The 144,179-nt window shown below is 39.0% G+C and overlaps 2 protein-coding genes across 6 annotated transcripts; both read right to left on the bottom strand.

Annotated features, from left to right (window-relative positions):
• Window positions 1–12,492: 12,492 nt before the first annotated feature.
• On the bottom strand, window positions 12,493–20,206 carry LOC128503518 (LON peptidase N-terminal domain and RING finger protein 2-like). 2 transcript variants are annotated; one of them, XR_008355251.1, is made up of 2 exons: window positions 16,417–16,571; window positions 12,493–12,680 (listed from the first exon to the last, which is right to left on the bottom strand). XR_008355251.1 is itself a non-coding variant. In XM_053473631.1 (2 exons), exons 1-2 carry the CDS (start codon window positions 20,200–20,202, stop codon window positions 12,637–12,639), a joined length of 351 nt encoding a protein of 116 aa, XP_053329606.1. In that variant the 5' UTR covers window positions 20,203–20,206; the 3' UTR covers window positions 12,493–12,636. The 2 variants fall into 2 exon arrangements, 1 of the variants encoding a protein (XP_053329606.1); XM_053473631.1 differs by lacking the exon at window positions 16,417–16,571 and adding an exon at window positions 19,896–20,206.
• A 28,028-nt stretch (window positions 20,207–48,234) lies between these two features.
• STRBP (spermatid perinuclear RNA binding protein) lies at window positions 48,235–116,698 on the bottom strand. Of its 4 annotated transcripts, none has more exons than XM_053472422.1 (19): window positions 116,626–116,698; window positions 99,122–99,219; window positions 86,158–86,327; window positions 83,372–83,586; window positions 76,743–76,908; window positions 75,935–76,079; window positions 69,516–69,610; window positions 68,827–68,922; window positions 67,518–67,629; window positions 66,742–66,839; window positions 61,004–61,115; window positions 59,982–60,065; window positions 56,833–57,041; window positions 55,497–55,649; window positions 54,643–54,777; window positions 54,065–54,205; window positions 50,833–50,956; window positions 50,484–50,528; window positions 48,235–48,703 (listed from the first exon to the last, which is right to left on the bottom strand). In XM_053472422.1, the coding sequence occupies exons 3-19, from the start codon at window positions 86,158–86,160 to the stop codon at window positions 48,627–48,629; spliced, it is 2,010 nt and encodes a 669-aa protein (XP_053328397.1). In that variant the 5' UTR covers window positions 86,161–86,327; window positions 99,122–99,219; window positions 116,626–116,698; the 3' UTR covers window positions 48,235–48,626. The 4 variants fall into 4 exon arrangements, with proteins under 4 accessions (XP_053328397.1, XP_053328398.1, XP_053328399.1 ...); XM_053472423.1 differs by having other exon boundaries at window positions 86,158–86,324; XM_053472424.1 differs by lacking the exon at window positions 116,626–116,698 and adding an exon at window positions 115,135–115,168 and having other exon boundaries at window positions 69,516–69,607.
• Between the last annotated feature and the right edge of the window lie 27,481 nt (window positions 116,699–144,179).

The following is a 144,179-nucleotide window of genomic DNA, read 5'->3' as shown; positions in this document are numbered from 1 at the left end:
ATTTAGATTTCAGGGTCCTAGTTTAGGACATTGTATCTGATAGGAGCAGCAACCTTTGTAACATTTTTGTGGATACTTTTTCCTCTCAAAGGGTATCAAAATCCACTCCATTGTTGCTATCCTTGAGATTTAGACAACTAGCTAGTGGGTTTTAATTAATTAGAGCATTAACTTGTGTTCCATTGCTGCTGACATTTAGATTTCAGGGTCCTAGTTTAGGACATTGTATCTGATAGGAGCAGCAACCTTTGTAACATTTTTGTGGATACTTTTTCCTCTCAAAGGGTATCAAAATCCACTCCATTGTTGCTATCCTTGAGATTTAGTCAACTAGCTAGTGGGTTTTAATTAATTAGAGCATTAACTTGTGTACCCTATGTTAAAGACTGATGCCTCCACAAAGGGTATCATGAGTCATTCCATTGCTTCAGACATTAAGAAGCAATCTCAAGATGTGTGTCTCATAGGAGCAGCAACTACTGTACCATTTTTGAGAATACTGTTGCCTTTCAAAGGGCATCAAGTTTCATTCAGTTGTTGCTGATGTTAAGATTAAGGGTTTCTAGCTAAAGAGCTGGTAAATGACTAGAACACTTACTTGTGTACCATTTTCTGGAGCATGACATGAGTCCTTCCATTTATGCTTACGTTTTAATTTGAGAGTCCAAGCTCAGAATGTTGTACCTGATAGGAGCAGCAACTGGCATACTATTTTTGGTGGAGAAGGTTGCCTCTCAGAGGCTATCAATATCTACTTCATCGTTGCTATCCTTGAGTTTTGGGGGTCTAGTTAAGGAGGTTCTAATTAGTTAGAGGATGAACTTGTGTACTGTTTGTTAGAGATTGGTGCCTCCACAAAGGGTATCATCAGTCATTCCATTGCTGCTGACATTTAGATTTCAGGGTCCTAGTTTAGGACATTGTATCTGATAGGAGCAGCAACCTTTGTAACATTTTTGTGGATACTTTTTCCTCTCAAAGGGTATCAAAATCCACTCCATTGTTGCTATCCTTGAGATTTAGACAACTAGCTAGTGGGTTTTAATTAAGTAGAGCATTAACTTGTGTTCCATTGCTGCTGACATTTAGATTTCAGGTTCCTAGTTTAGGACGTTGTATCTGATAGGAGCAGCAACCTTTGTAACATTTTTGTGGATACTTTTTCCTCTCAAAGGGTATCAAAATCCACTCCATTGTTGCTATCCTTGAGATTTAGACAACTAGCTAGTGGGTTTTAATTAAGTAGAGCATTAACTTGTGTTCTATTGCTGCTGACATTTAGATTTCAGGCTCCTAGTTTAGGACATTGTATCTGATAGGAGCAGCAACCTTTGTAACATTTTTGTGGATACTTTTTTCCTCTTAAAGGGTATCAAAATCCACTCCATTGTTGCTATCCTTGAGATTTAGACAACTAGCTAGTGGGTTTTAATTAAGTAGAGCATTAACTTGTGTTCCATTGCTGCTGACATTTAGATTTCAGGGTCCTAGTTTAGGACGTTGTATCTGATAGGAGCAGCAACCTTTGTAACATTTTTGTGGATACTTTTTCCTCTCAAAGGGTATCAAAATCCACTCCATTGTTGCTATCCTTGAGATTTAGACAACTAGCTAGTGGGTTTTAATTAGAGAATTAACTTGTGTACCCTATGTTAAAGACTGATGCCTCCACAAAGGGTATCATGAGTCATTCCATTGCTTCTGACATTAAGAAGCAATCTAAAGATGTGTGTCTCATAGGAGCAGCAACTAATGTACCATTTTTGAGAATACTGTTGCCTTTCAAAGGGCATCAAGTTTCATTCACTTGTTGCTGATGTTAAGATTAAGGGTTTCTAGCTAAAGAGCTGGTAAATGACTAAACACTTACTTGTGTACCATTTTTTGGAGCATGACATGAGTCCTTCCATTTATGCTTACGTTTTAATTTGAGAGTCCAAGCTCAGAATGTTGTACCTGATACGAGCAGCAACTGGCATACTATTTTTGGTGGAGAAGGTTGCCTCTCAGAGGCTATCAATATCTACTCCATCGTTGCTATCCTTGAGTTTTGGGGGTCTAGTTAAGGAGGTTCTAATTACTTAGAGTATGAAGTTGTGTACTGTTTGTTAGAGATTGGTGCCTCCACAAAGGGTATCATCAATCATTCCATTGCTGCTGACATTTAGATTTCAGGGTCCTAGTTTAGGACATTGTATCTGATAGGAGCAGCAACCTTTGTAACATTTTTGTGGATACTTTTTCCTCTCAAAGGGTATCAAAATCCACTCCATTGTTGCTATCCTTGAGATTTAGACAACTAGCTAGTGGGTTTTAATTAAGTAGAGTATTAACTTCTGTTCCATTGCTGCTGACATTTAGATTTCAGGGTCCTAGTTTAGGACATTGTATCTGATAGGAGCAGCAACCTCTGTAACATTTTTGTGGATACTTTTTCCTCTCAAAGGGTATCAAAATCCACTCCATTGTTGCTATCCTTGAGATTTAGACAACTAGATAGTGGGTTTTAATTAATTAGAGCATTAACTTGTGTTCCATTGCTGCTGACATTTAGATTTCAGGTTCCTAGTTTAGGATGTTGTATCTGATAGGAGCAGCAACCTTTGTAACATTTTTGTGGATACTTTTTCCTCTCAAAGGGTATCAAAATCCACTCCATTGTTGCTATCCTTGAGATTTAGACAACTAGCTAGTGGGTTTTAATTAAGTAGAGCATTAACTTGTGTTCTATTGCTGCTGACATTTAGATTTCAGGCTCCTACTTTAGGACATTGTATCTGATAGGAGCAGCAACCTTTGTAACATTTTTGTGGATACTTTTTTCCTCTTAAAGGGTATCAAAATCCACTCCATTGTTGCTATCCTTGAGATTTAGACAACTAGCTAGTGGGTTTTAATTAATTAGAGCATTAACTTGTGTTCCATTGCTGCTGACATTTAGATTTCAGGGTCCTAGTTTAGGACATTGTATCTGATAGGAGCAGCAACCTTTGTAACATTTTTGTGGATACTTTTTCCTCTCAAAGGGTATCAAAATCCACTCCATTGTTGCTATCCTTGAGATTTAGACAACTAGCTAGTGGGTTTTAATTAAGTAGAGCATTAACTTGTGTTCCATTGCTGCTGACATTTAGATTTCAGGTTCCTAGTTTAGGACGTTGTATCTGATAGGAGCAGCAACCTTTGTAACATTTTTGTGGATACTTTTTCCTCTCAAAGGGTATCAAAATCCACTCCATTGTTGCTATCCTTGAGATTTAGACAACTAGCTAGTGGGTTTTAATTAAGTAGAGCATTAACTTGTGTTCTATTGCTGCTGACATTTAGATTTCAGGCTCCTAGTTTAGGACATTGTATCTGATAGGAGCAGCAACCTTTGTAACATTTTTGTGGATACTTTTTTCCTCTTAAAGGGTATCAAAATCCACTCCATTGTTGCTATCCTTGAGATTTAGACAACTAGCTAGTGGGTTTTAATTAAGTAGAGCATTAACTTGTGTTCCATTGCTGCTGACATTTAGATTTCAGGGTCCTAGTTTAGGACGTTGTATCTGATAGGAGCAGCAACCTTTGTAACATTTTTGTGGATACTTTTTCCTCTCAAAGGGTATCAAAATCCACTCCATTGTTGCTATCCTTGAGATTTAGACAACTAGCTAGTGGGTTTTAATTAGAGAATTAACTTGTGTACCCTATGTTAAAGACTGATGCCTCCACAAAGGGTATCATGAGTCATTCCATTGCTTCTGACATTAAGAAGCAATCTAAAGATGTGTGTCTCATAGGAGCAGCAACTAATGTACCATTTTTGAGAATACTGTTGCCTTTCAAAGGGCATCAAGTTTCATTCACTTGTTGCTGATGTTAAGATTCAGGGTTTCTAGCTAAAGAGCTGGTAAATGACTAAACACTTACTTGTGTACCATTTTTTGGAGCATGACATGAGTCCTTCCATTTATGCTTACGTTTTAATTTGAGAGTCCAAGCTCAGAATGTTGTACCTGATAGGAGCAGCAACTGGCATACTATTTTTGGTGGAGAAGGTTGCCTCTCAGAGGCTATCAATATCTACTCCATCGTTGCTATCCTTGAGTTTTGGGGGTCTAGTTAAGGAGGTTCTAATTACTTAGAGTATGAAGTTGTGTACTGTTTGTTAGAGATTGGTGCCTCCACAAAGGGTATCATCAATCATTCCATTGCTGCTGACATTTAGATTTCAGGGTCCTAGTTTAGGACATTGTATCTGATAGGAGCAGCAACCTCTGTAACATTTTTGTGGATACTTTTTCCTCTCAAAGGGTATCAAAATCCACTCCATTGTTGCTATCCTTGAGATTTAGACAACTAGATAGTGGGTTTTAATTAATTAGAGCATTAACTTGTGTTCCATTGCTGCTGACATTTAGATTTCAGGTTCCTAGTTTAGGACGTTGTATCTGATAGGAGCAGCAACCTTTGTAACATTTTTGTGGATACTTTTTCCTCTCAAAGGGTATCAAAATCCACTCCATTGTTGCTATCCTTGAGATTTAGACAACTAGCTAGTGGGTTTTAATTAAGTAGAGCATTAACTTGTGTTCTATTGCTGCTGACATTTAGATTTCAGGCTCCTACTTTAGGACATTGTATCTGATAGGAGCAGCAACCTTTGTAACATTTTTGTGGATACTTTTTTCCTCTTAAAGGGTATCAAAATCCACTCCATTGTTGCTATCCTTGAGATTTAGACAACTAGCTAGTGGGTTTTAATTAAGTAGAGCATTAACTTGTGTTCCATTGCTGCTGACATTTAGATTTCAGGGTCCTAGTTTAGGACGTTGTATCTGATAGGAGCAGCAACCTTTGTAACATTTTTGTGGATACTTTTTCCTCTCAAAGGGTATCAAAATCCACTCCATTGTTGCTATCCTTGAGATTTAGACAACTAGCTAGTGGGTTTTAATTAATTAGAGCATTAACTTGTGTTCCATTGCTGCTGACATTTAGATTTCAGGGTCGTAGTTTAGGACATTGTATCTGAAAGGAGCAGCAACCTTTGTAACATTTTTGTGGATACTTTTTCCTCTCAAAGGGTATCAAAATCCACTCCATTGTTGCTATCCTTGAGATTTAGACAACTAGCTAGTGGGTTTTAATTAGAGAATTAACTTGTGTACCCTATGTTAAAGACTGATGCCTCCACAAAGGGTATCATGAGTCATTCCATTGCTTCTGACATTAAGAAGCAATCTAAAGATGTGTGTCTCATAGGAGCAGCAACTAATGTACCATTTTTGAGAATACTGTTGCCTTTCAAAGGGCATCAAGTTTCATTCACTTGTTGCTGATGTTAAGATTAAGGGTTTCTAGCTAAAGAGCTGGTAAATGACTAAACACTTACTTGTGTACCATTTTTTGGAGCATGACATGAGTCCTTCCATTTATGCTTACGTTTTAATTTGAGAGTCCAAGCTCAGAATGTTGTACCTGATACGAGCAGCAACTGGCATACTATTTTTGGTGGAGAAGGTTGCCTCTCAGAGGCTATCAATATCTACTCCATCGTTGCTATCCTTGAGTTTTGGGGGTCTAGTTAAGGAGGTTCTAATTACTTAGAGTATGAAGTTGTGTACTGTTTGTTAGAGATTGGTGCCTCCACAAAGGGTATCATCAATCATTCCATTGCTGCTGACATTTAGATTTCAGGGTCCTAGTTTAGGACATTGTATCTGATAGGAGCAGCAACCTTTGTAACATTTTTGTGGATACTTTTTCCTCTCAAAGGGTATCAAAATCCACTCCATTGTTGCTATCCTTAAGATTTAGACAACTAGCTAGTGGGTTTTAATTAAGTGGAGCATTAACTTCTGTTCCATTGCTGCTGACATTTAGATTTCAGGGTCCTAGTTTAGGACATTGTATCTGATAGGAGCAGCAACCTTTGTAACATTTTTGTGGATACTTTTTCCTCTCAAAGGGTATCAAAATCCACTCCATTGTTGCTATCCTTGAGATTTAGACAACTAGATAGTGGGTTTTAATTAATTAGAGCATTAACTTGTGTTCCATTGCTGCTGACATTTAGATTTCAGGTTCCTAGTTTAGGACGTTGTATCTGATAGGAGCAGCAACCTTTGTAACGTTTTTGTGGATACTTTTTCCTCTCAAAGGGTATCAAAATCCACTCCATTGTTGCTATCCTTGAGATTTAGACAACTAGCTAGTGGGTTTTAATTAAGTAGAGCATTAACTTGTGTTCCATTGCTGCTGACATTTAGATTTCAGGGTCCTAGTTTAGGACGTTGTATCTGATAGGAGCAGCAACCTTTGTAACATTTTTGTGGATACTTTTTCCTCTCAAAGGGTATCAAAATCCACTCCATTGTTGCTATCCTTGAGATTTAGACAACTAGCTAGTGGGTTTAAATTAATTAGAGCATTAACTTGTGTTCCATTGCTGCTGACATTTAGATTTCAGGGTCCTAGTTTAGGACATTGTATCTGATAGGAGCAGCAACCTTTGTAACATTTTTGTGGATACTTTTTCCTCTCAAAGGGTATCAAAATCCACTCCATTGTTGCTATCCTTGAGATTTAGACAACTAGCTAGTGGGTTTTAATTAATTAGAGCATTAACTTGTGTACCCTATGTTAAAGACTGATGCCTCCATAAAGGGTATCATGAGTCATTCCATTGCTTCAGACATTAAGAATCAATCTCAAGATGTGTGTCTCATAGGAGCAGCAACTAATGTACCATTTTTGAGAATACTGTTGCCTTTCAAAAGGCATCAAGTTTCATTCAGATGTTGCTGACGTTAAGATTAAGGGTTTCTAGCTAAAGAGCTGGTAAATGACTAGAACACTTACTTGTGTACGATTTTTTGGAGCATGACATGAGTCCTTCCATTTATGCTTACGTTTTAATTTGAGAGTCCAAGCTCAGAATGTTGTACCTGATAGGAGCAGCAACTGGCATACTATTTTTGGTGGAGAAGGTTGCCTCTCAGAGGCTATCAATATCTACTTCATCGTTGCTATCCTTGAGTTTTGGGGGTCTAGTTAAGTAGGTTCTAATTAGTTAGAGGATGAACTTGTGTACTGTTTGTTAGAGATTGGTGCCTCCACAAAGGGTATCATCAGTCATTCCATTGCTGCTGACATTTAGATTTCAGGGTCCTAGTTTAGGACATTGTATCTGATAGAGCAGCAACCTTTGTAACATTTTTGTGGATACTTTTTCCTCTCAAAGGGTATCAAAATCCACTCCATTGTTGCTATCCTTGAGATTTAGACAACTAGCTAGTGGGTTTTAATTAGAGCATTAACTTGTGTACCCTATGTTAAAGACTGATGCCTCCACAAAGGGTATCATGAGTCATTCCATTGCTTCTGACATTAAGAAGCAATCTGAAGATGTGTGTCTCATAGGAGCAGCAACTAATGTACCATTTTTGAGAATACTGTTGCCTTTCAAAAGGCATCAAGTTTCATTCAGTTGTTGCTGATGTTAAGATTAAGGGTTTCTAGCTAAAAAGCTGGTAAATGACTAAACACTTACTTGTGTACCATTTTTTGGAGCATGACATGAGTCCTTCCATTTATGCTTACGTTTTAATTTGAGAGTCCAAGCTCAGAATGTTGTACCTGATAGGAGCAGCAACTGGCATACTATTTTTGGTGGAGAAGGTTGCCTCTCAGAGGCTATCAATATCTACTCCATCGTTGCTATCCTTGAGTTTTGGGGGTCTAGTTAAGGAGGTTCTAATTACTTAGAGTATGAAGTTGTGTACTGTTTGTTAGAGATTGGTGCCTCCACAAAGGGTATCATCAATCATTCCATTGCTGCTGACATTTAGATTTCAGGGTCCTAGTTTTGGACATTGTATCTGATAGGAGCAGCAACCTTTGTAACATTTTTGTGGATACTTTTTCCTCTCAAAGGGTATCAAAATCCACTCCATTGTTGCTATCCTTGAGATTTAGACAAGTAGCTAGTGGGTTTTAATTAAGTAGAGCATTAACTTGTGTTCCATTGCTGCTGACATTTAGATTTCAGGGTCCTATTTTAGGACATTGTATCTGATAGGAGCAGCAACCTTTGTAACATTTTTGTGGATACTTTTTCCTCTCAAAGGGTATCAAAATCCACTCCATTGTTGCTATCCTTGAGATTTAGACAACTAGCTCGTGGGTTTTAATTAATTAGAGCATTAACTTGTGTTCCATTGCTGCTGACATTTAGGTTTCAGGGTCCTAGTTTAGGACATTGTATCTGATAGGAGCAGCAACCTTTGTAACATTTTTGTGGATACTTTTTCCTCTCAAAGGGTATCAAAATCCACTCCATTGTTGCTATCCTTGAGATTTAGACAACTAGCTAGTGGGTTTTAATTAGAGCATTAACTTGTGTACCCTATGTTAAAGACTGATGCCTCCACAAAGGGTATCATGAGTCATTCCATTGTTTCAGACATTAAGAAGCAATCTCAAGATGTGTGTCTCATAGGAGCAGCAACTAATGTACCATTTTTGAGAATACTGTTGCCTTTCAAAGGGCATCAAGTTTCATTCACTTGTTGCTGATGTTAAGATTAAGGGTTTCTAGCTAAAGAGCTGGTAAATGACTAGAACACTTACTTGTGTACCATTTTTTGGAGCATGACATGAGTCCTTCCATTTACGCTTACGTTTTAATTTGAGAGTCCAAGCTCAGAATGTTGTACCTGATAGGAGCAGCAACTGGCATACTATTTTTGGTGGAGAAGGTTGCCTCTCAGAGGCTATCAATATCTACTCCATCGTTGCTATCCTTGAGTTTTGGGGGTCTAGTTAAGGAGGTTCTAATTAGTTAGAGCATGAACTTGTGTACTGTTTGTTAGAGATCTGTGGCTCCACAAAGGGTATCATAAATTATTCCATTGCTTCCAACATTGAGATTTGATAGCTGTAGCAAATTTGGTTCTAATTGATAAATTAGAACTTGTATGTAGTTTATTAGAGACAAATGCCTCATCAAAAGGTGTCATGATTGATTCCATCGCTGCTAACCTTGCGATTTGAAGGTCTTACTTCAGGAGGATAAATCTGATATGAGTAACAACTCTTGATTGTTTTTGTAAGACTATTGCCGCTTTAAGACCTTGAGATTTATTGGTGTAGCTAAGTAGGGTCTATTTAATTAGAGCATTAACTAAAGTACCATATGTTTAAGTATGGTGCCTCTGACAAGGGTATCAACATTGTTTGCTAACCTTGAGATTCAGGAGTCTAGCTAACAATGTTCTAATTAATTAGAGGATTGACTCATGTACCATTTTTTAAAGACTAGTGCCTCTGCCAAACATCCTTTCTATTTATGCTTACCTTGCAATTTGAGGGTTCTAGCTCAAGGAGGTTGTAGCTGATTAGATTGACATGTACCATTTGTGCCTCTGCAAAAGATCCATTCCATGGTTGCTGACCTTGTGAGTTGGTGGTTATGTCACAAGGTTGTAAATGATTATAACAGTGTAGACAAATCTTTTGCAAAGGGTCTCAACATTTCTTCCATTATTGTTTCTTTTGGTGGGGGTGCAGATGGTAAGTAAGGGAACATAAACTTGTCAAATAATTCCATTCTGTTAAAACATAGATTGTAAGTTCCTGCGGGAACAGGCCCCTTTATTTCTCTTGTAGCTGTATGTCAATTGCTGTATTGTACTTGTCATTATCTGTAAAATTTTCAGCTTCTGCCGAATCTAAAGTATAATAATAATAATAATTTGAAAGAAACACACTGTTAAAGGTAATTTTAATTGAAGAACAATTAAGGGCATTTTACATTTTCCTACTTAAGCCCAGAGGGAAGGGCAGTCCTTTTTGCCATGGTTCCCCAGAGGTTTCCTCCATAATGGGGGTTTTTCCTCTCCTGAGTGCTGAAGGATGACTCTTTGTGAGTCCAGATGTAGCCCTTATTTTGGCCATATTTCTCACTGTCATGTTGTCTCTTAACTTCCTAATGTTCTTATCCGGAAACTGCAAAATGTTTCTTATTCTGTTTAATTTTTCTAAATAAATGTGAAGTTTCTAAATCTATATTGTCTAATGTTGGTTTTATTCGTCTCATTTACTCAGTTTGTTTACATTAAAAAGGGAGGTTATTTTGTGTATTGAGATTTTGGAATCAGGTGATTTTGATCATTATGGGATTTAATTTATACAAAAATAATCAAGATAGTGTTTGAGAAAAACACAAATAAAACAGTTTTTGAGAAGACAAAGAGTAGAAGAGGTATGAGCAAAGTTTAGAAAAGGACATTGCCCTGCTGTATGCTTACCTGAGAAAGACAGCAGTCCTCTGGCTGTTGTAGAACTACAAAGCTCATAATCTCAGATGACCATATGCATGCTTCTCTTCCTTTAAGATACTGACTGAACTCAAGGAAATCATTGTCCCATGACAGCTGGAGAGCCACTATTTTTCTATCTATTTGCCATGTGCCACTTCTCACATTGTTTATTTCAGTTAACAATGAGTTATTAATCATAGTTATTAAACAGTAAAAACATCAATCATGTTCTATGTTATCGCACAAAAAGTGTGCCCAAAAACCTATATTGATGGTATAGAACCCACTGCAGGAGACTGTCTCGTTACCAAGGCAGTCTGTAGGAACCAATTAGCAACCACCTATGTCATTCAATCACTGTGATTAGCCAGACAATGCCGGCTCTGTGGGGATAAGTGGTAAAAATTGCCTGGAACCTCATCTCAAACCGTCTTAATTATGGGTATCATATGTACATTGACAACTATTACTGAAGTGTCCCTTTACTCGAAAATATTTGCTTGGAACCGTGGCCTGTGGGACTGAACAAAAACAACTGCCTCCAAAGGTAAGCCACAGAGAAGTTGTAGGGTCTGCTGGAAAATAAAATAACATGTGGAAGGACAGTAGCTTTTACTGCCCCTCTCGCCCATCGTTGTATCGGAAGTTGCTTTCAAAACTACAACCCACAGTGCTATTTATTTGGTGATCACAAGGACCAACAATGACTCCCTAACAAGCCCGGGTTATCCAGTTGCAATTTGTTAGCTGCAATAAATTACCTGTACCTGAGCTTTACGTCTTTAATGTCAACAAAGTCCCTGGAATAAACATCTGCTGCCGATCTAAGAGATAGAATTACCCCAAAAACTTTGCCTGAAAAGTCCTCGGATATGCAATAAAGTCTCTATATTCCTCCTGGAACAAAATTTGGCAGTTTTCAAAATAATATAAAAAATATTTCAATAATTTCCATTATAATAATAATTTTCCAATAATATTCCATTTTCCAATAATTTAATTGTTGTGGTATCTTTACTCCACAATTGTACATCAGGTTTGTTATGTTTCCTTCTGCGTGATGATTATACCTAAAAATATGCAGATTTAAAATATAAAAGGTTTCCTGGACCTGAGAGCAAGTTGGCAACCCCAAAAAATAATCTATACACAAAGGTGGGGAACTGCTTCAATGAATGGTAATATAAACAATGGGCGGGGATAGCAAATTACCCATACCGCCATATCCCACTATTGTGTGACTGCCCGATGGATACGGGCGACCGTACGCTCCAAAACTGTAATAACGTTACTCGCAGCCACACATATCCTGCTGATCTCTGCACAAATGTTATTTGGTGGCCTTCAAGTGCCAGAGCCAGTTGGTCATCCTCTGTCAAGACCTGTTTAGAGTCAGGTCCTTTAGTTTTTTTAATCCTGCTCCCGCTGATTTTGTGACCATTACCGCCCGCTTCCACAATGTGCGCGTTCCACTCCCGCCCGCTCCCGCAACATATGTGTCCAATCCCACCCGCTCCCGCAACATATGTGTCCGATTCCGCCCGCTCCCGCAACATATGTGGTCAATCACACCCACCCCCTTACCTGTACTGCAGATTTTCTGTGCAGTCCCGCAAGGCTGCCTTCATGTTGCTCCCTTACAGCATCTCTTCTCTTGTTCCACCCAGGAGCTGAGCAGAGTCATGTGACATGGCGTAAAATCACGTGACTCCGCTGGCTTCCTTTTGCGGAACAAGAGAATAGATGTTGTGAGGGAGCAACGCGAAGGCAGCCTTGCGGGAGTGCGCAGGATTACTGAGACCCGCAGGTACAGTGTCTGACCGTCCGCAGCGCCCGAAAGACCACCCGAGTTTTTTGGTGGGTCCCGCAGAACCCGCATCCCAATGCAGTCCTCCACTTTAGTCTGCTGTTTGTAGTTATTCACCAACAGAAGGCTTGTCAGGAGAGTTGTGGTTTCAGCTCCTTGATTTCACGAACTTCCCTCTGATACATTGTTAAACGCCTTTATTTATGTAAATGTTTCTTTAATACCCCCCCTCTGTTTTCTATATTGAGCCCCCGTGTTATTTCCTGATAGATCCCTCAGTCTGCTCAATATTCAGCCCTAGGCTGTAGACGATTGTATAGAGTCTATATACAGGTACTCGGTATATTTCATAAGATATTGGAATACTTCAACAAGTTTGTTTAAGGTTTTATTCTGAAAACCCATGACCTTTAAGTAAAGATCAGTATATACATTGCAGACCATTTACAAACACACATGCAGAAGCGCATTAATAAGTATAATGGAGGTTTGTTAAATGCATGTTCCAGCAACATTGTATCACTTTTGTTCTTCTAATGCTTGTCTTTTTTCTTCTTTCCTCCCTGTAAGATATTTAGAAAGAAAAAGAAATACTTAACATCAGAAATTCATATAAATATAAATCACACAAAATAAGTGACAAGTGAGGTCTTAAAAGCTTTTGTTACTTTATATGTATTTCTATTTTAGCGTAATAAAGTGTATCAACTGACTAAAGGCTTCATTTTCTTTTGGAATAATACAGCTATATCATTTTTTTTCTTACTGCATGACTTTACTTCTATGTTGACCCAAATATTATGTCACGTTGCCGCTCCGTCATAGGAGTCCCGGCACATTGCGCAGACGTCCACCAGCTGACAGAGACAAGGATCCAGGTCCCCTGTAGCGCTGCAGGGACCTGGATCTTACTCTTATTTGAGGTTGGATTATAAAACAAGGGGTATTTTTCAGAGCATTTCCCTTTAATCGCTTTAATCTTATTTCCCATTAAGACATACTTGCCAGGGGCTGGTAATTGACTCTAAAAAATGAAAAATATACAATATACAAAAATCTTTATGTATTAGTTATTGGCAGGGCTGGATTAAGATCATCATGGGCCTGGTGCTGAGGATTTTGGTGGGCCTTTTTTATAGAAATAAAATCAATAGACAGAAGCTTAACTCCTCAGCATCCATGTGTACTGGATAAGATGACATCAGTGCTAGGCAGATAATATAGGATATAATCTAATGTGATGGGATTGGGAGTACATCAGTACACTAAAAAAGTCATCATACACAGGGTGCCTGAAGTCACTAATCAATTTTAATAAAATATGCAGATTGAAATAGAGTAAATAACACAATAACTTTACTTCTCCTCTCACTGATTTTTGGGTCTGAAAAGGTTTGTCCTTTGAAGTGATCTACAAAGGAGGGTGCTTTATCTCTGAAATGGTAAAAATTAAATAGTTAAATTTATTTCTACAGTGCCAGGAAACAGATGACCAAACACACACACCAGGACAGGCTCTGCCACATCAACAACCAAACATCAGGATGGGCTCTGCCACATTGACACCCAAAAACACACACACCAGGACATGTTCTGCCACACCGACAAACACACCAGGACAGGCTCTGCCACACCAACACCCAGACATATACACCAGGACAGGCTCTGGCACATCGACACCCAAACACACACACCAGGACAGGCTGTGCCACACTGACACACACACACACCAGGACAGGCTCTGCCACACCAACACCCAAACACACACACCAGGACATTGACACCCAAACACACACACACCAGGACAGGCTCTGCCGCACTGACACACACACCAGGACAGCCTCTTCCACATCGACACCCAAACACAGGAAAGGCTCTGCCAAACTAACACCCAAACACACACACACCTGGACAGGCTCTGTCACACATCTGGATGGGCTAAGCTACAACAATAAAAACAATGTTTTTTTCCCACAATTCTTTGTCGTTGACCCCCCTTTTGTGTTTTTGCCCCCAGCCAGCCCCTCCTTTTAGTATTGATTTAAGTAATGGCCCCAGCTGCCCCCTTGTGTATTGATGCCGCCAGCACAGATAAAATGATGCCCCATACAGCAGGTTTGGTCAGCAATATGTAAAAATTATATGTGTCCTGGAAAACAAGGCAAATTTGGTCACCCTAATGACCCCACACCCTTGCTGAATTTTCTAAAATGAGAAAATGTGTAAAAAAGTTACTTGGTGCCATTTAATGGAGTACAGGAGGAATGAGATTATTTAAAAGTTCAATTATTGAAGGTAACATAAAGTTTTATTAGGCTGGTCAGTAAGAGCAAAATTTAAAGAAAACACTGTGATACTCCGCAGAAGTGGCCAGAATAGTAAAAAAACAAGAAGCATTTAGTAAATACAAAGAAAAGCAAAGTTAGGAAGACAGACAGATCTATAAGATTAGGCAGAAATAAGAAAAGCATGTTATAAGAGCTGCCAGAGCACATGCAGAAGAGAGAATTGCTCTGTTAATAAAAAGTGCCACGGCTTCTTTGGTGGAGCACTGGAAGGTCATGTGATGCCTGCGCTCTGTCATAGAAGCCACTGGCTGCCAGAGAGAAGAATTCAAGTCCCCTGCAGCGCTGCGGGGAATATGGATCTTAGTCTTGTAGTCAGATCTCTATTTGAGGTTTGATTATAACGAATAAAAGACGAGGGATATTTTTCAGACCATTTACTCTGAAAAAACTAGAGAAAATACGGTATTTACCTAATTTCTTCAATTTCTCCTTTCTTGTCATATTTACATGTTAATATAAAACAATTTATAAACACAAAATGCAGCTTTTAAATCATTATTTTATTTATTGAAGGTAAAGAGTTCATCAAAACCTTTTTTACTCATGTGAAAAAATAATGCCATTACTGGTTGCCATCCTTTGCGCAAAAAGTGCAATCAAACATTTGCAATAAATAGCAATATTATTATTAATATTGGTGACTCTTCTTGGCTTAATTCAGCCACATTGGAAGGTTTTCGAGCATTACCTACGGATTTAAGTCAGGACTTTGACTTGGTAGCACCGAACCTTCATTTTGTTTATTTTGAGCCATTAAGAGGTGGACTTGCTTATGTGCTTCGGATCATGGTCCTGCTGCATAACCAACTGCGCTTGTGCTTTAGGTCACAAACTGATGACTGGACATTCTCCTTCAGGCGTCATCAATTATGGGAAGTCGCCCAGGTCCTGAAACAGCAAAGCAGTCCCAGGCCACCACACTACCACCACCACCGTGTTAGACTGTTGGTATGATGTTATGGAATGCTGTGTTAAGATTTACTTCAGATTTACCAGGAAGCATGTCTTTCAAAAAAATTCCACTTTAGACTCATCAGTCCACAGAATATTATCCCAAAAGTCTTGAGGATCATCAAGATGTATTTTGGCAAATGTCAGACAAGAGTTTGTGTTCTTTTTGTTCGTTTTCTCCATTTGTAGATAATGGCTCTCACAGTGCTTTGCTGGAGTCCCAGAGCCTTAGAAATTGCTTTGGATGATTTCCAGACTGATAGATGTCAATGACTTTGTTTCTTCTTTGCTCTTGAGTTTCTTCAGATCGTGGCATCATGTGCTGCTTTCTGAGATCTTTAAGCCTACATCACTTTGCAAAAAACTTTCTATTTAATTGATATTTAGATTCAGCAGGGCTGGGAGTAATCATGTCTGGGGGTGTCTAGTGAAATTAAACCCAATTATCATTTAAATTTGGTTAATTAATTGATTCAATAAGTAAGGGGGCAATTACTTTTTCACATAGTGCCAGGTTGAGTAGGATAGCTTATTTTTTACTTTTTCACAGTACAATGTATATGTACGCATATTTATTTTTTACTACGTGTTTGTGCATCTATGTTACGCTTTACAGTATAATAAAAGGGGAGGTACAATAAGTGCAGTCATATAATATGTGACGTTGTCTAAAGACAAGGGTACGGTGAGTATTAGTCCCTGTCCCATCATTAGCTGTCCCACTGTGCCAGTCCCTCCACTAGCTCTGCATACCCTCTGAAACTAAATTTAAAATATGGCCCTTTACCTATAGCTTGCTCTGACTCTTTCTCCTGGCTCACATTGTATTGATGACATCAGATGTATCTCAACATTTCAACATTTCAATCTTATGCCCCCTGAGCCAGAGGTAAGTTATGAATTTGGTTCCTACTGTTTGTGATTTTCGTATGTCTCCTGGTAAGGTAAACCTGCAGTATTTCAATGGCTATATCCCAATCATACCAAAACTTAACGTTACCTTCACATTCGCTATTGTGCCACATGAATCAATGGATGCAGCTTTTAGAGGAGCTATGAGGGTAGCGGCGTCTGGACTGGACGACTTCAAGTAATGAGAGACCTCGTCTAACAGCTCTTCAGGAGATGAAGGCCCCCGGAAAACCGAGATCTTCAAGCAGCTAAATGGAGGAAAATTTAGCCAGTGTTTAATATGTTGCGCCTACAACATAATTACATTGAATGTTACATGTGTCGATATTCAACGTACTCTACTCAATAAACTTTTGTAACTAAATATACATACAGTTTTGAAATGATTCTTGAATGATAATAAATTATTATTAATTGTTGCTATGGCAATAGAATTGTTTAATTCCCAATGTATGTAGTCCATTATGGCTACGGTTCTCAATGCCAATGTAGAGTTCTACTGTGTATGACCAGGCATGAAGGGGTTTTTTTGTGGACCCTAGTGGGTGGGGGTCCGACCTACTTATACATTGCGGGTATTTTCTTACATTACATTGGGACCTACTTTCATTGGAGGACACCATATTTTCTGGAGTGACAGCTGGCATTCTCCTGGTCCAGGCAGGGCTGTAGCAAGGGTGAGGCGAGTGAGCCACTCGCCTTGGGCGCACCTGCGAGGGGGCGCACAGCTGCCCGATCAGAAGCTGCAGGTCTGCTTGGGGAGATCACGGACAGTAGCATTTCTATTTGGGAGAGGGCGACCGGAAAGGCCCCCTCCCCTGTGCCGGTCTTCAGGGTACTGCACGATTGTGCTCTCCCCATCCAGCCCTGCTCATCAGGCGCCCCCGTGGGCAGTGCGCACCCAGGCACCATCAGCACTGGTCTGGGGTGGAGGTGTCCGATGAGCAGGGCTAGTTGGGGATATCACAATCATCCTCAAACCGGCCCAACATTTGACAGACCTCACGCTCCCTATTCAGACCTCGTCTTCCTTTCTCCCTAACCACTATGCGACGGCAAATGATGCAGAGCTCCGGGATATGATGTCAAGCAGAGGCCTGGAGTGACAGACCTCGAGCTCCCACCACAGGATGGAAGATAGAAGATGATGGAAGATGAGAAAAGTAATAGATGGGTGAAAGGGCTGTGTATAGATGTGTGTTTGTAAGATGGTGTGTGTGTGTGAGGGCTGTGTATATGTGTGTGTTTGTAAACTGGTGTGTGTGTAAGTGCTGTGTATGTGTTTGTAAGCTGGTGTGTGTGTATGGGCAGTGTGTGTGTATGTGTATGGGCAATATGTGTGTGTGTGTATGAGCAGTGTGTGTGTGTATGAGCAGTGTGTGTGGGCAGTGTGTGTGTGTGTGTGTATGGGTAGCGTGTGTGTGTATGGGCAGCATGTGTGTGTATGGGCAGCATGTGTGTGTCTGTGTGAATAGGCAGTGTGTGTGTGTGTATGGGCAGCGTGTGTGTGTGTATGGGCAGTGTAGGTATTTCTGTGTTTGTAAGCTGGTGTGTGTGTATATGTGTGTGTGTAAATGTAGGGGAGTGTGAGGGCAGTGTATGTGTATACACGTGTTAAAGGGCAGGTGTGTGTTTGTAAGCTGGTGTGTGCGTGTGTAAGGGCAGTGTAGGTATTTGTATGTTTGTAAGCTGGTGTATGTGTATATGCATATTAATGGGCAGGTGTGTGTGTGTGTGTGTGTGAGGGCAGTCGCGTGTAAGGGCAGTGTATGTGTGTGTTTATGGGCAGTCGTGTGTAAGGGCAGTGTATGCATATATGTGTGTTTATGGGCAGTTGTGTATAAGGGCAGTGTATGCGTATATGCGTGATAATGAACAGGTGTGTGTAAAGGCAACGTGTATGTGTGTTTATGTGTTTATGGACAGGTGTGTGTAAGGGCAGTGTAAATTAAACAACCTCTGTAAAAAAAAAGAAAATAGCTGGGGGGTGCAATTTTTCATTGTTGCCTCGGGTGCAAAAGGGCCTAGCTCCGGCTCTTGGTCCAGGTGCCACAGAAGGGCACCATCTGTCACCCAGAAATGTGGAAGTAGGTCTAATCGCCCATACTACATGTAGCACTATATGTGTCTCATAGACAGAACCCAGTGACTCCCTCTTGGATGTTCGGGAAAGTGTCACCAGACTGCTTTGAAGTATTCAGTAGCTACCAACAGCACTCAGGTTAAAGATCTCGCTAATTACTTATCGTTAAATGCTGCTTATTACTCAAACCGTGTCATAAGCACTCAAACAAAGAAAAGGAATCCCAGCACTCCAAACAGCTTCCAGTCTCTAGGACACTTTATTAAGCGAAAACAAACAAAAGCAACGTTTCGGCCAAACAGGGCCTTTGTCAAGCTGTCATAAGCAGACACACAGCGTTCACAGGTGCTCCTCGATCCACCCAGAACTGGTCTACTCCACAGGTAGCTATGATTTTAGATAATCTGCTATTGGACAGAACATAAAAAAAACCTAACATGGCAAACATTCGACAAGGATGTGAGAGACAAGGAACGTTCCCTCTCTCACCCAAACGTCCACTTTTGCACCAAAGAATGAATGAGCCCCATAATTCTTGTAAGAGCCTAGCTGGGAACTCTTAAGGTTTGACCCGGAGTCCGTGGTTTGTTGCCCAAATATCAGCGTCTCCGGATGAAGGAGTAAAATCTCCAGATCACACGGTCTGGAACTGACTTTGTCCTATTCTACACTGCTGTGATCATACATAAGACCCCTACTTGGTGCTTTTGATACCAGTATGTTATGGATGATATCCCTGCTTGAATGCAGGTGACTCAGTTAAGCGCATCTTTAAAAAAAATGACAAGTCTTACAATTTGGCAAATCACTCCAAAGAATCTTCTTGACGTGCTATTAAAGGGTTAATACCTAAATAGTTGCAGTCAGCTGACTAAAGAAGATCTCCAAGGTATGCCTAACTGGCACTGATGTCACGTCTGATGGTTCAACTGACCTGAGGCTATCAGAGATGAGTCCAGTCTTGGACATGCACCTCTACTTCCGTCATTCCCCCTCTCCATCTAAGAAGGTTCTGCACTTTAATGCATTGCTGGGCTCTGGGCAGACATTTCAACACCTGAAAGACCCTCTAAGCCCAGTCTAATGGTAGGAAGGCACAGATCAACCACCAGTACAAATATTTTAAGTAACAAAAAAGGTTTTTACGTTCCATTCTCAGGATGGCATCCTACATAGACACGTAACAGTGCGACGGCGGCAGGCACCTAACACGCTGCCACCAGCGTATGTATGATGGCGCTATATACAACAATAAATAATAATAATAATCATACAACAGGCCATTAAAATACAGAAACGCATTGATAATGATCACTGTCCACAATTTTACAGAAACTCAATATGAGCTGGCTATGGATGAGTTAATCCCGGTATATAATAGCAATGATCATATATAATGTGATATATGATCTACTCTTATATCATCATGAGGATCACATATAGACATTTAAATGCCCCCCATGGGACCTCCTACAGAAACTCACCCATCGCAACTCCTCTGGAGGCCACTTTTGCTGCCTCTTCGTGGTCCTGGAGTGAGAGCAAATCGCGCAGGTCGCTTCTCACCCTGTTCAGTCTGGTTTCGCTCTGCAGGCACTTCTCCAGCAAGTTGCATAAAAGGGTGTTACATTTCAGCTCCTGGGCACCCCTGGGCTTCAGCTTCTGCTTGCAAATGTGGCACCTTTCCACTGCTGGCCCCCGCAAGCACCTTTTGCAGAAAGAGTGGCCGCATCTTACAGTTACAGGGTCCCAGAGGGCCTGCTGGCAGGAGGGGCAGTTAAAGACATCCATGGGTCACAGGATGCCCTCCCTTGTTGTTGGTTTCATAAGGGCTGCGATGAGGAGGGGGGCAGGCGCAGGCGCAGGCTGTTAACATGTGTGTAGGGAACAGTGGCGACTCTAGAAACAATATTTAAGGGGGGCACACAAGATACCACAGTCAAACTGGGGGGGCATTAATAATTTCCACCATTAAATCATACCACTGAAAAAACACACACTGCTGATCTCAGCACTGAAGGTATATATCAAATAAACAGAATCAGACATACAAATCCTGTATTTGCAGGTATACAATAATAATATATGAAACATAGCATCGCAGGTATAGATCAACTGAATAAGACATATTAACCCTGTATTTCCAAGTACACAAAAATAATGTATGGAAACATAGCATAGCAGATATGGATCTACAGAATAACACAAAAACCCATCTTTGCAGGTAAAGATCAATTGGAATTCACATAAAAACAGGGCATTAAAGGTATATTTAAAACCCCCTAAATTACAGGCATAGATCACAGGTTGCACACCCCAAAGCCAGCCCTGGCGTCCACACTGCCCACATAGAACCCGACTAGCACCCAGATAACACACATAAGATTTGCAATCTTTGTCCCCAAACAGCCCAGCACAAGGCAACTTTGTCCCCAAACAGTCCGGCCAGTGCCATCTTTGTCCCATATACACCCTGCCTGTGCCATCTTGGTCCCCAAGGCTCAAACCTCCTGCTAGTGCCATCTTTGCCCTTCCACAATTATACATCTATGATACACAAACACTTTTACAGTCACTCACTAATTCACACTTTAATTCAGACAACTCATCCACACATTAACTCATGCTCTCCCTCATTCACTCAATGCATCCACACATTAACTCATGCTCTCCCTCATTCAGGCAACTCATCCACACATTAACTCATGCTCTCCCTCATTCAGGCAACTCATCCACACATTAACTCATGCTCTCCCTCATTCAGGCAACTCATCCACACATTAACTCATGCTCTCCCTCATTCAGACAATACATTCACATATTAACTCATGCTCTCTCTCATTCACTCAATGCATCCACACATTAATGCACACTCTTTACTTATATCTACCCCCTCTCCCTCCCTCATCACTTTTTAACCCCCTCCCGCATCACTTTTTAACTCCCTCCCTTCCTCCCTCCCTTCCTCATCACTTTTTAACTCCCTCCCTCATCACTTTTTAACTCCGTCCCTTCCTTCCTCATCACTTTTTAACTCCCTCCCTACCTCCCTCCCTCATCACTTTTTAACTCCCTCCCTCCCTTATCACTTTTTAACTCCCTCCCTCCCTTCCTCATCACTTTTTAACTCCCTCCCTCCCTCCCTCCCTTCCTCATCACTTTTTAACTCCCTCCCTCCCTCATCACTTTTTAACTCCCTCCCTTCCTCATCACTTTTTAACTCCCTCCCTTCCTCATCACTTTTTAACTCCCTCCCTTCCTCATCACTTTTTAACTCCCTCTCTCCCCCCCTCTCACCTTGAAGTCCAGCGACGGGAGGACGATACTTCTGTCTTCCTGAACCGCTCGCTGGTGCCCGCTGCTTCACTGCTGAGCGCCGTAATATGACGTCATATTTCGGCGCCCAGCAGTGAAGCAGCGGGCACCAGCGAGCGGCTATTAAACGCTGTCTTCTTTTTTTTGATGCGGGGAAGAACGAGGGGCGCCGAGCGGTTGCTAGGCGCCCCTCTCTCTCCTCCGCATCAGTGTTTAAAAGCCGCTCGCTGGTGCCGGCATTTCATGCAGAGCGCCGCAAAATGCCGGCATATTGCGGCGCTCTGCATGAAATGCCGGCACCGGGACGGGGGTAGAGGGCTCGTGGAGGAGAATGAGGGGTGCCGAGCGGTTGCTAGGCGCCCCTCTCTCTCCTCCGCATCAGTGTTTAAAAGCCGCTCGCTGGTGCCGGCATTTCATGCAGAGCGCCGCAAAATGCCGGCATATTGCGGCGCTCTGCATGAAATGCCGGCACCGGGACGGGGGTAGAGGGCTCGTGGAGGAGAATGAGGGGCGCCGAGCGGTTGCTAGGCGCCCCTCTCTCTCCTCCGCATCAAAAAAAAAAAAAAAAAAGTGCCGGTGAGCGGCATTTAAAAGCCGCTCACCGGCGCCCCCCTTGAGATGGCGCCCATGGCACGTGCCATGGCTGCCATACCCTATATACGCCTCTGCCTGCAACAATGCTGAACCCTTCTGATCTAGAAAGCCCCAGAGGCCAAAACGAACTGCATGACCGGGGCAAGCTAAAGTGAACAGCCTATCCTTAGAAACCATGTGGTGTAGTGGAGGCAGGAATGGGTAACAGAAAGGTGCGGTACATATATATATATATATATAAATATATAAACTGGACGCCCTCCCCTTGTTCCTGGCGCGTCCCTCCCTCCCTGTTGTTTCGGTCATCTTGATGTATTTTGATAGGCGGTTTTTGTTTGTGTGGTTCCTGTTAATTAATGTTTTGGAGACGGTTCGTCAATAGTGAGGTGGAGGTAAGCCTCAGTAAGTTGTATTGTTTTCCCTAGGGCAGGGTCCCTTTGATAACGTAATGTGATTTATGCCAGTCTGTCTGCCAATGTAGGCTTACGGCAGGCGGGAGTAATGTCGGCATTGGTTACAGTGGCTTGTTGCCATATGTTTTATGAATATTTTAAGGCGGTCTTATGACTAAACGTTTACTGTTTTTACAAGGTGTATTGCTTGACAGAGATAGCACCAAGCAGCGTTTGACGCGTATTAACATTTGAATACCGTTTTCTTAAACAAACTAATAAAGCGCTGTGGCCATACACTTTCCCACTAAATTTCGGTCTCCTGTGTGTTTTATTATTATTATGTGAACTCAAAAAGAGGTATGCGGATCAAGGATCCTGACAACGCTAGCAGCAGAGGGGGTTCCACATCCGAGGCTCGTCGAAGAGGGGATGCGCCTGGATCGCAGAAAATAACTGTGAGGGTGAAATCATATATTTTTCTTAAAGTTCCTTCTGTACTGTTGGTGCCTCAGGTGAACAATGACACAATTTATATTCAACAGCATTTTCTGATTATGGTCCCCACATACATAGTTCTTCTTTGTTTAAGAGAGCCGCATCCATGCTTTACATATTACCCTATATTACATAGTTTAGGGCTTGGGGCTAGTGATTTTGTATACTATATACTATAATACGTATAGTGTTAGGACTAAGGTTCTTTTTAAAAATGTTGGTTTTTATTTATTTATTTCAGGCAATCCTTGTACGACGGTGTACCAGGTCTCACAGTGAGCGCTGTTAAACACGATTGGGCTGCAGGGAGCCAACAAAGCTGGCTTCTAACGACTGCGTGATCTCCCAAGATCAGCAAGTCAGGACGTACTGATATGTCCTAATGGGCTTCCTTAAGAAGAAAATGAAGAAAAAAAAGAATACTTTCCAAAATGTATGTTTAATGTAATAAATTAAAAAAATGCATGGAGCCCCTTTATCGGTTAGATTAAGGGTTAGTGGCCTTGCACTAGGACATTACATATTGATAAAGCCTGCACCCATAGGGCAGGGTGCCATGAGGTTGTGGAGGCAAATAAAGGTCAGTTTATCAATAGAAATAACGCAGAATAATGAAAATGTATCCAGCTTCTGTGTATATATAAGAATATGTTACTATACGTGAAAAAAATGTTTACCTCTTCTGGGTATTTCCCTGTTTGCTGAAATAAGAAATAAAGCATGAGTTCATTACTTACTTCTCTACTCCCTCCTTTCCTGCGTTCTCTCCCACGTGTTTCACATTCCCGATATCTCGCCCTCTCTACACATATTCCATCCCTGGTTACTTCTCTCCTGTTCTTAAACTATAATCTCCCTCTTCCATTAATTGCTTTACCTTTACTTATTGTTGCTCTTCCTCTCTATCAGACGTGTAAAAATAAAGAGAGGCTTTTTCGAGAAGCTATATCCATAGAGAGAATTAATAACTGGCCTCTGTGTTTATATACAGACCATGTGGACCGAGATCTTCCCTCTAAATACTCACCACACAATCACTGCAGGCTCTTCTTCAACTAAAAATACAAAGCAATAAGTAACATGAATATGATATTCTTGGGTTCTTTTTTCATTCATCAACCACCTTGCTATTAGACGCCATCATATATTCATTCTGCCCAAGGAAACAAACAAACGCTGAGAACTCCTATCGTTTTTAATGAAAACCGATGACTTTACTGTGATCTGCAGACCATCCATAATAACTCAATATGTTCCCTGTCTGGGGTTTGAATAACAGTAGGGCTGCAACTAATGATTATTTTCATAACTGATTCGTTGGCCAATTATATTTTTGGATTAATCAATTAAAAAAATAAATGTACATTTTTCATTTATGTAAAAAAACTGGATGTTAAAAACAAATGGCAGAATAAAAAAAAACATTGATAAAAATGCATTTCTTGTTTTTATTTCCCAACCTGCCCCCCCCCCAGTTATGCACATCTGAGCCCCGGCTTGCCACACTACCTCCCAGATGTCACATACTTCTAGATATGCCACATATCCCCAGATATGCCACACTGCCTCCCACATATGCCTTATATACCCTATATGACTTATACCCCCAGATATGCCACTGTGCCCCCTGATATGCCTTATACCCCAGTATGAATTATACTCCCAGATATGCCATAGTGCCCTCATAGATTCACAGACCCATTCACATCACACTGACACAATACTTTTATAAATAAGTACTGGGTTAATCTTCACTGCCCCCAGGATTTAGTTTCCCCTTAGTTTGCCGCCCTTTACATCTAACTGTAAATTGAGTTAACCTTATTAAATTAATGAAATTAACCCTCCATCATAAGCATTAAATTAATCCAAAAGAACCCATCAACCATAACTGCCCCTAAATTAACCCTAACAACCCCATCAACCATAGATGCCCCTAAGTTTACCTTGAAGATCCCATTAACCATAACTGCCCCTAAATTAACCCTAAACACCCCATCAGCCAAAACTGCCCCTAAATTAACCCTCAACACCCCATCAACCATAACTGACCCTAAATTAACAATCAACACCCCATTAACCATAACTGCCCCTAAATGAATCCTAAACACCCCATTAACCATTACTGCCCCAAATTAACCCTAAGCACCCCATCAGCCATAACTGCCCCTAAATTAACCCTCAACACCCCATCAACCATAACTGCCCCTAAATTAACCCTAAACACCCCATTAACCATAACGTCCCTAAATTAACCCTCAACACCCCATCAACCAAAACTGCCCCTAAATTAACCCTCAACACCCCATTAACCATAACTGCCCCTAAACACACCATTAACCATAACTGCCGCTAAATTAACCCTCAACACCCCATCAACCATAACTGCCCCTAAATTAACCCCTTAACACCCCATCAACCATAATAATAACCACATATTAATGTTATACTCACAGTTAGATGAATGTCTGAGCCATGTGGACGCTATAAGAAATGGGCGCGACCAATCGACTGTTATTGCAGGGAGGGACTGGGAGGGGAAGGGGCGGGGCCAATTGTCAGAGTGACTGCAGGGAGGGACTGGTAAGTAGTAACTGCTCTGAGTCATTGAATGAAAAGGAATATAACGGATTATTTGCTCTGAAAAAACCCTCATTTTATAATCGATAAAAATCGATTCAATCGATAATGAATTTCGTTGGCAACGATTTTCATTAACGATCATTATCGACTTTATCGATTAGTTGTTGCAGCCCTAAATAACAGAAGCTACAATATGATGGGGTCTTGTGTATTACAGTAAAAAGTTACTTCAGAATGTACTTACATGACATCTGACTTCCCATCACCTGAAACAGACATAATATGTTAAATAATATTGTAAAAAAGCTTCCATGTCCACATTTATTCAGTTGTATATCATATCTATATATCCACAATATGTCTCGTTGAGCCGGGTTTGCTGGCGGACTCTGGGCAACCAGGACAGGAAATTCCCCCATGGTGGGAGAGGGAGGTGAAGCCCCTTATAATCCCTATTCTGATAATTAAACCCAATAAACATTGGTTACTGGGTCTTATTATAAATACCAGTTAACCAACATTTTACTGGCAGGGAGCTTACAAACTATTGCGTGTTTATCACCTGATCACCTATAGAAATACTTACTCACTATCTTCTCAACATGTTAAGAAGATGGAATAGCTAGTACTTTGTACATCTACATCTGAACTCCAGTGACAGCAGACTTAGTATGAATTAGCTTTAGGGCCACTATACCATTATGAAGGGTAACTTACATTTCTGAGCCTTAATACATCAACCCAAGGATCTTTACCAAATTAGTTTAAAAAAAACCAACATTTAATCATTTCCGGATGCTGTGGCAAAGCCTTTCAGCTTGTCCAGGATAATTTCTGACGACCCTAATTATAATACGACCCCTCAAAATCTGAATATTAATTTAGGAAAAAAAAGAAATAGCCTGAATATAAGATGACCCTATAGGAAAAAAGTTTTACTAGTAAATGTTAATTGTTTTTATTTCCTTTTATTTTCCAACCTGCCCCCCAGTTATGCAGATCTGCCCCCAGGCTTGCTACTCTGCCCCATATATATGCCACTGTGCCACATGATATGCATTTTAATCCTCTAAATGCCACTATGCCCCATGATATGCCTTTTAGCCCCCTATGTGCCACTGTGCCCCATGATAGGCCTTTTGACCCTCTATGTGCCACTCTGCCTCCAGAAATGCCTTATACCCCTATATGCCACTCTGGCATTTAGGGGGCATTTAGGGGGTTAAAAGGCATATTATGGGGCAGAGTGGCATATAGGGAGGTATAAGGCATTTCAGGAGGCAGAGTGGTGTATAGAGGGTTAAAAGGCATTTCTGGTGGCAGAGTGGCATAAAGGGGGTTAAAAAGCATATCAGAGCACTCTGCCTATAGTAATGCCTTATGTCCCCCCCATTTAACCCCCCCCTCCAAACTTACTGGTACTCCTGATTCCCCGGTGTGTAGCTGGGGCAGTGTGTAGATGTCTACATGATTCGCGTAGGCAACTTCCGCTGCAGCCGGAAGGAGGTGCGGTTAGCAGCGGGGGTTGTCTGCGTCCATCGCGCAGACCTTCCCCGGCTGTCAGAAAAAATTCCCCGGTGAGGGGAACTCTGATCTCCGAGAGCCGGGGAAGGTCTGGACGCAGACAACCCCTGCTGCTAACCGCACCTTCCGGCTGCAGCAGAATTGCCTATGCGAATCGTGTAGACTGACCAGGGATTCAGAAGCACCGGTAAGTTTGGGGGGGGGGGTTTACCAGACAAGAGCATCCAGGTCCCCTGTAGCGCTGTGGGGGATCTGGAGCTTAGTCTCATAGTCAGGCCTATTTGAGGTCTGATTATAAGACAACCCCGATTAGAAGAGGAGGGGTATTTTTCAGAGCATTTTTGACGAGCATTGCTCTGAAGAAAACCTCGTCTTATAATCGAGCACTTACGGTACTTGGTTGATACAGAATTCCCAGCTCATCAAACGCAGAGAGGATTAACTGCCGACGAACCCCAAAGACCCCACATGGCTAAAGAGAACCCCTGAGATTTAACAGGTTAACTATTTGGTAAGTTTGAGCCCCGGTCTCCGGTGGGCTTGGAGGATCCAAGGATTACAGTGAAGGAAAAAATTATTTGATCCCCTGCTGATTGTGTACATTTGCCCACTGACAATGACATGATCAGTCTATAATTTTATTTGAACAGTGAGAGACTGAATAACAACAGTTTTGTTTGACAAATCAAACCTTCAGCTCCCTCCACAGATTTTCTATGGGACCTTAATGTGCTTCTTCTTGAGCCACTCCTTTGTTGCCTCGGCCATCTGTTTTGGGTCATTGTCATGCTGGAATACCCACCCACAAGCCATTTTCAATGCCTTGGCTGAGGGAAGGAGGTTCTCACCAAAGATTTGACGGTACATGGCCCTATCCATCGCCCCTTTGATGAGGTGAAGTTTTCCTGTCCCCTTAACAGAAAAACACCTCCAAAGCATAATGTTTCCTCCTCCATGGTTGACGATGGGGATGGTGTTCTTGGCGTCTAAGGCAGCATTCCTCCTCCAAACACAGCAAGTTGAGTTGATGCCAAATAGCTCACCACAACACTTTCAGCTAGTTCTCTTCTGAATCATTCAGATGTTCATTGGAAAACTTCAGACGTGCCTGTACATGTGTTTTCTTGAGCAAGGGGACCTTGCGGGCACTGCAGGATTTCAGTCCTTCACGGCGTAGCGTTACCAATTGTTTTCTCGGTGACTATGGTCCCAGCTGCCTTGAGATCATTGACAAGATACTCTCGTGTAGATTCCTCACCAGTCTCATGATTGGCATCGGCATCGGGGGGCCATGTCTGGCCCCTCCCCCGGGGCGTCAACAGCCGCCATACATTGTATGGCGGTGGACGCCCGTTTTAAAAGCGTTTAGGAGGCGATCAACGATCGCCTCCTAAACTTAAATGGTGTCGCTGGAATGCCTCGATCAGGAGGCATCCAGCGACACCAAACACTTACCTTTGGATGGACTGTGACCGCTCCGGAGAGCGGTCACAGCCGCAGCTGCCGGTGTTCTTCGCCATCAGCAAGATGGCGGCGGCCCGGGAAAAAAAACAGTAAGGCTAGATTTCCATTTGGTTTTTTTTTGCTAAAAACGCCTATAAAAACGCCAATAGCGCCACCTGGCGTTTTTTTGTGAAAAACGGCTGCAGCCAGATGTTAGCTGTAATTCAATAGGAAATCGCAAAATGTCATTTTCACTTGGCGTTTTTCTGTCTGGCGTTTTTTCAGTCCTCTTTGGCGTTTTTCTGCTTTTTTGGGCTCTGTGGCAGTTTCTCAAAACTGCAGCATGTTGACACTCTGGCGTTTTTTGCAAGAAATCTTGGCTTTTTTTCTCCAATAGAAGTCTATGGGAGAGAAAAAACGCCATGAAAAAGCCATGTGGGTTTATTGCCTTGGCGTTTTTTATGGCATTTTTTCCACAGTTACAATGCAGAGGATGGATCCAGTATCTGTGTGTCCTACGAGAAATAGGCTGAAAACAAACAGTTTCACACAAAACAAAGTCCTGGACTGGTTCATATTGAATTTTACACCATTTGGAACAAACATGCCATTACAAACAAACATACCAACCGGATCCTGCGTGCCAAAAGCAACAGCAAACAATTTGCACCATCATTTGGGGCCAATCTTCCCAGAGGAGCAGACATTCAACATAAAGCATGCCTTACAAACCACAGAAAAGAGACAAAAGGGTCTACCAAGTAAATGACATCAGGAGAGGGCAGATACTTGCCATTTATCCTAATCCCTTTTAGCTGGGTGAAACTTCTAACTTGTAAAGGCTGGAAAAACTAAGGTCAAAAAAAGCAATTTCCACAGAAAGGCTAAAACGCCAGAAAAAACTGCAGAAAAAACGCCAAAACGCAGGTAAATGCAGTGGCAGTTTTCTTGGCAGTTTTCCTGGCGTTTTTCATCAAGAAAAAAACGCCGGACAAAAACCCAAGTGGAAACCTAGCCTAAAGATGAAAGAGTTCGCTAGACGGTCTCCAGACCCTCTAGAGAACTCTGGCTCCACTTGCAGGTTGAATACAGGTACTGCATTCAACCAAGCAAGTCAATGGAACCCAGCTTTCTAATCACTATGTGATTAGTAAAATATTCAAAAAAAATAAAAAAAATAAAAAATGGAAAAAAAAATGTGCTAACATTTAAAAATAATTATGCAGTGATGTCACTAGATGAACCATCCAGTACATTGCAAAATGTGTAAAAAAAAATATAAAAAAAGTATTAAAAAAATAAAATAAAAAATTTATTATTTTGAGCAAGTGCTAAAATTTCTCAAAAATCTCAACAAAGAGTTAAAATAAAAGCACTTCAAATACCCAAGGGGTGTCTAATATATAAAAAAAATGGCTGATGGGGTAAATTGGAGTGGCCGAGCTCAAAGATAGGGCATAGGTACAGACTGACCAAAATGGAGAAAAAAAGCGCACTTCCCAAATGTGGCATTTTAAATCTCAAACAACCCGACAAACCCATGCATGTCGGGTATCACTGCACTCAGGAGATGTTCCTGAACACATATTGGGGTGTTGTTTGACAGTGACATATACCAGAACCTGTATATATATAACTAAAGTACAATTTGTGTGAAAAAAAAAATAAAAAAAATTACTATTACAAAGTTTGACAAAGTGTAGTTCTATAATTGGTGCATGGAAAGGGTTAAAATAATAATTTGGAATACCCTGGGGTGTCTAGTTTTCAAAAATATATGGTTTGAGGGGGTTAAATTGAGTTAACCGGCTTCAAAGATATTCCTAAGAGGAGATGGAGGCAGACTGACCAGATTTGTTAAAAAAGATTTGGAAATCATAAAATGCTGCTTGTACTTATTGCCTTATAACTTACAAAAAACAGCAAAAAAACATAAAAACATTGGGTATTTCTAAACTCAGGACAAGTAGTAGAATCTATTTAGCTAGTTTTTTTACTTGCTTTTTTAGGTGAGTAAGGCTAGATTTCCATTTGGGTTTTTTTTGCTAAAAACGCCTATAAAAACGCCAATAGCGCCACCTGGCGTTTGTTTTGTGAAAAACGGCTGCAGCCAGATGTTAGCTGTAATTCAATAGGAAATCGCAAAATGCCATTTCCACTTGGCGTTTTTCTGTTTGGCGTTTTTTCAGTCCTCTTTGGCGTTTTTCTGCTTTTTTGGGCTCTCTGGCAGTTTTTCAAAATCGCAGCATGTTGACACTCTGGCGTTTTTTGCAAGAAATCTTGGCGTTTTTCCTCCAATAGAAGTCTATGGGAGAGAAAAAACGCCATGAAAAAGCCATGCGGGTTTATTGCCTTGGCGTTTTTTATGGCGTTTTTTCCACAGTTACAATGCAGAGGATGGACCCAGTATCTGTGTGTCCTACGAGAAATAGGCTGAAAACAAACAGTTTCACATAAAACAAAGTCCTGGACTGGTTCATATTGAATTTTACACCATTTGGAACAAACATGCCATTACAAACAAACATACGCGACCGGATCGTGCGTGCCAAAAGCAACAGCAAACAATTTGCACCATCATTTGGGGCCAATCTTCCCAGAGGAGCAGACATTCGGAATAAAGCATGCCTTACAAACCACAGAAAAGAGACAAAAGGGTCTACCAAGTAAATGACATCAGGAGAGGGCAGATACTTGCCATTTATCCTAATCCCTTTTAGCTGGGTGAAACTTCTAACTTGTAAAGGCTGGAAAAACTGCCTAAGGTTAAAAAAAGCAATTTCCACAGAAAGGCTAAAACGCCAGAAAAAACTGCAGAAAAAACGCCAAAACGCAGGTAAATGCAGCGGCAGTTTTCTTGGCAGTTTTCCTGGCGTTTTTCATCAAGAAAAAAACGCCAGACAAAAACCCAAGTGGAAACCTAGCCTAAAAGATTTTTCAAATAAAAGTCATAAAATGTGTTTTTTTTCAATTTTTCACCATGTTTTTTTTATTTTTTTATAGTAAATAAGATGATACGATCAAAATAATGGTATCTGAAGAAAGCCCATCTTGTCCTGAAAAAAACAATATATAACTTATGTGGGTACACTAAATGGGTGAGGAAAAAATTACAGCTGAACACAAGCACCACAAAAGTGTCAAAACAGCCTCGGTCCCACAGGGTACAAAACGAAAAATGAGCCTGGTCCTTAAGGGGTTAAAAGTAACACGCCAAAATTAGACAAAAAAAAATCAATAACAATATAAATATATATATATATATATATATATATATATACATATATATACATATACATATATATACATATACATATATATATATATACACATATATATACATGTATATAATTAACAGCAATCACAATCCTATCATGCCCAGGTTCTAGCATGTACTGGCTGACTTAGCATGATAGGCGTGTGATTGCTGTTTGCAATCATATATTTCTATTAATACTGTTATTGAATTTCTGTCCAATTTTGGTATGTAATTTACTTTTAATAAAAGTGTTGTTAACACACCAAAGTTGGACAAAAAAAAATTGATAACAGCAATCACACTCCTATCACACCTAGACAGTCTCCCTATGCCATGCTATCCCCCCACACTTCCATGCAATACCCCCCCCCCTTAAACCATAAATAGGGAGGGAGGGACAACAACAGGTCTGGAAAACTGATTATAAAATGAGATCACAAAATGGCTACCACCTATTTATATGACCCCGCCTCTAACCTGGCAAGGCAATAAAATTAAAACAAAACCCCTTAGGCCCACCTCCTAGCACTGTCAGGGCCCCCTCCACTAAGCCGCGCTTGTTCCAGAGGCTTCATGAGCCAGCTAACAATACAGGGCAAATCTCTCTTTTTAACTCAGTATATGTAATTTTATATTACACCATGTTCTCTTTCTTTTTATTTTCTTAATGATTAATTCTCATAATATGATATTGAAGATCTCCACTATCTATAAGGGAAGTATATTTCCAAGGTCAGTATGTTTATATTGTCAGGTCCAAAAAAAAATCCTGTAAGTGTTTTGAATGTTTCCTAGGATTGCTGTGCAGTTTGCTTACAATGTATTCCAGTTGCGCGAAACCATCTTGGGGGCTACTGATGCAATCGATGCATGTAAGCTTGTAAAACAGTAAAGTCGTTATATAGTGTCTCCCTAATAATATACAATACTTTGGAACTAAAGGAATTTTTTGACGTTTCATTATTTCTTTCAAATATTGCAAATATAATACCTTGCCACTCCAAGCTGCAGTGGCATAACACAAAACTCTGGGGCTTCAATGCAAGCAGTGTTAAGGGACCCTCCCCACATAGGTATCCTGTTTTTTTTTTGATAACTGTCTCTGTCTTGGACAAATGTGAAAATAACGATCATTTATGTGCACTGCACATATTATGGAGAGAATAAATGCTATTCTACTCAAAATACGATTCAATGGTATTGGTGGTAACAAACATCTTATGCATGCTCCACATGCTTTCACTTGACTTAGGTGCTCCCCTGCACTGCAAGAGCTGCAGTGGCCTGTGTTATGTCACAGAAGCCCAGTCTCTGGTCAGTCCTGGTTGAATACTTAGATGTTGAATCTTCTAAGGCACTGAAAACACTAATATATCTGCCGTGCATTTGAACAACTATGACTACCTAGACTAGATTCTGATTAAACAGTTTTTATACAGCTTTGTAACAGCTGTAGCTTTTTTTCATACAGCAAACAGACATATTTTGATCATAATATTATACCAACAGAACCATGTATAATAAGAAATCTAATAAACATTGTTACAACTTTGTTTTATAGATCCCTTAATTTAGAAACACTGAAACAAATGGTTTCTGTTGTTAGCCTTAGGACACACTGCTATACTCTCAGTTTTCACTCTGACTCACTTAAATATTATTGGCAGGAATGTGGCACATTTTGCCCAGCTGCAGTGTATGGCACTTTACAGCCTGTTACAACCGTGCTACAGTATTCTAAATGTTTAGCACTTTTTTGCTCACTCAGCTCCAAGAGATCATCTGTCAGGATTCATAACCATCATGTCAGACTATGTGGTATTAAGAGACTGGGAGATATGCTTCAGGAAAACAGACATTTTCATAGAAAGGTTCTACAAAGCTATAGTACAGTGTTAGGTGCCATGCAACGGCTGTCATCCAAAAACTGCATCTTTCAGATCATTCCATACACCCTGCTTGCTTTCTCCTTTCTCTCTTTGAAGCCCACACTATACATCTATTTCATCTTCTCATTTACCATCTACCTAGAGAAACTAATCGATTTCCATATCTGACTTGTTCTGACGCTCCAACTAAGTAAGTTAAATGTATTGTATGCAATAATTCTTTAAGTGGATACATCCCTTTCTCCAAACACACTATTAAAGAAGAAGTGACTGCTTTTGTTGCATATTACCAGATGCTAGGTTCTCTTTTGTAAAATGATATATTCCACTTCCCATTAACAAACTAATATTTAGGATGATCCACGTATAACTTTTAATCAGTGAACTGCAGAGGATGAGATCAGCTACAATGGCACTACCACAACAAATTGTATTAATTCCCATAAAAAATCATGTTAATGTAAAAGTTATCAACAAACCCAAGCTGCGTACACTACTTTACCCAAAGTATGTGAATACCCCTCCTAAGTATTGAGTTTAGGTGTTTCAGCTAAAATCTTGTGAAAAGCCTTCCCAGATGAGCTTTCCAGACATAGCTTTGGAATGAGATATCAAACTAGCTCATATAGCTGTGATGGCCAGGTGTCTACATACTTTTGGTCATGAAACGTGACTGGGGCTGTTTTAACATTTTTGCTGTGCTTGTGTTGAGCTGTAATTTTCAGGTATGGATTTACAGTTCCTTGTATATGTCACTTCCAAACAAAACCTCAATATGTGTTCAGCAAGATCTAGTACATATTGAGTACAGTGATGCCACCCATGCATAAGTTTGCCTTGTGGTTTGGGAGCTAAAAGGTCACTTTTGGCAGGTGCAAATTTTTCATCTTGGAGTTTTGATATCCGGCCATCCTGCCCCATGTTCCATTTGGGAAATTTTTTTAAACCAGCCAATTCAACTTACCCCCATCAAATCAGATATTTTTTTAAAAAAATAGACACCCCAGGGTATTTCAAATTGAGGTATTTTATCTATTTCCTTGCACTAATTCGATCACAAGCCTTTGTCAAAGTTTTTAGTAGTCATTTCTTGTTTGTTTTTTAATGTACATTGCAACTTAGGTTTTATAGCACCTGGTATATGTCACTGCCAAACAACCCCCAATATGTGCTCAGCAACATCTTCTAAGTACAGTGATACCACCATTCATAGGTTTGTTGGGTTGTTTGGAGTATGCATTTTTAAATTTGGAATTTTGTCAGTCTGCACCCGAGTCCTATTCTGGACATCTTTGAACCTAACCAATTTAATTTACCCCATCAAACCAGACATCAGACCCATTGCCACAAGTGTATAAATTCAAGCACCTAGTCATGCAGTCTACATCTACAAACATTTGTGTAAAACAAAAATATGGATCTTCTTATTAAGTTTTTATTGTTTGTTTTTTTTTACAGAAACCTCCTTAAATAACTTGTTTGAGACATTTTACATTCAGAAATCAGGAAGAACGTGTTTCTCTTCCTAATTTGAATGAACACAAAACATTGAATACAATTATTATGGTCAACCAAATGCTTGTGTAACAGAACTTTACAATTAGAATGCTTACTTAGGTAACAGGGTGTGCATGATATAATTATGTAATCATAGTGCAGGACCTCCTACAAATATGTACAGCTAGAAAAGCATGTATTTGTTTTCTTTCATTTTGCATTAGATAAATTCTGTAGTTCTGCTTTCTTTATGAAAGTGGTTGAAAATGATTGGCTTTGCTTGGTACAGAGAGAAAATGATTTATCAAACATAATAGCAGAAAGAAAACAACATATTATCTAGTCAAACCTCATTCAAATTCCTAATGTATTTAGTTTCCATAGCAATTTATGATACCCAGAATTGTCTTCTGTTAACATGAAGAACATTCAGATAAACTTCTATGAACTGGCCAACCTTGTAAAAATAGATGATTATTTATCTGTACCACAATAGCTTCATTTGTAATTCATGTTTTCCAAATGTTGTATTTTATAATTTAATATACTTAATAAACCTATGTAATTGTGTCTGGTTTCTTCCCCTTAGCTTGACCACTTTTTGTATCCTTCCTTTCATCTTGAGTCTGACTAGCCTGACTCTTTGTTGTGCATTGGCTATGTTGTTCTAGTACTACAGTTATATTGACCTTGGTCTGTCTGACCATGCTTGTTTAACCACCTGGCTAGCTCACTGACCTCCGTCTGTTGTTTTCTTGAACAGCGTTAACGTAAATTACCTCCACCCTGTCAGCAGTTCCACTATCTGCTCCAATTCACTTCAGTCCCAAACTATGGATTTTACCCCAATATATATCGCCTCAGCCTCCATTCGAGATATTAAGTTGATATGTCACAGGTCCATGAAGCACTGTAGAGGAATCAAAACCAAATTTCTGCTTGTTTCTGAGGATTGATTTTCTTACAAGGCCAAAGGCGCACATTATGTTTATTTCCAAAATATCATTAAAAACCGTACACATTTAAAAGTGTTATAATGATAACAGCATAACTGTTATCACTATATACTGAGGAAGAAATTACACCTATCACATATATAACAGCATAACTGTTATCATTATATACTAAGGCAGACATTGATGGGGTACAGCATAACACCTATCACTATATACTGAGGCAGACATTGACAGTGGTAAAGCATAACATCTATCACTATATACTGAGGAAGACATCGACAGTGGTACAGCATTACACCTATCACTATATACTGAGGCAGACATTGACGGGGGTACAGCAAAACACCTAACACTATATACTGAGGCAGACATTGACAGTGGTACAGAATAATCCCTATCACTATACATTGAGCCAGACATTGATAATAGTGCAGCATAACTCCTTTCACTATATACTAAGCCAAACATTGATGTGGTGTAGGCCTACCACTTAATTGTCTGGCTTAGGGATGCATTGAAACGAAAATTCTGGACTGAAACCGAAAATGCAGCATTTACCTGTCCGAAACCGAATATGATCCCCCACCATAAAAAAAATCTCACACTTTTATTTAAAGTAAGTAACACAGCAAAATAGGACAAAACAAATCAATATATATATATATATACATATATATATATATATATATATATATATATATATATATATATATATATATATATACACCGTATTGGCTCGGATATAGGCCTCCCCCGTATATAGGCCGCACCCTAAAAGTTTGGTGCTTTTTTAAAGAAAACGTTTTTTTCTTTAAAAAAGCACCAAAAAAATCATGCTGCCACTCTGTCCCCCCCCCGAGATATGCTGCCACTGTCCTCCCCCCGAGATATGCTACCACTCTGCCCCCCCGAGATATGCTGCCACTCTGTCCCCCCCGAGATATGCTGCCACTGTCCTCCCCCCCGAGATATGCTGCCACTCTGTCCTCTCCCCCCCCGAGATATGCTGCCACTCTGTCCCCCCCCCGAGATATGCTGCCACTCTGTCCCCCCCCGAGATATTCTGCCACTCTGTCCACCCCCCCGATTTACCAGGGCAGACTCCCGGGTGTCTTGCGGGGCCGGAGGGGGACATCTATGCAAATTGCGTATACAACTCCCGGAAGTGCCAGCACCGGAAGTTGTATACACGTATTGCGTAGATGTCTTCCGCCGGCCCCCAAGACACTCGGGAGTCTGCTCTGGTAAGTCGGGGGGGGTGTTCACCGGCGATGCGCTTAGACAACCTCTCGTGCTGGTTCTTCCCTCGTGGAAAGTGCTGGCAGGGGAGGCTGTCTGAGCGTATCAGAGAGTAGGATACAGGTCCCCTGCACCGCTGCGGGGGATCTGTATCCTAACCCCGCTGCCTGCCCGGCGTCGAGCACTAGACCCCGAATATAGGCCGCACCCCCACTTTAAAGACTTAAAGTGGGGGGAAAAAGCACGGCCTATATTCGGGCCAATACGGTATATATATATATATACAAAATAAAGAAGCAGAGGCTCAGCACTCAAATGATAAGATGAGTTTATTTCACACAGGCAACGTTTTGACGCACAGGTCTTTCTCAAGCCTTAAAAACATTAGTGCACACATTCAAATATTTATGCAACAGCAAGTGATTAAGGGGTCGGACACACCCGATCTTACATAACAATTTAAAGTGACAGTGCAAACTGACCAGTCTATATATAAAGTGACAGTGCAAAGATAGCCAGTCAATGTGTATATATAAATAAATAACATTATATAAAAATATGAATAAATATGAAGTTGAAGTGATAAATATACTACAAATATATATATATATATATCTATTACAGGGGTGGGCAATTAATTTTCCCATGGGGCCACATGAGAAATTGGAATGGTTTTAGAGGGCCAGACCTCTACAAACTACAAACTCCGAAGCCTTGTCCATTTTGTTAACTTATGTGCTGTTTAATAAAGTTATTCAAGCCTACGTCATTGGTAGAGGTGCTTGAATAAGTAAGGCCTGAATAACTATTAGCACAGCACAGAAGTGAACAAAATGAACAAGGCTTCGGAGTGCATACCGTATTTTTCGCTCTATAAGACGCACCTGCTGATAAGACGCACCTAGATTTTAGAGGAGAAAAAAAAGGAAAAAATATTTTGAGCTAAAAAATGGGCTAAAATATTTATTACAATAACTGAATAAGCTATGAACACAGTAAGACACACGCAGTAAGACACACACAGACACAGTAAGACACACAGACACAGTAAGACACACACAGACACAGTGAGACACACACAGACACAGTAAGACACACACAGACACAGTGAGACACACACAGACACAGTAAGATACACACAGACACAGTGAGACACACACAGACACAGTAAGACACACACAGACACAGTAAGACACACACAGACAGTAAGACACACACAGACACAGTGAGACACACACAGACACAGTAAGACACACACAGACACAGTAAGACACACACAGACACAGTGAGACACACACAGACACAGTAAGACACACACAGACACAGTAAGACACACACAGACACAGTAAGACACACACAGACACAGTAAGACACACACAGACACAGTGAGACACACACAGACACAGTAAGATACACACACACACAGTAAGACACACACACAGTAAGACCTCCCTCCCTAACCCCCCTTCTCAGTATCTCCCCTCTAACTCCCTAACCCCCCCTTCTCAGTATCTCCCCTCTAACTCCCTAACCCCCCCTTCTCAGGATCTCCCCCCCCCGCCCCGGTCACTTACCTTAAACTCCTGTGTTGGAAGCGTTTGTCTCGGGTGCCGGCGCCGGCGAGACAAACGCTTCCAACACAGGAGTTTAAGGTAAGTGACCGGGGCGGGGGGGGACACCGGACTCATTGGTGAGTCACCAGGACACTCTTTGCGGGCCGGTCCGAGCTATTCAGCGGGCCGGATGTGGCCCGCGGGCCGTGCTTTGCCCAGGTCTGATCTATTATATAAAAAAGTGTACACAAGTTTAAAATCAACACTGTACTACAAATACAGACACTACATGATCTAAAAATATTACTGTAACAAAACTATGGTATGATAATATACAATATTAAAGATCGGTCTGTCAACGCAGTGGCACAAATATTATATAATCTCAAAATTTACAAAGAGGCATTAAATTAACCTACAGGGCCAGCTACGTCCCGGAATAACCATCAGCCGAGCTAAAATAAGGAGAATCTAAAAGAGATAAAGGATAATGGTTAAGTTAATAAATAGGAATATCTTTATATAAAAGTATATATTTCCAAAATAATTTGATTCCCAATCATCCTAAATGTCTCATATTAGGCCAAGGCTTTCACACAAGTTAACAGCCTATGACACTTGGTATTTCCAAGTAGTCTCCCATCCACATACATGTGTGTATATAAACTACATAGGATGATTCACATGTATAATGGGATTTAAGATTGTACCATTTATCTTTCTGTGGATGTTTAAATCTGTCCCCCTTCAATATATCAGGACAGGCCACGCAACCTAAACATTGAAAATTGCCACATTTTTTTAAACCCATAAACCGCTGTGAGTTATCACATTTAACATTTTTAAGTTCAGCGTGGACCAATTGATCCCGAATAGTACCACCCCTTCTATATGCCATTAGAGGGGGCGATGCAAACTCTTTTATCATTGGGTAACCATCAGATAATATATGCCAATGTTTTCTAAAAATCTTATATATATATATATATATATATATATATATATATGATTGTTAACAGCAATCACACTCCTATCATGCCCAGGCATACCCAGATTCCAGCATGTACTAGCTGACTTGGCAATAATAATAACAATATTAATATATATATGATTGCTAACAGCAATCACACTCCTATCATATCCAGGTTCTAGCATGGACTGGTTGCCTGGGCATGATAGGAGTGTGATTGCTGTTAGCAATCATATATATATTAATATTGTTATTATTATTGTTCACATGTGAGCTCAACACTGGAGGCATAGAATCAGACATACAAATCCCGTATTTGCAGGTATACAATAATAATGTATGGAAACATAGCAAGAGATAAAACTACAGGCATAGATGACAGGTTGCACAACCCAAAGCCAGCCCTGGCATCCACACTTCCCACATAGAACCTGACCAGCACCCAGATTACACACATAGGACTTTCCATCTTTGTCCCCGAACAGCCCAGCCTGAGTCAACTTTGTCCCCAAACAGCCCTGCCTGTGTCATCTTGGTCCCCAAGGCTCAAACATCCTGCTTGTGCCATCTTTGCCGTTCCACAAATCAATTATACATCTATCACTTTTACAGTCACTCACCAATTCACACTTTCATTCACATAATTAATTCACACAATCATTTTTTCTCTCACTCATTCTCACTGTTTATTTTTTCTAATATACTTACTACTCTCTCTCACTATCTACCCCCATCTCCCTCCCTTCTCACTATCTACCCCCCTCTCCCTACCTTCTCACTATCTACCCTCTCCCCCTTTGTAGTTAAAGGTTTTGGACTTACCATCCAGAAGTCCTGCGGTGGGAGCACGACGCCTCCGTCTTCCAGCTCTGCCGTTGCTTCCTGCTCTGCATGACATGCCGGCACCGCGACGGAGTTAGAGGCCTCGCGAAAGAGACTGAGGGACGCTGAGCGGTTGCTAGGCACCTCTCTCCTCCGCGTAAAAAAAAAACAACAAAAAAAAAGGCTGCCAGGGATCCGGGACATGTGGTCACCCTAGCCCGTGGCACCCCCTGATAAGTGGCACCCGGGACGGACCGTCCACCCCGCCCCCTGCTAGGTACACTACCAACAGGTAAGTCGGTCATAATACTCAATAACAAATTTAACCACCTTAATTAGTTTGGAAGTATCCTCCACAGCAAAAAACAACCAAATCTTCCATAATTTCTCCCTCCTCAGAAGATGACTTATCGTCTGTAATTTAAATACATGCATCATCCTGATCAGAGGAAGAATCAGACAACTCCTCATAACACACACAATTGTGAAGGCCGAACCGCCTGGCAAATCTCTGACAATGTTTGTTGCAGATTTGATTGTAGCCATGACATAGACTCAGGAATTTCAGATTTTTTGGAGGATTCCACAAGGGCTTTAAAGTGAGCAGAGCAAGATTGTCATGTATCATTCCGGCATAGATTGTTCACAAATAAAATGTTTCCTTTTAGAAACTTTCTGTTTCAGTTCAGGGAAAGGATCAGGAGGAGGATCAAATAAACAGACACACATAAATACAATACACCAGACTTAGTATATATATAAAACAAGCAAAAAGGCACAAACAATTACAAATTAGCAGAGATTCATTTAGGGTTGATGAGCTGTGGCAAACCGCAATGGCAGGGAGAAGCTAATCCACCCAGAGACAGAAAACCCCTGAGGGCAGAGCTAGGCTTAAACTACATTTTTTGCTCTAAAACGCTCCATATTGGCATCACCAGGGCAGCTGCCCTTCATTGATTGATGCCAGAGGAGGCCCTGCCAGCAACCAATAGAGTCGCTCATACGGACCTATGGTCTCCCTGGGCCAAGTTGCTCTAAGGTGTACAAGCTGCACTAAGCTTCTGTAGTATAAATCTCTGATCTGCCAATCAGCCCATGTAGAGCTTTGACACAGGAAGCCAAACAAACTATAGTGCAATCAGCCACCCTGTTGTATTGATAGGTGGTGCTCCTTTGTCACAGCTGTAGGGTGAGTGGAGGTTGATGTTGAGTCAATTCCTTGCCATTTATGGAGATTATCTTTGAGCTATGGTGGTAGATGGCGAGAAGTTGGGCAGGATGGCAGTACGTTAGTAGTGGGGCCCTCTGAGCTGGTGACCTGTGGTTAGGGGGTTGTTAGAGTGTCTGGCTTTGCTTGATGGAAAGGCATTGAAAACTAATGCTTAAAAAAGTACACTAAAAAGTTCTGAGTCTCTGATAAAGTGTGATGCAGCATTTTGTTGTACGATTATGCAGAAGGTATTGTATATAAAAGTTCACGCAGCTTTAAACACAGAGATTTTTCAAACAAAGAGCTAGCAATTATCTTTTATTTATATAGCGCCAAAAACTCTGCGCCTCTACATCCAAAGGGTGTTTGTCATGGTTAACGATTGGATAACTGGACACATGGGGTGTGAGTGTGCAAGGGTTAACACCAACCCTTTGGTCGCTCACTTAACCCTTATACAGACCCCAAAAACCACACCAGACTGGTGATACGCTGCCACCGCTTTTCAACCTAATAAAGTTGGTTATATGAATTGGCCAAAAACCTATCATTTATATTATGCGGCTATATACGGTTAGAGCAGAAGACGTAAAATGGATTAACATGTAGTTTAATCTGAGGAATGTCACAGTGCTTATGTACAAACATTTTATGAACAAAGGTGATAACAATTTAGACACAGAGTATACAACACAGTTAGTAAAAAAAAAAAAAAAAAAAAAAAAAAAAAAAGGAGAAACACAGAAAAACCTAATTATACTAAATCCATATAGGTCATCTGCGGGAACCTCAATGGCCTTTGTTGAGTTTGAGGATTTTCTGTGATGTTTCAAGTTCCAGGAGAGGTTTTCTGATTTTTCATAAAGCAGTCAATTTTATCCCCTGGTGAGATGTTCTGCCCCTCCAGTGTCAGAGAGATGTCCCAGGCCTAGCCCTTAGTATCACACACATCTTAACATACATTTGTTAAGATTGACAGATCCCATGGTGTCCTCAACATTACTCAAGCATAGAAAACCATCACCATAAATTCCATATAGAGGAGTTACCACCAATGGTCGCTGAGGCTGAACCTGAATGAATTTATGGCAGGGCTCTGGTATTTACAAGCCGTTGGTCAGTCTGTGTGGCTTAAGAGGGCAAGCTGGAGGCTGTAAAATACATCTGACTAGGTTAACCCTTCCAATACAAACCCCTGCATTAGCTCAACACCGGCTCTACATGACAGTATGACAAAACGCTACATTATGTAAATGAGGCTTTGATGCAAGCTTTCAATCTAAAGGATGAGTCCAAGTGTTCAAATTCCAAGAAATAAAGCAGTACTCATAACGCACGTTGTATACAAACAATAAAGAATTAGAACCATAGCAGAAAGTGAACAAATAATGTCCATATATGGAGAGTACATATTGTGCTGAAAACACGCATTTATACAACAAGCTTTTCTACAGTTTTTGTTACTAGGCACCAAAACATTCCTGAATATTAGAATGCATGTGATAAATGAATGTGACTAACTCATTGTAGAATGCCAGGCTGGTTGCTAACTGTGGCTGGATCAAGGGGCCATCAGTCGCTTACTTCCACTGTCAAGGCAACCTTCACTGACTGAAAGAATGAATTCTGTGAAAGCGTCAGTTTACAGCAACTGTAGCATTTATATAATCCGTACAGGAAACGACTAGCTGCTCCTAGATGTTTGGTGTCGGGAGCATACCTAAAAAGGATCCATTGCGGATTGTCATGACACACCATGTCAAATATATGCATTCTCCATACAGACATAAAGTGCCTGTTGATATGTTGTCCAGTTGTCTGGCATCTAGTATCTCAGGGGTTGAAAATATCCCTAGACAGACTGCCAAATCAGGTTTGCAATATATTTGGGCATATTCACAAGAATCACGTTGCATGCTACTCTCACTGACATTCTTTACAATGACACTTCCACTGTTTACAACAAAAGGTGGCTGTAGTAGAAAGCTGTAGTAGGTTGTATGACAAAAATGCATACAACCTTACTTTCATACTAGTCAACAGTATATTGGTCTGCACCATAATATGAATTATGTAAATGAATAAATAAAAAATTTGTCATGCACAACAAGGCTGGAGACACCGGAGTCAGGCAGAACACAAGGGTAGCAAAAATGTAGTCAGCAAGCCGAGGTCAGGATACCAGAAATCAGAATCAACAAGAACACGCCAAGGTCAGGATACTGGAGAGTCAACACAGTCGAGTAGCAAGCCGAGGTCAAACACAAAAGACAACCAGAGATAACGCACAATGTGGACTAGCACTATGAACATCCATCAGTGGGCAGTAGGTCTTGGAAACTGGAAGGTTAAATAGGAGCAGGAAGGAAGAGGCATGGTTTCCCATTTGGCGTCAGTTCCGCGTCTCAGGACCTACGTCCATCTTGTAACCTTCTAGTATAAAGTCCTGTACCAAATCTTCTGTCACAGGACCAACCTGCTGAAAGGAGGAGGGTCTCCCTCTCCTCTGCGGAGGCTGTGGCTGGAGCAGTCGTGGAGTGGAGGGAGTGGCTGAGGCGGTCCAGGAGTGGAGGACTCCCTCTTCTCTGCACTGCTGGAGCGCTTCTGTGGTCTCCATGGTGGTTGCAGCAGCTATGTAACTATGTAACTTGCAGCGAGGAGGAAGGATGTCTCCCTCTTCCTTGAGAAGACATCGAATAGGAGCACCCAGATTGCAGGTATATAACAAAATTAAATATAAAAAAAAAAACAAGAAAGAATCAAGAGTAAAAAATGTTAATAGAGGAACTGCTGCAATACTACCAGTTGGTAGTGTTTCCTAAATACCAAAAAGAAGAATATACAAAAGATATAAATTCTATGGTATGCGCTATCTCAAAAACAAACATTACAGAGTATAAAAATATTTGCTTATTGCGTCAATATTTAAAATATATAATTGAACATATAAAAAGCAATTGATATACCGTATTGGCTCGGATATAGGCCGCCCCCGTATATAGGCCGCACCCTAAAAGTTTGGTGCTTTTTTAAAGAAAAAGTTTTTTTTCTTTAAAAAAGCACCAAAAAAAATATGCTGCCACTCTGTCCCCCCCCCGATATACGCTGCCACTGTCCTCCCCCCCGATATACGCTGCCGCTGTCCTCCCTCCCCGAGATACGCTGCCGCTGTCCTCCCTGCGATACGCTGCCCTCCCTCCCCGCGATACGCTGCCGCTGTCCTCCCTCCCCGCGATACGCTGCCCTCCCTCCCCGCGATACGCTGCCCTCCCTCCCCGCGATACGCTGCCGCTGTCCTCCCTCCCCGAGATACGCTGCCGCTGTCCTCCTCTGCCCCCCCCCTCCTCGACTTACCGGAGCAGACTCCCGGGTGTCTTGCGGGGCCGGCGAGGGACATCTACGCAATACGCGTATGCAACTTCCGGTACCGGAAGTTGCATGCGCGTATTGCGTAGATGTCTCCCGCCGGCCCCGCAAGACAACCGGGAGTCTGCTCCGGTAAGTCGGGGGTGGGCAGAGGTAAAACGCTTAGATAACCTCCCGTGCCGGCACCCCCCCCCGTGGGAAGTGCTGGCAGGGGAGGCTGTCTGAGCGTATCGGGGAGAAGGATGCAGTTCCCCTGCACCGCTGCGGGGGATCTGTATCTTAACCCCGCTGCCTGCCCGGCGCCCGGGACTGCATGTCCTGGGCGTCGGGCGCTAGACCCCGAATATAGGCCGCACCCCCACTTTAAAAACTTAAAGTGGGGGAAAAAAGTGCGGCCTATATTCGAGCCAATACGGTAATATACAATCAACTTGCAAAACAAATACGCAAATGCCAGTGACCTGATGTGTTTTACCTTCAAGAGGCTTCTTCAGAGGATTTTTTTAAAACTGACTTAATAATATGGACACTAGCATTACAAAAAAAAAAAAATGACTTACATTCTAAACAAAAGTATATAGTAAACTTAGGGGCTATATCAACAAAGTGCTACAAGTTGCATATAAAAAAAATCCACAAAGGCCTTACAAAACCTTGACGCCTAGTGTTTACGAGCAAATGTAACAGGTTAGCAACAGCATCTGGACGAATTGGCACATGGTCTCCGATGGAAAATTTCTGTCTTCAGTTTCTCGCGAGCCTCCAGTGATGGGTTACAGACGAGGAGTTCATTTGAGAGACAAACTTGTTATTTTAGACAACATTGTTAGGACTCTTCAATTACAAACACACAATATTGGAAGAAAAAAAGAAAGAAAAAAATATCTATTAGACAGAATTACATGTACTACCGAGTTTGTAATATATATACGATTACATGTCCATGTAGTTTAGCATATATCGGAAAAACTTATTTAACGCTATGTGACCAAATTCAGGGCTTGCAATTCACCAAGTGACTTGCTTCACCAGAAAGACAGCGGGAGATTAGGCATCTAAATGCATGGCCAAAGTCGTGTTGTAAGAAGGAGGGCTTTGGGTTTTTAGTAGACTTGTGCATTCGTATTTGGGGCGAACATGAAAACAAACACGAAGACGAATAGCAGCGCTAAAACGTACACGAAGACGCACAAAACGAAGGGGGTTAACTTGGTGCAACTAGGCTGGCAGGGACCACTGGTCTCCCTGCTTCAACAGTCCACAATGATCAAGTAGGTTTTATACCTGGCCGACAAAGCATCAGACTATGCTAGAAAGGCAATCAACCTCATCTACCTGGTGAGTACCCTTTACAAGCCTTGCCTTCTCTTGTCCCTCAAGGCGTTCGATCAAATCCATTGGGAATATCTTTTGGAAACAATTCGGGCATTCAACCTAACGGATGTCTTTGTTTGAGCTGTTTGCACCCTGTATAATTCGAGTGCTAGAGTGTTTTTATCAGGTTTCCTTTCCAAACACTTTATGAATGGATCCAGACCCCTACTCTAGCAATGGAACCACTGGCAATTGTGATTTGCATGATCCAGACACCAGGGGCTTTACTGTGCACTTGATGCAGTACAGGGTCAGTCTGTATGAGGATGATGTCCTCACCATTACTGAACCAATTACATCGCTAGATCCAGTCTTGTCTCACAAAATGTATTTAGTCTAATAAAAGAGCTAGAAGCGTTCCAAGACGGTGGGAGGTTTGGGGGTTCCAAGTATCAAACACTATTATATCGATGCTAACTCTGGCTCAATCTCCTGCTCGGTGGCTAGGGTCCAGTAGGGGTCCTAGTTTTCTCGGCCATACCTTCTTCAGGATCTTCTGTGGCTTCCTAAGCAGCTCAGATGGTTGTTACAGACTCTCTGTAAACCTATGGGACAAGTACAAACCACTGCTACACGTTCCCTCTACTCCATTAGCTGCTTTAAGACCTCTCCTACCACATGTAGATCTGGATGACTGGAAAAAGCACAGTGCTCAGTTCCTCTCACACCTGCTGTCTGGGTGACATATGAGGTCATTTACTGAGCTCAGGTCTCTCTTCTCTCTCCGAGAGATTTTTTTTCAAATACCTTCAGATCAGGACAATTCTTCTCTAAGGTTTTGAGGAATCTCCTTCAATCGCTCATTCTTCACCGGTCGTCCGCTTGTGTATGCAGGCTCCCTGTGCGCCCAAAGCTATATCTCCCTGTGTTACGCGGCTCTGTTGGGTCATGGGGTTGACGCTAAATTACCCCGGGAGCATGAACAGGGTCGCTCATATAATTTTCAAGCTTGGTTCTTCAAGGGGTATCCAAGAATCCATTATACTTCGCGACGGAACGCAAAGTGTAATTTCACTGGTATTAGGTTGCCATTTTTGTCCATAGAGATATCGTATACTACACAATGTTGGTACTCTGTGCTTTACTACCTTTATATTGATGTTACTATGGACTGCTATCATCTTCTTTCTGTGATAATTTTTATTATGTTTATGTGTATTGGTACATTTTACTTTTTTACACTTATATTACAAAAAATTATAAAGTGGGGGAAAAAAAACTGTTGAGAAGTGAATGTAAACCTAATATTTCTAATTTAACATTAGGCATGCAATGCAGTAGATACATTCTATTTGCAGGAGTGTTTCTCAAATTAAAAAATGCCCAGAATACTCGCTTGTTTTAGGACAAAACATTTTATTCTGTTATCAGTTTAATATTATACATCCTTCACAAATATTATTTAATAATTTTACAGCTTTGTACTTCATTTAAAATGATTTTTTGTACTCCCTACGTCTTCCTAGGACAGAAGGCTAGCTTAACTCTTACTCTGCCAGATTTACTTTCTATACATGGATTTGCTCCCCAGCAGTAAAAGAGTTAAGTTATCTGTAAATGAGGTAACATTTCACAGTACAATTTTATTTCAAGTTTTAAAGAACTAAATATGTATTATTTAAAATAAAAAAGTAGGAAAAAAAGGGTTCTTTACAAAGGATTTTCCTTCAGCCAAAGAAAACAAGATGCTTCTCCAACATTCTTGACTGTCTGAGCAAAATGTATCGGTTAAAAAAAGGAGTAGTGGTGTACAGGATATGCTGGGAATTTCATAACTGGTAACAAAACCATCCTCTTGGGGATACCTACAAACAAAAGACAAATACATACAATGTTGTGTGAGTTCACTAGCATAGTTTGTTAGGCATACAAAAACCATTGAAATAATTTTGACACACCGAAAATCTATGTTTTTCTGATTAGGGCAAATATGATCCTGAAAACTATTGTTTTGAAGGTGGCCAATTCAATGACGTGTCTAATGTGTATCTTTCAACAGTGGTTTTAAAAAAACAAGTAAGTAATTCAATGACCTGACTAAACTGCATACAACTATCATACATTTAAAGGGTACCCTCAGAAAATCCTACATTCAAACAGGGCCAGACTCGGAATGAAAAGAAGTCCTGGACATATCTGGACACCAGCCCCATACATTTTATTGTGTTTTCAAGCTCATGTGCCTACACATCACACCAGGGGCATAACTAGAAACCATAGGGCCCTTGTATGAACCATTTCTGACCCCTAAGCAACCTGCTGGTGCCATCTCTGGCCCTAAACAGCCTGATGGAAAGAAATTTCATGAATTTATTAAAAGAGACAAGCCATTTAATAAAACAATGGAAAAATATGGAATTGACATGGACAGGGAGTATAAATGTTCTTAACAGTTATATATTATCAATAATTTTGCAATTATCCACTGAATGCTTCTGTTGCTTGGCTAGATTTGGTGCAGAACAGAAATATGTATGGCAAAATAAACCAAAAAGAAAAGGAGGTTTAAACTACCCAATTGCAAAACAGACATTAAAAGCTGCTGTTTTGTACCATACACAAATTTAGACCATATATAAATCTGGCAAAAATTAGAACTATTTTCAGTTGATGTTAAAGATTTTTTTCTTCTATGGAATTGTAATCACTGAGAAGTACTCCAGACAGTTACAAATAAAAATATAATATTAGAAAACCTCCTTTATCATTGGGGGAAATTTAAAAAAAGAATTGCTGCGATCACTTTCTTCACCCAAATGGTGTTGCAGCCACCCCCTCGGGCGTCAATGTCCATACATATGGCGGCAGACGCCCATTTTAGAAGGGTTCAAATGCGTCAAACAAGAATTCTCTACTGATGTCATCATCAGAGGAATCTTCCAGAAATTTAAAAATTTTATAAATAAGGCCAAAAAATATATATATAATACTGGTATGTTAAATGCCCTAGTTTTCAAAAATATATGATTTGATGGGGTCAACTGAACTTCCGGCTTAAAAAATATCCCAAATAGGATATGTGAGCAGAATGTCAAAATTCCTATTTGAAAAAAAGCCCACTTGCCAAATGTGGCCTTCGAATCCCCAAACAACCCGACAAATCCATGCATGGGTTATCACTGTACTCAGGAGATGTTGGTGAACACATATTGGGGTGTTTTTGACAGAGACATATGCCCTATAGGAGCTGTAAATTCATACCTAAAGTACAACGTGTGTGGGGGAAAAAAATACACACACAAAAAACACTACTGCAAACTTTGACAAAGGCTGGTGGTAAAATGTGTGCATGGAAAGAGTTAAAATTTCAAATACCCTGGGTTTTCAAAAACATATGGAATTCCCTAACAATTAACTGCTGTGCAGAATGCAGATTTTCAGAAGGGAAGCAATGATGTCCCAAAAGTTAAATTTGCAACACATAAATATGTTTGCTGCTAAAAATCAAACCATAATATTTGGTTTTATGAGTAACATAGAAATAAAAAAACACATTGGTATGAGTGTTATAGATCTTAACCCTGCACAATGTATATTTTGTTTCATGCAAATACTTCTCAAAACTGACTGCAACATTGTACATACCATAGGCAGGGGCCGCAGCGCTGTAGCCATACGGGGCTGCATAACCTAGAAAACAAACACAAACATTATGAATTAAACTAAGGTAATAATTGAACTAGGTGGCAGGTGTGGATAAATAAATTTAGATGTACATATATTTAAACGGGCAAAATGAAGTTGGCACACAGAAAAGAATGGTTTTAAAATAAAAATAAAGGCTATAGACATTAATGGATTCCAATTAATATAGGAACTCCCTTTTAGGCAGTAATAATAAAGGGAAGGGCATAAACATTTCGACACTTATGTGTTATGAAATCACACAAGGTCCATTGGTGTTTCAAGCAAACAAACATAATGCATCTTTTACTTGGAGTTATATATCCAGGCGCAGCTGCAGCCCCAACAAATGCTCCCCGTGTTAGTGCCACACGTCCTCGGCCACGAGCTGCCTGGACCGCTGCCGAAACTGCTGTGCTAACCACTCCTTTCGTCTGCAGAGAGAGAAAAGAAGGTGCCACATCAGTTTTGTTGGCTATAGTAAATGAAACATGTTAATCGCATCATGTTCAAGTAACAGTCTGTTATTTGAAACCCCACTGCTGAAGTGTGGTTTAAGAAAATATGTTCTGTGAAATCATTTTACATGAATCCATTTAGATTCCCCTGCAAGCCCACAAAGACAGCTGTATCCCACAACTCACTTCCTGAATGATGGATTTAAGGATAACACACAAATACCCCCCACTGGTTTCTTAAACAGCTGGACAGACAAAACACATGGATTGCTGCTTGCAGCTAATCGCAGGTATGAAGAAATGTGCTTCTGGACATAAGCAGCATCCAAAAGGAAACAGAAAACTTACTGAAAACAGTATCTTCAAAGATAAAGCACTCCCGAGCAGTTCAATGAATTAAGAACAGTAATGAGATGGAAAAACCTGTTGAAACTTAAGGCATCTGCTGAAATTTTCTCTTGATCAGTTGAAGTTGGCTGTATAATTACAATCAATGAGCTTGTTGCAAAAACCCGAGCGCCTGCTTTTAGAGCATTGCAGTGACTTAACCCCTTAGTTCCCCTATAGACGTACCGGGACGTCCAAAAAACGCCCACAAAGAAACCCCTATGGACGTCCCGGTACGTCCAGCCTTTCGTGCAGCGTCAGGGACACATCCCTGCCGCTGCACGGGAGACCAGGCTGTCGTTTGACAGCCTGGACTCCCCCCTGGCAGCAGAAGCCGGCATTGCCGGCTTTCTGCTGCCCGATCTCCCGTAACAGCTTCCGGCATGAAAGCCGGTAAGTTGTTACGGTTGAAAGTGCCCGATCGCGCGATCGCGCAGTTGAAACGCGCGATCGGGCATTCCCTTCCGGGTTACGTCACTGCTGACGTAACCCGGAAGGTCATCGGAGGACAGGATATCCCCTGCGGGGATATCCTGCCCTCCGATGAGGCACAGAGACGCTGCGATCTCTATGCAGGTCTGTGAGGACCTGCATAGAGATCACAGTGTGATCGGTGCAGGGGGATCGCGGGGAGGGGAGTGAGAGACCATCTCTCTCACTCCCCCTCCCGTCCTGTAAGAAAAAGCAGAAAAAAAAAAAACGGTTAGTCATTTAAAAAATAATATTAAAAAAATCATTAAAATATTAATATAAATAATACCAAAAAAAATTATAATGTGGGCTGTGATGTCATTGTGACATCACTGGCATGTTCAGGAGGTCCCTAGGAGGACCTCTAACCATTACTGTGTAAAAATAATATATAAAAAATAAAAAATGTAAAAAAATTAAAATAAAAAAAAAATTAAAAAAAAATATATAAAAAAAGATAATAAAAAAATTATTAAAAAACCTTACTTCCCATTGCCCTAGCATAACATCTAGCCAGTATAACCCTCCTGCCCCCGTTCACAACCCCCAAACCCGTTACGCCATAGGCATAAATATTTTACAAAATTGTACACCTAATAGAACGCTCCCTGGTGCTGGGAAAGTCTGGAAAATCTATATAAATTAGGTATTTCTGAAATCAGGACACCTGAATTAATAAACTTGGAGGGGATTTTCCATCACTTTACCTAATTTTGTGAGGATTCAGAGGGAAAATGTAAAAAAAAATTAGTTTAATTTTCTAATCTTCGCTAGTTTTTACTAAATTTCTCATTCTAAATTTCCAGCTAATCATCCAACTATGGTATCAAACGAAAGCTCTATCTCTCCTTGAAAAAACGATATATAGTTTACATGGGTACACTATTCACAGGAAAAGAGAATCATCGCTAAACCGACATACCCCAAAAATGGCAAAATTGCTCTGGGCTTTGAGGTACCAAAAACCCCTGGGATTGAAGGGGTTAATTTGCATATTTATGGGAATGTGTAAAAGGCATCTTAATTTCAGCTTTTTAATTAATTTTTGTACCAAGGTCATATAACCATTGTGGTGGATTGAACCTGGACATATTTCAAAATCTCAATTAGCTAGCAGATACATAGTTTTGTATCTGATGAAAAGCTGTTACTTTCATATTTATTATTGTATGCAAGTTGTGGGAATTACTATTTCATAGAGAACCAACTGTGTTTACAAATACGTGGCCTCCAATAACTGCCTGCATTTCCAAACTGGCTCTAATTGAGTTTGACACTCCTGCATTAACCCCTCAGTGACACACGGTTTTAACTCCCCTAAGTGACAGGAGCTTTTTTTGCCGTTTTAAGCAAATCTTTTCACCCAGGATATCCTTTTTCCATGTTTAGCGTGCCCTTAAATTATATATTGTTTTATACAAAGCATGAATTACATTTTTAAAACGCAACAAATTAGAAATTTCCATAAAAAAACCCCAAATGATTTATCTTTAATGACATCCCCTGAGTAAAATAATACCCCAAATGGAAGTTTTCTATTTTATAAGGTGGCAAAAATGATCCGTTACATACTACACTATTTTTTTATTATTATTTTTGAATTTTAGATTGTGGCTAAAAAATAAAAAAATAAAAAGTATTTTTTTTTTAAATAAAGGTTTTTATGGCATACTTATAGTGAGAGGGGTGTGATTTGTTTGGGCTCGTATTTGTAATTTTCTTTTTCATTTTTATTATTTTATTTTTACTATGACATCTAGTTACACCAGTGGAGTCTGTTTAATTATCTATTTTTTATTTCATGATTTCATTTATATTTTTAACCACTTTTTTAAAATATTCTGTGCTGGGAAGGGAGACCTGAGGCTGTCATATGAGACCCTCATCTCCTGTACTGGCAGGGAAACGTCACCACCGGTGCAAACAAATAGGAAGTACTGTAAGAGCATGTTTTAGAGGACATGATAGTGCATCCTGTGTCACTAAGGAGTTAAACGCTCATGCAGGCATGACATACATGTTATGTTCAGAGAGACATCCATTTAGATAAAGGATTGGCAGACCCCTATACACTACATGCATTGGGTAGCATTGTCAAACACTGAGGAACTGCACTTAATATGAAATATATGAAATGGATCAGTATCATGGAACTGGAATCTCCAAGAGACAGTAGAATTTCTGCCACCTCCAAGATAAGTTAAAAAGCAACATAAAAGGCATTACCTGAGGAATAATCTTTTTCTTTTTATTGTTTGCTGCATTCGGTCCAGAGAATAGCTTCTCTAGTGCAGCGAGTGCTGCACTAGCTTTCGCCACCTTTTTGTTTGGGCCTGCTCCCCTAAATTTCTGAGCATCCACTTCAACCTGCATCACAAAAACAATTCTCAGTTTGCGAGCTTTATAGAATGAAGAATGACATTTCTATGACAGCAAGCAATCTAAAGTATCTAAGACAAGGCCAGAGAGACCCGAGTCCAAAGTGCCAACATAAGACTGATGTATATGTTGAAAAAGGAGGTCTAGATCTGTGCCCATTTTGATAAAGCTGTCTATCATTCACTCCCTATATCAGTCGATATCATTGATAATGGTAAACATATTTCTATTTTAAAAACAACCTTTTTTGTTTTAAATTCCATTTTGTTGTAGATATATGAGTTTCAAGGACATTTCTGGGAAAAACGTTAACTGTCGACACAGGCTATGATTAGATGACTGCTCCCTGAAAATATTGTTATCCCATTCATATGTGCACACATACCTTGAGATACACACTATAGAACGCATAAATATGCACTAACCTCCATGACAAAGCGTTTGTCATGACTTCCCCCACTTTCTGATATTAATTCATACTTGAGTCCTCTTCTCTTCTCATTCAGCTCCATCACAGGATTCTTGCCACTTGCCGTAAGGATGGGCCCTTGGGTCCGAACCTAAGTGGGAAGAATAGAAAATAGACATTTTCTCAAGGAAAATAATAATCCACTGCGTACAGTTAGTTAACACCTGGCATTTTAAATGACCTATTTATTCTGTCAATAAAAATAAGAAATTCTGCCAATTAAAAAGCAATTTATCACATCAAGAGACAAGCCCCATCCATTTCAAGATAACCATTGGTACAACAGGCAGTTTTACATAACAGGTGCTACAAATAATTCATATAGATTATGATACTAAAAGTAGACTAAAGTAAAACCTAAAATGCATCTTCAATCTTCATCTGTATTTATATGTTGATCAATTTGTAAATGTTGCAGAGTAGATTTTAGAAAATTACGTTAAGCCTTGGTAAGCCTAAAACAGCCCATATGGCATACTAGCTATGACCAATATAACAAACATTATGAATTACGTTGTTTATGGGTGCCAAATTAAGTATATTTTTAAAACAAGAGCATTGCCATGTTTTGGACATTTGACGTTTCCAGTGAAAAAGCTTCTATGAGCTATTAAGCTTCAAGGCCTATGATTATTTATCCCCTTTTATCTTGTTACGCCTTTTTGTTTACACTAATTAGGTGGCAACCTTAACAGACTTACAAAGCCAAACTTACTAATCTGTTTATGGGCCTTTATAGGGACCTTTACCCCCCAAAAAGATACATTTCTACTTTTTTACAAAAGGTGCAGTACAACTGAAATCACTGACCTCCAACGTGTTGGAGCTATCTGCCGTAGAACTCCCTGTGTTACTGCTGGAGTTGCAGGACTCACTTTTGCCTTCATTGTCTGATTTTTCATCAGAACTGAGACACTCCATATCTGCGTCAAAACCAGTGGGGTATCCCATTGCCTGCAAAACCTGTGAATTAAAAAATATGAAATAAAAAAAACAGGCAATTTAAAAGTTATTTTTAAATTGTATTTTTGTTTGAAGTAGAGGTAAGGCCCGCAAAAGGAACCATACATCAGAGGAAGACACAAGAAAAGTAGTACAAACCTGAAATACATTTTGCCTACCTAAAAAATACAGGACCTTTCAATCTGTATAAAATATGGATTTATAATAGCATACAACAAATACATGATTGTATGTGGCTGTAAGGGACCAAAGTAGTAGGTTGGAGTGATTCATGTATATAGAAATCTTCACATGACAGCTAACTAGGAGGTGGTTCAAACACTAATTTATATTTGACTATACACATGCTTTGATCCATACATTTCTTGTACACACGTTTCTTTCTATTTAATTCCTACAGAATGTCACTCATAATTAAGTCTTTATGTGCAGTTTATTTGTTGTGGATTTCTAGTATCTAATCACGAGCCAACCAAATACATTTCAATATAAACAATGTGCATAACTGAATAGTATATGTGAATATAAACATCTAGAGAGGCATTTACATTTTTCCTCCATCTGTAATTTGCATTTATAAACACATAATCTATTTTATCTAGGTTATTTTGCAGCTGTATATTTCTAATATCCTACTTGTCTGATTTAAGCCAGACTGGGGATAGAGGCTGAGAGAGTTTTCCTGTGGTGAAAGTTAACTTGTATATTTGTTCTGTACACCACCACCAGAGACCCATCTAGCTGTGCAGAAGATGAAAGTTTTAAATTAAGAACCGCTAAGCAGCCACAACAAAGTAAGTATTCAGTGTCAAGTGTTGTGCACAAGCACCACACATGGGATTACTCAGGGATTGACCCCGAGCCTCAGGGTAAAAAGGCATATTCTCAGGGCAACAGAGTCTAGAAGCGACTCATTCATTTTCTACTGTGATCATATATAAGACTACTCAGTTGGAGCTTTTGTGACCAGTATGTTATGGCTGATATTCCTGCTTGAATGCGGGTGACTCAATTAATTGTATCTTAATAATCTTTAAACAAGTCAAGACAGACATTGGAGCCATTTGATTAATGTATTTGGAGAGCCACTGCATAGAATCTTCAAAATGGGAAGCTAAGGGGTTAATACGTCTCAGGGGCAGTCTATTTAGAAAGTTCCCAGGTATGCAAACCACAAACTGACCTTAACAGCTACATGGAGCTTGGCGGTTTTTTTTGATGGTCCAGAAGCTTCATGTGTTGTGCCATCTACATCCACTGACATGGTGAATACCGGTGCGTGGACAGGACCTGATTGAGACAGGAGTTTGTATTGCAGCCCAGGTCGGATCTGGTTCAGTCGCATCAGTGCATTCATTGGCTGGTTAGAATCTATGGCTTTGTTGTCTAGAACTGTAAAGGTTAAGAGTGGTATGTACATTTCAATAAAACTGTGAATCGTACTGTCCTATAGTCTATTTCTCAACTATGTCTTATTGTATTCCACCAAGACAAGGTAATCTTCTTGACAATGCATGGCAGATCAGACTGACTGACAATTGCCTAGTCTCCTACCAACAATGCTGCTGGCAGCCCTTGACTGATGCCAACAGAAGTCTAGGGAGAGGAGCACCAAGGAGGGTCTGTCCAGACCCAGCTGGGATCTATGATCAGCCCTCCTACCTGCTAGACACACACACACTGTGATCAGAAATTTAGTGCTATGAAGCATTGTTTCCTGATCACTGTGCTACACAGGGAGAAGTAGCATAAACAAAGCTTAATTCCAAAAAATTCAAAATACAATTAAAAACAGAAATAAAAGTTAAAATAAATAAATGATTATAGAGCGAGCAGTGACCTCATGAAATCAAAGGGGAAAGCAAGATAGCAGGAGCAGTATAACACCACTAGTATAAAATGTAAAAAAAAAAAAAAAAAAAAAAAAAAAAAATTCTAAGTATATATATCGCCTCCCATTATGGACTCTAAGCCTCCCATTACCGTATTTGCTCGATTATAAGACGACCCCCCAAAATCTGAATATTAACTTAGGAAAAAAAAGAAAAAGCCTGAATATAAGACGACCCCAAAGGAAAAAAGTTTTACCAGTAAATGTTAATTCATGTAAACTATTTTTTTTAATAAAAGCTATGATTGAGAAAAATATTTTTTTTGTTTTCATTTCTTGTATTTTCCAACCTGTCCCCCAGTTACGCACATCTGCCCCAGGCTTGCCACCCCAATATGGCACTGTGGCCCATGATATGCCTTTTAACCCTCTATATGCCACTGTGCCCCATGGTATGCCTTTTGACCCCCTATGTGCCACTCTGCCTCCAGAAATGCCTTATACCCCTATATCCCATTCTGGCATTTAGGGGGTTAAAATGCATATTATGGGGCAGAGTGGCATATAGGGAGGTATAAGGCATTTCAGGAGGCAGAGTGGCATTAAGGGAGTTAAAAGGCATTGTATAGAGCACTCTGCCTCCAGAAATGCCTTATACCCCTATATGCCACTCTGGCATTTAGGGGGTTAAAAGGCATATTATGGGGCAGAGTGGCATATAGGGAGGTATAAGGCATTTCAGGAGGCAGAGTGCTTTATTAAATGCCCCCTTAACGTCACTCCAGAAATGCCCTATGCCCCCATTTAACACACACACACACACACACACCCTATACCCCCATTTAACTAACACACACACTCTCTCCCCCCCCCCTCCCCCTCTCTCACCCCTCTCTTACCGGTGCTTCCAGCCGGGGCAGCGGGTTGACGTCGCCTTCCACTGCAGCCGGAAGGAGGTGGAGTTGGCAGCGGGGGTTTGTATGCGTCCGTCGCGTATACTTTCCCCAGCTGTCAGAGATCAGAGTTCCCCGCGCCGGTGCGGCACCGGTGCGGGGAACTCTGATCTCTGACAGTCGGGGAAGGTCTACGCGACGGACGCAGACAACCCCCGCTGCTAGCCACACCTCCTTCCGGCTGCAGCGGACGTTGTCTACGCGGATCGCATAGACGTCAACCCGCTGCCCCGGCAATACAGCAGGAAGCACCGGTAAGTGTGTGTATGATGGGGAGGGGGGGGGGTGAGACAGGAGGATCCAGGTCCCCTGCAGCGGTGCGGGGGATCTGGATCTTAGTCTCCTAATCAGACCTCTATTTGAGGTCCGATTAGAAGACGAGGGGTATTTTTCAGAGCATTTGCTCTGAAAAAAACCTCGTCTTATAATCGAGCAAATACGGTATTTCACGATAAATTCCAACTGCAAAATGTATGTAATATATGTGGCTGCACCTACATTAGGCTTGCACACCTATGCAGGTCATTGGATACAATATAATGTAAGGTAAATACCATCATGCAAAATATACTATAGCTAGAAATATGACACTCTTTTTAAGTCCCTGGATACACCCTCTTGAGGGCTGCAACTCCCATGACTCACACCTATATTTCGGCTGTAGTTCTTGCTTTTAATTTATTTTCCACCTAGATTTTTTGAAGAGCGGAGCAGTGATGTCTAAATCACTGATCCGTGCAAGTTTCCCAGCAAGCTGGATAGTTAAACCTAGATTAGCTGGCAGCATGATGCCACTAATTTTCTGTCTATTGGTTATGAAGGTACTAAGCACCCATATTGGCTGCCTGTTCAAGGGACTAATTGCTGCAGTTAGATTTCTTTTTTTCATGTACTCACATATAAGCTGCCAATGGGTCACAGATGAGCAGGAGCAAGCCCAGTAAGCTGTTACATACGAGCACAATTATGAATTTTTGCATGTTTCTATTGATTCAAGGAAAGCTCTATTTGTTCTGAAAAATGTGTAATTTGTGTGGGTACATCAAAACATGGACAAGAGGAATCTTAATGATACCCACTGTTAGGTACTAAAAAGCAGTTAATATATATATATAGGATGTCTGTGATTTTATAACATCATGATGGGTTCTCTCCAGTTATCTAGACATGTTATGCTGCTCTCTTAACAGCAGATGTGAAACTTTGTCCTTACGGAGTTGAAAAGCCTAACAAATTAAGACACATTCTACTTGTTTTGCCAACACTATGTGTATGGGCATTTGAGTATGAATGGGATGATCATAAAACTACCCTGAACATAGGAGAAGGCTGAAGACCTAGTATGGCTTCAATTCTTGCTGCTGGTAGAAAACTCAAAATGGCATTCTAGATGAGACAATGGATTTTACTTGTCATTAACATATGTTCATGTGCTTAACACAAGGGAACCATTTGATATGGTAGTGTTTGTGTGTGATATATATATATATATATATATCAAACCATCTTCGCAACACTAAATAGATTTGAGTATGAAGAACCATTTACTTTTGCGTAGATTGCGTCTCATCTTCTTATTAGGATCTTTATCATCACATGACCCATCATCGAATGGCCTTTTAAGACTGGAGCCTGCAGACGGGACAAAAGATGTAATTAGAAACAATATATAATATGGATTGTATATACGGTTACTAAGGCAAAGATAAATAAAATGTAAAAAAAAAAATAAAAAAAAATACAAAAATAAAAACAGGACTATACTTCCCTACTTGTTTACTTTTCAAAATAAGTGCTAATAAAAAGATGTTTTCTTTATAAGGGTTTCATAAAGTATTGTTAAATCTAGATAACCTAAAGATCTCACTGCACCTGATACTAAAGGTTTATACACGTTCAGCTGTATTTTTTCAGTAAAAAAATGTATAATCACATCTGGCTTTTCTAACACTTACAAAACTTAAAGCACTATTATTTCATTATAGATGTATGCTAACTAAAATGCAAGACCTCCCCCCTTGGAAATGACATACAAAGCAATATTTTTTTTAACATTATGAATTCGCTAATTTGATCGAGTATCCAACTTTTATTTGAGGGCCCTGCTCGGAACGCATGTACATTACTTTCAATATAATCATTAGCACTGACCACTGCATGTTATGACACAGAATCATTTTGGAGACGCCACCAATATTTTTTTATCAGATAGACAATTTTTCGATAGATGCAGAGGAATCAGATCAACCGATTAGTAGATTGAGGTATACATGATACTTTTTTTTTTTATTGGTGGCGTCTCCAAAATAATTAAAGTTAATAAACATTAAAGTCAAAACATTAAAGTTGTCAATTATACTGCTTACCTTCCCCAGTCTCCGACGACCTACAGCATCCCTAAAATCACTTACAGAAAGTTACCTTCTGGAAAGTGTACAGTGTCTCGTTATCCTCACAAAATTTACTTCCTGTGTTTTTAACATTATACCGCTCCATGGAACAGATTACTGCTCAAATGTCCACACTAAATAAATAATATCCCTTGAGCAAAAACAAATCTTACTACTTACCTTCCCTGTCTGTGTTAGACCATGAGTATTTCTGGAAGGGTTTGTTGGATGGAAGCGGGTCCATCTGCAAGACTTTGTATATTTGTCCAAACGCTAACAAACGTAACGCATGCTGCAGTAGAGAAAACAGAGAAAACTCAGAAAACTGTTGATCAAATGGAAAACAGGAATGCATACAAAATATTATCAGCTGTGGTAATTTTATTAATACAACTTTGTGCTATTTAACTTAAGTAGATGATTCAATGTAATATATTAGACAAAAAGCATAGCTGGAAAAGGTATTTGCTGTTAAGAGCCTAACTACAAACAGTAAATGAGCGCATATGCAAAGCAAGATTAGAAAATTGAAAAAATTGAATACTGCGGTATATTCATGTCACCTAACATGTAATTACATTACATAGAATTCCAATCAGTAACAGCAATCTTCACATTAAAATCACTAAATTTAGGAGGGTCTACTGCAGAATGCTAGCATGATGACTGTGCACGGTAATTAGGAAATTAATGTTTTTTCAGACAGAATAGGATAAATATTACACTTGGTGTCATGTTCTAGATGATCATCTGCTACAATATAATATAACAACATAATAGCGCATCTATTGCATGCACAAGTAAGGAGGGGGTCTTCTTAGAGTATACCAAGTGGGTGCAAGCAGAAGCAAATTTACCTTTAGCAAAGGCAGATGTAACTTTAAAGGTGCACAGTGCCCTTTAACTCTACCAGCAAGGTCGGTGAAAACTGCCTGCCCTAAGTCAGGGTAAAGGAGGAGGGTGGGCATGGGGCTCCGACACAGAGAGTAAGCTTCATATTGTCCAAGCAGGCACAGAGAACACTGATATGATGGGAGGTACACTGCCCTAGGTTCATCACAGCATCCTTCAGAAGCAAGAATAGGGTCAAGGTGAAGGTTGTGCAGTGCTACTCTCCAACCAACAACAATGTAGAGAAGAACGAGTTATGGGGACCTGTGCACTGGAAGAAATGAGATAACAGAGAGATTTGCAGACCTATGTGCACTCAACAACCAGGTCTTTGGAGGCAGGTTCTTTCCTGACAAACTGATCCACAAGAGAACCTGGGCATCACCAGACAGCGCAACAGTGAACTAGACTGACCCGGTCTTCATTAGCAAGAAGGTCAGAAGAGTTAGAATAGGAGCAGCCATGGCATGCAACCATCATCTGGTGGTGGCCAGACTGAAGCTGAAGACAAACTGGAATGAAACCTCGGACAGAAGAACAAAAAATTTCAGCTTTCTGAAGGACTCCGAAACCAAAAAAAGACTTTTTCACTGAAGAACAGGTTTGCAGTACTACAGGCGCTGTTCAAGGAAGAAAAGAAGCACTGGCAGAAAGAGTGGATCGCAGCAGAAACCAAGGCCAAAGGCCAAAAAAAAGTATGCTGAAGTCCATACAACAGTTAAGAGTAACATCAGGAAGGACAAGAGAGACTATTTTGGCCAATCGGCAGCAGAAGCAGAGCAGTCACCATAGAGTGGCAACACGAAACAGCACCAAATGATAAGAAAGCTCAGCAAACCAGAATGTTCCTTCAAAGAAAAGCAGGGAAAGACCATCACGGCAACAGAACAACAAAAACAGATGGGCGGAGAACTTTGCAGAACTCCTGAACAGGCCAGCACCACCAAATATTGACCCAGCCACTGAGGACCTCTCGATCAACTATAACAAGCCAACCAGAGATAAGCCATCAAACGGGAAGGTGGTTGGACCCAACAACATTCCAGCAGAAGCCCTAAAACAGACATAAGTGCTTTAGTGGAGATGCTGTACCCCTGCTTTAAAAAGATATGGGAAGAAGAAGAGATACTGGCAGACTGGAAGGAGGGATACTTCATAAAGATCCCCACCAACTCAACTGTGCCAACAGAATTATACTCTGTCTGTGCCAAGGAGGGTCTTCAAACAAGGTCCTCCTAGTGAGAATGAGGGACACTGTCTATCCACAGCTCGGAGAAATGAGCAGACAGGCTTCCCGCAGAAAAGATCATGCATGTACCAATAGCGATACTCTGAAACACAGTAGAGTTATCCTTGGATTGGAATGCCATATTGTACATAAACTTTATAAACTATGAGAAGGCATAGAAAGCGTGGATCAAGAGACCATCTGGAAGCCCAGTCAAGTTGGTCATCCTTTTGAACTCATATGACTGAATATCCTGCAGAGTGATCCATTGAGGGCAGCTCACAAATAGCTTCCAGTTGCTTTCAAGATGCTTGTTGTCACCCTTTTCCCCCCTGCTTGTAATTTATTGGATTATGAAGACATCCACCAGCAAGCACGGAAATGGAATCCAGTGGACTTTGGGGACCCAGCTCAATGACTTGAACTTTGCAGATGACCTTGCATTCAATTCACACTGCAAAGAGCAGATGCAAGAGAAAATGAACATGGCAGCCAGGTCATCACAGGTTGGTCTCAACATCCACAACGACAAGACCAAAATCCTCAAGATAAACTTCAATTGAAGGGGCAAACTACATGCAAGCATCCAACCAACATCACCAGACACTAAGGTGGAATCCTCAAGGTAAGGAGAAAAAGAGGCAGTCCATGAAACGTCTGACGACCTCAAGGCTGACACCAAGAAAATGGGCTACACCTGAAATCAGCTAGAGAGTGTGGCATAGGACAGAGGACTCAGGAGATCTGTAGTTGGCAGCTTGTATCCTTGGTGACTCATCACAGCCTCTGTACTATAAAGGATGATTTGCTGACTCCCCCTTCCCTGCCCTTGGTTTTGTGGCAGGAGAAGTGCTGTCCCTGGGCTTAGTCACCATCAGCCAGGATATGTTGCATGGTGCAAGTGGCAGAAAACGTGTCGTCCTGAGCCTAGCAAGCCTAGAATTTGGTAGGTGGGGAAAGAAGCAAATTCTGCAGAATGTATCCAAATATACAAAACAGCCAACCAGTGACTGCTAGAATTCCAGAGACTGTTAAATCACCATCTTTAAGCAACAACAAAGGGTTTAAAACCCCACACTACTTCTATGTATATCTTTAGTGAAATTAGATTTAGATGGAGCGGTCTGAAGCCATTATCTTGTATTTTTTCTGCCTTACTTTCCCTCTAATGTCTGGAAAAGGTATCCATCATAAAATGTCATTTCTGTAATATTTAAAGCCAAGGAGCAAGAATAAACAGTGAGCAGAAGACAATTGTGATTATTAAAGGTGCCTTAATTGGCAGAAGGTATGTCTGCCTTCTCAGCACAACTGAATACGCAGTTACTGCCTGAACAAACAGAAATTACAGTAAATACTCCTTAGTCATAAATTGAAAGGTATGATATTTCCAAGTTTTGTAGCACAAAACACACCAGAATGTGACTGACAGTAAAAGATTTACAATTTTTTTTTTTAAAGGATAAGAGAAAAAAGCCTCAAGAGGATTATGTAACAAAGGATTCTTATTATATGCACTATCCCAATGATCTCCGTGCGAAGGATATTCCAGTTTTCTGGTTGCAATAAAACGGAGCATGTATTTAAAAATATAAATACCTCTTAAAACATTCCGTATCAGACAAGTAAAGATGTCAAAAGTAATATTTATTTATTCAGTGTTTGATGTTTGCCAGATCAAATGGTAAGAGCAGATAACGTGCTTCATATTCAAAGCAGAAAACATCTTGTCACTCATAGTTAAAAACAATATTTTAACGTTTAGAATTCATTTCTGAATTTAACTACAATACAACCGATGCCCAAGGTGCCACTAGCTCCTATTTGGCTGCACTGAAGCCCACCCAATAAATGAAAATTCTGTGTCATTATTGGAATATTGCAGTCAATGATTTAAAGTATTTCGTATCATTCAGCTGCACATAGCTCTTCACACCGCATACGCTTTCTTTAATCCTTTTCCAAGTGCCTTCTTTCAATGATTCCTCGCTGATGAAAACGACACAAGATCTGTGTCATTAAGTTTCACAGATGTACAAATGAAAGATTGATCAGAACAGCTCAAGTAGTAGTTTATAATATGTCGCCTACTTGGCAGAAACGTCAGAGAGATATTTATATTTCAATTTTCCCCCCAACACCAAAAATGTATTTTAAAATTCTGCATACAGCCACATATTCCTTGCAGATTCCTGGTAATATAAATTTGTGCGTCCCCTGTCTTGTAGCTGCCGTGCTGACACAGCTCTCTTCTTCAGTAAAATCTATACATGTGTGTTCTGCGTATAGGTTTCACACAATGTAAAGGGAAACTCCAGCATACAATACAAACCCTTGATTTATCATATGTACTTATATAAACATTTGCTGATTCAAGCAGTACTCACAGAGTACTTTAACATGCATTCTTCTTTAACCCCTTCAGTACAGAAGGCTTCCTCATTCCACAAAATTTGGCAGACTAGATTATCGGCTGTTAAATTCTATGTTTCTATATGGAAATTTTTTTTTTTAATTATCTTTTATTTATATAGCATCAGCAAATGATGTAGTGCTTCTTACAATACATGACAAAACTACAAACGATAGACTAAAATAAGATGATAAATTAGGTAATGTGTGTTAATTTACAATCTATCCAAAATAATTGCAAGAACACATTCTAATCAGGTAGATTACAATTCCCCTTCACTCGTCTTTCAATATTACAGAGGTCTCTTGCATTTCTGTAATACAATCTAAACATCTAATTTTACTATGTATTGGACTAGAGTTTGCTCTGTTTGCCTTACAAGCTACAAGGACAGGAAAAGTTCAGGATTATGGTTAATTTATCAGTTGCTTTAGGAGCGGTTTGTGTTTTTTGTACAATATCAATTCAAAATAAGGCAATAGTATCTATATTCATACAAATCAGAGTACACTGTAGCTGTCGTAATATAGTGCAAATCTTCAGGGTACATTCAAGAATATCTATCAAAATACATGACTGTCAAAGAAGAATTCCACTAGAAGGAAATCACAGCAAAGCATCAAGACTGACCAATGAATGGTCTGTACTCTGAAAACAGATGGTGTCGGAATTGAGCCGAGTAGGCTGAATTATAGTTGAATGGATTTCTGACACTGAAATGCTGTGATACAAAAAGCTCTGGATCATATTACTTTCAGATAAACGCATAGCAATCTACATTTTCGCTTCTGAAACCATAACACTTGGACAAGACCAACAAATAGTATGCTTCACCTTTAACATGCGAGGTAGTCACTTGCGACACTGATGCTAAAAAATACATTTCTAAACATTTAAACTTTGGTATTTTAGCTTTAGCCATTAGGATGCCATTACTTTATTCTCCAACCTGCATTTTTTGGACCCAGATCACAGTAGGCAAACCAAACCAAACTGAGGACACCTGTGAGGTTTATCTCAAGGTCTGATGTGTCACCATGTTTTTAACTACTGTAAAAGTAACTTTATGATGCACAGTATGTAACCCAGCCATATTTTATGTTAAATGCGTACTGCATTACAATTAGCATTTTTTTTTGCACGCAAATCGGTGCATTGTTTACTTATTATGGTCTCAATTAACTCCTGCGTCAGCTGCCTCTACACAACAATCCTCAGTACAATTCTTGCTCATTGCTTTATTGTATATATGAAATCAGAGACTGTCTGTGTTATGAATATATATATATATATATATATATATATATATATTCATAAAATTGTAATTAGACCTCTCAGGTTTCTGACACTTTTCTTACATACACATCTCAGGTTTTTCTTTTTTACCTGCGCACTGTGTGTTATCTCTTCTCTCTCTGTCACTGTCATATATGACAGGGCGTCTGTGGGTTCCCTTTCACACGGGTCATGGAGACCTGGTCCACCTGCATAAACACATAATGCTATATTGAATGTTCGCAATATTAGATTTGAATACAAGGTCAATATAGAATAGTAATTTTCCATACTACCAGGTGAAAATATGCTGAAGATGGAATAAAATTGTTTGACTATAGCAAAAATATGTTTAATAAAATGATGCTTTAAGTAAAACATTGTTTCATATTCCTGCGTGCCTCTCCACCCCCAAAAAACACAATCAAAATGACAGATTTACACATACAACTACTGTTGTTAAATATGAGACCAATACGGTTATTTCTGGTACAATTATATTGGAAAATGGAAGGTCTCCAATTACTCAGCTGACCTATATAATGTACAAGTGTATCTTGATATGTTGTCAGATGATATTTTAGATAATACTACTACTCAGAAATGCCATCAAAACATACATGAAGGGCAAATAGCTGCCTAAAGTGGACTACTCATCAATATGCCTTCCTCACGCATTGGCTCCGTATAGAGTCTATTACTCAAACTTCCATAACCTTTGGCCCATGTCGCTTCCTATTTTAAGAACTTGATTTCCATGTTTGCACTTACTTGGCAATATCACTTAAAATACTGCCACTTGCTTGACTCCATATTGTCTAACAAACCCTTGTGCAATCTGCATCATAACCATGGAACCTTTAGATGTTCACCATTTACAGTCTTACCAGGAAGAAGGATCCCTGATGCAAGACACTCCATGACTCTCCGTAATGCTTCCCCAGCACCCAGGGGCCTATTGCACGTTCCTATTGCTTTTTCACAAATCAGTTCCAATGGCTGAGAATGAGAAGGAGGCATTGAGTACAAAAGGTGCACTGCTTGGCAAGAACTATATTTTCATAAAGAAAAGCAAACTCTAACACACTTGTATTTTGTGTATATTTCGTTAAAATCAATCAAATATCTAGATATAGCATCTACAGGAAGAAATGCTTGGTGTGTGAGAGCAAATAACAATGGCAATGCGCTTTACCTACAATTGGAAAAAGTTGAAACCACACAGAGAAAAAGGGACCAAAATAATAATAAGTTCTTAGACATTTAGGTTTGAATAAATATGGTTCTTTTGTTTCATGCATCACTTACAAAAGTTACTGTTGAGATACATTAATACTGCTTTTTTTCCCCATACTTTGAATTTCATTTTTTTTGTTATGCAGTCTTTTGGGGTAGTTTTAGGATCACTTACGCACATAATGCATCTGATAACATGGTTTATTATCTGAGCACCACATTACAGTGTAGGTTGAAGTTACGCTTCAATAAGTATGTGAAAGTGTGCTTAGCTGCCAATTAAAGGGATTGTGTGTCTTTACATCCTGACGCACTTGGCGTGCTGCTGTGAAATGCATATTACCAAAATTTCAAGGATATATGTATGTAGAGACACTGGTTCAAGACCCAGTGAGCTTGCGAGCAGGGACCTCTTTACCAAATGTATCATTTTGCCTTAATCTGTCAGTTCTAATTTTGCCATACCCCTTGAATTTATGTACCGTATGAAGCAATGCATAAAACGTTGGCGCTAAAAAATAACTGTGCTTAGGATATACCCCTTCCTAGAAATCATTATGACATGTTGGGGAGTGGTAAAATCAGTAACTAGAGGTAGCTTGCAAAAAAAGGGTTCAGGATCAGGTTTTTGTAATGAAGAACCCACTAGAATATGAATATGAAAGGTGGAATAGCCACCTCTAATATGGAGAACCATGACTCAAATTGTTTTCAATATATTAGTAATTTTTATTTCCGTTTTTGTAGTTAGAGATTTTTAACATTTTTAACTGATAAGGTTACGTTTTATTATATTACTCGGGATTGTCCACTTCTGTACATAGAAATAAACATTGTATGGCTTGTCCATTTATCCAATATGTGATAGGTGCTCATCAAGTTAATAATTTAAGTTTGTGGAAAAGGAAAATATTCGTAATAAAGTACAGCTTAACACTGCTTTGTTTAAGACAAACTCACCCATCCTTTCAGCTTGGTCCAGGCGGGGACTCTGTTGCACAGATCTCTCAGAATGCGCAGCACAATTACACAAGATTTTAGTCCATTGGCTCTTGCCTGGAATAGATAAAATTGTTCCAGTTCTGCTGCTGTGCTCACTTCTTCCCCTAACCTACAAAGGCCTTGGATTGATTCTTTAACAGAATTACCAAATACTGAATGATTAGATTCATGCAAAAGAAAACTACTGAATGATAGAATATTCATGTTTAGAAATGGCGGACTTAAATAGAACTGAAAAGCTTGTGTAAAGATTGCTTTTGTAGCCTCATGATAATGACGTGCCAGCCAAGTCTACTGTTGCTAACCCATACTGACAGCATTAATGCTGCATGCCAGGCTCCTGAAGCTCAGGCTGGCAGAGCATGCCACAAATCTTATCAGACATGGCCACCGTATATGTGTTCACATGCCTATTGTGGAGAAGATGTTAGGCAGATGCCTCTAGTATCATGGCACAGAGTGATCAGTCTCCACATCTTCCTTAAATATATGGCATTAAACAAGTACGACTTGAAAGTAAAAATAGAATAAAATTCTACTCAGCGCTACTGTAAAGGGCCACAGTGCATTTATACATGAGGTGTTATAGAAATTAAATAAAACCTCATAAGGCTACAATAACAATAAGGTAAGAACAAATAGCCAACCTGAAACCATTTGGCATGTCGCAGAGACGCCAAGGCGTTCAGGCATTTCTGCCTGTCCAATAAGTCCGGAGGATCTTTCATCGCAACATTTTCTACTGATAAGATGGGATAAAAAAAAAAAAAAAAAAAAGACAGATACAATTTGACCAAGGGGATTCTGTCACAGGAAAAGCATGGCAGCATCTGAACAAGCTAATAAGACTCCCAGAGAAACTGAATGGTTCACAAAGTGCACTGCGGTTATTTTATTCAAAAGGCCATTCAAGAAGTAATGTGCAACACAAAGCGAAGGAGGCATTCACTTCCAGTTTACAAAATCGATAACAGCTATGTACCATCTGGGATCTTATTAAATATGCACAACATATTTCAGGACATAAAAATAGGTATGTAGCACTCTTCAGCCCCCCCCCAATAGTAACGGCTGTGTAGCATCTCTAAGCATTAAACCTTATATCAATGTCCTCCCTACCTTCATTTTGTTTTCTGCATGAATTTTAACAGCCTGGAGTAACAACTAAATTATAAATATGACTAGATTAAAATGTTATGCTCAACCCTGGTGGTTTCTTTAAGATGATTTATCCATCATGACATGACCAGATACAATGGATGGAATAGAGAAGGCATCAGATAACTGTCTCTCCGAGTTGGACGCACAGTCTGCATCCGCAGGCCGATGACATCGAGAGCAGATTTTAGATTTGCTGTATAATCACAAGGAATTAAATGTTCAATTACTTAAAACATTTCGATTTAAAATGGAGGGTATCATTTTTAAACATTTAAACAGAACACACTGCTAAAGTTTTTTTAATCTTCCTGTTGGGGGATAGCCTAAAATAATGTTATAATATAGCTTTCAGAAATTTAAGCTATTCATTTTTGCACAACTTAAAATTCTTGATCCTTAAGTTCTGTGTTATATAAGTTTTTATATCTTTACTACTCACCCCAGCGTCACATCTTTCAAAACTAGTTAGTGACTTTTCATATTATATATATATATTTATATCTTTGTGAGTGTTAGGGTCCTGTGAGTAATATATTTGTGTGGTTAAGGACATCATGCAGAAATAAAACACAGGGATCATAAATGAATTGATTTTATAGGTCTGACAGTCCAGACGTATCCCTAATCACATCCAATCTTATAGGAAGCCTTAACAGTTGTTTGTGTTGACTTAAAGAGGTTTATGACTCAAACTATTTATTTCAGATTCTATGCCCTACTTTTTACTTAGAGAAAACGACAGGCTCTTTAATCTTCCGAGTCTTTGCTTAGTGGCATCCGCCGTGAATCCTGTTATCCCCCTTATTATTGAAGCTCACAGGTTGATAGCTAAAACATCACAAAGAGGTTATCCATTAATATTACATTGTCTAAAAGCATGGATAAATTCCACTGCATGACGTGAAGAAAAATGCTTTGAATTGCTGGTTTTCTTTTGTGTTATTATGTTTAAATTCCTGCCCCAGATTCAAATTATCTGAAGTGCTACAGACGTATTTTCAGACCTGATGAACTCCACAGCAGATGTTTGCATTGCATTATTTCTCACTAACACGTTTAGAACGTCACAAAGCTCAGATTAGATACACTTTGTATCCCTAAATGAAAGCTGCAAAAGTTTAAAGGTGCAGTCCCACAGATGACTTTTTAAAAAATACTGAAGTGGAACTATACATAAATAACCAGCAGAAAGTATTTACATTATCGGGTTATACTGAACAGTTTTTAAACCGTCAAGAAGATATTGGATTGCTAGTGATGTTATAATTTCAATTATCTATGCCAGATGGTGAAGATTTGATTAAGTATAAATGGACGGTCAATCTTCAAAAATAAATAAATAAATGGCTGTCGCACATCTCCATAACTAGCCCATCATCCTGTTTGAGACGTCTGCTTTTGCAGACATATAAACCATTTTTTATGGACTGTGCCAGATTGTAAAAAAATGTAACTAGCAGGTCACTTCTGACACTTTTTTTAATATCTAATATCACAACATGTTATGTTAAAACACATCACACTGTGCAAATAAAATATGTGGGGCTGCACCTTTGGTTGGTAGGGACCTTGCAAAAAGCACATGGGTTTAGCCATTACATTTCAATGTGAACATCTGCTCCAAGCTCACATATACATTGGAAAGAAGTACAGTAAATGAGTGGTTATGGAAGACTGAAGATAGTCTGAAAGGCTGCAGAATGAGCTGGCCATAAAAAAAAATTGTGCAGTTTTTTAAGAATCAGTTAAACATTTGGGCCTCCTCTAGGCTTTCAGGCATTTGCCACATTCTAGAAATACACAAAACTCTACATCAAACAAGGGTTTGTTAAGATTCCATAATACCATGGGGAGCTGCAGATCTACCTTGCATGGCCTACTTTTGAAGATCGACTAATGTTACTTATATTTCATGTAATAGGCAGCACCAAGTAAGTAGCAATGTTAAGCTTTACAAAACATTTGGTCATTGCAGTATAAAGATGCCATTAGGGTGTGGAATAATGAGTTTACAAATGTCATCTCAATACATTGCATTTTTTTTTTTGGTAGAGGCTCCTGCTTGGTGTGAGTGTGTGCAATTACAAGACAACAGAGGCTTCTACCAATAAAATAAATAGGAACATATTCTAACATGCTTTCAAGTGTCAGCACCCTAATAATAATATAAATATCTGGTATTCGTTTCACCATTTTGCAGCCAGTCAGCAACTGTAAAGAACCCTATAAAAAGTACTGATGAAAGGATCATGGGGTGAGGGCAAGAAGATAACAGACTTGCATCAGACTGTCTTGTACATTAACATCATTAGAATGACATGTCTTCATGCTCTGCCAGGAAACTAGAGGTACCCTTTTAGAGGGAAAGTATAATTTTGATAGTCAGCTCATATGATCAGGGACCATCTGCACATCAATGCAAACATATAAATACATAATACAAACATTACGCAACTATAGCACAATGTCAAGACCTGAACTGCGGGCATAACTTGTAGCGCATTTTGCACATGTAATATACTTGACCCAGTCTTTCAAAATGTCTTTTCTTTTACCGTTAATTTGTTGTATAATGATCATGGTGGCAAGGGTCACAACTGTGGCCAGGTCCCCACTCAAGGGGGCCCAGTTGACCCCTGCTACTGCCCCTTTGAAAGCCACTAGCTGTGAGTAACACCTGCGACACAAAAAGAGCGTAGAGATTATCCAATCGGATGATCACTCACACTCTCTCTCCCTGCAGTCTATTGTGCAGGAAGTGACATCTCATCCATTTCCTGCATGCTGGATCAGTCTGCGCAGAGGGAGAAAGACACAGGCAAGCCGTTTGGAGCCTTTGATGGCACATGCAGCAGTTTGAGGACAAAGATGGCACAAGCAGGCTGTTTGGGGAGCTTAAGTGCGACAGGCAGTTTGTATCCACCGGGTCCTGCGGTTTCTAGTTTCACAGGAGGCTTCAGTTTGGTTATTATTGTTTAATGAAACCAGTGGAAACCTTAGGAATCACTGTGCAAAATAATAATTTCGAGTACTTAATAGAGCTATAAAGTTAGAGTTATTTCCATGCAAATACTTTAATTTTGAACATATCTGCATGTCTTCACCTCTACCTGGGGATAAATTAGCTCACTAGGTTTGTATTATTCAGCATCTGTCTCTGGACAGACTTTACTTTTCCAGGAAATGAAACTGTACAGAAAATAATTGTTCTTGTAAAGTAAAAAAAACACCCTTTCCTGTCACTATTATACCTAAAGATACATGAGTATGCGAGAGATATATGGCAAAAGGTGACATTTCAGTCTCCTGTCCTAAAGTGTTTTCATCTTCAACCACTTTAAAGGCAACCAGAACCAGTTGCCAAAGAGCAAGTTGGAAGATATTGAAGATGTGTGAAAACCAGCACCAAAAGTGTTAACACTAGCAGCAGCAAAGAAACACTGTGCAATTCCTAAATCCCACCAAAAATAGTAAATCTGAAAAAAGAGGGGAGTTCAATGTGAGCTTAGTGTATAAAAAAGTGAATATTAAGTGGAATACAATCTGATATACTGTATATTTGTTATCCACTGTCCAGGTTCTTGTTTTGTGCTTGACCATGTATATCATAAACAAAGAGATAAAAAAAATCATAGTGTAGCTTATTTTGTAACAATATGTGATTAAGAATGTTTGGTGGGTATATAGAGCTCATGAAGCGTTTCCACACTGGCAGTATTTCAATCCACAATAACATTCCGGTGTGCAAAAAAAAAAAAGTTTCCTGTTTTCATCCAATACAACAAATGGCAATTGGTGACTTTTCAAGGACTATAACACAGACTTAGAGAAATACTGGAATGTTATTGTGGATTGAAATACTGCCCCTGCTGGAAAACGATGTTTGAAGAGCTCTATATACCCACCAATTTTTGTGCAACTCACAAACATTCAAATACAACTGCATTATATATTATTATATATATTATATAGTATATATATATATATATATATATATTAGATTACAGATATATATATATATATATATATATATATATATATATATATATATATATATACATACACACACACATAAACATACACACAAATTTTTGTGTAGGCAAAGATTTTTCTCTGAAGAAAATTATTAACAGACGCTACTTACATTTAAAGTAAGATCTATGCAATCATTTATCAGATGCCAACTTTGTTCATGAAGCACTGTCGGAGCCTAATGTGACCAACAGTGCTGTATGCATAAGGCTGGCTCCTATACATAGAGACTGCCTCTGTACAAGGAGAAGGCACACTGAAAAATGTGACCATCATCAGGTAATTAATGGGGCTTTTTTCACTTAATCTCAAGAGAACAACCATGCACACCATACTTTTAATTCGTAAGTGTTTTCTTGTAATCGTAATCTATATTTAGATTTGGTGACGTATGTTGCTAAAACACTGATTGGATCAGGGATGGGTTGCATGTTCAGATTTTGGGTAGGCTTCACTGGGTGTTTCAGTAAACACCTCAGAAGCACCAATTACTTCCAAAAGTGCAAGAGGCATGTGCTATTTACATACTATCCATTTTAACATTCATCTACAAAAAATAGAAATAGGAAAATAAACATTTTGTTAACAAAATTAAATGTGCCAGAAGGTCCCATTTCATGATAGAGCAATCACTAGTTTAATGGTATGATTGTCAGGACATGAAGACATTAGCATCATTCTGACTGCATGAATACACACAGGACAGGTCCACTGCACCTACGTTTGGTGTTGTTAGGATAAAGATTAGCATAGTCAAACCATACCTGGGGAAATATTGGTCAGTTACTACCTACTTATGACAGAAGCATACTTTGAGTAGTCATATAATATGGGGAATACAGATACAACACATACGCAATTTCGAAGTTAGGACAGTTTAAAATCAATCTTGCAACCAAATAAAAAAAGATAAATAAATTACCGTTAATGTTTAAGACATGACTAGTCTATTTCAACGGACTCTAGGGGCAACTTTTTAATCTTGCTATGATTGAAGTAGGTGATTATCCGTTGTATCATGATTCCCCTGCTATTATATACCACATTGTATTCATTTACTTATTTTGCTGCAAATACACCGCAAGAATGGATTCATGTGAAATAGTTTCTATATTAAGAATGGATCTTCCCAGGTGGTCCCACCATGTTTTTAACTGACCAACATTTGACACTGTATAGCTGATGTTTGTGGGAAGGACATAGAGTAGAGGGTGGGGCTAGAGATGGGAGGAGCGACAGGGAGTCCATCTTGCCCAGGTGGGCTGGCTGCCTCAGTTGACATGACAGAGTGTGGCCTGTTGGTCAAAGGTCTGACATAGGTCCAGTGTTGCTTGACAAGTTTGTAGGGACAGGCTTGGGAAGCTGAAGCAAATATTACAGACCATAAAATGAAGAGGGGAAAAAACAGAGAAATAAAAATAAAGGAAATCATGACCACATTTGTACTACGTTACTTATGACTTACCCAACCTCACAGCTGCTACAAACAATAGTTGTCATAAGGCATTTTCATTTTCAGTGTCACCAATTTACAGTAGTCACTTTGGTTAACAGAAAAAAAATGGCACTCTGTAACAATTTTTGATTTTTCCCATCTTAGATTTCAGATTATTAAAAAGTCTGCAAATAGCATTGAGGTTGTGTAACAAATTCTCTCCAGTATCACAAAAGGTAATTTTTTATATATATATATATTTACCGAACAAACATATAACCGCGTTAAATATCAACAAATCAATCCTATGTGAATTTAAGATAAAATAGACTGTTAATAAGAGGGGTAACGCATACATTTTTTAATAAATACACAAGGTTTCTAGGCAGTGCAGAAAAAAAAAATGTTATTTCACAAAGACAAAATAAAACCAAGTACCTCCACCTGGCCTCTCGTCCTCTTCTCTGAAGAGTGGTGAAGTTAGAATAACCTTTAATTTTAATTTGGGCTCTTTTGAATTGTGAATAATAAGTGATGCATCTTCGAGGCATTGTCCCACTTGGTATGATTCTTCTGTGAGTTTCTAAAATTGAGAAAGGAGATGGAAGTCAATTTGGAACCTAAAATCTATAGAGATGAGAGTGTTCCTTTAATTGGAGGTTAGAAAAACTACATTGTGATGGCATCACAACAGTTGATGGCATCACAACAGTTGATGGTAAATCCCATACTCTCTATTCTATAGACCATTTAATGTACAAAGCTTAGTTATTTTCTTTAGAATCAACCTAGTCTCCTGTGTTTAAGAGGGTCAGCTTCATTACAGTAGATGCAGAAAGTCAGCTGGTCACGCAGTCTGGTGGTGATCTAAGATACTCAGTGAAAACGGGAGAGCTACCAGTCATCTATCTTTTAGGATTTCCACTGAGGTCTATTTAGAAGAAAGGTGGTATGCAGAACAGTTGGAAATTCCCACATTCTTCTATCGCTGTGCATAACCTTTTTGAAAGAGGAGTTCACTGAGATTTAAATTTCACCTTTACATACTGCACTGGCCACATACACATTTTAAATGATAACGCTAGTAAACATTGTTTGGCACAGATTTGCGATTTTAAAGCAAAAATAAGCAAAGAAAAAGCTTTGTCTTTTTCTACTTTAATATATACCTTTCCAGAATAGAAACCATATACAGGTAAAGAGAATCTCTAGATGTAAATAGCTCGATGATAAAGCCGTCTCCTACCTGGATTTGTAGTGGAAGGTTGTCTCGAACAGTGGATAACAAGCTCTCTGTCGGCTTCTCCTTACACAGGAGAACCAATTCTAGATCCATATCATCTTTAATGAGCAGCCCTTTGGCAACCAAGCCAATTCTCATGACTCCACACAACACACGACCACTCTCATCCCTGAAAAACAACAATATGTGCGATTAGAGGCGCCACATAATTATACTTTCAAATTTATGGACACAACTGTAAACACCATAAACCCAGTCATAGCTTTCAGTTATCTATGTAGTACTGAAAAAACAAAAATGCATATTTATATGTGTTCAACATAGTGGTTATTGTAGCTATAATCATGATTATTTTAAACGTTAATAGAAATTATTACAAATTGAAAGAAGTAAGAGATTGAAGAGAAGAAAAAACACACTGTATTGTATTCATAGCAAACAAATATTTATAACTCACACAAACTTACATTGATCTATGAAAGAATAAAATAAAGGAATACACAAATTACTCACCCTATCAGTTTATAAGATATGTAAAAAAAAGAGGATCTGCTCTGACATTAAAAAAATGACATGAAACCACCAGCCTAAATAAAATGTATGTTTTTCGATAAATTGTGTATCCTTTTCTAAGAAGTTAACAATGAATAATTGAAGTGTGGAAAATTTGAAAGAAAATATTTTAAAACTAAGGTGCACAAAATGAGCTGGTGCAAGATTTCTTCTTGTAATTACGTGGATAAAATAAAGGAACATTAGATATAACCTTGCAAGCAGGAAAAATATAATCTGTGGGGCTAGTATTTACATCATGTGGAGAGATTGCAGAGGGTTACAGAATCCCACTGGGAAGATCATTCTACCTGAGCCATGAATAATAGGCTACTCGTAGAGGTGGATAGTGCTTAGCCTGCAAGAAGCAGTACAACGGCATATCTGGAAGAACACTAAAATAAGATTCGGAACTGCTCTGTCAGCATTGTCTCTTTTACTTCGGCACAAAGAGTAAGGACTTGCAATCAGGCATAGCAACATTTATTTAGTAATGCCAAATAAACAGAAGAAAAAACATCTTGCCTTAAATACTAATTCGTAATTAGACTTTTTCATTCAAAACATAAGGAGCTCAGCTGTTTATCACACTCTCTGGCACGATAATGACTTCACCCTTCCTTGCAGACTGTAAACAGTATATCTACAAAATATTTAACCCCCAAAAAAACAGTTGAAGCATCTCGTATCATGTGTGTTGGAAGTGGGCATTAAAGGCGGCAGACAAACCAGTTTTTCAGATTTTACTGGGTGATACACAACGTTTTTTTCTTCAATTTGACACTAATTGGAAAAAGTTTATAACTTGCATGATTTTGGATAAGGAGTGCTTATGTTGGAACCATGCAAGATGATTGATACAAAGACAGAAACGATAGAAGTGGCTTGATGACGGCTGCAAGGATTAGCTGGAACACTGGCTATATTGATTTTTGTATTACTTTATTTAAAAGAAAGAAGATTGCCTGCCCTTTTGCTGCACCCATGGTAGGTGATATTTGTCAAGGATACCATATCACTTTTTTTTATATAAGGGCTATGTACAAATCTGTTATAAAGATGCATATAATGAACATCAAGTATCCATAAATGTATAGATAGAGTGTAGAAACAGAAATAGGTCTATATTCATTAAAATCAAAACAATTTTGGACAATGGCTCATTACATCAGCATCCCAGATGTGAAATGTCAATTCTACACAATCCATTGAACAATTAAAACAAGATCACAAGTTAGACCAGCCCGTGATAAGCACTTTTAGTCTATAAGAAACTAATAATTAATATTCATTGTGGAAAAGGAACATCCAATAAAATGAAAAAAAAAATGTTCAATGGAAAATCTGAATCCTAATTCCTAAATCTTCAATTTCACAGCAGATGCTTTGTAGGACTCGTGCCATCATATGTGGGACACATCATGGTGCTGTGCCAAGGAATGACGAAGATTTATTTTTTGTTCATTTTATTCAGTGCTCTTTGAAAGAGGTAGCATTTTTCATTTGGGTTAATATGTCCTATTCCTGGTGCATTTGTGTTCAATACATCATTTATGAATAATGGAGGGCTGGGGAATATTTATCACACGTATGTTGTTATTTTGTGGGATCCGAGTATAAGAAATGATTGAAAAACAAAAAAACATTGCATTAAGGAAATTTCAAATACAATTCCGCAGATTATAGAACCGTCTAATGTAAATGGTTTATTGAATAAACCAGCTAACAAATCCCTATCCCTTGGGAATCTATAAAACGATCAAATAAGAAAAGGTAGCAACAGATTATGTATTTGGTACCTCCTATATTCACATTTAACATATCTGCAACATCTGTCCCTTTTCAGCTTCATCCAACACGAAGATTGGTGGGCTATACCATTCACCAAAGCCCCCAACTCACTACATGAAAATAGGCAAAAGAAGATGTAACAGCTACGCTACAGAAGGAAAGATGATCAGAACTGTCGAAATCATTAAGGTTACAGATTCTCATACAAAACAAGGGCAGGTCATGAGGATTTACAGGCGAGCAAGTCACTCAATCACAAAGATTACCTGAAATTCACTCCGAACATTGAACTATGAATTATGCAGGGGCATATCAGCCACTTTTGCATGAGAAAGCTTTGAGCTTTATTATTTATTAGTCGAATCCTGCATTAATGACAACCAGCAATCATGGATATAGGACTTATTCAACTGTATTCAAAAAGGGAGATAAACGATAAAAAAAACCTTTAAAAATTGAGTTTATTTTAAAACTTTAAAAAAACAAAGAGAGGCTACAATCCCATATAGATTCAAATAATAAATCCAAACGTATGCTGGGTGCTGCAACGCCAAAGGACCCGGTCCAGGTTCCAAACCGCGACACAGAAACCGATAGTTGGGTCAGCCGACACCAGCCTCACACAAGGATATCCATGCATGTATATAAAATACATTTATTGAGCGTCCGTAGACAATAAAATCGAAAGGAACAACAGAATGCAAACACAAACAAAAAATGGCCGCTTGATGCGTTTTGCACAAACTGTGCTTAGTCATAAGCTGCCTATATTTATTTTAAAAATTGCATTAACATTTAAATTAACATGACATGTCTTCGCATGAAAACTCAGTGGTATGCTACAAAACAAAGAGTGGATTTGGTATTCCAGCATATTCGTTTGAATTATACACTGTCGGAAATTAAAACAAGGAACGCTACACTATTTCTTAATTCTTCATCTGCCAAAAAGAACAACGATAGAACAATGGTCACTGGTCATGTACCTCTCAGGGCATTTCTGCTATGATGAGGATTGTAAGAAAAATAAATGGTGCAATATATTCGCATCTAAAGAGAACCAATAATTTTTATCTTGCAGGAAGGAAAGGATGGAAGGTCTATTTCTGTTCTCCTCTGATCTCTGTGCCATTCTAGGAAATGTAAGATACATCTTGATTTTCCACTTGATAAAGCCAGGTTTATAACAGTCTAATTCTTTGGAGCAATTCAACCTCCACAGGTCTGTTTCACTTGACCCAAGAGCAGCTTAAGAGATTGATTATCAAGCTGGTAGGTTCCTGAACAACTTTTCCAGTGTGGTATTTGGAACACGTGGCACATAGCCAAACGTATAAGACGGCATGCTCAAGAATTTGACACAGTGCAGTAAGATCAGTGCAGTAAGGACTAGCTTTCATTAACATTAAATAACAGAGTAAGCATTAAAAAGGAAATTGCACCCCAAATAAATTAGGTATAATTACACTAATGTGTAGTTTGTCCTTTCACCAGCCTGTTCATATACACAACCCCCTGCTATATATTAATGCCAGCAAAATACAGCTGCTATGAACAGTAATCTTGCATTTCAATTTGACTGCATAGTTCCAGCATTATGGCATTTACTCGAGTTTCAAATAAAGAAGCAATACTTGAAAACAGCTTTGAAAGTGTTGCAAACACATGCAAGCGCTACCTCATTCTGCAAGCAATGTTATGGTAAGCAATTAATAATAAATGAAATGCCCACTAGGTCATTTCATTTCCAGAAACCTGCATAATGATTATGTCCTATGTTTCTGAAATATGAAAAATTTGCAAAAAAAAATCTGCAAGAAAATTTCCTATGTTTTTCATTTTACAAGGCTCGGAATTATCCAGAGTTCTATTATTTGTTTTATATAGAACCATCATATTCCACAGCGCCGTATAATGAGTAAACAGGACAGAACAAGTAATATTTAACATAATTTCATTTAGAGAAACCGGTGAGGAGGGCCTTGCTCCAACGATCTTACAATCTAGAAATGTCTCGCCAACTGATACAAAGCCTACATTCTACAACAGATTAAATACATTCATTATCCCAGTAGTGCATTGTTCCTTACTGGCCTGCAAGACACTAGTTACTAAGTGAATCCGTCACCACATTCTTTTTGAAGGTAGAAAAATGGATAGAAGATAGCTTGAAGAATTGAGAGCTGATGCAGACCTATTTGCTTACGCTGCATTCACCCCTACTATTTTCTGTATAACAAAATAATATATTATCCAGCAATAATCACATTTGCAGGTTTAAGTATAACTAAAACCAAAAATTGTTAAGTTACATTCAAGGAGGCTAAGATTTGAGACAAGAGTTGGGTGTAGTCAAGAGACCTTCCTGTCCAGAGGGTATTTTAATGGGCAAGTAAAACCAAGTGGCATCCAGCCCCATAGGCCCTGTAGCCAGTAACTAAAGTTCTAGCCTTATATCACCTTATTTTACCTTTATAGATAGGACCTATGGCGAGGGCATTAAATAATTCCTGCACCCAGAGGCCAGTAACCCTGGGCTCGCTCCTGGTCCAGGCTCTCATTTTAACCTGTCTAGCTAAACAGAGGGGACAAAAAAAAGGTGTACAGACACATGATGGTGTTATCACTTCTGAGGAATGTAAAACTATTAATTATCTTTTTGGGATTTACATAAAAGTTTTTGAAAATAATATTGTTGAATTATGTAGAAAAGCCTAATTGCTGTTACCTATTAATTGATTTGTTGTTTAAAAAAAATGGCTGATTTTCTGCACATTTTATTTAACCTCTTACCTGTCAATTAAGGCCTAACAGAGGACAGAATCAACCTCTGTATACCAACAATCAACCTCTGTATACCAGCAAGAGGGAGCCTGGTCACAACCAAACCAAACTGATGCATATTGCTCTTATTTGAGAATTACATTCTCAGTAATTGAATTGTATTCCAGAATTTGCTTGTCTTCAGGTGAAAGAACACGCAATGATTTCAGACTTTACATAAGTCTCAGAAGTCTTTCATTAAGGTCTTCACGTTTTATAGTTTGAATATCAGGTCATAAGCATATTTATCGTTGTACAGAATAAAAAAAGGCTTTGGGAAATAAATTAATTTCAGGACATAATAACAATTATTTGTTCCTTAGGTCTGAAAAAATAGTAAATGCAACAACACATGACATATACACATATTGTCATGATTTATTCAACAAAAATAAAGTCAAAATGGAGAAGGAAAACTAAGTACACCCTTATTACTTCCATAGGAATTAAGATGCTAAGTAGTAGACAGGTGCTTTTAATTAAATGCCCTTGATTAACTGATCATCAACAAGCGTGGCCACCCCTATAAAAGCTGGATTTTTAGCAGTTTGTTGGTCTGGAGAATTCGGGTGCGTGTTAACACAATCCCAAGTAGGGAAGACATCAGCAACGATCTTGGAGAAGCAATTGTTGCTGCCCATCCATCTGGGAAGGGCTATAAGGCAATTTCCAAACAATTTAAAGTCCATCATTCTACAGCGAGAAAAATTATTCAAGTGTAAAGCCTTTAGGACAGTTCCAATCTTCCCAGGCGTGGACATCCCAGCAAATTCACCCCAAGGTCAGACTGCACAAAGCTCAGAGAAATTGCAAAAATCCTAAGGGTTGCATCTCAGATTCTACAGGCCCCAGTTAGCATTTTAAAGGTTAAAGTTCATGACAGTACAATTAGAAAATGTACAAGTATATATCAGCAAAAACACCTTATACTAACTGTCAAGCACAGTGGTGGATTAATGGCTCTCTAAGACAAAACATGTTATCAAGCTTGTTGGGATGTTTGGCACCACTTTTTGTGAATAGTCTATCATTTAGAATGAGCATTATGTTAAGTCCCACGGTGGAAAAAAAAACATCATTTATGTCAAACATTCTTTTTACAAGGGAGAAAAATCCTCCATTACATACTATAGTATTTTTATTTGGTTTTTTTATGCTTTTGGGGCATGGAAGTGTATTTTATATTTCTACTGGAAGTGTACAGGGTGTTTAGGCTCCTGTGTATACATTTTGAAAACCTTTTTTTCCTCTACAAATCTTTATTATATTTTATTTTTTTTATAAAATCTGCTTCTCCCACTTTTTTACTTTGATCACCAGCACAGCTAATCTGAAAGTGATCTACAGCCCTATAGTGCTTTAACCCTGCCTCATAAAGGGCCTGCATGGTCAGGGTCACAGGATGCTTTGGGCAGACACTCTGGGAACTCGTCCACTTTGAAAATTGTTTCCAGTGGACAACTTACTTGGTTTCATCATTGTCTTCTTTCTTGACGTTTACATCGTTCTCCACTTTCACACAGTTGTTTTTCTCATCCATCCAATCAGAGACATGCTTCAGGGCACATTCCACTGTAGACACCATGTTTTGGACAGCCTCAAGTTCCTCTGGAGATGGATATATTGTCGAGTGCTTTGCCATGACATGGCGATCATCATTTGCAAAGGAGCGTATGGATCTCTGGGTTTTAAGAATCATAAAAGATGGTTTAAAGAACATATAAATATCTTGACAGCATTAACAAAACAACATACAACTCAAAATGTGGTAACCTCCCCTGGCCTTGTGTTGTGCTATAAAATGGGTCAATTATGTCCACCAATTGTGAGGCAATTGTCCCCAGAAAACACAATGTATTTAAACAATTACATTACCGGAACACTGCACTTTGGCACAAGTTGGTATATTAAACAACTATCTAAGAGATTGAAGATATAAACCTTAAAACAAATGCCAACCAACCATATTGGACCATATACCGTTAATGAAGGATTCAGTGTACAAAGTTCTGAAACACAGCGCATCAAAGTGGTTTATCAGACAGACAACACCAAGCTTTTATTTTTTAATCAAGCAGTACATAAAGTGACAGTCACACATATAACATAGAATCTTTATATATACACATACTATAATTGTATTTATTTGGTGAATATGGATCACAAGCATATAGCCCTGTTGGCTACGTGGAAATATTTTTTTTCAATTGAAATCTATTCAATTAGAATACAAATTATGCGTCTTACTGATCAGCAAGTAGAGTAGGAGAGCATAGATTCTCTCACATTATCATTGATCACTGAAATTCCTTTTCTGTTGGCATGTATTTTATGTCTTGTTCCCATGTCCTTAGGGTACTGTCTCTATCTTTTAATCCTGAATATATTAAAGGATGGCTAGTCCCTTTATTAGATTTCTTCTTGTTTGGTGAGGAGTATGGGTTACGTGTTTCTGTTAGGGGTTAACTTTAGAGGTCTTTCAGGAATTCCATTTGTTAACTCTGGACCTATTACATTATTCAGCAATACATGACAACGCCAATAAATCTTAGCATTTTAAGTGGGTCACATCTTAACAAATCTAATTTTGCCTAAAAACTGTGAAGTGAAGTCTGCCTAGAAAACTATTAGTTACTTTCCATATGCCTGCAGCCAATAATTGGAAGGGAAGACTTTCCATTGAAATCAATGAGTGTTTATTGTGTACACGCACACAGGGGATCTTACGGCGATCTGCATGGCAATAGGTATATCATGTGGACACAGGACACAAGAGATGCGTTCGGCGAAGAAAAAAAAATAGAGGCAAGTGCATATGGGGTGAATGATGCCTTTGTAACTATGGCCACTTCAAGCACACTATGCTACTAAAAGGATAAGTATAAAATCAGAAAGACCCTACCTGTAATCATAGTCTCCCCAGTCTTTATAGGGTACACACTTTACATTTTAATAATGTTTTTTTTCAGAATATTTAAAATCTTCTTAAATTTACACATTATTACATAATCCAGGAGGTATTTACAATTAACTTAACATCTACAAATCTGAAAGCGATGATACAATAATGTATATCAATGACTGGTCTTAAATTTACTTTAACATTTAAAGCTACATGGGCATTTACTGTACGTCTCAAAGCAAATGTATGCATATTAATAATGCATAGATTTGTGTGATTTTACGTGGACTTTCAGAGAAACATGTTATTAATATAAATAAATCATGCTTTAAGACTAAAGCAATCTAGACTCAACCACATACAGCCTCAGACGAATTAAGAGAAAATGGCATCTTTCTCTGCCCTGTTTCTCAAGGTCACCTTGATTTTTTTTCTTCGATGCTTTACTAATAACATTTTTAGGAAATATTTAAAGGTTTTCATAATTCATTCTTTTCAAACTACAAAAACATTACACACACTGTCGTACCAAAATGAAAAAAGCACTGCTTAAAAATCAAATCTTTGCATAGTTGCTTAAAAATTGTAAAAAAAAAAAAAAAAAAAAATTAAAAAATGGATTACACTTTTTTTTCTGCAACCATGGATTATAAACTACAGGATGCAAACCAGCATGTAAATAATTCATATTCCTTTGGACACATTACAAAAGGTGGGAATAAATCTTTTAACCAAGGATTTAACAAATAAACTGTTAGAATAAACAAAGGCCTTTTTCCCTTCGGAAAACAACTTCAACAATATCAAATATTCTTACTAACGGGTACCATTTAGCAATGCTGCAAAGGTGTCAGACCCTTGGTCTTAAAGCCACATCCTCCATGTTGGAAAATAAACAGTGTTAACAAATGTTAGTTACTGCTTTAAGGGCCGACTCTAATAAACTTTGGTTTGGTCCAAAGTGTGTGGGTATTGGTTTGTATATTACAAATAAAACCAAGGAGTTATTGTATTTTTCTTGAAGTAAGCAAGGAACCATCTATACATTTTTTTAAAAAAATTAATTTGGGTCATTTCTCAGTATAAAAATATCATTTCCCCTTAGAGACTAGTATTATTTCTGTTCACAATAGGACAACGAATGACAGGTTCATACTTCCCCAGAAAAAAGCAGCGCAGAAAATAGATGTCTTCGTAGCGCAGCCTCAACACTCTACATTAAGCGATGTTTGAGGTCATTTATTACATTTTCGTTTGAAGAACGTCGACAACAATTCCATCACCGAAACAGAAATCGTTCTTACATTAACAAACCAATTATTTAAATCAGAAAACAAAATGATCACTCACCATGCTGATGATTGGTTTTGAGTATTATATCTCTGCTTCCCTCCTCTCTGCAGATGTCCCCAGGCAAGCTTTTGACTGGTTCAAACTCCACATAAGTCTCCTGGTCCCTTGGACACCTCAGGGATTCACGCAGCCTAGGTGATACGCCTGATGCATCCTGTATAAACCTGCTGAGGAAAAGTGCAGTCGTTAGTGCGGGTTTATTCTACTCCTTAATTACGAATATATTTCAAAGCAAACTGCACAGCCTACATTGTCACATCACCAATTATAGCTTCTAGGAATAATGCCTGGATTGGTGTAGACAAGCTGACGTTCCTAAAAATCTCCCTTGTCTGTTCATCATCATTATGCTATTCCATCAAATTTTAAAGTGAAAGAACAGTACACAACTGGCAAAAATTATTTACAATCTTCAACGTGTTTATGGAAGTGTACAGTGATAAGAGGCTCACACGAAACAAGAGATTCAAATGGACTACTTTATAGTCCATACTACGATCTAGGGATCAACAGATTATACAAGTCTAAGTAAAAAGCCATCAACCACAGAATTACTTAAAAATACACACACATAAAAAAAAACACTAAATCGACATCACCTAATAATTTAGTAACTAAAAATGAGATAAATCCCTCTGCATTTCTGTTAAAACAAATAAGGGATGAAGATGTTCTAAATTCTAGGTCCTGGATGATCTGAAAACATACCCCTAATCTTAAATTTGACAAGGATATCAATGTAATTATCATTCTATACCTAAAATATACAGTATGTCTTGTATTTTGTAGCTGGTATTTCGATATCCTCATGTCGGTAAAACAGATCGATAAACACACGTAACTTTCATATGCCCTCGTTTTAAGCGTATTGCTATTTTCACTGAAATCTCGCCATGATTATGCCTACTATTCTGTTGTACTCACGTCTGACTGCAGGTTTATTGCTTACATTGATCACACTGCCAAGTTGCTGCACATCATTGACATTGCTTGCTCTGTAACTGCTTGCAGGCAGCTAGAGCTTGTGTATTGTGCGTGTTAACAGCAGATAACTTTTCTTCCGAGTGTCGGGGAAAAGTCGGGAAAACCATATGCTCCACAAGGGGATACAAATCTACTTGCATTCAGTACTTATTACCGCAGATTACCAGGGTATCAGTTTGCTAAATTTTAATCACAGCTGTAAATTAATTTAGGCGTACAAAAGCGCATTAGGTATGAAGAGCTCTTTACAGGAAATCAGGGCTATCTACAGGGAGATGAAAACAAGGGCAACGATTGTGAGCCCCACTCTTGTAGTCTGATATTAACACCAGACTAACCTTCGTGGAAAAGAAAGGAACGGTTGTGTGTAACCAAAAAATTAAAGCAAATAAAAGACAAGCATGGACAGAATGAGGTGTCCATAAGATTTGTGAAAGAGTGAATTTAAGATTAGGAAAGTATGTAATATATTTTACATGTAATATGGAATTAAAACACACACACACACATATATATATATATATATATATATATATATATATATATATATATATATATATATATATATAGTACATATAACCTTGTACACATTTCCAGTTGTAACAATAAAAAATGGTGCAGTCATACAGGATGACAAAGGATAAACCATTAAATATAAAAATAGCCGTCACTATAAACTGGGACTAAATACCAGTCAATCTGAAGTAGCATAATTCCTTCTTAACCCTGCTTTTAATGTTGGTTTGGGAATGTACCGGCTGGATTTGTATGCAGACTGTATTGCAATTAAAAATGTGAATTCTTTGTCAAAGCAATCAGTATTTTAGGCCACCAAACAATAAGCCTCTTATGATGCTCTGTCCTTTTAGATATGTGCTTAGCAGAATTAAATCTCCAGTAAATGTAGATGGAGAGTTAGAGCTATTAGCTATAAAATATACCCACTAGAAAGCATGATATATATATATATATATATATATATATATATAAATATATATATATATATATATATATATATATATATATATATATATATATATATATATATATATATAAAAATAAAACGTCACCTGTATTTAGAAACCTTATTAATTTAAATTACTGGCATTGCCACCACAAGCCTACGCACGTATTTTTTTCTCACCATACAAACTGCTGGAGAATTAAAAATAAAATGTGCAATGTCCTATTGCAGAATAATTTTATTCTTGGTTTTCTGCCAACACTCACTCTTTAACAGCATCCACCACAGTAGAGAACTGTATAAGTAGGTCAAAAAACGACAAGAAGGTTTTCAGAGCTCCTGACACAAACATTAATCAAGTCTTTGGGTAATTTACATTTCTATGACGCAGCACATTACAGACAGGAGTCATTCATAGATTCTGAACAAATAATTAAACAGCACAGTCCATACCTGCCAATAGTTTGTTTTATGCCCTATAACTAGGTGTGAAATATTGGTATAAAACAGAATTCTACTGTAAGCAGAAGACAGGAGTGGCTTGCTAGTTCTCATTTTCCACAGGACACTCATAGTTTTGGGGCACTGTCCCACCATCATTCTTTTGCTGGCAGGGGGAATCAGGTTGTTTGTGGAGAGCCCCTGATCTTGACTAACCTAGGGAGCTTTAAAATTGATGGGTCCACACAGACCACCATATTGTGACATGTTGCAGCTGAATGCCACAGGGTTGCTCTTTGCACCCCCAACATATGAGACTGCCAAATCAGGACAATGGAGTACGTAGCAAGATGTGGGGTCCAGCTGTGGGTGGGGCAGCTGCCACCTTACCCGAATAGCCACCTCGCAAAGCTAGCGTCACCAAGAGACCGTGCTTCAATAGCAAATATTTCCATTGAATTCACAGCTCTCTAGGCTGGTCAGGTGAGAGCAGAAGATCTCCCAAACCAGCCTATGCTACCCATTGCCAGGAGTGCATGAAAACTGGGACTGTCTCATGAAAAGAAGGGGCCAAGAAGGATTGGAAAGAGCTACAAGCTGGAATTTTTTTGCCTTCTTTTGGATCAACAGCAATTATCAGATATGTGAAAGGCTGAACTTGATGGATGCATGTCTTTTTCAGCCTATGTAACTATGTAAAAATTGGACTGTTGGGAGAGATGTACTTGAGTGAGTGGGTGGTGCATTTCTTTCTGCCTCTGCTCCTAACCCTCCTTACCTGTGGCCCACTAACAACCGTGTCCCAATTTGGTCATCTGAAATATTGGGGGTATGATAAAGCATTTTCACAACGGTTCCCCTGACCCTTTCATGACAAGGGTATTTTCACCACTAATGAACATTCATTTTTTTTTTTTTTTTGGAATTTTAACCATAAGTTTATCCATAATGTCCTATTTTTGTGGTTAATGTAGCCACAAAAAAAAATTTAAAGGACAGGTGGGGTTTTGTTTTAATGTAATGTTATATTTATTAACAATGAAATATAAAAAAAAATAGATTAGGTGTCAAATGAAATATATTATGAAATATATGCCCAGCAACATCCGCTGTATCCGAGTACAGTAATACACAGGTTTATTTGTACTTTTTAAGTAGTAGTAGGAATAATTTCTCCCTTTTTATACTCTGATCTCCTTTGCAGCAAATAACACAATGATCAGGATGCAAGGATCTGCAACCCTGCGTTTCTGATCATAGTGTGATTAGTCAGCAGGGAACATTATCAGAGATCTCAGCAGGGCCAGTACAAACCCTCTGTGGTGCTGCTTAGCATTTCAGTGTCACTACTGGCAAGTGTAATTGGTGCTGACACTTCATCTGCTAGCTAAACTTGCGGTGGTGGTGGTGGTGGGGGGTGTTGAAGTCTGGTTATTTGTTGGAAACCTCCCCACTGATTCAAAATTCTTTGGATGTAACCAAGTTCTAGAGACAGAAACTGATTTAAATTCCATATAACTTATGCTTAAAGAAATACTCCAACCACCCATCTAGATTGCAAGCTTGTTTGGGCAGGGCCCTCCTTACCTTTTGTTGTTATGTCCCGTTTATCCATTGTGGAATATGATAGTGCTTCATAAATCTATTATTATTATTACACATAATGGAGACCATTCTGCACAAAAAGCCAATGTGTTTTATAGCATGCAAACTGACATATTCTCTTTCATAAAGTAGTAGTTATAGTACAGACCTGTAAAACTTACAAGCGGTTCCTGCTTATTTTGTGTCTGCAAGTTGAACTACAACTGCTTTCAGTGGGAGCTCAACTCATTTGTGCCAAGCTATCATGGGTCAGGGTGGATTTTATTTGCATCAACAAAGGGTACAGGACCAGAGCCATTTTTGAGTTTTTGCTATGTCTTTATTCAGTCTAAATATCTATCTTTCTCATTTAGTGAACCAACACAAAGATAAAACAGCACAAAAAAGATGAAAGATCCCCATGGAGATAACTTGTAACTATAGGGTACCCCAGATGCTTCTTGTGAAATCAGCTTTGTAGAAACTTCCTGCCGAGCTCGGTTATTCCGCATACATCAGTTTACAGCAAGCTGTCTCTTGCTGGCAGGAGAATCTGGGTTGCTGTTAGACGAAACTATCAAGCACTGCAAATATCATTTTACCATGACTTTCAAGGTACGTCACAGACATTAATGGGTCATTTTGTAACGTACCAGAATGTCACAAAGAGGTTAACTAGCAACTGAAATCTCAAAAAAGTATAAAAGTTAAATAATTCTTAAAAAAAAAAAAAATCACCAGAGCCTTCTGCTCTTAAAGGCCAATTTTAACCCCACCATCACTGTGATGTTGGTGCATCTATATCAAAAATGGAATAATAGCAGCAAAAAGGGTGAGCAAACTGTAGGGAACATATCTGCCATCCACAACTTTCTCCCAAAGCCTGACATCACATTTTTAGTTCTGGTTGTGCATTTGACACATGCTCTGGCATTCATATTTTCTCCTTGTAATCTCTGTAGTATATAATGCATACCTGCCAACAGTCTGAAATTTCCTGGGACAGCCCCTTTTTTGGATTCTGTGTTACACTGCGCACACATAGCCTAAACTACCCAGTATCTGTACTGGGTAACCTAGAACCCAATGCCGCAGGGTCACACATGGCCCTGCTGCCTTTATCCCAGGAAGGAAATATTTTTGAGTATGATATATGTGACTTAAATGGATAGCCCCAGTGATTGGCATTTGCCCCCAAAGGAATCCTTAGAAAGTGTGCAGCATGAGCCACTGCCTGTCTTTAAAAGACTGTTTAACAGAGACAGGCACATTCATCTAAAATAACCCAAATTATGTTTTCAGTGGGATTCGGTTATGGTTTTATCAGTTATAATACAGTAAATCTTTCTAACGTTAACACTTTCCCTTTTTTGGTGGAGGGGGACTTGGGGGCATGCTTTGCCTCTTCATAGCTACATGGTAAGTCACACAGAAAAAAAAAAGATTCCTTCAATTAATTTAAACAGATAATATTCTGTTCTTTTGTTTCTCTTATTTTCCCTCCGTAACTCACTCCAAGATTCTTCCACCTCTCCGGGCAGAAACATCCAACACTATCTTCAGTATGTTTTTAATATTAAAGGCAAGTGTTACTTTAAACATGATCCATATGTATTAAGAGCAGCAGGAGGGTAGTGCAAGAAAGGTCACAGATGTGGTTATAAATAGCCTCTAGTGTTGCCATTTCTAGGACATTAGGGTCCCTGTTCCAATTACTTCCTTCCCAGGCTTTTATAGAGACTTGATCTTGTCTGCGAGTAGGGACCGGTGTCCTCAAAGGACACTTTCAAAAATACAAATCCTAGAAGCCATTGGCTCCTAAAATAGTACGGCTGCTTGTTAGCTGCTTTATGTTTTTCATATAGAAGTTGATGGATGCACAATTGTAAAGAAATCTAGTAGCTAGCAACAGTTTAGAGTCCCATACAGACCTACCAATGGTGTGTTTTTTCCTAATTTTTGGCAGATGTAGATGGCCAAAAGTCACTGACAAATATGTTTGTTTTGTGGTCATTTATTTAACCCCTTAAGGAGAATGGGCGGTCCCAAAACCCATTGAAAACAATACATTTTGAGCGCGTACATGTACGGGCTTTGTCATTAAGGGGTTAAGTAGAGGCCCAGCATTCCAAATGTCAAATATTTAGGGGAAAAAAGTGATGCATAGCTTTTATTTTTTTTTTATTGATTTATTTATTGTCATATGGTCAAAACGTATCTTTTTTTTCTCCCACTATGAACTCATATTTCCTCTTTGGTGAATTCCTTACAAACCAAACCACATTATTTAAGACAATCTTCTAACAATTAGAATACACTTCAATTTTCTATATTACCACAACAGACTTAATAGTTAAGCAAAACCTATTTCCAGAGTTACATGTATAACATTACACCGGTTTATGTGTTTGGAGATCTGCGGCCCCAAATAACTTTACTGTAAGTCAAAAGCCTATGCGTGCACACAACTATAATTCCTCCAAAAGAAATGTACTATTTTTTCATATCAAAATAGCGGGCAGGTATTCATCTTGGAACAGTAAGGCATTCCCTCTCTCACTTGTGAAGAAAGATAGATCTCTCTGTATCTAGTGTTTCAGTAAATTATTAGTACTACTTTACACATAAAGAGCCACTATATATTTCATGTTGCTGTACAATAGGGGGAGCACAGAGATTGCTTGAAACAAAAAATGAACAGTATATAGGAACGTATGCAGAACACCTTTAGTGACTTGATGCGTACCATGGTTATGGTTGAGGGGAGGGCAACATTAATTTCACAAAGGGTGTAGGGGGCAGCTGAGTTATTGTTGATGACAGTTAGAAGGTAAAGGGTTGCTTTGTTTATTACTTTCCTTTTTGTGCATTTTTATTACATTAAATTATACATTTGCAATGGTGGATGTGACTAATACAAGGCAGTTTTTTCCGATGCATCATATTTATTGGATATAATAAACAATGCAATCTTATTTTCCTCTTGAACCATATCTTATCAGGTTCACTTTAAAAAGGACAAGTTCTTCTCTGGAAAATACTGATGGCAGTCTAACAGTGAAGACACCCATGCATGGAGAGTATAGAAATAAAAAAGCCTGTACTCATCTACAAATTGACAGGACATGGAGCTTTATTATAGGCTTAAAATATCTGGGCAAACCAAATATGAATATCTCCCATTAATACATACAATAATGTATTGACAGATAAAAGCAAATTACTAGTCCAGATCATAATCTACTGCTTTAGTGGGGCGACAATCAGGTTAATGCTCTGTATATACAATAACATACAGTAATAAAAACTGCGAAATGTACCGTATTTGCTCGATTATAAGACGACCCCCCAAAATCTGAATATTAACTTAGGAAAAAAAGAAAAAGCCTGAATATAAGATGACCCTAAAGGAAAAAAGTTTTACCAGTAAATGTTAATTCATGTAAACTATTTTTTTTTAATAAAAGCTATGATTGAGAAAAATATTTTTTTTGTTTTTATTTCCTTGTATTTTCCAACCTGTCCCCCAGTTACGCACATCTGCCCCCAGGCTTGCCACACCAATATGGCACTGTGGCCCATGATATGCCTTTTAACCCTCTATATGCCACTGTGCCCCATGGTATGCCTTTTGACCCCCTATGTGCCACTCTGCCTCCAGAAATGCCTTATACCCCTACATCCCATTCTGGCATTTAGGGGGTTAAAATGCATATTATGGGGCAGAGTGGCATATAGGGAGGTATAAGACATTCCAGGAGGCAGAGTGGCATTAAGGGAGTTAAAAGGCATTGTATAGAGCACTCTGCCTCCAGAAATGCCTTATACCCCTATATGCCACTCTGGCATTTAGGGGGTTAAAAGGCATATTATGGGGCAGAGTGGCATATACTGAGGTGAAATGCCTTATACCTCCCTATATGCCACTCTGCCCCATAATATGCTTTTTAACCCCCTAAGTGCCAGACTGGCATATAGGGGTATAAGGCATTCCAGAAATGCCCTATGCCCCCATTTAACACACACACACACACACACACATTTACTGGTGCTTCCAATTTCCTGCTGTTTTGCCGGGGCAGCGGGTTGACGTCTCCTTCCGCTGCAGCCGGAAGGAGGTGGAGTTGGCAGCGGGGGTTTGTCTACGTCCGTCGCGTATACCTTCCCTGGCTGTCAGAGATCAGAGTTCCCCGCACCGGTGCCGAACTCTGATCTCTGACAGTCGGGGAAGGTATGCGCGACGGACGCAGATAACCCCTGCTGCTAGCCACACCTCCTTCCGGCTGCAGCGGATGTTGTCTACGCGGATCGCTGCCCCGGCAATACAGCAGGAAGCACCGGTAAGTGTGTGTATGATGGGGGGGGGTGAGACAGGAGGATCCAGGTCCCCTGCAGCGGTGTGGGGGATCTGGATCTTAGTCTCATAATCAGACCTCTATTTGAGGTCTGATTAGAAGACGACCCCGATTAGAAGAGGAGGGGTATTTTTCAGAGCATTTAAAACCTTGTCTTATAATCGAGCAAATACGGTAATTAATATTTATTGCACATTGAAGGGCAATTAATTTTTTTAGGCAGACTACATGGGCCGGATGGTTCTTATCTGCCATCACTTTCTAATTTAGTTTGGTAAAGTAAAAAAATATAAAGCAGAAAACTGTCACGTCAATTCTGAACTATTGTAATAAGTACAATCGCAATATAATATTAATTGAATATATACATAATCAATAAGTTGATATCCAAATCAATTCGTATTTTTGCAAATAGGAGGGCAATGAATTCCCATTTATGCAACCTAAACAGAGGATCACACTGCCACCCAACTGAAATGGTGTTTCACATGCGATTCCAGCTCATTGTTCAAAACATCTAAGCGTTCACATATATCTTTTCTTCTAGCGGCCTTTGAGTATGGCCAACATACCGCATAGAGCATTTAAAACAGGATAATTAGATCTACAACATAACTTGTATTGCAATTGATATCATTACCTCTAAGGTCTTAGAGACCACTTGTCAGGTCAACCTTAAAGGGGAACGGTTTATTCCAGATTATCTCTACTCCTAATTTATACAAGCATTTTGTATTAACATAAACAGCATGTTATTTTCTGTTATGTACTACGTTACAGTTTGTCCTTTACAAATTAAATGACTATCATTGTACAGCTTTACAGAAGAACTGCATAGCTGTTAACCTCTACTGTTTTAAACTGAGGGCAGGTAAAAGGCACAGTATAACTTCCTACATGGATTGACATTAATTAATTAATTAATTGACATGCATTATACACTGACACCACTTTTGTCAGAAGTCAGAGCTGGCAATATAAAAATCAAAATAACGAATAAATAATAATATAGATAGCTTTCAGTACTGGATTCAATTATGGTTTTTATCTCACATGACAGTTTTCATTTTTGTGTTACCTTTGCTATAATGTTGCAGGTTTGAAAAATATATTTTAATTTAGTATCAGACAGAATCAGATTAATAGAAATTCATAAAAGAGCAGAATATTCACTTCTACAAATATGATTCCACAAAGTCAGAGTTTAAGACTCTGGTATCTGCATTTTTTACAGAGATTAACGTGTACATTTTTACAGTGTTCAACATTATATTTACCCGATATTTTGTGCTGTGACATAGCTGACAAGTTACTATTTAGACCCTGGTTGTGCCTTGACAACTTTTAACAAAAAGAAAGCTCTATTAAATATTGCAAATCCAGGTTGGCTGCTACATTAAATCTATGCTTTTAGCGTATTAAATATTAAGCCACATGCACTTAAATCCCTTCACAACAATATCTATTCTTCCTGCTCCAATGGCCTCGTGCATTAACAACTGAAGTTAGAAAACAAACTAAGGGGACAAAAAAACAATGTGGGAGTACATAGTTATTTACTTATTTAAGTGGAATACACATTGCTATGGATGTATGCAGAACTAAACGGTGACAACATAAGAATATGATATATTTTACACTTTTGTCCTTAACTCTAAAAAGCAATAAGATAATAACCCAACAATAATTCACTTACTGCACTCTTTGAATCCCTTTAATTTACTCAAAGTAGAACAATTGTGATAGACATGGACAGATCAAAAATTCATTCTATTAAGCTAATGGAAATAGGAAAATTACGGCACAGGGTCAGATATCCTAAAAAGATCTACTGCTTGTGGTCATGAAACCTATGCGTAACTCATGTAGTGGCTGAGATGGTGATCAGTTCCTCTTTAAAAATTAATGTAAAAGATGTCAGCATACAGTTACTTGGGTCACAAAGTTACTTCTCTTCTACATGAAAATTTGAGAACATTTAAGTGAATAAATACCACCTCATTCATCTATTTATATAGCTGCATGATGAATAATAACAGACATTTATTTAGCAGACTAGATGGGCAAGATGGTGTGTACTATTTCTTGATTTTGTTTGCTTCTGAAAAGGGCAAAAGCATACTGTACTCCAACAAACTACAGAGCTAGAGAACTAGTGAGAGCACTATTGTAAGCTCGTTTGAGCAGGGCCCTCCTCACCTGTTGTCTCTGTTAGTCAATTTGTTGCATACTACTTATGTCCGGTCTACCCATTGTACAGTGCTACAGAATTTGATGGCGCTATATAAAACAATAAATAATAATAATAATATTGCGTGGGATGATACAGACAAGCCCTTAGAATAAAGGCGTGACATGGAAAACCAGTTACACCACACATACCCAGAGACAGGCTAACCTGCATCATTTTATAGGTTTATGGACATATATAGAACCTACCGTCAAGCTCGTATCCTCATTGTTTTAAATTATAAAGCACATTTTCTTTAATAACAATAATAATGTAGTAATGATTAAGGTGATGTTCTATCTGGCTTAGTTTTGTGCACTCTACTCTTCTATTTATAAACTTTTACAATTTAACAAGTACTTGATTAAAGGTTTGACAGCAAGGTAAAAAAAGATTATAAAGTCACAGGAATGTAGTGGAGAAGTGTTGATGAAGGCTGTGAGAAAGTATAAATGTGACATTAGGTTAATTCAAATGAGGTGAGAAGTGATTAGACAAGAACATTGGTATAAAGCTCAGTGGTTGTCTGGGTGTGTTAAATATACACAATTGTATAAAAACAATATGTGTGTGTGTGTGTATATATACATATATATATATATATATATATATATATATATATATATATATATATATATATATATATATATATATATATATATACATATATATATATATATATGTATATATATATATGTATACACATATATATATATACACATATACACATACACACACACACACACACAATATCAATAAAAGAATATTATCAGGACCACCTAGGTCAGAGGCTCATAAGGAGGAGCTGTAGCTCAAAGTAGCAGCCACTACTAAAGGCCTGCTCTGGAGGCAAACTACTAGAACCAGCAGTAGGAGCCTGAAGGACAATCCACAAAACAGGGTCACATACAGGTCAAAATGTCGGCAAATATTTGTGTACATTCTTCATGTCATTATTATTTTTTTTAAGGTTAATACGGGGTTAATGCAGTATGCAGCAGCTTTGGCCCCAGGATTTTAAAGGTCTGTACGGGCAACTCTATTGGTCATCAGCAGGGGCCTCCTCTGCCATCAATTAATGATGTACATTTGCTCTTCATTGGCTGATGTCAGAGGAGCCACCTGCCGGCAACCGATAGAGTTGTTCGTACAGATTTAAAATCCTGGCACAGATACTCGGCCTGGGGAGACCACTGGTCTCCCCGCACCAGGAGTTAAAGGTCAGTACAAGCGACCTCCTCTGGCATCAATTAATGAAGAAGCTCCCTGACTGAGGAGGCTCCTGCAAGCGACCAATAGAGTTGCTAGCACAGACCTTTAACTCCTTGCGTGATCCTACAGATTCACGTTCCCGTTAACCCCTGTGATGCTGCACAGACAAGTTAAGCTAGAAGGGGAAGGGACCAGGAAGATTAGTCAGGAGATACTAATGAAGATGAACACAAAGATTCTTTGTGCTGTGTGTCTTCGTCTTTGTGTACATTTTTCCGCCGCCGCCGCCGTGCTTTTTTGGTATTCGAGCTGAACAACGAAAACGCATCCATCGTGTTCGTTTTCATGTTCACCCGAACACGAAGTCTAATTTTTACTATGCCAACATCAGCAGCATCGGAAGAATCCACATAACGGCATTTTGTGACCAATAAAGCTTTGTGTTACATCACATTGATGGATGCCATACGCGATGGTAGAAACTGGGTAAAGTAAAAGAAAAATGTAGACCTAATTCCACCTAATAGCACTGTTCCTGACAGATTCGATATAATGTATCACCGGCATCTATATTCAGCACTATAGATTTCACTACTAATATTACTGCTGTAGGGGAGAAAATGGAAGGAGATGTTAAAAGGGATGGAAGACAGATGGAAAATGGCTGGACCAAGAAAACAATGGAGAAAAGGGTAGTGGAGAGACAGAGCCAGGAAAAGTGATAAGTAGGCTGTGGATGACAGGGAGGCTGAAGATAGCCTGAAGGAAGGCAGGATATTACTACTACATTTTTTATTTATATAGCAGATTCAGCAGTACTGTACACTGAGGTTATATATAGAAATATCATATTTAAATAGAAACTGAATGTGTGGCCATATGAGAGCTTAAAAGAGAGATCAAGAGACAGGATAGACAGACAGGCTCACTCAAGGAGGGCAAAGGATGTGCAAGAGTAGAAAAGGTGCTGGGATTCCAGAAGGATGAAGAGGATCTTGAGCAGCACCTTGAGGGTTGGTAAGGCAACATCAGTGGACATGAGGGGAAAAAAAAAAAATTGAGGGTGGCTCGCAGAAACATCAGTGCACTACAACCCCCTCCATCATATTCTACCAATATCTTAGCCTGGAAAAGAAGCATATATAATACAAAAAAAATAACAATTTATAATAGTGTTAAAACAGCACTTACTTTTAGAAAAATGCCAATATTCCACAATAAGGTTCTTACATCAGGTTTTGTACATGTACTGCGTTTTCCATTTATTTAATTACTATTAGCAGATGACGCTGTAAAAAAAAACAAAAAAAAAAAAACATGAATATAAAACATTGATGACAAAAACAGAACAAAAAAGGTATTTGCTGTGTTTTACCATCATTACCGTTAAGTTTCTTAAAATCAACTATTGTCAAGCAAAACAATGACCCATGTCATCAGGAGGACAATTTTAACATTTAGAAAAAAAAAACTAGATTTTTCTTGTTGGATTTTTAAAGCCACAGTTTTTTAATATGTATGAAGCCTAAACTAAAAGTTTAGGCTTCATACATATAAAAAACAAACAAACAAAAACAGAATCAGCAATATCACAATAAGCAATTGATACTTTGTATTTACTTCTTTATAATCTGTAAGTCCAAAGTAAAAAAACTAAAGACAATTTGCCAGTCTGTGATGAAGGTAAACAATTAAAGATAATGTGAAGTTATAAATTTTAGAGTTTGAAGTGATCGTTTTTAGCCCTTTAACCATTACACAAGCGATGTCTGTTACCGAACATTGCGCAACATACACTATGTAGACAAAAGTATTGGAACAGCAGGGAGAAGGCCATGCTTGCAATCTCCATTCCAGTTCATCCTAAGGTGTTTGATGGGGTTGAGCTCAGGGCTCTGTGGGGCCCATTGAAGTTCTTCCACACCAAACATATCCATGTCTTTATGGACTTTGCTTTGTGCGCTGGGGCACAGTCATGCTGGAATAGAAAAGGGACATCCCCAAACTTTGGCCCCAGGATAACTGTTTCCACAAAATTGGAAGCACAGCATTGAACAAAATGTCTTGGGTATGCTGAAGCATTAGGATTTCCCTTCAATGGTGAGGGGCCTAGTTCAATCCCAGAAAAAAAGCCACATACCATTATCCCTCCTCCACCAAACTTTACAGTTGGCACAATGTAGTCAGGCAAGTAACCGATCCGCACATCAGACCGTAAAACTAAGAAGATTTTTCACTCCACAGAACACTGTTCCACTTGATCCAACACTTGGCATTGAACTTGGAGAAGTAAGGTTTCCATGAAGCTCTTTGACCATGATACTCATTCCATGAAGCTCCCGCTACACACATTTTTTTTGCCGATATTAATGCCAGTGGAAGTTTCAAACTCTTCAGCAGCCCAGCACTCCGTGACCCCATTCTGTGACATTATGTGTTCTTCCACTTCAGGGCTGCTGTCCCTAAGCGCTTCCACTTTCTATTAATACCACTTACAGTTTACTGTGGAATATCTAGCAGGGGTGGAATTTCACAAACTGACTTATTCCAAAAGTGGCATCTTATCACAGTCCCACACAAATCCATTGAGCTCTTCAAACTGACCCCTTTTTTCACAAATGTTTGTAAATGCAGACTGCATGGCTAGGTGCTTGATTTTATACGCCTGTGGCAATGGGTGTAAGGGGCCTGCCCCAATACGTTTGTCCATATAGGCTACCAAAAAATATATATAATTTTTGACAAGGGACAAGCTTATCTAATAATCGTGTTACATTTTGCAAAATGTATGTAAAAAGGTTGTAGCTTAATTAAAAAAATATCAACTTATTTTTGTGGGCAAAATGGATAAACAGTGTGTAACATGAACACTGAAATAATTAATTGACTGCATTTAGACATAATTAAGAATTGTAATCCAATTGAAATTTAAAAAAAATATATCATATTACTGGTAGGTCCCATTGCTAAAGCTGGCCACATTAGAGAAATGTATTGGCAGCAGGTTAGTGTGTGATGCCAGCTCCTGTGTATTGGGAACTGCTGATTGACATATCGGTAGACAACCACTGGGTTGATTACACCAACTACATTAAATCTGCTTCTTTCATTGACAGAATTAGGTATGACCAAACTATACTTAGTACCTGCTTAATATGAATATGATGCAGCCTTACAATATGCAAGGATAACTAAAAAAAATAAAAATAAAAATAAATAAATAAATAAAATAGACCTAGCTGTATTGGCCTCAAAGAAGATAGCCCTATGAGGTTTACTTTAGTGGACCAGTATTGGGGAGTATGAGCCAGCTACACACGTATAATGAGTCGGTGTGTTTGTCTAGTATTTTGTACTAAGATGACAAAACTAGAACACATGCAACCTTATAATACATAGCCTTAAAATATTATAGAAATATTGTTCAAATTATAAAAAAAAAAACAAAAAAAAAAAAACAACCTTATACTAGTAATACAAAATTGTGGGAGTCCCCTTTAAAGAGCATCTTTTTAAAGTGCATACTGAAGCATTCTAACCATGAAGTAACTTAATATTCAAAACAGATGGAAGTATAGTAACTTTATCAGACTATAGGTATGTACAAATATGTGAAGAATTGTCTACTAAAGTATTTTAATTATAATTTGGGAAGGGACATATTTGATGCCAAAAATTGATTGTACATCTAGCAGAGAAGGTGTTAAACAGATTTGGTAAGGTTTTGCATGGGGATAATGCAAGATTAAAAGGAATGGGAACTTCCTTTTTGGGATTAAGTTTCAGTGTTATGAAATGACAACCAAACCGGATTGTTTGAATGCTTATTAGTGCAAAGGGCCAAAAACATTCTGGACCAATTTTTAGGTTTGTTTTTGGCTCATTAGTTTTCAGATAAAGAATTCCATTTCTTGTCCATTGGTTTCAGATGGGAATGCCCACTGATGTCAGTAGGTAGTCCTGGCCGCATCCCTCAAGGGGGGCTCCAGGTAGCCAGAGCTAAAAAGTTCCCAGGTTTGCTCATGGGGAGTACATCAACAGCCACTAATAGCTATTGTCTGCCCCAAACATCCACCCTTACTGACAGCAATGAACAGTCTAACAGACCACTGGCTTCAGTATTAGGAACCTAGCTTTATTATTGTCCTTTAGGGCTCGGTTTGATTTTCATTTCAAATGTAATTAGTAAATGTTACAGAACCTCATGTGCTTTGGGTGGCAATTTGGCTCACAGCCATTTCCCATGCCTTACAGTGGTTTTGTGCTTTTTTTTGTAACACTTCATACCATTATGCAGAATAAAAACATGTCACTAATCCTATGTTTGCATATGAGTTATGACTCAAACGTATCATGGTAGCACATGGTAGCAACAACTCCACATGTCTTTATGCAAAAATGAAAGTGAAATTAGTTTCAGTTTTGTTTTAGCCAAATGATAATACTATGCTTTTCTAGGTGAATCCTGTTGCTCAAGTGCCCAAGTTCTTAAGCATGAATTTAATGCCAACAATTATTTAAACGAATAGCATAAAGACAAGCTGAAATAAATATAATCTAGTGAAATGTAAGTTTTTATTATAAATGTTCCACTATTATTGGGAAACAAAGTCAGGGAAAATATGTTTAAAGAACAGTGTCTGAAATAAAGTCAACTGTGTACATGTACTAGCACAGTTAACTAAATAAAAAGATGGGGGGGGCATGAAGTTGCTTTTTCTAACTAAGAATATATACAAAGAATCAAACCCAAAGATGACTAATCTGTGTAAGGGCCAGCACAGAAAGTTTCTCCTGCCTGAAAAACCAGAGGTGACCCGCATAGTGAATAACTAAATTGGTGGGATCACATTATTCGGTAAGCTAACTCGGCTTTTTACATTGGCATTGTTGGAGTAGACCTCGCAGTTAGGTCGGCAAAATAAAAATACTGCACTTCAACTCACAACAACTGCAATCTAGAACTCACAGCTATTTTTTTTATTTTTTTTGCAAATGTGTCAAACAGATTGCCAGACAAATCTGTAGATTTGCATAGACGCCAGTAAAACACATCCAGAGAATCAGAATAGAAATAACAATTGGTAGATGCCAAGGTAAAATTGCATACACAAACACAGTATACATGACTGAAGGACTTAAGTTTTAATGACAGGTAAGTGAATCATGACTAATAAAAATGAGTTCAGCGATTTAGAGATTATTAGCCCATGTGTTCTGCCAGACAATAAGACTCATAAAAAGAATTGCTCCTCTGGTCTTTATTATCCAATATTATCAAATTTCGGATAATATCCAATAATATCAAATTTTCAAGATATATAGATGATATATTAATAATTTGGAAAGGGGAGAAAAAGACCTTAAAAAATTCCTAGAACATCGGAATCAGAATAGTTGGAATATAAAACTTGAAAGTGAATGGAGTAAGAACCATATAACTTTTTAGATCTAGAAATATATATAAAAGATGGGAATAATAAAACCAGACATTTTTTTTTAACCTGTGGCTCAAAATGCTTATACCTCACTTGAAAGTTGCCACTATTCACCGTGGCTCACAAACGTACCAAAGGGACAATTTCCAAGATTGAGAAGGAATTGCAGTGATAGAAAAACCTTCTCTGAACAAGCCTCAATTTTGAGAGGGAGATTTGAAGAAAAAGGGTATAACACCAACATTTTAGTTAGGGACATCCTTACAGTAGACAGTATGGATAGAAATAAACTCTTACAAACCGAAAGAGACTGGAGGGGATCCCTTCTCTATGCCAGTGGTCTAAGACTATAATATAGAACATAGATAAATAAAACGGGTACTTAAACACTGGGAACTTTTAAGAGGAGATTCACTACTGTATGAAAAATTACCTGAAAAACCCAGGACAGTCTTTAGGGGAGCTCCAAATTTAACAAGTAGCATCTTGCCAACAGTTCATGTGGAAAAGAATCCCTTTCAACTCAAGAAAGGTCTTTTGTAGTGGGGTGTCAAGGCGATGCCCCAAAAACTTATTTTGAGTACTGAAGATCAAATGGATTTGAAAAGGCTCTAGGCTCCCAGACTCTAGCATCCCAGGTAAGAGATGATGATTGCATCATGCTTTCTTGGAGATGGCACTGTGACCACAAATAAAAGACAGACAGGAAGGAAAAAAAGGGAGGGAGAAGCATAGCTTCCTACACCTCGCGTCCTCTGAGTAATCAGCCCTAGGGTGACCCCAGCTACACTATATGGGCAAAAGTTTTGGGGCCCCTGACCATTACACCCACATGGACTTTTATGGCTTCACATTCTAAATACATATCCCAGTTTATTCCAAAGATGTTTGATGAGGTTGGAAGCATAGCATTGTCGAAAATGTCTTGGTATGTCCCCTTCAGGATACCAAGACATTTTGGACAATGATATGCTTCCAGCTTAGTAGGAACAGTTCGAGGAAGGCCCTTTTCTATTCCAGCATGTGCCCCAGTTCACAAAGCAAGGTCCATGACATGGTGGGATGAGTTTGGTTTGACTGGCCCACACAGAGCCATGACCTCAACCCAATCAAGCACCTTTGGGATGAACTGGAACAGAGATTGTAAATCAGGCCTTCTTGTCCAACATCAGTGCCTGACCTCCCAATTGCTCTACTAGATGAATGGGCAAAAATTTCCACGGAAAAACTCCAAAATCTTGGAAAGCCATCCCAGAAAAATGGAAGCTGTTATAGCTGCAAAGGGGTACTACATATTAATGTCTATGCATTCAAAATGCAGTGTCACAAAAATCCCTGTGGGTGTAACGGTTGGGTGTCCCAATACTTTTGTCCACATGGTGTATGCTGGGTGAGCACTAGACCAGTGCCCGAAGAGACAGAGGATCCTGCCCACCTGCAGTAGAACAGGAAGAACACTAGGGAGTAGTGGGGATATGTCTCTCATTTTATCTTCTTGTTCTGCCTTCAGGAGGAACCTATTTCAGATGTTCTGTTAGAAAGACGTGACGGAAAGCAATCTTTAAGCAAAAAAATATTGATTATGTTGATTAATGTATCATAATGTCTAAACATTAATGCTTTGTCATGCTCATATTTTCACGCGAGTTTTCTTAAGAGACAACTCTTCTTGCTTACAGCTTGTCAATCTAATGTCCAAAGTACACAGGGCATGGCTAGTTATAAACATTACTAGTTACCAGTTCTGATTAAGACATTTCATTTGAGACATTTCAGAAAACAACAGATTCCAGCATACAGAAATTGCTTGAGGCATTAAGAAGAAAAACTATGCAAACGTAAAAAGTGTTATTGCTGGTGGCTCAGCATAATTTCAAGTTGTACAAAAAAGACGCCTTGGAAACACAATTAATAGAAAGTCCAATTTAATAGGAAAGCATCAAACACACATTAAGTAAGCAAAATAGGAAAAACATGGACTAGGGTATGAAGAATATTAAGATGTTTACACTTGGCAATAGAAATGTTTCTAGGGATTAGCACAAAATCATCCATTCCTGATCTATAGAAACCCTAGTAAGCTGTAGAACTACAGTGCCTTGGAAATAATATAAGATTCAACAAAACAATGTATTACCTTTGCACCTTTACTTGCACTTCACCTTTGCTAACGTACACAGACACAGACTATGGTAAGCAAGAAAATGTTTGTATGACGTAAAGAGCGAGACATGAAAGTACCAACATCAAGCCAGTAAATCATGAAGTGACTTTTCTATATATTAACTTTTGACACACCTTCTAGTCAAAACCTTGAGTCAAATGCCTGTCAGGCATTTTATCAAATGTCACAATACAGGATGAAAAACCTACGACACGCACATTTAACACGTAAACTGTGTTAAGCAAACCCTGCGTTTTTATACAAATTAGATCGTGTCATTTGAGTATTCATAATAAATGCAAAAAAGCAGAAGGACATAGCATTACAGCAAAGAAAAATATCTCCACAAGACTACACAATCACTATATGGATATCACACAGCAATATCCCAACCCCTATAGCACCAGAGGGCACCGTTAAGTTAATAACCAGCCATAAAACGGTTTCAGGAAAGTGAAATTAATTCCATAGAGGGGGTATTTTCTAATGCATAAGGCAGGAGTAGGGTGAATAAGTGTATTTCCCATATACTAGCAGTCAAGGGTGAGGTACATATGCCCGAGGGGCAGGGTCAGAAGCCCCCAGGGCTAGCCTCAAATAGCTTAATACCTTGTTGGAGGGGAATAGTGTGGGAATTAGGTGTGCTCAAACGCCGCTCCCGCACCCCGGAGACAGGGCATGTATGTGTGCATTAATTTTATATATATATATATATATATATATATATATATATATATATATATATATATATATATATATATATATATATATATATATATATATATATAGTCATTTGTCATGCAATTTAAACCAGTAAACCACATAATGCATTTCACCACAGCAAACCCCTTAATAAATCTTGTTTGCCTCCAATCTATAAAGCAGCAATAAAGTTCAATTATTTTTATTCCACAACTATTGATTTATCTATAATTATTGTAACGTTCGAATCCCCTGTCTAGGCCCAATTTTAAAAACACTCCCACGGTATGGGATAGCAACCAAAGGAATAGTTCTGTTGACTGGACCATTCCAACGGTTGCTACGATAACGCCCATTTTGCAAAGTTTGTACCATCGCTATTGTATAAACACATTCCATCGGCTTTCTTTTTTTCTCTTATCACTGGATTCACACAAAATGTTTCAATACAATATATATTTTTTATTTTTTAAAATATATCAGTAAACCGAGGCAGCTGAAAGCAACTTGTATACAAAACGACTGTGGCATTTGATAGGTGATGTTAACACCTGTGTGCCAGTAGGGTGTTAATCCAGAATTTAAGCTCATTAGAGCAGGGCCCTCCTTTTTTTTCTGGAAATCAAATTATTACGATATGTACTACTCGTTATGTCCTGTTTACCCATTGTACAGCGCTGGCATGTATAAAGCAATACATAATAATTTAAGAGAAAAAAGGGTAAGATATGTCCATCATGTGAAGCATATCTCATGTTTCTAGAAAGTCATTGATCAAAGTAATAGCAAAGCCACAAGGCCAATGCCCAAAATAGCAGTCTTACAAAAATAAAACTATGTCCAAGAGGTACTGTGGATCTAAAGCAATGTTTTTATGGTATCACAAACATTCCAGTTTCTGTAGAATATTTTCTTACAAATAAGTATTTTACCCTGTTGGTCTTAAAAACCCTACTATAGACTTGACTCGGGCACTATCTATAACATACAGCTGAACACAAATAAAAACACGTGAGACATGAGGTCGTTGGAAAAAGTGTAAGGCCACAGCGCTTTATTACTGTGACAAATGCAAGAAATAAAATAAGAAGATATGAGATATGTATGCATAACCTAACATTTTAAAACCAGATAACATTTTGTAGGGATATCCCGCCAAATACCATACGGAGACCGCTGGGTCGGAACACCCTACCCTTTAACGTTCCCCCAGGGACTGAACCCGTGGAGAAAATGAAATACACATAACTGATGGTATAACAACCAATAAAACACAGCATACCTATCTCAAAACATCCGCCATAACTAAAAATCAAATAAAGAAGGAGACAATTAAAAGGGGAGGGAGGGCGGGGATTCACTGCTTTAAGCGCTGGTCAACAGTATCTGACCAGTGGCGGGAAAAAGGGGTCCCCTAAATAGCCAGAAACCTTACCCAACCAGACGAGGAACCCCATAGGGCAACAAGCTTTCTGTTAGTCTAGACCCAGTCATGCAGCCCTTCCTCTTAGTATCCAGGGCTTGACTAGATTGTAAGTTCACAAGAGCAGGGCCTTCTCCTTTTGTACCAGTTTGATAATTTGTTGTGATTTTAATTTATTTTACTGACTTGTAACAGCGCTACAGAAACACAAAAACAATTTTTTTAAATCTAACTTAGTAAGGGGCTATTTTCTACTGCATGAGATAACATTAGGGTAAATAAGCTTATTCACCGTATACTTGCACTAAAAAAGGCGAAGTACAATGTTATATGAAATTCAGTAGTTTTTAAAATGTTACACAAAATAGTTTTCATAAAATGTAAAAATATATTACAATATATATCACAAAAAATGGGTTTTCTGCACAGCGTTTTTAACCATTTCCCTGTCTGTCTTTTTTATCTCATTTTCCATTTCCTTTACTTATAGTATTTAAACCTAAAGAGTTACGCATAACTGCCACTAGCAACATCAGCAGCCAGAATAATGAGTTTCACAGAAACGAAAAGCCCTCGTTTTTTTAAAAAAAAAATGTGTACATGATAGCATCCATCATTTTATGAGATTATACTAGCCATGTTATGGCGTGTGAGGAAATATGCCATTAGAAATGTCTATACTAACTGGAAACTCTGAATCCCTTGGTACTGCCACATAACTGAAACCCCGGGGTTATATATTTTATTAGCAATGGAGCCATAAACTAAGTGGAATCAAAGTGACTGATACTACATGGTCCAGCACTTTCATAACAGGGCTCATCAACCCAACACTAAGGCACTAGTATTAATAATAAAATATAAACCTACCTAATCCATTGTTGACTATCAGGATTTCTCCAAGCAAATGGGGATAGTTAAAAGGTCATTTTACTATATACGGTAGAGAGCCATTAGATACTCGTAAACCAATGATATTATGTTATTAATACTTGTAAATTAATTTGCCCAGATTAAAGTAATTAAATTTGACTAATAGCAGTGATACAATCAAATGTACTCTTAATACACGACATACTACTCATTAAATTATTTGTTGACCCACAACAGGATTTTGATAACACAGACGGTTATCTACATACACCTCGATATGTCCGTTGTAGTCCGTTTTTGCGATAGTCCTTTTTCAGGTGCTGTAGATATATTGCACGTTTGACTTTTCACTCTGTACACCATGGGTATTGCTTGCTTGTAGTACTAAATAACTCCTTCGTGCACCATAAAAGCTCAATCTGCTTACCTTGTAAAATGGTTCTCTTGTAACACCAACGTAGGGATGAAAAGCACTTCTGTGACTGCTGTGTATGCCCTCTGGATACATTTGTAAACGTGGCTCAGATTACGTAGGCAAAATAAAGTAATCGGGTACGTGCAAACCCAAGAGAGAGGAAAGTGCTTGCTGATAAACAATGTCTCTTCAGTGGCTACTTATCCCTTGGTGTACCCAGAGTGCGGCTCCTGATGCAGAAGCAAAACAAAGGCCCCAGGCGTTCTTCTACCAAAATAAAGGGCTTTGTTTCAAAAATGACAATCTGCTACCGGAATTTCAAAGACTATCCAGCCTGAGAACGCTTAACATTTTAGGTGCATAAATCTTTATTAGTGCAATAGCTTTTCATGTGTCCTTAATAGTCACAAAAACAAAATGCAAATATTAAGGATTTGCAATCTTCCAAATGTTCCTGCCAAAATGCAATTTATAAAACATGAACAAATTAACTTGAAATATATAGATAACAAAACATATCTTTGCCTACATCAACTATCCACACCGTGTAATTAATGATGCACAGATTACCTTATAAAATACCACAAAAAAAGATTAATTCAAGATCTACGCGAGTAAAAATATTAAAATTTTATATTATACATAAAAGGTTTACACACACTATATAATTTGCATTCGCCTACCCAGAATTCCTTGTGCTTGTGGCAGCACCATGGGATTTCTAGGGAAAAAACAAGCCTTCTGGCTTGTCTGCTAAATGCGGATGAGTGTTTAATAATGCTTCTACTAATATAATATTATATATATATATATATATATATATATATATATATATATATATATATACACACACACACACACACGCACAGAAATGCAGTAAATCGATGTGGTGGTTTTTTTTTTTTTTTATAAAATCCCCACAGATGACATCTCAAGAGACAACATAACACATAACACGGCGTCCATGTTCCCCTGGGAGGCCAGGTCAATTTTTTAAGTTTTGCTAGAGTTATATTTAGGTGACAACCTTATAAACAACTTACACGTCACCTACAAAAACCTATATTTTTTTTAGTTAAGTCATGGATTCCTAGTATAATGGTATAAGCCATCACGAAAGAATACAAAATTCCCCATACTAAACCAAACTTGGAAAGTAACAAGAAATGCCCCCCTCACTGTACATTTATTCAATAGAGGTGTTATGTTGTGTGCAATCGACACAAATATACAACTCAGGGTTGGTACAGATTAGGGGTCACAGGCCCACAATTATGCTGAACAAAACATAGAATATATGCACCGAGGCCTACAACTCCCGTCACCCTCACCATAATGGCCGAGGGTGAAGGGTGTTGCATTCATCCACTTTGTTTTTAAATTAAAAAAAAAAAGTTATTATATATAATTTATGGCAGTAGATGGCCAAATTTGGCTACAATTTTTCTATTATAATTATTGGCAGAGAAACTGCTAAATACTGACTGATCAGCACCATTCTCTCGTCCCAAGATGGTGCCACAGTGTTTAACTGGAATGCATCCATGTTTAAGCATCTCATGTGTACACTTAAATATGCAAGGAGAGGCAAGATAAGGTTGCCCATCGGCTGCTAAGCTACTACAAAACAGCAACATTTTTAGTGATGGCTATAGGGAGTGCCACTAAGTATACAGCGTATATATTTGGCATAGTAATCCCAGGTTGCTTACTACAAAAGCTGTACTTAACATCTGTGATGTCACCTGCAATTTCACAAATGGCACTGCAACTACACAGGTTATCCGTATTGTTTTTTCCGTTGACTAATCTGACAATAGTATCAAAGTATAGAAGCCATGCAGACGTAATCAGGGTATGAATACATTCAAAAAGGAGGTCTCTGCCTAGAGGAGTTTACAGTGTAAGAAGTATTAAGAGTGGCCAGACATTCAGATACAATCAGGTGGAGGAGGCGAGTGCTTTCTGATAGCACATGCTAGATTATAGTATTCTAAAAATAAAAAGGTGCTTCCAGCTACAATAGGCATGTACAATATTATCAGTGTCTACAATGTATTTCTGATCCATTTCATGCTGTTTTAATAGATAATATTTGCAAGAAAACCAGGAATTTTCTCCAAACTTTAGAACAGCGTGTTTAGCTAAAATATTTTCCTTTCAGTTTGCACAATTGCTAAACAGACGAAGGATTTATTACCAAATATGTTTTTAAGGTTATGGGATATATTTTGTCCCCTTGAAATTGTAAAAAAATGAAATATATTTAGTGAAAAGTGAAAGTACAGGATGGAAAAAAAGTAACCAGCACTAAAAATAAGGGTATAAAGGGAACAACAAACACAGTGTATGGTTTTACATACTTCTACAGCAATACAAGATATTCCCTCTTTCATATTTTACAGACTATGTATCGATATTACAATGAGTTCATAAAGACTATACTATCACTTGACTTTATCCCTGCTAATAAGGCATATTAACCCCTTCACAATACTTGGTCTCACACTCTCCTCACTCTTACCTCCCTGTCCTACTATACTATTTTATCCTAGCGGTCTACCATGATAGATATGTTATAACAGGAAGAGGTTAACATATTTTTCTTTAAAAAAAGAAACCTTTTATACACACACTCCTCACTAACATTACAATGAAAAATAACATCCAACTAACCTAGTTCTCAAATACTAGAAATGGTCTACTGTAAGCTTACGGATCTCTCTACTGGAACTCAAGGCGACTCCTAAACACTCGATGATTTATGTTTATGGGGACCAATATAATGCACATATCACAAAGACTCTTATGTTGGCATATGGGGCAAAGTGTCTTTACTTCCCACACTATGCGAGATACACACATACATGAACCTTACACATGCCTATCAAAGAGTCAGCACAGCGGACCATGTTCCAGTCACCAGCCTCGTTTCCTCATCATGCGTTTTGCCCTTATAGTAATACAATTACTCTACTGACTTGGATTGGTTGACGTATATGTGGCACTGCATAATTTATACGCAATTATTTTCCTTGTTATTTAAGCCTGATAAAAACACGTCTTACATTGTAAAATAAGCCGCATATTATGACTAACACGGGAGTACGGTCAGCAACCGCCCCTACCATTCCAAACCATTAAATTACCCCAGAATTATATTTTACTCACACTCACGTACTGAGGGATGGAATCATCAACTCCACTCCCTCTGCAATATTTAGTTATAGGTAAAATTCATACTATACATGTATAGGGCACCAATTTGTTACAATCACCTTTCCTTATTACATCGGTTTAACCACAAAACTCTTTAGGTAAAGCAAAGCTTTCCACACGGACACGCAGTGCTCGGCTTATATTGATTCACACCTACACTATGTCCTAGTTTTAAACCTAAACTCAGCACATTTGGACACTTCGTATTGAGGTTAAGTAGCATTTGAAATAATGTCTGCCACATGTTCATTTGCTATTTAAGAGTTCCCTAACAGTGTGATTATGGACTTTTGATATCCTTTTGCTATTGTCCTGTGGTTGTAAGCAATATGTATGTAATATTTGTAATAAAAAAAAGTTGCATAAATAGTAACTTTATAATCAGTTTGTTTAACATAAGTACTCACCTACCCATGATCTTCTGCCATTTAAGAAGTTAAGACAACCTGAAAACAATATACAATCTCTTGGGATTGAATAAGGAACCAGCTTGCGTCACACATGGCACAGCTTGCAACATAACCATGCAAATATTAATGCCGCAAAAAAAGCTCCAAACATCTTTAGGGATGGCATGCTTCGTCACAAAAATAACGAAAAGCGTATTTACAAAAATACTCTGGCGCTTCTTACATCATATTAAGCTAGAACGGCTTAACATCCAAAGTCCTTTTAGGAAACAAAATACACAACTGTAGAGAAGAGCAGATGTGCTGCCTGCATTTCACGTTTGGAAAATCAGGAAGGAAGACCTAAACAAATCTTTAGCACCAGAACCAGACTAGCCACCTGGCACACCAAGTGATGTATGTCCCCACGTATACTCTACCTTACCCTACATGCATTGGCTTTGGAAGGCCAAGGCATTCTCTATACACCGTACAACTTATAATTATCCATTACTGTATATTTGCTTTTTTAACACTTAATTTTTTTTGTTTACTTTTCATTTTATTCCATATTTTAAATAACTCTTGTATGAGTGGACATATACACAAACACAGTATATCCATGGGGATGCCTATAAGAATACAAACTATGGTACCAATGATATTTTTTTCTTAACACCACGGCAAAATATTACGAGCTTTGAAAAAAAAGACAATTGAATTCTGCCAAATCCTGCGTATATAAAAAGATAGATAGATTCCCACTGTCCACAGCTGTACATAGATACTGAACACAGCTGTACATAGATACCGTACACTAAGAAGCAGTATGTGTTGGTTTCAAATCCAGACCACTTACAATAGAGTGTCAGTAATTTTTTAAGATGGTAAAATATACATCAATAGGTCCGGATGACATTCAGCCAGAAGCAATGATATCTTTAATACAGAAAAGAATGATAACATACAACATGAAATAGTGTTAAAGTACATTCTGACAACTCTAAACTTGGTGAAAACTTTATATGCCGATTGAGTTATCAATGCATTCAATGAAAACTGTATCACTAAACCAACAAAAAGTTCTCTATAGAATGAAATAGACAAATGTAAAGATTTTTTTCTAAAATACTAACAAATATCTAATAGTTGCCTCTTAAACATTTGCTGTCATCTAAAGTTTCAGACATTTCCATCGAGATTGAGAATCACCTTGTTAAGGAGGCAGGAGCTGCTCAGCATTCCAGTAGGTCAGCTTTCCTCACATACGTTTAGCTGTAATTGGATTATGATGAATAGCTCAAAATATCAAGGCTTTTAAAAGGTATAATTCAGTTATATTCAGTTCTGTCTGCAATCTTAGTCTTAAACCGTACAATATGATTACAGACGTTCAGGGGTACAAACACACACAGCCAGTATTTTACAGTCTATTACAAAAACAAGCAGCTGGGATGAGGGCTTTTAACTGTGATCCGTATTCTGACCTAAAAGTATTACAGAGTAATAGGCTAAACCAGGCTTTGCTAGCTGCTAAAAACATGCAAAGTCAAGGTGGTCCGCAGTGCGCCCTTGCAATTATGAATCTCAAGAAAAGTAAATACATCTCAATCTTGGACAGTATTCATAAAACTTAATGGAATAAACAAAACACCGGATAACAGTAAAGGCTGGAAAATACACACTATTATAGCATACAAAATAAAGTCTTATGTGTTGAAGGGTTTTCAATAAAGCAGAAAAAACAGCATTAGAACACAAAGCGATACGACCAATCACGCCATGTTTTGTCAAAGCAATGGCTTGGATACAAAATAAGCATCTCTCCAAACAATTGGGTACCAGCGATATTTCAAAACAAGGAATACATTCAGAATACTGCACTTTTATTTTGTAAATTGTGTGATTCTGCGTTGTAGCAAGATGTTACTGGCAGATGTGTGTGTGTTTATTTTTACTCTTGATACATTTACCCTTCAGCAGAACAGATGTAATGGTGCATCACGCGGCACCCTTTCAAAGTTCATTTAGATAGTGTCGTAAGGAATCCATATTTTCCAATACAACTATCAACATAAAGAACTACCCAAACCGGCCTCATTAGGTGAACAATGTTCAGTATATCCAGAAAACGAGGAACGGAAGCCTCCTAAACCGATGATTCGTTAAACTTCAATTTGCAGAAAAATATACATTCTTAAAGCAGATATGTTCGCCTATATACTGCCAGCAATAAACAATCACTTCCTATAATAAATGCTGCCACGCATATAAAAAACACTATTAACTGATCTACTATATCTTCACTGTATTAGTATCATCCTCACCAAACAAAATATTTGCAGCAATTAATGATCATTAAACACAGAAGTTTTCAAGTCCACATATTTACTAATACTACTACCACAACAATCTATAACTAGAATTAGAATGGAAACTACATCATCATACCTCATCACACGCCAAGTCAGAATCATGGTGCAGAATTTCTACTGGTAAGATCTTGGACAATGTATTCCAAAGACAGATAAAAGGGCTTTTGCAGAGCACAACCATTATGCAAACATCAGAGAAAGGATACCTGGATAGCCGGTTCCGTGCATCCTACAGGCTCATCTCTGCACAGTCTGTCCCGCAGCCACCAGAGAAGCTGACTGGAGTCTGAGGGACACCATCTGGCAGACCTGCTGGGGGTGCAGAGCGCATGTGCGTGAAGAACAAATCCCTATTCATGGAGAGGTGCTCGAAAAAAGGCACAAGGGCATGCAGTCAAAACAGACTCTTGGCCAAGAAAAGAGAGGAAAATGAAGGCATAATAAACGTTAATGCAGTGACTCTCCACTCTCATGGTCGAGCGCAATGCACACGCAAGCAGAGATCCAATCCAAACATGTACATCACACCAGCTCCATTCTATCTGTAAAGTGACAGCACCTAAACCGATACACAACTATAAAACAACCCCTGCGTAATGTCCATATATTTACACACTTCATTTCAATCTCAATGATAAGCTGCACCTTAACGTTGTCCTCTCAACATCTTATTAAATCTGTATAGGCAGGCATCCCACTCATATACTAGCGTGTGCATTTTAGTGACTCACGTGTAACGCGTATTAAAAAACCATAACATTACAAATCATAACACAGGTTTTGTTAGCTTGCCAAATATTTGTTCCATCTGACATATACAGAGTTTTCAGTGTCGTAGCTCAGCTGGGACAGCAATGTATTCCTTTCATAATCATGTACATGTTTATCTTTGGGCATTTAGCATCCCATAATGTACCCACTGCGGGCACAGGGCTATGGGTGATGACAGATAGCCCTCTTTATGCATTTGGTACCACAAACAGCGGGCTTGGCAAAGTACTTTTGATGTTCAGATTATAATTTAGAGAGAACCTACCTAAAACTTGTGACATCTGTGTGATTCATTTTCTAGTCTTTGCACAGATCTGGTCACAGGTGTATTTAAACAGACTGACATTACAAGCATCTGTCAGCAAGCTACTGTAATCTTCCTATTACACAAATGCATCGTTAATATCCTGATCACATCAAAGCCTTTCACAGCCTGCAAAGCAACATCACAACTTGGACAGGCGGCACTGCATCACTTACTGCGCGCAGGCAATCCACGCGAGTCCCCGGGCAGGCAACACAGCTCAGGGGACACAAGAGGCAACATAACAATAAGCACATGGGGGAAATAAATGGGCGAGTCAGTGTTACTTAAACCGATGCAGAGCGCATCTAGGTAAATATGTGCTGTGCCTCAGTGTTCCCAGGGCATGTATACACGTTCAATCTTCTGCCGTTTCCTTGCCCCCTGGGAATATACGTGATAGATCGCACATAAAGCAAGCCGATCGCGGCTGCTCGCTGTTACTTCCCTTTCACACAAGAGCACTGCACCGTGTCTGACCCCGGTGATGTTACCCCTTGTTCCCCCTCTCCTAAACACTGGTGACCTCCTCCCTTTGCACATAAGCAGCTGAACCCTGCTTTTACTGCGTGCCACCATCCCCCTGACTTCTTTCTCCTCCCCCCCTGCCCTCTGTAGTTACCGGTGTCCCGGGGATGCTTCCACTCCGCCGTCTCCTTATCCTCACACACCGAGAGGGGCACGAGCCCAGCACTTGCCACGTGACTGCACTGGTTACTCCCATTGGTCAGAGCCTTGCCTGGGATCCCCGCCCCTTTCTCCTGCACCTGAGTGGAGCGCGCTGCAGGCGCGCGCGAGGGAACCTGCACCTGAAGTGGAGCGCGCGTGTGCGGACACCCTGCACCTGATCCGTTAATGCTGTGACAATTCACGTAATTTCAATAACGAGACAGAGTCACATGTGTCTATCCATAAATCTACCCATCAAAAAACCATATGGGTGGCCAGGCAATAAGAAGCAAGCATCTGTGCAAATATAGCCTCTAATATTCTAATGGTCCAGCGCATCGTAAAGTGACAAATTATGCAGAAATGACAAAGTATGAGGCGTAAAGCATTAAAGGAAGGCGAGGCAGAGGGTTACAGTGTGATCGATATCTTATTTACAACAATCTATAATTGTAAAGAGTAATTGTAAAGAAATCTGCACTGCGATCAGTGTTAGGTGGTGCTGGGTCGCTATGAGACATATATTGTACGTTACAGATTGTGTACAACCAGAACATAGAAGATACCTGCAGAGCCGGTTCCGTGCATCCTACAGGCTCATCTCTGCACAGTCTGTCCCGCAGCAACCAGAGAAGCTGACTGGAGTCTGAGGGACACCATCTGGCAGACCTGCTGGGGGTGCAGAGCGCATGTGCGTGAAGAATAATCTATATTCACCAGAAGGCGCTTAAAGGAAAGCATGAAGGCTGAGCTTTGACCCCAAAAAGAAAATTAAAGATATCTGTAATTGTTCTGTTACAAAAACAGATTGTGCCTTCCTCCTCCAGCCTCCTTAATAATGCATAACATACATTAAATTCATTCAGAGGTCAGTTCAAATGTACACAGAAACACACCCATCCTATTTATTTGTTAATTCTAGGCAACAGTCACTCATACAAGTATACAAACAAACTCCACATATACCCTTGAGGCAAACTACATTTTTTAAATACTTTGGGTAACATTCTTAAAGCACCATTCAAAGGAAAAGTGGAATCACAGGAACCAGACTTAATTGGTTTCCGCGGTGATTACTCCACATCGACATTTTTTTTTCTTAGAATTGTTGTTTACCAATATGGTCCTTTATCCCAATCGCATTGATAAGAAAAACTCATACCACATACCGTAGCACACTTGTGTACGATACAGATTTTATATAGAGACTGCACTAATGGGATCTTTAATAATATTATACATTTGGAATATACTCATTAAAAAAATGTGTCCAATAACTCGCCCCATCGTCACTGTTTCCAGGAATATGCAATTTATTAACTGAATTATAAGGTCTAAAAATAACACACAGCAGCATATCATATCAACAGACACCTTCATCTTCAGAATGTTGTTTTACCAGATATACCAGATTTTTTATTTAGAAAAGTTGTTTCAAGTGGTGATTTTCCAATTTGTACTGCTGTATGCAGCTGTATGGCCACCGCGGCCTGGGCTGTCACACTAAAGTAGAATTTAAAAGGGTTAAAATAACTCCAAAGTATGTTGTGTTTCTGGAGGTATATTAATGAGACAAAAATACTCTAAAGTATGAGTATGCTCTCATAAATATGATTGTAGAAAACATTTATAAACTAAGTGAGACAGTACATTTGCATAACGTTGCACATTTCCTTTCATACACACCTGGAAATGTAGTAGAGAGGACAATATAGCCAAATTGCTCAATTTCTGTACAAAGCCTGTTATGTATATCATACTTGGAGATTAACTATATGACAATGATCATATCAGTCTTGTAGATGTGACCTTTGCACATTATATTTTCAATGAATGGGGGAAGTTTCTAGTTGGTTCGATTTCTAAAAATGCAGTGGAGTTCATGTTGAAATAGTAATGCAGTATTCTTCGTGCCTGATTTGTGCTGCTTGTAAATGTATTTACAGAAAGACATGAAAATATTACCCTCATGGCAATTCCTAGGTGATTACTTATTAATATGCACATTGGCTAATTAATTAATAATAATTGGATACATTGGTATGATTACATTTCTTGGGCATGATTCAATGATCTGCCTACTTAACCCCTTAATGACAAAGCACGTACATGTACGGGCTCAAAATGCATTGTTTTCAATGGGTTTAGGGACCACCCATTGTCCTTAAGGGGTTAATTGGTGATATAAAAAGTTTGCGACTCAACCTAGACATTATGTATTTTAGAATATAACTATATTGTTGATTTACATTCAAAGAAGTAACAGGAAAACAATTCTAATCATTTAACAATGGGGTCAATAGACATAAAAAATAAACATCGGCAAATATAAATGTACTCACACTATTAGCTGTACTACTTTGCCTGTAATGTGCTTCTGCTGTGGCAGTGTCATTTAGGTGGTGTCTTTAATAGTAATAGACATGCAGTGGTTAGGATGTGGATACATCCATGTGCTATGATAATGATGAGACAAACACACTAAATGTGTGTGTCTGGACAGTTAGAGATCTTTTTTCTCAACCTGTGCCATGAGAGTTGAATTGCTTACATGTGAACTTGCAATTTTCATTTTCTGCAGAAGTTGAGATTTTAGACAGGTCATTTAATGCCCTTACATCAAGTGTGAATAGGTATGGGTTACATTAGTTACTAACTACAACTACTTACTAATGCACACTTACTGACAATCAGCACTTTGCTCTTTAGTGTTGTCTGCAGTAATCAGAACATGAACTCTGTTGTTATCTAACGTGACCTATTCAAAGTCAACTATAGGTCTCAGTTTCTACTAATAGTTTTGATTTTTTTCTGAAAAAGAAGACCACAAAACACCAAAATTCACTCTCATATACCTGGTTATTTCCTAGCATTATTACGCAGTGCATGATCCTGCTGGGACTCTACATATTGCTAAATCATAGCAATGACTACATGGTATTCATCAATAACAATGTTTAGGTGTGGCATTTACACATTGGTTTACATAGGACCTAACGCAATGCATAAGAACATATGATGATATAACCACCAACATTGTGCATTGTTGAGATTTCACAGGACACATTGCATCAAGTTTCTTTTACTAAACATTGTCTCTGCAACGACAGGATGCATTGGAAAAGGCTTTGCTTTTCTGTCTCAAAATTTGCTGTTCTATGAAACATTGTTCAAGATCTCTAGCATGTAAAACAGGCCATTTTAATCACATAGACATACTGAACATAGACAAGTTTAAGAACTGTTTTTATTACAATGACCTATATGTGCCTGCTGTGTGCCACATGACAGTTAAGCATTCCTTGAAAAATTAGGAATGAGAGAAAAGTTTACAAGATGTTTAGTTCAGTACCTAATAATTAAGTTTCTAATGTTGGATTTAAATGTAAAAATTTCACCAATGTAGGTGGAACAGCATGTTAAGTCACATAATACTACAATACAGTTGTGCTGTTAGTCTACAGATTCATGCCCATCCTCTGTTATGCACTCTCATCATGACTATGCTGGGAATAAATAATGTGAGTATCTTCCTCTTATATGTAACAAACAACACAGTGTCAACAGGTCATGCCACGCTTTTGGGCGAATTAGACAGAACAATATGCCATGGCACTTTACTTGCCTAGAGTAAGGCTCTCCATTCTTAAACTGAAACACCTATGATCGCCAGCCAGCTTTTTGTCTGTGCCTTCTTTGCCCCTTGCCTCCCCCTTCCAACATACGCTCTGGCACACATATGTAAACACTTACACAAATTACACACACATACTCACTAACACACACATACACATTAATTCATTAAAACACACACTACATTTCACCCCTTACACATCCATGCTCACACACAAACACCTACCCATCCATGCTCACAATTAGACATCATTGCTCACACATACACACAATTATACAATCCCTGCTCACACACACAATTCCACATCCATGCTGATACACACAAACACACACACACACACACACACATATATATATATATATATATATATATATATATATATACATATATATATATATATATACATACACTTACCTCTCACCGCTCCTGTACCTTCCTCTCCGGTTGCTCACACACGTCACGTGACCCTAATATGCTCCTGTCTCTACATGCCGGTTTAAAATAGTTTAGGAAGGGCCCTTTCTAAACTATTCTGAACTGGTACAAGGAGACAGGAAGTAGGGGTGGCAATGGACCCCCTAGAGTCTGATGCGACCCCTGTAGTTATGCCAGAGCATGGATTCACTATTATTTCACAACAGATTTCATTTTGTCAGGGAGTGTGATGAAATTGTTGTCTGTGACTTCATTAAGGTGTATTTATTTTCCTTTTTTTTAAATGTATTCTTCAGAAGATTTCTTAATGAAAGTAAGATTAATATTGGGTTGTGTGATGGGGACTAAGGGATATCTTTTCTTTTCTAGAATTCAATATCATATTTTAATCTGCTGTATTGCTCTATCCTGTATGAGAACATTTGCAAATATCTTATTTTCTATTAGTTATTACGAGTGGAAATTTTGTAAACCAGGTCTTAAGAAACAACAAACATCTTTTTTACATTTTGGACGCTCAGTTCTAACAATGATACAATTTTAAGTAAGTATCAGTAAGGGCTTGTTTCAATATTTCGAGAACTGAAATGTTTCCCACTGACTCATAAGTTTGTGGGCTATTCTGGCTGTGGCTATGGGGTCCAGTTAACATAAGTGTTTGTGCATGCTTACTTGTAATCATGTTTCAATGCTAAGGCTGCTGCTGAATGGCTGACACTGACCTGATAACTATAAACAGGACCTCACACCCAGATGATGGAGACAATGACAAAGTCTGCGTGCGTAGTATAGGGAGAGAACAAATTGCATGTGGGTGAGGAGTAACACAGACTGGTTTTACTGTGGTAAATACTCCACAGAAAGCTGATTCACATACACTGCCACTCCTCAATCAGATGTTTGTTTCTGAATAGTAAAACAAACAGGTTTTACCAGTCATAAACTCTCACAAATATGGAATTTTACTGCTCATAAAGTACTGTATAATATGTGTCAGCTCAATCTGATTATTTCCTCCATTTATGTTGAGCTGCGTTTGAAACATCCATATTCCGGGCTCTCCTATACCAGACCCAGATATATCAAGATTCCTATTCTTACGGGGCTGCTATCACACAAATATCATGAATCTGATAAAGTGTTACTACCAGGACATATTTTTAGAACATTTGTTAATTTGTTAATATGACCAGGCCCGGCCTGGCCTCTGGTACATCATGCAAATTTCTGGTGGGACGCTGGCCATTAGCACCCCATACTCGTCCAATCTCCACGGGCAGATCAGTTGATGCAGTGTGTGGCCTACATGTGCTCCAGCCAACGGCTGCACTTAACTTATCAGGGCTGCCGGCCTTAAAGTTCCTGGGTCACGTAATTATTCCCAATATAGTCCTGAGTGCAACAAACTAAATTATTTTATACAATCCTATTCGAGGAATCTGCATTGCCGATGGTGTTTAGTATTTCCCCCTCGTGTCTGTCCCAACATACTCCACCTCAATAATTGAACTTATTTAAGCACAAGTTTTCAGATGTTCATTCACCTATGTACTTTGTGATATCTCGCAATCAGACAACTTTCCCGATATGCGTAGACCGCATAATGATCATTTGTAGTGACAAGGTGTTTTATTTTGAACATTTTAGAACACTTTACAAAACATGATCACCCCTAATATTTAATTACTTCTAGATGTAAGCATAAAATCATCTTAATGAATTGCTGTTTAGAAGGCCATAACGTTTGTGCAGACTTTACCAGTTAAGTGAATATGCTAGATGTGAGGCGATATTGGTATGCATAAGTGGTGCACGAGTTATATAAATTAATTGTGTGTTTGTGAACATGAATTTTTAAAAGCCAATGCTAAGTAAGGATATGGAGTTGAAATCTTGCTCTGCTGGGTAGTCAAGGTGATAGACTTACAGGCTCTATAATGTGCATATCAGATGTCCTTTTTTTTTACAAAGATTAAAGAGAATTGGATCCTGTTATAAATGTAAAATGTCTGGAAAAGGCCTATAACCCTTCTCAGATTGATGGGCAGAAACAATTGCTTCTCAAAGATCATTGGTAAAAGCACTAGACCAGCATCTAAAAATGTTAGCTTTTGTAGAGGTGGTCGCTCTTACTGATGATCTAGGGCATTTGATTAGCAGTGACTGTCATCTACTTAGCATCTTATTCCCTATGGAAGCTGTAAGGGTGTACTCAGTTTTTGAAACATGGCTTCTCTATTTTGGCTTTATTTTTGTTGAAGAAATCATGACACAATATGTCATGCCTTGTTCATCTGAGGTTGTATTTACCTAATTTTTAGACCTGCCAAGGAACAGATGATTGTTACTATGTCCTGATATGTTAAACCATGCAATTCAAAGAGGGTGTACTTTCTTTTTCACAGAGATGTATCTTTATTACTTTTATTATGCCTAGCCGAAGGACTTCCTAGTCCAAAGATTTCACAAATGACTTATTTATGATCAGGTAGACTTTGCACAAGTCGTTATTACATAAAACATTTGTTTATATGATGTACTAGGAATATATTATATTTAAAATAAACACATTATATTAAATTATGAAATCAAATCAGGCATACTCATAATATTTGTTTAGATTTTATATATATGGCTTTTGTTGCTTATTTATAATGCTCCAAAATATTCTCTGTGTGCTGTACCAATTTGAAGAATATTGGCCAATGCCAAAAGCTTTCTTTCTTTTATGTGGTTACTTGTGATTCAACATATGTTCTTGACAAGGTTTTTATGTAGTATTTGCACCAAGGCTGGATCCGTTGTATTATCCGTATATGTTATTTCAGTGAAATTTTCGCAAGGAGTTGGCAGTATGCATATTGCCTGTGTAATGTGTTTTGGCATGCTAAATAATAGAGTAATTTGCTACATTTGCTCCCAGAGTAAAAGTTATTCTTCAGAAGAGCCAAATGACTAGCAGTTAGTCCCACACGGAATGACAGATAAGCTCTTACAATATAGACACTTAAGGAGTATACCTAAAATACAATAATGATTTAGAAACTGGTAAGCCAAGTTACCTAGTGTTAAACTATGCCTAAAATAAAGTTGACCCAATGCACACAGGCACTTACCAAGCAGAAATACATATAACACCTCCACTAAGGGGGCATTTTAAGGATCCATTTGCCATTTGCCAAGTCTGGCTAAAGACCTAACTGAAAATCACTATATATCCTCCTAGGAAATGAAATTTAAAAAATGCTGACTCAGCTTATTTAGCATATTGGGAAGGCATTTCTACCCCTGTCTATCCATCATACAGTATTATGGAATATGATGCTATATAAAGCATTAAATAATAAATGGTATTTCATAATCATATTACAAAGGTAACAAAGGTAAAAAAAAAACAAAACTAGGTGTAATACTATCATTGTTTCCTTGTTCTGTTGAACAGCAGTGATTGTTTTAGAGCTTGTTGTCAGCACTGGAAATTTTGAAGGTCAAAATGACACATTTTTCCATCTTATTTTCATCACATTTTAGTTGGGCTAAGGTCATATTGTACTGTTTTCTATATGATGCAGCTAGATTGAGTGACAGCTGTTACAGTGCTAATATCCATTGCAGTAATTATTGTGGATGCTCCAATTTTCTCAGCCATCTGAGGATTTGATTAGTAATGATGTGGTTCTTCTCTAACGGGAGTTGTGTGACTGATCTGACTGATCTATGCTTGTAGGTACCAACTAACCTTTTAGCAACTGACAAGTCCATTAACCACCACAGTACTGAATGTCTTTTTACAAAGTACTGTATTTATGTATATGCTATTTCTTTCTTCAAAACTGGGGTTTTGCTAATGCTGCTCCGTTTAAATGCTAAAACAGAGATTCTTCAGACAGCAGTGTTCTGCCGTACTGCGTACAAATCCTTACCACAAGCAACACTGTCTACATCTCCCGCTGCTCTGCAGCATGTGTACAGAGCTGCATTTGTTCTTGGTGTGCAAGGACATAGATAGGTCACTGTTTAAGAGGTAGGACTACAGAATAAAGGAGTGGCCTTGTGGCAATGCCTCTAAGTATTAAAATTTGGAAAGCAAGACTGAATATGAAATACGCAAATAATTTATACTCTTAGAAAAGAGGGGACATTAGATATAATATGCTAATTGTTCCTCTCCTGGATATGCAAATCGCCAAACAAAATTGATGCGGTGACAAGTGATTAATAAGGGTGCAGTTGGCGTGCACATCTCTACTGGATATTGAATCACCTACCTAGTGACTTTTAAAAATATTTATTTTTAGATTGTAAGCTCATTTAAACACTTTTTGTTTCTGTAAGTTCAAATTGTTATGTCTTGTCTATCCATCATACATTACTATGAAATAGGATGGTGCTGTATTAAATAATAATTGGTATTTTACAATTATATCACAAAGGTAACAAACTGAGTCAATGGAAATGTACAAGTAACATTTTTTGCAACAAAACAGCATATTATAAATAGAGGTGGTTTCACTCCCTGGAGACTTAGCAGTAAACAACAGCCAGGTTTGCCTTAGTCCGTTGTAAAGAACAATGGAATGTATGCAACATCCAGCACAATTAAAAATTAAGGATTCCGTACACCTTTTCTGCAGATATAAATGGCTTTGTAGCAACTACATCTACAACATGCTTGGGGATTCCATCAAACCATATTACCATATATCGTCTAGTCCGTTACTCCGTATCCCAAAGTTGGCCAGTCCTATCTAATTGTTCATGGACTGCATTGCATTTTTAACCCAATGAAACTCTAATGCAATTTAAAGCCTCTCTGGACACCATTAATGAAGCACCTGTGTTGCAGGTAGGCCTGTAGGTGTTGCAGGTTCTGACAAAACCTTAGTGTTGAGCACTAGTGTTGGCGGGCTAAGCAATATTTGGCCAAACATAGTGTGACAGTATTATATTTGTATAGTATGTCCCTGTAACTATGTATAAGGGACCATGTGTTGTAAATGCTGTGGACCCACATCACTAGTAGTTTATGTCAACCATTACATTTACTTGTATGAGCTGAGTCATATCTCCTACAAATATCTTCTTTTATTGTATATTTAAACAGAAAATAAATATATTACCGTATTTGCTTGATTATAAGATGAGGTTTTTTCCAGGAAAAATACCCCTCGTCTTATAAGAGAGGGGTATTTTTCCTCTATTTAGTCTCGTCTTATAATCGGGGTCGTCTTATAATCAGACCTCAACATGCTTGGGGATTCCATCAAACCATATTACCATATATCGTCTAGTCCGTTACTCCGTATCCCAAAGTTGGCTTTAGACGAGACTAAGATCCAGATCCCCCGTAGCGATGCAGGGGACCTGGATCCTCCTGTGTTATGCCCCCCCCCCAGCTTACCGGTGCATCGGAGTCCCCGGTGCTTAGTCTGGGCAGCGTGTAGAGCTCTACCCGATTCGCGTAGACAACTTCCACTGCAGCGGTAAATAGGGCTGCAACAACTAATCGATAAAATCGATAATAATCGATAATGAAAATCGTTGCCAACGAATTTCATTATCGATTAGTTGAATCAATTTTTATCGATTATAAAATTATGGCACTGTGGCCCATGATATGCCTTTTCACCCTCTATATGCCACTCTACCCCATAATATGCATTTTAACCCCCTAAATGCCAGAATGGGATATAGGGGTATAAGGCATTTCTGGAGGCAGAGTGCTCTATACAATGCCTTTTAACTCCCTTAATGCCACACTGCCTCCTGGAATGCCTTATACCTCCCTATATGCCACTCTGCCCCATAATATGCATTTGAACCCCCTAAATGCCAGAATTGGATATAGGGGTATAAGGCATTTCTGGAGGCAGAGTGGCATATAGAGGGTTAAAAGGCATATCATGGGCCACAGTGCCATATTGGTGTGGCAAGCCTGGGGGCAGATGTGCGTAACTGGTGGACAGGTTGGAAAATACAAGGAAATAAAAACAAAAAAAATATTTTTCTCAATCATAGCTTTTATTAAAAAAAATAGTTTACATGAATTAACATTTACTGGTAAAACTTTTTTCCTTTAGGGTCGTCTTATATTCAGGCTTTTTTTCCTAAATTAATATTCAGAGTTTGGGGGGTCGTCTTATAATCAGGGTCGTCTTATAATCAAGCAAATACAGTAAATAAATAGTGTTTCAACTATAGTGTTAGGTCACACACAAACATATTAAATATACACATTTTAACATACAACCCTTAAATAACACCTCGTTTTCCCACTTACTTTTCATCAACCCCCTAAAACTTATATTTATTGCACAAGGAAATAAATTATTATTAAATTGAGATGCTGCACTTAATACATAAATAATAAAATATGTTGTTATAGTAATACAATCTCGATTTTTGCATCAGTTTTCATACAAACTTTTTAACGAAAATCGCCTGTTTCATGTGTTTGTATGAATCAACGATCTCAGGCAAAACTGATGAAAGAGAAGTGCAAAAGCGCCAACAAACCTGTCATGATTCATCCATTCGTGTAGCTGCCATTAGAAGCAGCTTCGGCACTTGTTGATGAGATAAAGTGGAAGGGACTGTGTGTAAGGAGTATATATATCAATGACTGATAGGTAGAAGTAGCCAAAAAACAGAGGTGGTCTCATTGATAGTTGTGGCTTTGATTGATGGGTCCAACAACCTATGGACGTTTTTCTCTTACTTTTTAACAAATCAGCATTTACAAGGCAAAGGGATACCATTTGAGACAGTGAGAGTTAGCTTAGCAGAGGCTGAAATAAATGCTCATTGCTCACCTACCATACTGCAAGTTAATTTATAGTTTACTTAGGTGCAGAAAATGTACTCTCGTAGGGTGGATTGGAGAAGCTGTAGTGACTTCTATAGTGTCTTACTGAGGCTGCAGCGGACATCCCTGTTCCTAATTAGAATTTAGTTAAGATAGTTGCACAGTTATTTTACCAGCCAAAACTCTAATTTGTGGAAAACACAAAAAATATTTTTAATTATCTTCAGTTCGTTGCTGAATAATAAATATTGGTGACAAAATCTGGCATTTGACTTTGTGAAATTCCTGAGTAGTGGTTAATATATTTTTTCCATTTTTACCGGCGAGTATATAAAACATTTGGAAATGTCAGTGAGAAGGAATGATTCTAGCGTTTGTGGGTTAGGCATAGCTGGTAGCGGACATATACGAAAAAGTAGTCGGGTGAACACCGGTATACCAGTCCGGTAGGCAGAAGCCTTCTTGCTTGGAGTCAGAAGTTGAACTATCTCTACCATGAGTCGCATGCAGCATCTGTATCAGTACCAACAAATATCAATCTACTCGTAGTCATACCTGCCGGGTGAGCACTGGTTCTCGGGGTCAAGACCCGAATCCTCCGAGTCGTGGGAGCGGGGTCTTGACACGCCCCGCTCCCTGCCCATTTTCCCTTTAAATGGGGATATTTCCCGCTGCCATCAGCGGGAACACCCCTGACGACTGCTGGAACTCCCCCGGCATCAGTGGGAACGTCCCCGACATCAGCGGGAACTCCTATTACCGTCAGAGGGACCTCCCACCAACATCACGGGACCGACCAAGGACTCACTGAGAGCTCAGGATCCAGAGCGATAATAGCTTGCAAGCTATTTTATGGTGAAGCACGCAATAAACCACTGCTACCAGTGAAACCACAACCACCCTTATGGCTACCACTACTATCCTGGCACTACCACTACTGGGCAGCATAAAAAAAACCAAAACATTGTAGTAAAACTTTGGGAGATCGGCTCAGTGCAAGTTGTGTGGTAGATCGTGAGCGGGGGTAAGATGAAAGGACATTTCACCAATTCTGGAATGAATCAACACCTAGGTACACATCACTGTGTAGCTTTGCTTCAGGGGGACCTTAAGGCATTGGCGACAACAGCCTGTTGTTAGTGCCTGCCTGCCTGCCTGCCCGCCCAGTGCTCTACTACTGCTGCTGCTCCTCCTCTTTCACCTTTCTTACTCTGTGGAGACTTTTTTTTTAATTTCTATAATATTGTGGTGGAAATTCAATCCTGTTCCATGGGGTTGCCCTATTACTGCTGCTGCACCTCTCTGACCATCCTTATTCTGTGGGAACCTGTTTTTTTTAATTTCTATAATACTGTAGTGGAAATTCAGTACTGCTCCATGGGGCTGCATCTGCCTATGATTTGCTATTGTTAATGTCATATTCTTCACCATTGTGATAGTGCCACAGAATCTGCGGTGACTCTATAAATAAAATATTATAATAATAATAACAATAATATGAATTTTTTGGGTGATGTGACATTTTCTCTATTGTATAGATCTAACATTCAGGTATTATAAATTTACCTAATTGGGAAAAGAAAAAATGTCGGTGCGCTAAGCTAGTCTCAGGCTCAAATAATACAAATGTGTAATATGAGGCCTACCAAACAGGTGTAAGCATGCTGCAAGAAACAGTGTATTGGCTGTACAATGCACATATTTGAGGTTGTTGGCTCCTCATCAGTCTGGTTGCAGCTTGCTGTCCAGGGGTTAATGGGGAGGAGGTTTAATTGCACCTCCCCCAACACATTAATAAGGTTTTGGTAGCAGTATAAACTGCTTTGTGTGCCCACTATGTAGGAGGTGAGAGTAGGTTCTCACCCTATTGAGAGTGTGCCTTGACGTGGCGGGTGAGCTTAATTATGCTTTGGCCAATTCATATAACCAAAACCTCTCATTTATATTATGTTTACATATTTGTTGCCAACTTTATTAGGGTAAGAAGCGCAGACAGTTTTTGTTTTTTGTATAAATTTACCTAATTAACTAGCTATGCTTAACTACCTATCACCCTTAAAACTAATATACTGTATATCAGAGATGAATGAATATGTTTTAAATTAATAACTATTATTGTAATTATTTTCTAGTATTTTTATCTTAAGAATATATTTTGCAAAGTACAAGTTGCGCACATCTTTAAGCTAAGCAAAGCAACTGAAAAATCAGATTGAACAAAAAACAAAATAGCTAATGCCTGCACGGAGATTACAAAAGCTTTGAATCAGAATCAAGGTCAGCATTACTGTATTGTCATCAATGTATCATATTTGCTTGTGTTTCACATTCAGCTGCATGTTTTTCATGAGTTTCTACAAAGACATACATCTGTTCTGCAAGAAGCAGACACACTGGAGATTAGACACTGTCGTTTTCCCTGATTAGTTTTATCCCCAATATAAGGCACTGTTTATTATGCATACGTCTTAACAAACTTGCAGCGTGCAGCAGTTATGTGACCCTGGGTTATGACAGTAAGGAATATCTATAGTAATATGTAGAATTACAGAAGATTCAAGACCTCCGAGGTTCCTTTACATCTGAAAAAGACACCACTGATATATCTAAACTTTATGTAACTTCATTATTTAACTCCTGTAAAGTTCAGTCCACTGAAGAGTAATAGCCACTATTTTATTAAGCATCGATCTTCTTTGAGATCAATATGGCAGTATATACTACTATACTATGGAATCCATTTTTCTTTTAGTGAAGTTCATGTCCAGGGGTGAAGCTAATTCCATTGGTAACAAGCTTTCATTGACTTCAATACCAAATTGTGTAAATAGGCAATTGTTCAAATACACCCCTCAGTACATTTTTAAGCTTGTATACGGGGGTGGGCTGGCAAACTGATCAGGGCAGAATTTCACTCCTATGTGATTCCTGTGAAATAAAGTAAGGAGAAATTGTGGGAAAAAGAAGGGTATGATTCGTTTTTTAAAAGGGTGTACAATCTCAAAACAATGGTTGTTTTTTTTATTGTTTTATATACTTACTAACTTATGCCCCTCACCACCCCCAGAGTATTGGACCCCAAGTACAGAGTAATCTGTCCTGGGCCACTCTCTCTAGCTGGTTCCAAGTGAAGCTCATCTTTTTGGCTTCAGTTTCGAGGTTGCATCACTGGGTGTTTCTTGGATGGCCTCTTTTCCGCTTGACTTGAGGGTTCCACTCTGGTTATGTTGGTTAGCTGCTTGCATAGAGCATGTCCTATTATAGCCACATCTTTTCCTCCTGATTTCTTCAAGGAGTTGGCAAGTTCTCTTGCAGATTGCTGTTGCTAATTTTGTCTAATTTCTGCTGCCGAAGACAGCTCTCTGGAGCTCCAGGTGTTCCTCGGCATGTCTACATCATCCAGGGCAATGATAGCTTGCAAGCTATTTTATGGTGAAGCTCGCAATAAACCACCGCAACCAGTGCAACCACAACTGCCCTTGTGGCTACCACTACCACCCCTGGCGCTACCACTAATGTAAGTACTGGCAGCTCTCTCCAGAGCAAAGTTGGGCAGAAAGGGCTAGATAGGACATGCTCTATGCAAGTAGCCAACCAACATAACGAGAGTGGAACACTCAAAGCAAGCAAATTTGAGTGTTGAACAGTCAAATTTATATTGCCAAAAACAGCTCTCTGGTGCTCCAGGTGTTCTTGAGCATGTCTACAACATTGCCACCCTACTGATTGAAAATGCTTCCTATATAGGTGAAGGACTGCATTTCAAGCAGGCTTCCATTCAGTGTGACTGGGCTGTTGCTGATTGATTTTATCTTGAGGATCTTGGTCTTGTCTGCGAGCTGCCCTCCATGGATCACTCTGCAGAACATTCTGTTATATGAGTTCTTGATCAGGGTGACCAACTTGGCTGGGAAGCCGTAGTGTCGAAGAAGCTTCCAGAGGAATACACGCTGTCAAAGGCATTCTCATAAAAGAAGTTTCACTCCAAGAACTGTTTGGCAAGGATGCGGAGCATTGCTATCTGGTCCATGCATGATCCGTTCTGCTTGATGTCTGCTTGCTCCTCTCATAGCTGTGGATCAATGGCATCTTTCATTCTCTCAAGGGTGTAGGCTTTCTAAATCTCATCTCTGGTTCCTTAAAGTGATCTGTCCATCTCTTCAGGGGTTGTTTTATTCCTGTGATGGTCTTTCCCTGCATGTCTTTGAAGGGGCATTCTGGTTTGCTCAGCTTTCGGACAGTTGCTTGGTGGTGTCGTACAGCTGTTTCATGTTGCCGCTGTATACTGCCAGTCAGTCCACTTGTCCTTCCTGATGTTCCTCCTCGCTACTCTGTGGGCTTCAGCATACCCTTCTTAGGCCTTGGGATTGTTTTATATAGCTGCAATGCAGTACAATGGGTTAGCAAACTACCCACATATTACCTTTTTTCTTTACAAGCTTTTTCTACAGAGGTGCTTTTCTATGCTAGAGATTTACATGATTCCTTCCAGGTCCACCTTCTTCTACAGGTTCCTTTGCTGCAATCTGTCATGAAGGTTAATATTTAATGTACAAAAGACATCTTGCGCACTTGGAATTTTATTGCATGTCCCCCAACTGTCCCGATGTAGGCATGACAGTCTCGATTTTGGGTCTCTGTCCCGCCGTCCCTTCCTCTGTCCCGCTTTGCAGGGGCAAAGGAAGGGTGAGGCCAGGGCCAGACTGGCCCACCGAGATACCTGGAAATTTCCCGGTTGGCCGGCCGGTCCATCATTCAAAACAGCAGCTGAGCGTCTGCGAGTGGGATTGAAAGCCTCTTCCGGCCGTCGGCGCCTAATGAAATTAAAGGGGCTGTGCACGCACCGCGCCGCCCAATGGTCGTGCCTCAGTGCTGAGGCATGGCCATTGGGCGGCGTGGTGCGTGCACGCCAGCCCCTTTAATTTCATGAACGCCAGCGTCCACTCGCTGCCCCCACCAGACACCAGGGAGTCAGAAGCAGTGGTAAATCGGGGGGTGGAGTGTTATATGGGGGCATAAGGCTTTTCTGGAGGCAGAGTGCCCCATGATATGCCTTTCAACCCCTTTTATGCCACTCTGCCTCCAGATATGCCTTTTAACCCCCTATATGCCACTCTGCCTCTAGAAATGCCTTTTAACCCCCTTATGCCACTCTGCCTCCAGAAATGCCTTATACCATTATATCTTAAATAATTTTGTTCTTGTGTCTAGAACAGTACAATCACCACATTACGATGTTGCAACGCCTATGTGCAGACCATTGACAGGATTCAATGTAGTAAATGAAAAATAACATACAATGCACTGCAAAAGTATTCACTCCTTACAGCTACTCACATGTTACTAAATTACAAATGCCACACTAAAACGTTGTCTGGTGTGATAGATTTTTTTAAATGCTGGAACTCAAAATCAATATTTGTAAGGTGACATTGGTTTTATTTTAGTGAAATTTTATTAAGGAAAATAAAAACTGAAATATGTTGCAGGCATAGATATTCAACCCCACACATTAGTATTTGGCAGAGCCACCTCAACATGCAGGAACAGATTTAGGTTATTTAGGGTATGTAGCACCTTCGAAAACAACGTTAAAATGATTTTGGACCTCTCCTCTTTGTATATTTGCTCTAGTTTGGTCTGGTTAGTTGGATGTTGTAGAACTGCAATTTTCAAAGAGGACAGGACTTTGACCTTGAGCAACTCCACTGTTGCTTTGGTTTTGTGTTATTGATCATTTTCCTGCTTACACCCTTATACAAGTTCTTAAAACCTTGGGAAAAACAGTAAAAAACACTTGCCTTTAGTAGAAGCTGAAGCTCCAGAGCTACAGCAGAACACCTTCTCCAAGTCGCTTTGTTTTGTGTACATGTTCAAGGGTGGTTTTTTTTTCGTCCATTCATTGTTCCTTCAGTTTTAGCAACCATGGAGAGCAGTCACAAGCGCAATTGAGAGAGATTTTACCTTTCGCAAGATGGCGACGCCCATTAAAAAATAAAAACGTTTCCAAGAGGGTCCTCTTGAGAACTCGGTACTTCATTCAACCATGAAAGTCAATGGAGCCCAGCTTTCTAATTACAATGTGATTAATAAAAATTTACAAAAGTAAAAATTGTTTAAAAAAATTTGGTAATATGTAAAAATAATTAACCAATAGGGGAACCATTCTTACAAAATGAAAAAAAAAAAGCATAAATGCACATATACACTTGCCCCTTCCCGACCCCCCAGCTATTTGCAGCTCAGAAGATGTATTTGGCTGAACACATGTCTCTCTGCACATACTTACAGGTGGTCGGCTCCAGCAAACCTACAGAGGTCAGGCTACCAAATTAATTTGATGCATTAAATATAGAATGGATTATTTATTGGCAAGGAATATACAGGAATATACTGGGTTAAAACGAACATTATTAATGATTGATTGTTGATCTAGTAAGCAATTAGGCTCATACTTATTTCTCTGTTCTTGAACTGAGTACAAAACAAAAAAGGAAAATAAAGTTAAATTGAATTTTACTAGTTGTGTGAGAATTACACCAAAGTGAGAACTTTTATATCATAACAAAACCTGTAATCTTGTGTTGCATCTAACGAGACTTGACATAAATCTATTTAGTTGCTACCATGATAACATGTTTTTATAAAAACTCCCATACTGGCCAGTGTTCCATAACCGATCTAAAATATAATCTCTTCATTTAATTGTGCCTTTGAATCACTCCGTACTGTACTATATAAATTCTCCCTATAATTTATCCAACTTTCCAATATTTGAACTCCCTATGACATCTTCTATTGAAGCATTAAATTACCAGCTATATGTCATCCATTACGCCATAATGATTGTTTATAACTTGATATAATCAGCTACTATATAGTTCATGCTCATAGTCATAATTCCCCCCCTGCATATAATTTTGTTGATCATCATAACTATATCAGATTTTAATTGTATATTTGTACAGGTAAACAATGTAGGTATGTCGATCCATTAAAATAAAAAGCTTACCAGTTACTCATGTGCCTCTATAAGAGGCAACATATTACTTTTTAACAGAATAATAAAGCCCTTCTCATATAATACTTTCCCCGGTTCACATATATAACTTCAACTTATATCTGAATCTTGGGAAACATAGAAAGTAAAATAATATTGGAACACAATAATCTCCTGTGATTGTTGAAATTTTGCCAGTTTACATTACATGCTGCTTTCTTACAGTGAACATTTTTGTAAAAACATGGCTACCACGTGTGAGTCTGACTCCAGCTGTGTGCAAACCTCCCGTCAAACATTGTGGGCTAACCTTTGATTAGGTACTTGCTTTGTTTTGGATTATGAAATTGCTTCCTATGTGTGTAAAAGCCTTAGATCAACATAACGTGTGTAATCCCAAAGTACTAGTTTGATGAAATTAATGCTGGTATTCTCAGCCATTTTTTTTACTGTATTATACCTGTTTCTCTAGTTTTTTAAGAAACAAAATGAAGAAGTAATAACATACAAATAACATAAAAGAAAGTGTATAATGATACATTTCAATTGATGGAATGGCAAAGACACACACAGGATAAAACATCCCGACCTAAACCTGGCTACTCACTTGGTTCTTGCTTTCAGTCTACCATAAGTACCACCACACATTCTTTGAAACACAGCTAGTATGAGCCACTGATTGTCAAAAATATTTTAAATTTTGTTTACATTGAGTTCTGGGTCCTTCATGAGGGAATATAATGACCTAGTAAAGATCAGTAATTGTATTTGTTGCATAAAGTCAGGTATTGTGGGGGATGAAAGGCATATCAGGCTTGCTTTGGCTAATTCCTTTTGCCTTTACAAGGCAAGTTAAAGCCATAGAGAAAGACACGTGTCAGATTAAGGAAATAGGACTTGCCAAATTTGTGATGGAATCCCCAATATTAATGTGTTAGGTGTTTTCAATAGTATTCCTTGAATTCTTGCTTTGTTTTGTGTATTTATTTGTCATTATTCTAGCAGCAACCCGGGAATTTAAATGTGTATGGCTTTTATGCTTTTGAGGTTGTGCTCTTCAATTTATGTATGTTTTTGATGTTTATTTAGTGCTCAGAAAGAACAAGGATTTATTTTGATATTTTGTTGATTTTGTTTCTAGTGTTGAAAAACTTAAAATGCATAAACTTGAATTGGATCGGTTATGTACTTTTGTTTACACTAGAAGACAGTGGATCCCTGTACTCTAAAGAATATTTTGTCACATTTTATTGAATTTATTTCCACTTAAACATAATAGTACTTACAATGGACCAGGGCAGATCTAGCAGGGCAGAAATTCCATGAACTGACTTGTGGCAACAGTGGCATCCTATGAGCTCTTCAGGATGACCCATTCTATTGCCAGTGTTTGTCTATGGGGATGTTATGTCTGTGTGCTTGACTTTATACACCTGTTAGCAATGGTTGCAGAAACACCTAAACATAATACTTAAGAGCAGTGTCCACATATCTTTGGTCATATAGTATATTATATATTGTGACTGAGATGTGCTGTACCAAATGGTGTGTATTTAGGACCTAGGGAGTTAACAGTTCCTGTCCTGCATAGTGAGAATGTACAGCCCTAAGGAGTTAAAGTATAATATCTGCTATGCTTTTTTCTGTGTCCTTGAGTTGGAGTATTTGTAAGAGCAGGATGGGTCGGTTACTTATCCCACTAACAAGGTGTATGGGTAACTATTAGAGGGCAATCTCTTTTAGAAGTTATCTCTCTCTAACTATGAATCTATCTCTGCCTATGTAACACCGTTGGTGATCCTGGAGACAGAGAGGGTGGGTGGAACATAAGTGTATCTTGGTACACACATTCTGGGTAAGGTTCATCCTGGGTCTAGTGAAGGACATATTCTGGTGAAGACTCATATTGTGAAGGTTTGTCATGCAAGGAGCACAAGGACCCTGGGAAAGAGAAATTTGTGTATAGAAGTTGCAAAGATAGTCCAGATAGTCCTCCTTTACGGCCCTGATCTTCCACATATCCTGCAACTTGGAGCTCAGGAAAATGAGACAATCAGAGGAGTCACATAACACTGAAGACAAGACTCTGTGTAATGAGAGAGTTAGAGAACAAGAGTGAGCATACGCATATACTGTATATGCGTGTATATGTACGTGTATATGTATATGAAAGTGTATGATGTTAGAGGGAGTAGGTGTTGTTAGCATGAGTGTGGGAACGTATAGTGTTAGCACATTTGAGTGTATACTACCAGTGTGTGTCAGCATATGGTGCTAAGAGTGAGTGTATCTTAGTGTATGGTATTAACATGGATGTGTCTTTGATTTAGTGTGTGTGGGTGTTAGGATGAGCATGTCTGTTAGTATTTGGGGTTAGCATGTGTGTGGGTGTTAGTGTATGGGGTTAGCATGAGTTTGGGTGGAGGAGGGTGTAATGTATGTATGTCAGTGGTGAAATATAAATCCAAGACACCATAGTCTAAAACTGGAGGGTCAGAGGTTTAAATGCAATGCAAGGAAATTTTACTTTACCAAGAGGGTGGTAGATTAATTGAACAGCCTCCCAACAGTAGTGGTAGAGCCTAATACAGTGAGAGAATTTAAACACGCTTTTGATAAGCACAAGGTTATCTTGAATCTGAAACAAGATCAAGGACTGATTAAGTGTATGATGTAAGAGTGAGTGAACTAAACCCAGACAGGGCTAACCCTGTCATGTAGGGAAACTAAAGACACTAAACTCCTACAGACTTACCCAACTTACTGCTTTAATATGAGAAGGGAAGCACACAAGTAAGCAACTTAAGTTGAAAAGCAACTGGGTAAAAGGCATATAAGGAAATATTTCTTCTTCGTTTCTTTTAGTAAGCTTAATTCTTATAAGCAAACTTTTTAATTAATTTTTATTAAATGATATATTATAATATTCATTTATCACACCACAGGTAAGTAACATTTTGGTGTGGTGTGCAAAATCACAGTTATTACTGGGCTTTAGCTCTAGATGTTTTTGAAACCTAGCAACACCTCTGCCCTTAGATAATACTCTGTGCAGATACATAGTATGATTTATCTAATTTTGTTTATAAATATCCATGTTTTTCTACACTTTTGTCCCTATTTTGTCAAATTCTCTAAAGAATAACCCTTGTTAAAGTGTCATCATATCACACAACTTAATAGCTTAGTGTTTGGAAACCACAGGAACAAAGGGAAGGTGTGTCTTTCTCTTAACTGCTGACTAGAGACTGTAACCCTTGTACTGAAATAATAGTGTGGATGCTTGCCATTTACAACTGTGTGGTTGTGTACATTCATACATAAATACATTCATTTATACAAACATTATATAATGGAACCCACGATTTAGAGTCCCAAGGAGCAATAACCATCTATGACCAACAAGGCCTAAGGAAAGTAACCCCCATCCCCAAAAAATCCAGAGGCAGATTGATAGTAAAACAGTAAGTCAGGAACACATTACAATAAACTAAAAAGTCCACAAAACAGACCAAAGGTCAGAATCATGGGCAACACAAGCATAATGGCAAGGAATGGGGAAATCCAGACAGACAGAACCAAATAGTGAGTGATAGGAGAGGCACCCTTTAATAGTATACCAGCGATGTCAATGCATAGGTGACATCATGTAGGCAGACTAGCAGAGTGCATGTCTGCCGGGGGCAATATGCAGATGATGCAGACTCAGCCACAAAGGAGGCACAAGGGACACAACTCCCGCAACACAACCCTCACATAAACACTAAATCTGGATGTAGGTACCACTGGATACCATTAAGACGTCCGTAGGTGGGCTGTCTTGGTTATTATTCTTCTGCTTCAAAATTTTAAAATGCAGGTTTACGACCTTATTCGTTTTGATATATTCCACAGTGCCACCTTTGCCCCAAACAGCTTTTGAGTGTCATCATTGCCCCAAACAGCTGGTCCGTGCAATCATTGTGCCCAAACTGTCTGTGCCATCATTACCTCCAAAGAACTCGCCTGTGCCTTCTTTGCCACTTGCCCCCTCCTTACAGCATTTGTAAACACACTTACACAAATTACACACACTCATACTCATTAACACACATTCATTCTAACACACACTCCATCTCATCCCACTTCCACATACATGCTCATACATGAACACAGGGGCATAACTACAGCAGTCTAAACTGCAATGGGGCCCGTGCTTCTAGGTGGCCCAGGGGAACCCCGCAACCCCTTCTTCCTGTCTCCTTGTGCCGGTACAAAATTGGTTAGAAAGGACTCTTATGACCTAAACCTGGCCCAGGAGACAAGAACGTATCAGGTCATATTACATCACGTGACCCCGCAGTGAAACACAATGTGCGAGCAGCCGGACAGGAAGCTGCAGGAGAGGAAAGAGATTAGTGGGGGCGCCCATTTATATGTGTTTGTATATATGTATGTATGTGAGCATGGATGCGTAATTGTGTGTGAGCATGGATGCGTAATTGTGTGTGAGTATGGATGTGTAATTGTGTATGTGTGTGTGTGAGCATGTATGTGTAATTGTGGTGAGATAGAGTGTGCGTTAGAATTCATGTGTACATGTGATAGTGAGTATGAGTAAGTGTGTGTAATTTGTGTAAGTTCGTTTACATATGTGTGCCAGACAGGGCCGGCCCTATAATGGGGCAGACTGGGGCAATTGCCCCAGGCGGCACTTTAGAAGGGGCGGCACTTTGCCGCCCCAAGCACTTTTTTTTTTTTTTTTTTTTGAAGCGGAGGAGAGAGAGAGGGGCACCGAGTGGTTTTCGCTTACCCGCTCGGCGCCCCTCTCTCTCTCCTCTGCGGCGAGTCTCCCTGTTCGGTCCCGGTGCCGGCTTGTAATGCAGAGCGCCGGAAGTGACGTCAATTTCCGGCGCTCAGCATTACAAGTCGGCACCGTGGCAGAGCAGGGAGACTCGCCGCAGGACTGTTTAAAGGTAAGTACCGGGGGTGGGGGGGTTATGGCGTCGGCGAAGTTTAAAATGCCCCCCCCGGCGTCGGCGGGGGGGGGCGGCGTTTTAAACTTCGCCCCAGGCGGCGTTAAGTCTTCGGCCGGCCCTGGTGCCAGAGTGTATATTGGAAGGGGGGGCAAGCATCAAAGATCAATCGAAACACAGAACTTTGACGTTGTTATATAACCTTTTAATATTACAAACATCAAGCCTAAAATATGTTAGCAAAAGCAATCTAGCACCACAATAACAAGAAACAACATGCAGTGACTGTTTATCTTTACCAGTCTTTGCAGCATTGCATTCCAGTGTACAATCTGTCAACAAATGCTGGACTTTAAACCTGTTAATGTTAATTGAATGTATACATTAAGTAATAAAAACGTATAATTCATCACCTGTGGGGATTAAAGAGTATTAGAAAGAAGAGAAGAGGGGATTAATATCTCACAAAAGGATTATGATGACATGCTAATGCGGAACTAGGAAGTATCCAGAACTGAAAGATTTTGCATGCCACATTTGCCTGCACTCTTGGAAAGGTCATGTTTGCTTTCCAGGGGTGACACAGAGCTATAGTATGATGTCAACAGTCGTCTTTAAACAAACAAGAATCAAAGCCATCCATATCTAGAAACACGTGCTGTCTGTGGTTACTATGTATATACCATTCTGATGTCTATAGGTTGACCTGACATTGTTACATCTTACTGAATTATGTACTTGTATCAACATAATACAGTATCCTGACAATCTTACTGTGTCTGTTGCTGACAAAAGAGCTCTAAGCATAAAAACATAGGGACTTAATAGAAGGTTATTTTATGTATTTACAATATATTTTTATGTTATTACTTTTATTACTTTGCTTGCAAGCTGCAAAGAGCATCAGGATATGTGCTCATATTTATACGTGGGTAATTCAGCGCCAATGTTCTAAGTAAACTGAAATACACCTGGATTGGATGGACCTATAATTTAACATATTTTGCCATTCACATTTCATATTTAATATAACAGGTTTGGCTTAACTGACATTGTCTTAACATTGAAATTATATAAACACTTTTGGAAGAAGGGCTGAGCTGGCCATGCATAAGGTATGGTTAAATCTATAATGTGATACTTGCTTACCTTACATTAAAAAATATTTGGCATACTGCATAGTAAAGTAATGAATATGAAATGTTCTACTATCTTGCCAACTTCTGTTCACAATATAACCTTTCAGAAAGCTCAGATGTGGCGTATCTGGCCACTATATTCGTGGTCCAAGTGGCTTTTTTTGCAATGTAAGAAGCAAACCTCCCCATGTAAATATGACCTAAAATTATTGGGTATATCAGCTTTTCAAACACTTGGCATTATAGTGGCGTAATAAATGCCTGTTGAATTTTACAAACTACACTGAGAACCTAAATCTAAATCTAATCTAAACGGCCACTGGGTGCTGATGCCGTCGGCCGGCGCTACTTTAATACTTTTTTTTAAAATTTAATATGGCAAGCCGGATCGGCTATTAAATGAAAAAAAAAATAGTATTAAAGCAGCGCCGGCCGGCGGCATCAGCACCCAGCGGCTGTATGCGATGGCCACCAAGTGATGGGAGCAGCGTGAGGGGTGAAAGCTCCGCCCCTTCGCACTCACCTTTCACCCCTCACGCTGCTCCCATCACTATGCGGCCATCAGATTGTTGGAAATCGAATCTAAACGGTTGCTGGGTGCTGAAGCTGCCGGCCAGCGCTACTTTAATACTTTATTTATTTATTTTTAATATGGCAAGCCGATCCGGCATATTAAATAAATAAAAAAAAGGATTTAAAGTAGCTCCGGCCGGTGGCTTCAGCACCCAGCGGCCGTTTAGATTCGATTTCCAGCAGTCTGATGGCCGCATAGTGATGGGAGCAGCGTGAGGGGTGAAAGGTGAGTGCGAGGGGGCAGAGCCACTTCACTTGACTTGGCCCCCAGGCCTTAGGCTGCCAGCCCTCCCCTGCATGGAATTTCCACAGAATGGGGAACAGAGCATTGGCCCACCCTGCTCTCCAATTGCTCCACCCCAGGGACCCACACTAAGCATCTCCCTGGGGTTTACACTGTCACAATATATATATATATATATATATATATATATATTCCAAAAGTAGTTGCCGGCACTCATGGGACTTGTTTTAAATGATTTCACAAAACTCCGTATTACAATTCTGGCCTGTAATACGGAGTTTTGTGAAATCATTTAAAACAAGTCCCATGAGTGCCGGCAACTACTTTTGGAATTTATATGCATTACTGCTGCAGCTACCAGGCACCGGGCAGAGCAATTAAGGTTGGTGTGCAATTGTATATTTTGGACTTATATATATATATATATATATAATTTATTTATATATAATTTATTTATATTTATATTTATCTTTTATTTATATAGGGCCAACAATGTATGCAGCGATTCTCACAATACATATATTCAAGACAAGACTAGAATTGACAATTACAAGCCAATATATATATATATATACATATACTGTACATACTAGTATAGTACATTTGTACAATTAGCAAAGAAAAAAGTAAACAGTCCAGAAACTAAATGGCAATTAATTTTGTGTTTTCGAGCACACAGTGTTTTAGTTCTTATTAAATTGTTTTGAAATGTGTTGCAATTCTATGGCAGTGAAAAGTATAATGAAGCATCGCAAGGGAAGTGCATTCTAAATAACACTTAAGCCTGCTTTACGTAATCCTTTTAATTTTGGATGAGGCTAGCTTGTTTCCCTAGACGCAGGCATTTTTTTCTTTTTTTTTCTTTTAGCAAGAGAGTAATTACAAAAGTGAGGTCACTTCTAGCGATATTGAATGTAAGTACAGAAAACAAAAGATCAATAGCAGCAAACAGCCTTCAAGGAGGTAAAGTGTTGGTAAACCACAAAACAACAGAGAGTTCAGAAATAGAATGAACCAGAGGGGTCATTTCTTTTCCAGGAAATTAATATGAAAACAGTGGGTATTAAAAGCAAATCATAAATTAGGCATCCTGGAGAATTTACAGTCATGGTTTTTACAAGCAAATAGTACAGCCATTAAATGTATGGTTCCATCTAGACGAAATATTGTCCAGCATGGTAATCAAGGGAAACATAACTGCCAATCAATCCTTTCCTGAGAATTGTACAACACAACCAAGAAAACTTTTAAAAAACTTTTTCCAATACTTGGTCATTAGAGACTGTTTTATAACATCAGAGCTCTGCTACACGTATTGTGTGAATACCCACTGAAATGAAATATTGCCAGGCAAATCTGACTTAATTCTAATAATAAAAATTATTGTGTGTGTGTGTGCATGTGTGTATTTTAGTGTGTTAACATGTGTCAATCTGGGTATGTTAGTATGTGTGTCTGGTTATGTTTGTGAGTGTGAGGGAAGTTTAGTGTGTAAACATATGCCTTTGACTATGTTATTATGTGTGTCTGTCTATGTTAGTGTGTGATATGTGTATTTGGGTATGTTAATTATGTGTGTGGTTGTGTATGTTAGTTTGCATGCGTGTACAGTAGCTGAGTGCCTGGATGTGTCTAGTTTTGTTTGTGTAATTTTCTAAATGCATGCGTGTCTGGATGTGTGTGTCCTGCTCCCAAGGTCAGGCTTTGGATCCGCAGCGGCTCAGCAGTGAAGGCGTGTGCACCGCCGCGGAGGAGTGAGACAGAGGCCTTGCACTCCCACCACAGGTGCTGAGGTCCTTAGCAAGGTAAGTGATGGGGAGAGAAATAGTAGATAGTGAGAAAGGGTAGAACATTGGGAGAGTAAGAGAAAGATATAGGGGGGAAATCATGAGGAGAAAAAGGGGAGATAGAGAAAAGTGGAGATAATGAGAAAAAGGAGAGATGGGGAGAAAGAGGCGATATAGTGATAAGAGGGAATAATGAGAAAGAAGATAGATGGTAAGAAAGGGGAGACATGTTGAGAATTAGAAATGGGGAAAGTTGCAAACATAAAAAGTGGAAAGATCATGAAAAAGGGGAGCAATAATGAAGAGGAGAGACAAAGTGGAGAGATCAAGAGAAAGAAGAGAGATAAGGAAAGGAAGAGATGAGATGAAGAGAGGTGGGGAGAAGGGGGAGTGTTAAAAGAGAAGGGAGGTAGGGAGAAAACAGGAAGAAAGACAAAGGGAACGAACAGGGGAAGAAAACATAGAAGAAGAGATAAAGCAAAAGGGGAGAGAGAGGAAAAAGGACGAGGTAAAGAGAATTAGGAGGAGGGGTAATGAGACAGAGAATGATGACCTTGTTGCTAGGGAAAGTTCTTATGTGCGCAAATTCGGTGCTGGGGCAAGCCCTGTGGGTGCAACCTGGGAGATGGGCAAAGTCCTATGTGTGCCATCTAGGTGCATGGGCTGGCCTTTGGGGTGTGCAACCTGTGATCTATGTCAGTCAATGCAGGGGGGGTCATGTGCATGATGTGCTCACATGACTCCTCCCCAAGGGCGGTATGTAAGGGGCGGGAAGATGAGACTTTGGCTAAGGTGCTAAAATTCCTTGCACCAGCCCTACATGTGATTAGCTTTAATGAGAGTGCTCCAGGAGGTAATTGAGTACCAGTTTTTTTTATTTATAACAGATCTGCTTTAAACTCATTATGTCCTGGGTTGAGTGTGTGACTTGATAA

Source organism: Spea bombifrons, chromosome 8 (assembly GCF_027358695.1).
Source record: "Spea bombifrons isolate aSpeBom1 chromosome 8, aSpeBom1.2.pri, whole genome shotgun sequence".
Classification (NCBI taxonomy): Eukaryota; Metazoa; Chordata; class Amphibia; order Anura; family Pelobatidae; genus Spea; species Spea bombifrons.
Note: the sequence above shows the minus strand (reverse complement) of the source record. Positions and strands in the feature narration are given on the sequence as shown.

What these genes read in the sequence shown, in the direction of transcription:
- STRBP (XM_053472422.1), bottom strand. An exon ending in AGATAACACACAGTGCGCAG is followed by an intron (nt 61,116 to 66,741) that starts GTAAAAAAGAAA and finishes TCTCTACTGCAG; the next exon opens with CATGCGTTACGTTTGTTAGC. An exon ending in GAGACGCAATCTACGCAAAA is followed by an intron (nt 57,042 to 59,981) that starts GTAAATGGTTCT and finishes TAACCTTTACAG; the next exon opens with TTCTAGACAACAAAGCCATA.
- LOC128503518 (XM_053473631.1), bottom strand. Translation starts at nt 20,202, where the DNA reads ATGGATGTCTTTAACTGCCCCTCCTGCCAGCAGGCCCTCTGGGACCCT. An exon ending in CTCCAGAGGAGTTGCGATGG is followed by an intron (nt 12,681 to 19,895) that starts GTGAGTTTCTGT and finishes AATATCTTACAG; the next exon opens with GGAGGAAAGAAGAAAAAAGA.